At 38.7% G+C, this 144179-nt stretch overlaps 1 protein-coding gene and 2 pseudogenes across 3 annotated transcripts; 2 read left to right on the top strand and 1 right to left on the bottom strand.

The window, feature by feature from the left end:
- Positions 1–14775: 14775 nt before the first annotated feature.
- Positions 14776–20979, top strand: LOC101836517 (annotated as a pseudogene).
- Positions 20980–30214: 9235 nt separating this feature from the next.
- On the bottom strand, positions 30215–31491 carry LOC101839445 (annotated as a pseudogene).
- A 23733-nt stretch (positions 31492–55224) lies between these two features.
- On the top strand, positions 55225–131370 carry Pkia (cAMP-dependent protein kinase inhibitor alpha). Of its 3 annotated transcripts, XM_013110980.3 has the most exons (4): positions 55225–55372; positions 99602–99714; positions 125247–125424; positions 128015–131370. In XM_013110980.3, the coding sequence occupies exons 3-4, from the start codon at positions 125274–125276 to the stop codon at positions 128092–128094; spliced, it is 231 nt and encodes a 76-aa protein (XP_012966434.2). In that variant the 5' UTR covers positions 55225–55372; positions 99602–99714; positions 125247–125273; the 3' UTR covers positions 128095–131370. The 3 variants fall into 3 exon arrangements, with proteins under 3 accessions (XP_012966434.2, XP_040597335.1, XP_021080927.2); XM_040741401.1 differs by lacking the exon at positions 99602–99714 and having other exon boundaries at positions 55233–55372; XM_021225268.2 differs by lacking the exons at positions 55225–55372; positions 99602–99714 and adding an exon at positions 119032–119053.
- Positions 131371–144179: the final 12809 nt, after the last annotated feature.

Genomic DNA, 144179 nt, shown 5'->3' with positions numbered 1-144179 from the left:
GCCGACAACACTGACATAGGGAAGTTGCTCAGAAGCCAACACACCTAGAAAGAAAAAACTGGATGGTGCATTATAAACACTTTATGATGCTATGTATCATCTCAAAGGATTTTGTATGTAAAACTATACATACAAAAAATCTTTAAATTTCACAGAATGGAAAACTCAGATGCAAATTACAAAGGCCACTTAGCCAAACATATTCTGCTCATGGATTTATTCTTCTGGGTGATCAGTAACCCTCATGTAGCACTTTGAGATTTTTTCTAGTCCTAAAGCATTTTTTGACATTTTATTCACTAGTATTTAAGGTCTTTAACTAGTCACTAGCTTATTATTAACTATTTCTAGATATACCTAGATTTCACACTTAATTTGAGTTACAGATACTTCTAAAATGCATTTTATATTTATTTAATTCCCTGTAAATTTGCCGAAGACATAGACATCCGATGCTTGGAGATTCTTACATAGCAGTAAATTCGTTTGATTTCAAACATTATATCCCATTTACCAATGAGAAATACAGGACTACAGCTGAGAGGGCTGCCACTGACCTTAAGCAAGATTTATTATGTTGTCAACTTAGATTCTAAAACTTATACTCTATAAAACACTAGAACATTTTTGAGACGACATCAAAGGACATTTTTTAGTATTTCTATGACATTTCCCTTTTGTAACAGTTTTCTTATTAACCATCTGCTAAACCCATGTCTTTCAAAGTTATTCAGAATCAATTTAATTGTTACAGTTAGATATTTTCTTTTCCGTAAAAAGTTGGAGATGAATTAGTAGCTGGATATTGGGAAGGTGGCACAATAATTGAATAAAAAGAGACAAATGTATTTCATACAAAGAAAGCTTGGAGAATTTTTACCAGGCTTACCAAAGGGACCTCAACTCTCTCTTGCTTTATGTAAACGGCATACATACTCAACTGCCTTCACTGGATGCTTTTTTGTTTTAAATGTAATTCAGGGAGCAAATGAGGATTCGAATAAGAATTATTTCCTACCCTTTAGTGCCATCGTGAGGCCAAAATAACAAAGTACTAAGAAAGTCAAATTCACAGGTTAAACTGAGGTTATGATATTTTCTTTTCACTCAAAATATAATTACCCAGAAAATGGGAATCTATTTCAGGTATATAATTACCTTCTCAGTTAATTGAAATCCTCCAACCAAAAATTTATAACTCATATGTCTACATACAAAATGTACCTTGAATTCTTATGCAACTGTGAATTTGTGATCAATACAAAATTTATGTTTTGAAGTTACGTAGTCATATACCTGAAGCTTTTTAAAAATAAAATTTTAGAGTGTTTTAAATCAACAATATTTTACCTTTATGTATCTATCCATTTATATTTTCATTCTATTGTATCAAATTATAATGAACAGCACAGTATGACGTAGTGCCTCTGAGACTTCTAAGAGTAGCAATATCACAACAGCAAAGTGTGCCATTGGGGAATAAAACTGAGTACCAGAGGAAGGCTGTCAATCAAAATAATTAATTGACAGCTAAGGACTTTAGACTTAGGTGAACTCAATGCATTAAAATCAAATCAAGAGACTACATATTGGATTAGAAATCTTCACCACAAACCACATCCAAAGAGTTTAGATATTTTATTAAAAATCTCAACCAAATATACATTGTCCCCTCATACCTGTATTTATCATTAAATAATCAGGTCATTTCTGCTCTTAGTCTTCCTTTACAAGTATATCAATTAAGTTGAAAAATATTCATTATCTGTCTTTTTTTCCAGTTCATTTAGAGATGATAATTTTGCTCATGTGAAGAAAAACTGTAACTCTAAAATGGTATCTTTCATTTTGTTGCTTAAATCTGACTTCTCCTGACTGTATTTCAAATTCTGTGTACTCATCTCTCACTTTGCCCTCACAGCATCCAGAAACTAAATATTCTGGCAAGTTTTCATGTGTAAAATAGGAGCTTTCTACAAGGAATGAAAAACTGCACTGTGCGAATGTCTCGTTTGCCTTGACTTTTCTTGAAAGGCCACAGAGGGGAGAAAGAATAAAACTCTTGAACAAATGTTTATCTGCCTTTGTTCGTATTCTTTTCTGGTCTTATTACTGTCCTTAACATTTCCATATATATATGGAAATATATATATATATATTCATGCATTCCAGAGTTAGTCAAAACAGACACCATCAATTGCAGTTATAACCAAGGGAGCACAAACTGCTCTTTTCCTCCTATCTCAGAGACAGCCTTGAAGTAGAGAACTTAATAACTTGCTCACGGTTAGTGACATGAAATCTCCTTGTGTGGCTTGGCATCCAGCACTCTCATTAGAATCACAGCACTCACTCCACATATTGCTATATTTGGTTCCTGTAGCACTGCTCAAGATAGACAATTTCCTTCAACTTCTATGCCAGGGAAGTAAGAGCAGAAGCTATCTATGTCTTGAGAAAAAGAGTATCAAAGGTCTCCTCCACCAATAAGAGTGGGTTTACCACAAAGAGGATGGTTTCTGTCCTTTAAAAAATCTGCTCCCAGGTTTGAAACAACCACTTCTAAGGAAAGCTTATAAGCCTCATAAAGAGAGCAAATTGGTCAGCTATAATCTCTTTCTAGCAAGGCAAGGGTACTCTGATATGTAATACTATAAATTCAAACATTTAAAAATCATCTCTTTATAATTCTACTCATCTCACATGTCAGGATTTCTTTCAGTTACAGCATTGGGTCTTATTTCACTGCATTAGTTATGGTTGTACGAAAATTAGAAGCAGAAGGATGGATATATGTGTGAAAATATAGTAAATATACACATATATGGGTGGATATATATTCAATATACATCTGTTTGTGTGTAGTCCATATCTGGGTATGAATGTCATGACTACACCTTTGACTGTACTTTGTCTACATAAAAATTACAAAATGGCAATAAATCTATTGTCTGTAAATCTATAAATTGGCTAGTGGAATTATGGAGGTGAATGTACCTCACGATCTACAAGATGAAGACTGGAGAAACCAGTGGAGGATTCTGAAGAGTGGAGGCCCAGAGGCAGACCTGGTGTAAGTCGCAATCTGAATCTGAAATCTAAGGACCAGAAATGCCAATGGAAAAACACAGAAAACCCTAGATGACTGATGGCCCAGTTCAGAAAGAGACAACCAATTTGCCTTTCTTCCATGTTTTAGTTCAACTTGAGCCCTGAGTAATTTGGATGAGGATAATCTGTATAAAGTCTAAAAACTCCAATGTTAATCTCTTTAAAAACATCCTCAGAAGCTCCGTACTGTATTCCAAGACTATAATTATGGCATTTTTGTGGCTGAACAAAGAAGACAGAAACAGTGTTACATTAGATAATGCCACATCTCTTTCTTTTCTTTCTTTTTTTATTTTAGAAATAAAATATATCATTTTATATGATTTACATATACATTTATATATGATTTACATATCATTCCCTCACCCTCCCATCCTACCATGACCCCCACCCAACCCCCAACCACCCTCGCACACACTCCCCAAGGATAGTAAGGCCTTCCACTGGAAATCTTTGAAGTCTGTCACATCATATGGGGGAGGGCCTAGGCACTCTTTTGTGTATTTGGGCTGCAGTAGTATCTATCCATCCATAGGGAATGGGCTCTTAAAGTACTTTTGTGCACTAGGGATAAAAGCTGGCTCCACTGCCAGAGGTCCCATAGACTGCCCAGGCTTCTTAGCTGGCACCCACATTCAGAGGGCCTGGTTCAGTCCAATGCTGGTTCCCCAGCTTTATGAGTGGGGACCCTGTGTCTCACTAGGTGAGATCAATTGTTTCTGTGGGTTTCTCCACCATAGTCTTGGCTCATTTGCTCATCCCTCATCCCTCTCTACAACTGGATTCCAGGAGCATGACTCAGTGCTTAGCTGTGGGTGCCTGCTTCTTCTTTGAACACCTACTCTAGGATGGCAAGTAATGTAGTCATTAATCTGTTACAGGGAAAGGGCATCAAGGGCAGCCATTCCACTACTGCCTAGATTCTTTGTTGGGACCATTCCTGTGAATCCCTGAGCATTTCCCTAGTGCCAGACCTCTCTCTAAACCTATACTTGTTTGCTCTATCAAGATATCTCCTTTCTTGCTCTCCTCTATTCCTCTCCTGTCTCAGTCTTCCTGATCCCTCTTGTTCTCCTCCCCCCTCCTCTTCTCCCCTTCTCATTTCCTACCTCCCTGCTCTGCCTCCCCATGCCATACCCCCATGCTCCCAATTTGCTCAGGGGTTTTTGTCCCTTTCCCCTTCTTCAGGAGACCATGTATTTTTTTCTTGGGGGTTCTCCTTGATTCCTAGTTTCTCTGGTGGTGTGGTAGTTCTTTACTCTATGTCTAATATCCATATATGAGTGAGTACATACCATGCTTCTCTTTCTGTGATTGGGTTACCTCACTCAGGATGTTTACTTCCAGTTCCATTCATTTCCCTGTGAATTTCAAGTTTTCATTTTTAATTTCCACTGAGTAATATTCCATTGTGCAAATGTACCACATTTTCCCATCCATTCTTCAGTTGAGGGGCATCTAGGTTGCTTCCAGTTTCTAGCTATTACAAGCAACACTGCTTATCTGAACATCGTTGAACATATGTCCTTATTGTATGAATGTGTATTCTTTGGGTATATGCCCAAGAGTGGAATTGCTGGATCTTGAGGTACACTGATTCAGATTTTCCTGAGAAAGCACCATACTGATTTCCAAAGTGGTCACACAAGTTTGCACTCCCACCAGTAATGGAGGAGTGTTCCTCTTTCTCCATATCCTCTCCAGTACAGACTGTCATTGGTGTTTTTTATTTTAGCCATTCTGTCCAGTGTAAAATGGTGTCTCAGAGTTGTTTTGAGTTGCATTTCCCTGCTGGCTAAGGATGTTGAGCACTTTCTTAAGTGTCTTTCAGCCATTTTAGATTCTTCTATTGAGAATTCTCTATTTAGTTCTGTATCCCACTTTTTAATTGGATTGTTTGGTGTTTTGGTGGCTAGCTTCTTAAGCTCCTTGTATATTTTGTAAATCAGTCATTTGCCAGACACTGGGATTACGAAGATCTTTTCCCACTCTGTGGGCTGCCTTTTTGTCTTGTTGATTGCCTTACAGAAGCTTCTCAGTTTCAGAAGGTCCAATTTATTAACTGTAGATCTCAGAGTTTGTGCTACTGGTATTATGTTCAGGAAGCGATCTTCTGTACCAATTTGTTCAAGGGTACCTCCCACTGTCTCTTCTAAATGTTTCAGTGTGGCTGGATTCATGTTGAGGTCTTTGATCCATTTGGACTTAAGTTTTGTGCATGGCAATAGACATGGATCTATCTGCAGTGTTCTGCATGCCAATACCCAGTTATGCCAGCACCATTTGTTGAAGATGCTTTCTTTTTCCATTTTATAACTTTATATTCTTTGTCAAAAATCAAGTGTTTGTAGGTGTGTGGGTTAATATCAGAGTTTTCAATTCAATTCCATTGGTCTACCTGTCAGTTTTGTGTCAATACCAAGTTGTTTTCGTGACTACAGCTCTATAATAGAGCTTGAAGTCAGGGATGGTGGTACCTCTAGAAGTTCCTTTCTTGTACAGGATTGTTTTATGCCACATCGTTTATTGAAGATGAGTTGATACATAAAGTTGCCCATGGCTTTCATAACATAGTTTTGGAGATAAAATGAATCTTAGGAGATAACTAAGTATATAACTATCTGATATAATTGCAATCTAAAAAGAACAGTTTAATTTGTAACAGAAAGGAATGCATAAGGCAATATGCAGATTATGGGAATAAATAATGAAGCAACCTAGAAATTGCCAGCAAAAGGAAGACACCACTAATCCCTGGACTTTGGAGAAATTGGTGTGTCACTCACCATAGAAGAAGTCCATGGGCCAGTGTCACATGGTAGAAGTTGGAACCATGACATTCCTGAAGAAGTTGGGACTGTGCAGGTTGAAGTCACCACTAGGAAATCTGAAACCCTTCTCTGGGCCTTCCCATTGTCTTCAGTCTCAAGCCAACTGTCTTCAGTCTCAAGCCAACAGTGAGAGGACCAGTTCTCATTGTTAATAAGGCAGACACAGTCTAAACTAACTGCGGAATTAGGATCAGGTACTTTAGGACTTTGTCCTCCATCTTTTTTTACATTTTAATTATGAACTTAAAAAACTTTTTGTTAAGAAAATGTATTCATGCTTAGAGGGTTATTTATATAAGGTATTAACTAAATCATATAATACTGTATTATTCCCCTTATCAAAATAATCACTGGCTTTTATTATGAGAGATTCAAGTAACACATTGTAAGACTCACATAAAGTCATAATTACAGATATTTTCTAAATATAGGCAATTTACTGTAACATGTTTCATTACTTTTTGCTTAATATCCGTAAATGTTAGCAATCTACAGATTCTGTGGGTTTGGTGGTAAACTATCTGAAAATATGTAAATTAAAAACAAACACCAAGCTGACACTATAGACTATCAATTCACTAAATGAAAACCACAGGTCAAACTTATTCTTTGCATATCTAACTTATGTTCAGCTACACCTGAGGATAATAAAGGAAGCATGCTAAATGCTTTTGGGGTGTCCGCCAGAGCAGTCAGCGTTTTAGTAGTTATAGGCAATTTACATTTGTATTCTTTGACCTGAGCTCATGGCAGTTGGAAGATTTTTTTGTCAGTATCATTCATTTGTTCCCAGGAGTACTTTTAGAAGTTCTTTTATAGTTTCACAGTTGTTCAGTCTTCATGTTCCTTATTGTACAAACTTAGTGATAATGAAAGCTTAAGTAATCCGTTGGATCATTGTGCCCTGAGACAAGTTTAATCTCATTAAAATTGCATACAAAGCTCTTTAAAATCTTCCCTTCTAGCACTCATCTCTCACTGTTCCTCCCTTCCCAATTTTATCGCCTCATTATCAATTACACACAGATCTCAAAGTGTGCCATGTTAATTACTTGGAACATGTTGTTTCTTCTGGCTGGAATAGTCTCATCAGCCTAGTTCTTCTGGTTCAGTTCTTCCCACTCAATGAAATACTTAGAAACTGCTGATGTCTTTAGGAAGTCACCTGTGTTTAGTTGTCATTCCTCCATAGATTACTGTGCAATAGGATTACTACATAATGCTTTCCAGTGAGTGTCTTAAAGGCATACTGCAGGTGGACCATCGTGCTTGCATGTGATAGGTGTAGACAATATGAAATGTGTCTTTCTAGCTCCCAAAACAGTGCATGTGAGCTGAAATAGAGATGATACACAATAAAGGTCATTTTGATGGTTGGCTGTGGTACAATATTCAAATTTATATTATTCAAATAAGATTGGTATTGGCACAAAAATAGACAGGTAGACCAATGGAATCAATTGGACACCCTGATATTAACGCATACATGTATGAACATCTGATCTTTGAAAAAGAGGCTAAAAATATACAATGGAAAAAAGAAAGCACCTTCAACAAATGGTGCTGGCATAACTGGATGCTGGCATGTAGAAGAATGAGGATAGATCCATGTCTTCACCATGCACAAAACTTAAGTCCAAATGGATCACAGACCTCAACATGAATCCAGCCACACTGAACCTCTTAGAAGAGAATGTGGGTGGTACCCCTGAACCAATTGGTACAGGAGACAGCTTCCTGAACGTAGCAGCAGTAGCACAGACAGTGAGGTCAACAATTAATACATGGGACCTCCTGAAACTGAGAAGCTTCTGTAAGGCAAACGACACAGTCAGCAAGACAAAAAGGCAGCCCACTGAATGGGAAAAGATATTCACTAAACCCTACATCTGACAGAGGGCTGATTTCCAAAATTTACAAAGAAATCAAGAAGAAAGTCTCCAAAACACCAAAGGATCCAATTAAAAAGTGGGTTACAGAACTACATAGAGAATTGTCAATAGAGGAGTCTAAAATGGCTGAGAGGCACTTGAGAAAGTGCTCAACATCCTTAGCCATTCTGGAAATGCAAATCAAAACAACTTTGAGATATCATCTTACTCCTGTCAGAATGGCTAAAATCAAAAACACCAACGACAATTTATGCTGGAGAGGTTGTGGTGAAAGGGGAACACTCTTCCACTGCTGGTGGGAGGGCCAACTCGTACAGCCACTTTGGAAATCAGTATGGAGATTCCTCAGAAAAACGGGAATAAGCCTACCACAAGATCCAGCAACTCCACTCTTAGGCATATATCCAAAAGATGCCCATTCATACAACGAGGATGTCTGTTCCACTATGTTCATAGCAGCATTATTTGTAATAGCCAGAACTTGGAAGCAACCTAGATGGCCCTCAACTGAAGAGTGGATAGAGAAAATGTGGTACATTTACACAATGGAGTACTATTCAGCAGAAAAAAACCAATGGAATCATGAAATTTGCAGGCAAATGGATGGTACTAGACACCATCCTGAGTGAGGTAACCCAGTCACAAAAATAGATACATGGCATGTATTCTCTCACATATGGATTTTAGACATAGATCTGAGGAGTGCCAGCCTACAGTCCCACAGCCAGACAGTCTGGGAAACAGAACCTTCATTCAGTGGCTGATAGAAGCAGAGGCAGACTCCCACAGCTAAACCCTGAGCTGAACTCATGGAATCCAGTGACAGAGAGGGAGGACTAATGAGCAAAGGGGTTAAGACTGGGCTGGTTTAACCCCCAGAAACAGCTGAACTGACAAGGGTTAGCTCTTGAATCCCAGACTGATGCCTGGAAATCCATCCTGGAACTGATCAAGACCCCTGGAACATGGGTGTCAGTGAAGAGGCCTAGGTAATCTATTGGGCCTTGGGTAGGAGATCAGTATTTATCCTGGGCATACAAATGGACTTGGGTGCCCATCCAACAGTGAGAGATGCATTCTCACCCTGGACTCTTGTGGGAGGGTCTAGGCCCTGTCCTGGATGAAATGACAGACTATGGACACTCATCATGGAGGGCCTCACCCTCCCTGGGGAAATGAGGGGATATTGGAGGGGTTGGTGGGAGGGCATGGGAGAAGGGGAGGAAAAGGGAGAGGGACCTGGAAGTGACATGTGAAGCAACCTTGTTTTAATTTAAATTTAAAAATAAAAATTTAAAAAGATAATTATTTGTTGATGACTTAGAATGGAAGTAAGGTTACAAATCCTCAGATTCTGGCATTAACACCTCAGGTAAGCAAAAGAAGGTGAGTTTGATCAAGTGATTTTTGTTCTGTTTTCCTTGATGAAACTTTAAGCAGGTATTAATTTAATAGATCAGTAACTATCTGTGGAGGCACTAACAGACCTTCCTCTGAAATCCAAAAGCAGGGTAGTGACAATCTGCAACACATGCATTCTTCCGAATCAAGAAATCTTCATTGTTCTGCTAGGCCTTCTTCTGCCTTTACTAACATTACCTAAAGTGAGCAGTCAAGTTCTCTCAGTGATAATTGTCAACTATTTAAAGCATATCTTTTTTTCATACCTACACTTTAACTCTATAAAACCTCACAGCTGTTTGGTCTTACTATGAAAGCATATAGGCCAGTAATCCTCTGCTTTCCCCATCTTTGATACTTGCTAAACATATTCTCGTTGCCTGAGCAGTACCATATCCACCTCATTGTTTTCCAAAATGAGGGGCTGACACTTGTAAACATGTGTAATTAACATTTGATCACTGTTATATGTACTAATTCAATAATAAGTTTAAAGACTTAATCTCAATGCCAACATCTTACTCAAAACAACCCTGATGAAAACTGGAAAACATAGAGTGAACGAAAGGCCATCCTAATGAATATGTGATGGTAGAGGATCAACAATGTGATTGAAAACTGAGGGAGATTCTATTAGATGACATGGCCAAAAATAGTTAAACTTTCACTACACAGATAACTGGAGAAAGAAAAGTGCACAGCAAGGTTGTAGAGTCCTACAAGATTTCACAGGGTTATTTATCATCACACGCATGAGGAAATTACATGGGACTGGGGAAACAACTATTTTGAATACTGGTTTTTAATACATTTAGGTTGCCATGATGGCAAGTGCTATAATCCCTGGAACACAGAAGGCAAAGAGAGAACCATTGATTACGCCGAAGGAATAGAAGCAACCTAAGGAACACAGTGGGATTTTCTTTCAATTTTTCTAAATGAAGTTCACATAACACTTGTGGTAATTTTCGCACTCACACTTAAAGTAGGAATTATCATGATTTCTGTATCATGGAGAAATATTCAAAGTGTTTCCTTAGTGATATGATAAAATTAGTCCTAACCTAAATACCACTGCCCCACATTACAAAGTGATATGCAAAAAAAACCCAGATGTTAAAAGGTAATATACCCATGAGAGTGAGCAACATGAGGATACAGAAATAAGATCTATTCACTGCTCAATAGGCATCTGTCGAGACCGCCTCAACCAACAAGGAAGATGCGACTCGGGAACTCTTCTCCAAGCGGTTTATTCAGGAACCTTGAAACAGTCTTCTTCTCCCCGGGGAAAGCCAGCCCACAGCTTATATGGCCTAGGCATAGCCAACCCCAGCATGCCACTTGGCGACAGCAGATATGTCCACACACGGAAGCAAGCCGTGGACCCGAGCCTTGAGCAAATATGGAGTTGTTTACTCCGAGAGTGCTCACCATCAGGAGGGTGGTAGGCAGAAGCTGGCACCATCTTTAAGGCGCAGAACGTCGCAGCACTTCACATGCATCATGTATAGAATCCAATAAGTTTACCAGGGAAATGATTAAGCATGTAGAAGAATGCAAATTAATTCATACTTATCACCCTGTACAAAGCTCAACTATAAATGGGTCAAAGACTTCAACATAAAACCAGATACACTGAACCTAATAGAAGAGAAAATGGAGACTAGCCTTGAACTCATTGGCATAGGAGACAACTTTCTGAGCAGAACAACATTAGCACAGGAACTAAGATCAACAATTAATAAATGGGACATCATGAAATGGAAAAAGCTTCAGTAATGCAATGGACATATCATTAAGACAAAATGTCAGCCTGCAGATTGGGAAAAGATTTTACCAACTTCGTAGCCAGTAGAGGACTAATATTTCAAAATATATGAAGAACTCAAGAAACTAAACATCAACAAACCAAATATTCCAATTGAAAAGGGGGTACAGATCTAAATAGAGAATTCTCAACAGAGGAATCTCAAATGCCTAAGAAACACTTAAAGAAATGGTCAACATCCTTAGCCATTAGAGAACTGCAAATCAAAATGACTTTGAGTTTCCATCTTATACCTGTAAGAGTGGATAAGATCAAAAACTCCAGTGACAGCTTATGCTGGTGAGTATGTAGAGCAAGGAAAACACTCCTCCATTTCTGGGGGGTGTGCAAACTCATATAGCCACTGGGAATCAATACAGCAGTCCCTCGGAAAATTGGGAATTTTCTACATCAAAGCCCAGCTAACCACTCTTGAACATATACCCAAAGGACACTCCCTCCTACCACAAGAACACTTGCTCAACTATGATCATTGCAGCTTTAGTCATAATAACCAGATACTGGAAACAGCCTAGATGTTCCTCAGCTAAAGAATGGAAAAGGAAAATGTGGTATGTTTATACAAGACAGCACACTCAGCTGCCCAAAACCATAACAGAATCAGCCCAGACTGACCAGATCACCTGCCATCCAGGCCAAGATCTGGTGCTTTGAGTAGGTCCACCACTATATCTACTCCATCTATGAGTTTCTGGAGTGTATGGAAGAACTGGTCCTGTAAAACCAGATATCATTACTGAATAGAGCCAGTGCTAAGCCCACCAACAGACCCTCAGTACAAAGCTGCTGTGGTTGCAGCCCATGTTGCTTACCCTGATGGGAGACTGAGTACTGGGCAGTGGTGCTACCTGAAGGTTACAAGCACAAAGATGGAGCTCTGTGAGTCTCAGGTGGCAACATTGAGGGCAAGGGAGGTATGCATCAGCTCACACAGAACCTGTTCCCAGATGCTCTGTCTAACCACAAGATCACCCTTTTTCTGGGCAACAGCAGAATATCTGAAACAAGTCACAGTGATGGTTCAGTATTTATAGTGTATCAGAAACCAGAAAGCATGAACCAGAACAAGCACTTTTTGTGATGAATATTTGCATGTACAGCTGTTTAAACAAACAAAATATATGGATGATAGATAGATGATATACAGACAGACAGATAGATAGATGATATAGATATAGAGACTGTGTGACACACTCCAGTTTTCAATGCCACTATGATGAATGAATATGAGATGAAGAGAGGGAAAGATAGAGGACCAGAGCAGTGACTGAACAGTGGTGAGAGGCAGAACTAGAGACATGATGCAGTAACAGATGTGTGTGAGAGAAGACTGGGGTGAACAGAAGAACCTGCCTTTAACAAGTAGGGTCTTCAGGGTGATAGGCAGCAGCCTAGAGAATGCTCAGACTCACCCTCCCAAACACAATACCCAGCCACTTAACCGCCCTGGCTCTGAGCAATAGCAAGATGTCCTAAATGAATAATGGTTCATTGTCTGTATTGGACCCTCTTGAAAGACATCTATGCCCCTGGAGGCCATGTTGGTGTCCACGATCCACTGTCCTAGCCCATGTTGAAGATCAAGATTCGTGTGGGTATTTGCGGTCTGGGCTGCCACTGGAGGCCAGGTAAATGTTCAAGACCCTTGCCTCCCAAATGGATATCAGTAGTCTGTGCTACCACAGGAGGACATATTAGTGTCTGTGGTCCTGGTTGCTGAGAGAATCCATGCTGATGTGACTGGCCTGGAATACTTCCAGAGGCAATGTTGATATCTATGGTCCATGCTGCCACCAAGAAGCCATGTCTGGCTCCATGGTCGTACTGCAGCTGGGGACTGTGTGGATGTCCATGGCCTGTTTTATCACCAAAGACAATGCAGATGTTTGTGATCTGCCCTGCCTCCTGAAGAGCAGTGCTGTTCCCAGAAAACATGTAGAAATCTGTGATCCATGCTTCCTCTGAAAGAAAATGGCAACAAAGCTACTTATATAGTGGTAGAGATGACCGCAGACTGTCAGTTGAGAAAGAGGGGCATAGAAGGCTCTATGACAACCCCTACATAGCTCCCTCCCCCACCCTGAAAAAGTCACAACCTAGACATAAAGCCATAGAAGAAAACTCTCAACAATTGTGGTAAGTATGCTGAAGTGTAGCTATAAACAACTGATGGCTTCTGGAAGGGTGTGGCAAGGGTGGAGGACTCAGTTTTCTTTAAGGGGCTGGCCACTGGGAATTTGACTATGCTTCAGTGAGTGTATGGGCAACACAAATTGATCAAGTTTCTTCTTCTTCTTCTTCTTCTTCTTCTTCTTCTTCTTCTTCTTCTTCTTCTTCTTCCACTTCTACTTCTACTTCTTCTTTTCTTCCTCTTCCTCACTCTCCTTCTCCTTTACCTTCTTCTTCTTCTGAGGTAGGGAAGTTACAAGAGGGCATACCGGGGAGGACTGAGAAACAAGCGTGATCAGGGTACATGTACATGATGTGAAATTCCCAAATAATCAATAAAAACATTAAGTAGGAAAAATGACACAATGAAACGTGTAGGCAAATGTGTAAAACCAGAAAATATCATCCTGAGTTCAATAACTTGAACCCAGAAAGACAAACATGCTATGTACTCACGTATAAGTGGACATTAGCTGTTAAGTACAGGATAATCATACCACAAACCACTGACCCAGAGAGGCTAAGTAACAAGGAGGGCTCAAGGGTGGGCACATGGATCTCCCTGGGTAGGGGAAATAGAATAGATTTTGTGGGAGTACTGGGGTAGGTATGGGTGGGAACATGAGAGATCATACAAGAATGGGAGGTACAGAAGGAGAGTGTACTGGAAGAGGTTACTGTAATTGGGTGACTTTGGGGGGATGATGTAGAAACCTAGTGCATTGGGAATGTTCTGAAATCTATGAGAATGACCCTAGTGAAATCTGTCACTAATGGGGGATAAGTAGCCCAAACTAGTCGTCTTCTATGACCAGGCAAGGCTCCTAGAAGTGGGATTGGGATATCAGCACAGCCACAAAACCTTCAACCTACACTATGTTCCTTACTACAAGATGTTCTGGGGTAATAATGGCACAGAACTTGTGGGAGTGGTCAAGCAATTACTGGTCCAACTTGAGTCCCACACCTGGCATTGCCTGAATGTCCAGGAACCAGAGGAAGGATAGGAAGAAAAGCACAGAACAGAACTAAACATGACTGAAAAAAAGCCAAAGGCATGATTCTTAATGATATTCAGTGCCTAACCTAACTGTCATCAGAGTGGCTTCATACAGCAACTCATAGGAGCAGATGCAGAGACCCATATCGAAATCCTAGACAGAGCCAGAACTCTGTAGAAGAGGGGCAAGAAAGATTGTAGGACCAGAGAGATAGAGGACTCCAAAAACACAGCACATAGAATGAGCTCAGTAGGGTTCATAGGGACTAATAGAGACTGAAGCAACAAACATGGACCCTCTGTGGGTCTGAACTACTTCCCCTGCATATACCTTATGGTTATGTAGCTTGGTGTTTATGTGGGACTCCTAAAGTGGAAGTGGGGGGTGTCTCTGAGTCCTTTGCCTGAACTTGGGACCCTTTTCCTCATATTGCCTAGTCCAGCCTTGATATGAGTATCTGTGCCTATTCTTATTGAAACTTCCTAGGCCATGTTTGGTGGATATCCCTGGAAATCGTGTTCTTCCCACCCCCCAGGGAAATGGAGCAGAAGTGGATCTGTGGGAGAGGTGAGGTAGGGGAGGAAGTGGGAGAAGTAGAGGGAGGGAAAACTGTGGTAAATATGTAATGTATGAAAGAAGAATAAAGGAAAACATTTTAAAAGAGAATTGTGTTGAAATATCGATGGAGATTTAATTGAATCTGAAGATTGCTTTTGGCAAGAAGGCCATTTTTACTGAGCTAAGTCTACAGATCTATGAACATGGGAAATCTTTCCATCTTTTGATATCTTCTTCAATTTCTTTTTTCAAAGTCTTGAAGTTTTTATCATACAGATCTTTCACCTGCTTATTTAGTGTTACCCAAAATATTTTGTATTTGAGCCTATTGTGAAAGTGTTGTTTCCCTGATTTCTCTATTTGTTTTTTGTGTTTTGGTTTGTGGGCTACTGATTTTTGTGAGTTAATTTAGTATCCATCCACTTTATTGAAACTGTTTATCAGCTGTAAGAGCTTCCCAGTACAATTATAGGGTCACTTGTGTATACAATCATATCACCTGTAAATTAAGGTACATTGACTTCAAGTGTTGTCTTGTTCTTGATTTTAGTGGAATTCCTTTAAGATTCTCTACACTTAACTTCATGGTATCTATGAATTTGCTGTAAACTGCCCTTATTATGCTAAGGTGTGTCCTTTGTATCCCTAATATCTCCAAGACTTTTACAATGAAATGATGTTCGATTTTGTCTCAGGCTCTTTCTGCATCTAATGAGATGATCATGTGGTTTTGTTTTTCAGTTTCTTTGTATGGTGGATTACCTTTATCAATTTATATATGTTGAACCAGTCCTGCATCTCTGGGATAAAGCCTTCTTCCTTGTGCTACTGGATTCAGTTTGTAATAATTTTATTATTTTGCACGTATATCCCTAAGGAAAATTGGTCTGTAATTTTCTTTGTTGGACGTTTATGTGGTTTACATATCAGGATAACTTTGGTCTCATGAAATGTTTCTTCTGTTTCCATTTTGTGGAATAATTTGAGAAATATTTGCATTTACTATTATTTAAAGTCTGGTAGAATTCAACCTTGTTTTGGTTGTTTGTTTGTTTGTTTGTCTGTTTCTAGGGAGAGATTTTTATGACTGCTTCTATTTCACTAGTAGTTATAGGCCTACTTATATTGCTTATCTGATTTTGATTTGCCTTTAATTAGTGGTATGTGTCAAAAAACTATCCATTTCTTTTAGATTTTCCAGTTTTTTGGAGCACAGGTTTTTAAAGGATGGCCTTATGACTCTCAGATGTTTTGTGTCCTTTTCATTTCTAATTTAATTAATTTGGATATTCTTTCTCCACATTTAAATTAAGTAAGGTAAGAGTTTGTCAACGTTATTGTTTTTCTCACAAAAAACAACTCTTTGTTTCACTTATTTTTGTATTGTTTTGTTTTTTGTATGTTTTTTATTTCTATTTTATTTATTTTAGCTCTTATGTTCACAGACTTCTAGAACTAAAATTGCTAAAATGCTCATGTTGGCAGAAATGAACTCGGGCTTGGATTGAATCCTCATAAAAATTCCAATGACATTTTTTTATTTTCCAAGCATTTTATTGCAAGTTTTTTTCACTTTTTAAATTTAAATTAGAAGCCGGGCGGTGATGGTGCACGCCTTTAATCCCAGCACTCGGGAGGCAGAGACAGGTGGATCTCTGTGAGTTCGAGGCCAGGCTGGACCGACAGCCTCCAAAAAGCAATACAGAGAAACCCTGTCTCATAAAAAAACAAAAAAATTAGAAACAAGCTTGCTTCACATGTCAATCCCAGCTCCCTCTCCCTACCCTCCTCCCCTAGTCCTCCACCAGGCCCCCCGAGCCTCCTCCTAATCCTCACTCTGATCCCCAGGGAGGGTAAGGCCCTTCATGGGGGAATCTCCAGAGTCTGTCCAATGTCACTCATTATAGAAACAAAAACCCTATAATTTTTAAAGTTATACAGAAAAAATTTTGAATATACAAAATAACCCTAACTGAAAAGAGTAATGATGGATGCATCACAATATCTGACATCAAATTATAATTTAGAGCCGTAGGAGCAAACATAATTATGGGCACCAAACAGAAAAGAAACCACACATTTATAGCCATCTGATTTCTCTTTGTTTTTTTCTCTTTGGGAAAAAAATGTCAAAAGCAAAAGAGACAATCTTTTTACAAGTGATGCAGGAAAAGTAGTTATTCATATTTAGAAGATTGGAACTAGATTATTATCTCTCATCCTGTAAAAAAATTAGTTTAAAATTGACCAGAGACCTTAAATAACACCAAAAACATGGAAACTGATGGAGTGGAGCATAGAAGAACAGGATAGAGTAGAGGTGTAGGTAATGACTTTTTTACTATTATTCTGATCTTCCAGGAAATAACAGTAAGAATTGATAAATAAAAATTCCATATTTTTTATTTTACTGTTTTGTGTGTATATGGGTGTTTTGTCTGCATATATGTTTGTGCATGTCATGCATGTAGGGCCCTCAGAGACCAGAAGAGAGAGTGAAATCCTACTAGACTCGGTTTACAGATGATTATGAGAGGTTTGGTGCGTGTTGGGTATTGAACCTATGTCTTCTGTAAGTGCTTTTGACCATTGAGCCATGGCTCCAACCTAGATTGCCTCAATATTAATAGCTCTGAGCAAAAGAAATGATCAGTACAGTGAAGGCATCCTACAAAATGGGAGAAAAACATCACCAGTTATCCATCCAATGGGGCTTATAATCTCAAGGCTTTGTAAAAAACTCAAAAGATGGAAGTCTAAACTTTAGAACAAAGAATACAGCACCAAATAGGCCAATGAACTGAGCAGACACTTTCCAAATGAAGAACAAATAGGCAGCAAAAAAGTCCAACCTCTTCAGCTTCAATGAAATACAAAGCAAAGTAAGAATGAATCCACGTTACCCAGTTAGAATAATTATCATCAAAAGTAAAAATGCCTTTTGGCTAGAGTATAGAGCATCTTTATACTGGTATCAGGAAGTAAACTGATCTAGCTACCATGGAAATCATCATGGAGGCTCCTCAAAAATATAAAAATGAAGCTATTATATGACTAACTATGGCACTGGGTGTACTGACAAAAGAAACAGAGTGAGCTTGTTTTAAAGATACTTGCATACTCATGTTGACTTCTGGACTATTCACAATAGCCCCGTTATGGAATTGGGATGGGTGCCTTCAACAAATTAATAAATCCCCCACAAGGGGGACTTATTTTGTTCATGAAGATAAATGAAATTATTTAGTTTAAAGGAAAATGAATTAAACTGAAGCTTATCAAGTCAGGAAAGCAGAGTGGTCTTACAAGGACATGAACTACATATATTCTCTTAATGTTGAAGTCAGAAGGAAAAGGAAGAAAGTAAGGTAAGGACTACTAGGAGGCTGGAGCAATTGATTGGCTGTTAGGAACAGTGACCGCTCTTCCAGAGGACCCACGTCCTGTAACTCCACTCTCAGAGGATTCTATGCCCTCTTCTGATCTCCAAGAGCCTTATATACACATGGTGCACACCTATGTGTACACAAAACATGCATATACACTCAAACATTTTAATAGGAAATATTAGAGATGCTAAAGAGGAAAAAAAGATGAAGAAAAAGCGGTATAGGGTAAATATGATTAGAGCACATTGTATGCATATGTCTAAACTTCAGAATAATGTGTATTAATTTGCACAATTAAAATTTGCTAGTATATTAAACATGTATCATATATGTTTTATACATTTCCTATATATTCCTTATATATTATGTGTCTCATATAGATGTATAACTTATATATATATATATGTGTGTGTATATGTATATATATATATACCACATAAAACCACTAGAGGTCAGCAAGATACTTAGATTAAACATTGGTTTTCTTTTTTTCCCTGTTCTCAGTCAAACAGTAAAAGTGAAAGAATACCTACACACTGTTTACATTTTCATATTTGCATGTTGCATATATGCATTTCTATTTGCACATTGAAAGAACCCTGCTCTTTTCCCACTGTGGTGTAATCATATGCTTTGCCCTACGTTGGTTATGACAATACACATATACTCATTCATACTGCACTGCTAGAAACCTGTTTGTTTTCTAATGAGACAGAAAGAGAATGGGCATAGATAGGAGGGGAGCTGGGGAGTAACTGGGGAGGAGTATATAGAGAGGAAACTGTAAATCAGGCTATATGTAAGAAAAAAATCTATTATCAATAAAAGGGAAAAAATACTTTCCACACAAAGATTTACTGCATAGTGCTGAGGTCACTAACTACACAAGAGAAAACTTGCTTATATTTAAGAAGATGTTGATGCCAATATAATTGCTTTAAAAAGGAAATCGAACAACAGGAGAAGAGAACTTCAACATTTAACACTGACAGAACACATGTTGTGTACTGCAGGTTTATCAGAATTTTCATGAATTAGAGTCATTAATGATGAAGCAAATGAAAAATGAGATAAAAAGGCAACCTCCGTTTTTATGGAAAACTCAGCCACTAAGTGATTCGGGAAATAAAGGACAAAACTGACCTCAATGCCAAACTCCTATTCTCTAAGGATCAATGGAGAGCCTGGTAGTGTGACACAGAGAGGAGATAAAGACACATCCCACAAGACAGTCACAATAGGCAATAGGAAGAGGGGGGAGGAATTCAAAGACATCTGTGGTTAATCAAAATGGCACTGTCACTCATCAAAACCAGAATCTACCCAGAAAGGCTGTATTAACTCTGAGAATTTCATCTTACAGTTAATAGACAATGTGACACTGACTAAAACAAACCTAAGTAGGAATAACAGTTCAGGAATTTGGGAAATAATGGTATTGTTTTTATTCTATTTTTTAAGAGGGTTTTATTTGAAACTGAATAACATCTAAAATCAGAGGAAAGATTGCTCCGCAGTAGTCGAAGCCGTAGCGGACTGAGCTGGGGAAGTGTAGGTCTGTAGAAGGACTCCTATCACTTTGGGGGAGAATCCCAGGGCAGGCGGGTCCTGAGCCCATGCTTGCTGAGACAAGTCAGAAGTCACAGCAAGATTTACAAGTTTGACCTCACACCAGATCCCAAGGAGATAGCAGCCATTGAGGCTAGAAGAATTCGAGAAAAGGAATGGCAATGCTGATTCTTCAATGTGCGGGGCCGAGTCTTGGGGGTAGATGTGAAAGCCCTGAACTACCAGGTGGAAGAATGGAAGCTTCGGGAAGCAAAAGAGAGAAGAAGCAAAGAAATGGCTTATCGTACCAAGCAGGTGCACTATGATCTGGTAGCACAGATGCTCGAGAAGGAAGAGGCAGAACGGGCATGTCGTTTGTCCAAGAAAGTACAGTATTTTCAGGAGCAAAGGCAGCAATTCAAGAATGAACACGAATTTGACCTCTGCGATCCAGCCCACCTCCAGAAGTTTCCAGTCCCTTATTTTGACAGGAACGCGTGCTACGACCCATCCAGCATGCAGTACTTCCTTGGAGACGACCTGGAGAGGGCCTCACACCTGCGAACGCAGACGCAGCAGGAACAGGTCAGATACAACCTGGCAAAACAGCTACAGGAGCACCGGGCAGCCAGAGAAGAGGAGGCCTGTACGGCTTTGCTTAGTGACCAGCTGCGCCTAGCCCTGGACGCAGGAGCTGCTGAACTGGCCAGGCTGGAGGAATCCTGTGGAGCAGCCACGAGGACTGCTATGGCCAATGCTAACAAGACTCAAGCAGCTCAGCAGGCCCTGAAGCAGCTCTGTGAACAGCAGCAGCAACAGGAGGCCAACCTCATGGAGATCAAGAAGCGAATCACCAACGATCTACTGACCGAGAATCCTCAGGCTGCCCAGCAGCCCCAAGCGCCTTACCAGGTTCTGCGCATTATTGCTGGAAGGGCATGACTCGAGATCAGCGAGCTGCCATCAGGAAAACTCAAGAAACCGCAACGACAAGAGAAAAGGGAACAGTGCCAAGCTGAAGTCCGTGGAAGCTGAGTGGGGATGGCAAGCCAGATGCTTGTCTGAAGCAGCGCTGGAGTTGGAGGAAGAGGAAAGAGAATTGTGTGCAGAATTTCAAAGGGGCTGGGCTCCTTCAACCAGGAGTTAGCTAGGGAGCAACAAGCTTAGAAAAATTATCTGAATTCAGTCATCTTCACCAACCAGCCTACAGCCCAATATTGCCTATAGTTCAACACCAGCAGCTGCTGAGCTCAGGGTGGTCACCTCCCTTCTCACCTGTCAATCTCACAGGTGGTTAGGCATCGAAAAGAAGATACTACATACCCCTATCTCTAGTATCTCCTCAGTGGGAGGGAACTAAGCCCTAACCTCCACTTTCTACCCTAGGTAATATTCACTATTCACTACAAATAAAAATTAAAAAATAAAATCAGAGGAAAGAAGTGGGGAAATTCTACTTTGATTTAAACGTTGGATTTCTACAAACACAGACTGATTTTAGGAATTATTTATCGAGTGGTCACTATATGCTAGACATTGTCTTGCATTCTGGAGAGACAGATTGACAATTATAATCCATCTTAAAAATAGACAAACACCTTAGTTGACAGAAGGTGATAAAACCTATAAAAAGGAAAGCAAAATAGAGAGTCAGGTGGGCATTACTGGGACGGATAAGTTATTAACTGTTAACATCAGTTCACAGCTCTAGTGACTCATGTCAGATAATATCCTATGGCTGCACATGTACAATTCAATGAGCTGTCATGGGGGTCATTTCAAGTTTTCTAGACATCACATGAAATACAATATGTAAAATTGATGGTTGTAATGTTTTGTTTATCCCAGTGTGTTTAAAATATTACCATTTTTGCATGAACTCAACATGGAAAAGATAGATTTGAAATTTTGCCATGTTGAGATTTCAAAATTCAATGAGCATTTTGAAATGGCTGTGCAAAGGTTTTCCATCATGTAAATCACAAGTCCTGTCCATCATTTCCATTTCTTGATCTTTATGTCCAATTCTTTAAAAAATTTCAAAGAAAATTCTAACATATTAATTTTCACTTAATATAGGACAAAACTTCAATTTTTTAAATGACAACTCAGCAATGACCAGTCTTAAAAGCACCATAGTTTGCATTATGAGTATGTGGCTCCAGGACAATGAATTCTACCTAAGCTTACAGACTATTCTCAGCAGGCTCAAAATGGCTCCCTGTTCTCTGCACACAGGTGTTCCAGTGTATTGATATCTCACAATAAGCCATGACTTGAAGACTTGGTCCCCATCATGGGTTGATATTAGGAGATGGGAGATCATCAGGGATGTAGAGCCCCGGGCCTGACCAGGAAGTACATTCACTGGGTAATGACCACAAACAGAAACAAGACACACCGTCACTTCTCTCTGTTGCTCTCCAACTACTATGAGGTGAGCAGTTGCCTCTGCACACATCCAACTGTGGTGCACTGCTTCTTCACAGACCTTGAAGCCCTGAGGCAAGGGGAATGGCAACTCAAACCTACACTACTTGGAGCCAAATAAATATTTAGTCTTTTGGAGTTGACTATGCTCAAGTGGTTTGTTACAGCAATGAGAAGCTAATGTGGCTACTTTCTCTTTAAAACAGTCTCTAATTTGTAACATTCTGAGTTTTAATGTAGGTTGGTGGAAGTGGCTTTTGGACAAAATGGCATCATTTCTTCCTGCCAATAACAATGTCTTCAAATCCTGGAATGGAAAATGTCCAATCTTGTCTCATATATTGTAGCCATTTCGTTAGCAGGACCTTTAATGTGTGATGGAAGACATTTTGAAGCTGTGCACCCAGTTATCTTTATGACTTTCTAGTCTCTTGGCAAAGCCTTGGAACAGTTTTCAACATAATGAGTGCTACTGGGCAATGAAAGGAGCAGCTATACAAGTGTTGGCCCTGTATCCTCTGCTCAAGCAACTGAAATCAGAAATGAACTAAATTCATTAATCTGTGTGTTGTAGATGGAGATGACATCCTTGCTTCCATTTGGTTTAATCAACTTCACAATATACTTTTTTTATCTTGCTAGAAAAATTAACTTTAGTCGTTGTTTTTATTTTTTCTTTATAAATGTATTTTACAGTGCAACTACAGTTTCCCCTACCAGCTCTCCTACCAGAGGAGAGACTGCCATTTTGTCCTATTAATAGTGTCCTTTGTCTTAGAGATGCTTTTCAGGTTCATGAGGTCTCATTTATTAATTGTCAGTCTTTTTTTCAACATTAAAAGAATTTTAGTGACTTGCGGTATAATTCTATTAACTTTAATGAATGTGTATAAGATAGCAATGGTAGCACATCTGACTCCAGAAAAATTGTTAGTCTTAGAGTCTGCCCTATTGGTGTTCTGTTCAGGAAGTTGTCTTCTGTGCCAATGCATTCAAGATACTCACCCACTTTCTTTTCTATCATGCTATATGTATCTGGACTTACGTTGAGATTTTATCCACTTGAACTTGAGGGTTTTTTTCTTTTCTTTTTTCTTTCTTTTTTTATTTTATCATTTTAATTTTAAATAGCTTGCTTCACATGTCAATCCCAGTTCCCTCTCCCTCCCCTCCTCCTGCAACCCCCCCCCACTATTCTCCACAGCCTCCCACCCTATCCCCACTTCCTTCCACATAGGGGATATCCAGAGTCTGTCATTTAACTCAGGGCAGGGTCCAGGCACTCCCCTAAGAGTCCAGGTTGACGGAGCATCCCTCTTTGTGTTATGGACACACGAAGTCCGTTTGTATGCCAGGGATAAACTCTGATTCACTGCCCAGGGTCCCATAGATTACCCAGGCCTCCTCACTGACTCTCACATTCAGGGGGTCTGGATCAGTCCCACACTGGCCTCCCAGCTATCGGTCTGGGGTCCAAGAGCTCTCCCCTGTTCAGATCACCTGTCTCTGCTAGTTTTGCCAGCCCATTCTTTGCCAATTTGCTCATCGCTCCTCTCTCTCTGTCACTGGGTTCTATGGGTTCAGTTTAGTGTTTAACTGTGGGTGTTTGCCTCTGCTTCCATCAGTCCCTGGATGAAGGCTCCAGGATGGTTATAGACATCAAGTTCATTATCAGGAATGGGCACTCAAGGTGGTCTCTCCACTATTGCTTAGCTTGCCAGCTGGTTTCATCCCTTTAGATCACTAGAGGTTTGTGCATGGTGATAGATATGGATCTGTTTGTATTCTTCTACATGCTGCCCTCCAGTTAGACCAGCACCATTTGTTGAAGAGGCTTTCTTTCTTTCCATTGTATAATTTTGTCTTCTTTGTCAAAAAAGCAGGTGTCCATGGATGTGTGGATTTACATCTGGGTCTTCAATTAGATTTCATTGACGCACCTGTCTGTTTTTATGCCAGGATCATGTAGTCTCTTATTACTATAGCTCTGTAGTAGAGCTTAAAATCAGGGATGGTGATACCTCTAGAAGTTCTTTTATTGTACAAGGTTGTTTTAGCCATCCTAGAGTTGGGTTTTTTTTAGTATTAAGTTAAGTATTCTTCCTTCAATATATGTAAAGAATTATTGTGTTGAATTTTAACCAAGATTGCATTGAATCTGTATATTACTTTTGGTAGGATGGTCACTTTTACTATGTTAATCCTAAGGATCCATGAGCTGGGAGAGTTTTCTAATGCCTGTTACCTTCTTCAATTTATTTCTTCAAAGACCTGAAGTTCTTGTCATACAAATCTTTCGCTTGCTTGATTACAGTTATCCCAATATATTTTATGTTATCTGTGGCTATTGTGAAGGGAGATGTTTCTCTGATTACTTTCTCAGTCCATTTATCATTTATATATGAAGACTACAGTTTTTTTTTGTTTTTGTTTTTTAGTTAATACGGTATATGGCCACATCACTGAAAGTGATTATCAGCCGTAGGAGTTCCATGGATCTGTTTGTATTCTTTGTATTTTGGGGGTCACCTATGTATACTATCATATCATCTGCAAATAGTGAAAGTTTTACTTCTTCCTTTCCAATTGGTATCCCCTTGATCTTCTTTAGTTGTCTTATTGCTCTAGCTAGAACTTCAAGTACAATATTGAATATATATGGATAGAGTAGACAACCTTGTCTTGTTGAATTTGATGTTGGCTGTTGGCTTGCTGTATAAGGCTTTCATTGTGTTTAGGTATGTCTCTGGTACCCTTGATCTCTCCAAGACCTAAACAATGACAGCACCAACTGGCATTCAAATGTGAATAAGGAAACATCTCAAAAGGCCCCACCTCTAGATGAAGAGCTATAAGTAGCTGATGGGCGAAAAGAGAAAAATAGTCTTCTCCAAGTAAAAGTCCCCTGAGGTTATCCAATCCCAAGTAGTCATTCATAAACATTACACACATACACATACACATACACATATACATATGAACAATACTAAATAGTCTGAACATGGTGCATTTGTGTGTGTGTGTGTGTGTGTGTGTGTGTGTGTGCAACAGGAATGATTAATGAAGAAAAAAAGGTTAAATGGTTATGTCTACCAGGATTTTTCTTTTTGAGCTACCACCAGCTCCCAAATCATGACACAGGGACTTATTACTTATGAATGCTTGACCTAGCTTCAGATCATTTCTAACTAGCTCTTATAACTTAAATTAACCCATTTCTCTTTAGCTACCTTTTGCCTCAGGGATTTTTACCTTTTCTTTCTGCATATCTTACTTTGCAGCTGTGTCTCTATGGCTGGCTGACTGGCAGCTGCCTGGCTTCTGGCCCGGGCCATCTCCCTCATCCTCTACTCTCTTCTCTCTGGTTCTTCTCCAGACTAGATTTTTTTCTCCTATTTATTCTCTCTGCCTACCAGCCCTGCCTATCCCTTCCTGCCTAGCTATTGTCCATTCAGCTTATTATGAGTCCAATCAGGTGCCTTAGACAGGCAAGGTAAAGCGTATGTAGCACATCTTTACATAACTAAACATACATACTTACATCTTTAAACAATTCATCATAAACAAATGTAATGTACCTTTACATAGTTGAAGTAATATTCTGCAACATAAAGATGGAACACATTTTTGCCTAGTTAAAATAATATTTCACAACAGTCATGGGCTTGGGAGAAACAGATAGGGATATGGGAGATGTTGATGGGGTGACAGGGAGGAGAGGAAATGGTGTCAATAAAGCATTGATATATAAAATTCTCAAACAATATTTGAATAAGATAATTAGCAATACATAAAAAGTAAATTTAGCAATTTTCGTGACAAATTATCTCTCTCTGCTTCTAATGCTGCTTTAGGTCAACTTGGAAACTGAACCTCAGGATGTCTGCTTGCTGATCTTCTATTCTGCAGCATTCCAAGAGTGATATGTTCAGCATAAGCCTCCGCACTGCCTTGAGCATTTGGAATTATACCCCCACACACACAGAGATAGGGATGCTCTTCAGAGCACTTGGGTGTATTGTAGCATACCTAAAGCTGCATCAACACTAATTTGTAGGAAGACGTTGCCTTAGGACAATGAAGGTGAGGGAAACTGAGATAGAAAGGGACTGAACATTAATACAAAGTTCCCAGACAGCTGTGTCATTCTCCGAGTTCCAAGCTTTATAGAAATCTCAAAGTTAACTTATAGCTCCTGGCCTTCCTACACAACTTGTTGGATCTGCTTGCCACTAGGTAAACAGAACTATTGGCCTGTACTGTGTTATTCCACAGTATAGAAGTGTAGAAGAGACAAGTATAGGTTTTGCCAATTTTCACAATGTGTTTTTCCTCATTTGAACATTTCATTTTACATTTGGAGGATTTTAGGATATTATCAAATCAAACAATAGGGCATTTTTCAATCACCAATGAACATGAAATTCTCTGTGCTTCAAACACAGCACCAGAACCAGTCTCTGGCTGATTCCTATATACACAGGTATCAGTGGATTGTGAGAGGATTCCAGCTGTCAGCTCCCACATGCGTATTTTATCCATAATCATAAGAAAAGTCATTGTTTCTTAAGTCTCAACTTCTGCTGAAAGCTCTTTTAAATGTGTGCATTCAAAATGCTTGCAGGAGCTGTGGAAAGCGGAGCAGCAAATCCACTCTGATCCTTATAGACTTTCATTGGGGGGCATAAAATACTGAGGGACTGAAACTGAAGCAGAGTCTCTATTGTCCCTGTCAAGGATCATGAATTTTCCTTCATTTCCTCCTTTTCCTTTGAACCAGGCAAGCAGAAATCCCCTGAGCTTCCATACGCTTAGAAATGACTCTGCTGGGAGTTCCCGGAGAAACTCCCCCAACACTCTTCTCTCCCACTTTCTTGCTTGGTAGGCATTTGAAAGAAATGCCACTTCCTATGTCCTAAAGTCATCCATGTATTTTAGCTTACTTTTTTTAACTTCACATTAACTCATAATGTCTATCTCAGTACAAATTCTACACCCTAGTTAATAAACTAGTTGAGGCCTAGGTTTCTTTCAACCCTGTTAATATATCCACAGCATGATTTCAGAGGGCCGAAATAAACGATAGTTGCTCACTTTATTAAAAAAACACTAGACTTATAAAAAGACATAGAAAGAAAGAAAAAAGAAGAACTGAATAAATCTGAATTCCTGAGAGAAAGTTCAGAGCAGAGATAACCGAAACAGTCGGTACTACAGCTTGAGTATAGTTTTGTCATTATCTCCCTTCCTCTCTTGTGTCTGTTTAAGCCTCCATCCCCAGGGTGGCATTGCCATAAGATGCTGTGACATTTTCAAAGGTAGACTTCAGGATCTTTCTTTGGGCTGTGTGGCTAAGAACGACTATGGAGACTGTTAACAGCATAATGATAAATTCACTCTACCACCTACTCCCACTGGTCTGTGTCACCCTCTCCAAATCCCAAAGCAAGACAGACACCGATCTTGAACTAAAGGCTTCAAATGCATAAACTGGACAAATGCTTTCTCTTTATAAGCTATTTACCTTGGACATCTAGTAATAGTGTGCAGAACTGAATAATATGGTCACCAATTAAAGGACAATCATCTCAAGACTACCTTACTAGCAGTAATATCCAGTGGTTGCTAACCTGATGGATGATATTTAACAATCTGATTCTACTTATTCCCACATTTGTTCTTTGTAAATGAAAAGCAAAATACCAATTTGGTCCATCTGGTATCTGGACAGAATCAACTCAGTACTAGTCAAACTAAAGTCATCTAAAATTGGTAATTCAAATAGGATCACTGTCCAAGTTGTGGTTCTAGGATCATAATGAATGCGGGAATTTTCCTATATTGTAACTGGACAAAATTTACAAAAAAATACTAAGAGTTATATAAATAAAATGTTTTTCTGGTGAACATATGGTTTTATTTACAATTATTCTTTCATTCCTGAATAATTGTATTCAATATTCATTTTGAAGTTGGTATGAAGCCATGACAAAGAGGCCTAAAGTACTTGGCAGCACAAAGCCACACAATTTATCAATATTTGGTAAAGCACTCATAAAAACCAGATGGTCTTTGCAACATAAAATTTTAAGTAATGGGTATCATTTATGTATGAATTATAGAGTGATAAACTAGAGTACAATCAACTCTTTGAGAGTACAGTAAGATAGAGACATTTTTCTAAATCCCCGTTTTGGTCCTGAAGTATAAGACTTAAGTAATTTTTATTTGCCTTTATGTAAGTGTATAACAAAATATGCTAGACAATTTCCATAAAATACAGATGACAGTGCATTAATAGACATTAAAGTATTTGAGTTCCCATTTTTACAGATTATGAAATTGAGTTTGAGAAAGGAGTTTACATGATTAAATTGCACAACTACAGCTCTATTGACTACAAGTTCATTTCCACCTTAAAAAGAATATTAGTTCGCATTATCACAGTCTCTGTGATAACTCATATGTCTTGTCTCTGGAAGACACCATTTCTTTGGTGTCATGAATCACCTCTGACTCTTAAATTTCTTCTGCATCCACTTCTGTATAGTTCCCTGATCCCTGAGGCAAGGGTTTTGATGAAGACATCCCACTTAGGACCAAGTATTCCAAAGTTTTTTTTTTTTTTGTTTTTTTTTTTTTTGGTTTTTCGAGACAGGGTTTCTCTGTATTGTTTTGGAGGCTATCGGTCCAGCCCAGCCTCGAACTCACAGAGATCCGCCTGCCTCTGCCTCCCGAGTGCTGGGATTAAAGGCGTGTGCCACCACCGCCCGGCTTTCCAAAGTTTTTTATCTTTGCATGTTGTTGAATTGTAGACCTCTGTGTTTGTTCCCATCTACTGCAGGAAGATGTTTCTCTGACGATGACTGAGCAAGACACTGATCTATGAGTATAGCAGAATGCCATTAGGAGTCACTTTATTGCTATGTTTCTTTAGGAGAACATAGTATTTAGTTTTCCCATAGGTCTCTGGCCTATCTAGTCTCAGAGTATTAGCCACTTTAGTGGTGTCAGTTATGGGTTCAATCTCATGGAGTGGGCCCTAAATCTAATCAAAAGTGTTTTGTTACTCCCATAATGTTTGTGTCACAACTGCAATCAGCAGGCATATTTTTTTAGGCAGTCACTGCTGTTACTTGCAGTTTGCAGCTGGGTGATGTTGTTAACTGTTTTTCTCTTCTGGCAGCATGCACAGTATGTTCCAGCATGGTAAACAGGACTCAGGAGGGGCAGAGATCCTAGTTGAGCTTGAGACTGATTTACTGGTGTTCAAGGACATAAGCCCGTGCTGGCAAGGACTTGACAAAAGGGAATACTTACTTATTGTCAGTAGAGATGTAAACTGATGCAGTCACTGTGAAAGTTACTGTGGAAAATTGATAAACCTCAAAATTCAACTATACTCCTCTTATGCATATACCCCAAGAACTCCTTATCTTACTACAGAGATATTTGCTCTTGCTCATTCATGTTCATCGATGCTCTATTCACAATAGGCAAAAATTAGAAAATCCCTAGACATCCATCAACTTTTGAATGGATAATGAAATATGGTATATTTATACAATGAATTTTTTAGCTATTTAAAAAATGAAATTATAAGATTTTTAGGTAAATGAATAGAGTTGGGGACAATCATCCTAAATAAATTAACCTAGACCCTAAAAGACAAATATTATATATTTTGTCTTATATGTAAAATGTTAGCTTCTAAGCTTCTGATATGTGTGTTCAATCTATTTTTTAAAAAAGCATAACAGCAGTCACTTTATTCTTAAGTTTGTACTTTACAAAACCAAAAGGAAGAAGTCCTTGAGGGAAAGGTGTTGAGTAGGTTTTAGGAAGGAAAACGCACAAACAGAAAGAAGCTTGCTCATTGAGGGCACCAGGCAGATGCTATATCCAGGCCAGCAGAGGAAGGTCTTGCCTGTTGACTGCACATAGCTCAGCTGAGAGATCTGAGACTGTTGTTATTTGATGGATAGACCCCAACCAAGGCTTCAAAGGAAGTGAGCTTCTGACAGGCCAAGGAGGGGGCCAGCAGCAGGTGAAGCTACCCATCCAGGAGCTTCAGGATGCTCTCCCGCTCTTTCAGGGTCTTCCAGACCTGGCCCTTTTCCTTCTTTGTAGGGGTGCGCTTCTTCTGCCGAGCAGCCATGATCTTGTGAAGTCATCCATGACCTCACTGTCTGCCATGCGGGCCGGCTGCCTCAGCTCCTGCTGGCTTACCGCCTCCTTTGCCAACCTCAGCAGGTCATGCTTCTTGGTACGATTGTGTGCTCTTGTTCAGCTCAGCCTTGTGCAGCTCAGCGAGGACCTCATCCCCTGAGTCCTCAGCAGGCCTGTCCCTGGACTCCAGAAGACCGGGACAATCAGCTCCTCCTTGATGGGGCTCTCCAGGGACTTGGTGTGGGGCACCCTGAGGGGCTTGTTCTGTTTTCGGGGAGAGGTGCTTGCTCCATCAGCCCCTGATTCTTTCTCAGGCTTTTCAGAACTAGGAGAGTCCTCCATAGGGGGAATATTTTCCTCCCCCAGGGCGTACAGCAAGCACGGTGTGAGGGAACCAAAGGGACACCTATCCGAGGCTCATGCTGGGCCTCAGACTTCTAGAGCAGGGCACCCACATCTTTGGTATCCAGTTCAGTCAGCGGTTCCATGAGGCCTTTCTTCTTGTCAGCCACTGCTGCCGCTGAGTCCTGTCCTTCTACTCCTCCCGAAGACCCTCCTGGGCCCAGAACTAGGAGTAGTGTTTTCACAGTGGGGGAATCTCATCAGTTTGGCTTCATCTTCAGGAGATTTCTGGAGTTCCTCTAGGGTTCATGCCTACTCACTGGTGAAGTGGATACAGTAGGGTTCCACAGAGGCCCAGAACCTGTTGGGAGCATCATTGTTGGGGATCTGAGGCATGTCGATCGGGTCATCAGTGAATTCATATTCTTGGATCTTGAACTGAACGTTTTTGGATTTGGGTCGTCCTGAGCCAGGGCCTGGTCCACGCCCTATATTCCCTTCTAGATTCTACTTCTTGGGCTTCCCATGTGTGGGGGGAGAACCAAGCTCATGGTCTCGACCCAGCTTCAGGTCACCTTTCTTATCCTGCCAATCAGTAAGGATCTGGGTTTCAGCTTCCAGTACATGAAGTTGCCGGCTTGCAGAGGACAGCAAGGTCTCGGGCTCCAGTTCCAGAGTGTCTGGCTCCTCAATACCAATGCCATCATCTTCAGAGCGGGCCAGCACTGCCATGTACCAGGCACAAAACTTCATGTGGTCCACAGACTTGAAATTATGGAATTGCAATGGGCAGTCCTTCAACTCACTCATGGCCCAGGAGATGGATGGGATCTTGCAAAACTCCCTGGAGTTTTCTGAGGATTAAGAGGTGATGTTCCTCAAGTGTCCAGTTCAGTGCCTGGCACAGAAGTGGGCTGTGTGTTCAATCTTAATAACCACAGAGGTTAGTACCTAGTAAGGAAATCTTCCGAAGAAAGGGAAATAGAATAGAGTGTTGTTAGAAAGAGACAAAGGAAACTTGAATAGAAAAATTGCATGGAAAGGGGACAGGAGTGCTGGGTAAAGGAAGACATATGGGGAGGGACAATTAATTAACATTGAAGGCCTTTGGAAATCCAGATGGAAACTTACTACTGTAGAAGATTCCTAAAACATACACATATATGAAAGTAATTTAAATGTAGTCACCAAAAAATGGGGGAGACAACGCCAGTACGAGCAGTTGTATGCCACTTCCTATGCTAAAAATGAGTTGCATCTTGCTGAGTCATTGGCCAAAGGGGTTCAAAGGACACTTGCAAGCAACACCTGTCACCAAGGTTATTAGTTCCTACAACCTGATGGCAAAACCCTATTGCTAAACACATTTAAATTTCTTATCTGTAATGTTTTACATTTTATACCATACTTGCATGTTGATCTGTATGCTGGAACTATGCTGGGAAAATTGCCATTCAATTTTCTCTGTAAATTAGCATCAAAATAGAAATGATGACAAGTAGTAATATGCAAGCATTCAGGGTGATTACAATGTGAGTATTGTAACACTGAATGTACTGTCTTACAATACACTCATTGTCAGAGAATGAGACATTGAGTTTCCGAAACCAATTGTTAACAAAATAAACACAGAGACATATTTTCACATGATTGCTGAAAATATAATGGAGTGAGTCAGAAGAAGACTAAATGCAACAGCTGTGTTTCCAAGCTGGGAAGTTATAAACAGTTATTAATTAAATTAACAAAGCCACCATGTACTTAATGGATATTTAGTTCTCAGTTCCAAGTAAGTAAGAGGACACAGCCTGTTTAAAACTGAAACTCACATACTCTGCTCATGAGAAGCTGTTCTTTGTCATTCAAAATACAATTGGGAAAACATACAAGAAGAGGAAATGTGCATACATAATAGCAGAATCTCATACTCTTTAAATACTGACATAAGGTAAGATAGATTACAGGAGACAGGGAATCAGAAAGACAGAAATTCTAATACTGACTTGCAGAATTGTTAGGTTGGTGACAAGAGCTGTTTCAAATGCTCCCGTGTATTTAGGTGTGGGGACACCAGACCTTGAACAGAGACCCACTTCCCCTTCAGCCTGGGAGCAGGCAGCTGCTAGATAATGTTTACTGAAAACAATTCAGAGCTATAAAGCTCTTGATAGGGCTCAGATAAGGGCTCACTCACTGAAACACCATGACTTTGATACCCCCTAAGGCTAGATGTTCCTTCCTGCTCCCTGTGGTGTCTCCCCGATTCTGGGGCCGGAGATTAAACCACCAGCCAGGAGGGTGAGAAGTCTGGGAAGAATTATATGTAGATGGATGGCAGAAATCCTTAAAAAGGGAAGCGTTTTTTCTTGGTAGGCTCCTCCTAAGCTGACTTGGGAAGCATAAAGTTTTCTTAAAGCAACCGACCGGTCTCTGTGTCATCTATCCCGACCACCTCGCTACATTCTCGGATGCAGGCTGCACAGCAGGTGCGACATTTAGGCTATAGTAAAAGCTGACCCCAGAGTGACAGACATATTTCCCTGATTGGCTCTCATTTTACCTCCTCACAGGTGATCTCTAAGAACAGAAAAAAAGCATTTTCCAATCATCTCTTGGGAAGAAAACACTTAATCCTCCTCATAGTCCTTAACCATGGGTTTGCAAGATAAACTAAATTAAAATGATTGATACAAGTGAGAAGGCCCGGTCTATTAGTAAATTTAAAGTACATGGAATGTCATTAGACTTAGCTCTTACATGTACTTCTAACACTGGGACAGATCCAAACACAGCATTTCCTTGGAAGCTTCTCCTTTCACTGATATCGAACAGCCCCTCTATGTGGATGGTATTGCTGGCTGAGTACCTCCAATTGCTAGTCTCTCTTTAAGGAAAATATAGGCCTGGAACCTGAAGGTCTTGGATGGAAGTCGCCTCTGTCCAAACCCTGCATGTTAAACACAAGCTACCTACATTCGGGTTCAGATTTGCCCTTATTTCCACTGATTCCATTCTCTAAGGGAGAGATTAGAAGGCATCTAATTCATTTAATATAACTTCTTAAAGAACTCTAACCAAACACCATACCTTTTTTATGAAGGTATACACCACAGTCTAAGTTGACTTTCAGCCAGTGAAAACATTTCTCTCTGTTCCATTATTATTTCAGTTTCTCTTTTCCAGGACTCAGATGAGCTATTACCTCCAACATTATCTTTTAACCTAATGTTATTAACTCTGGGACAGACTCTCAGTCAACGACTTTTATAGTTCTTGTTTTTCCTGGTATTACTTCATATTCACATATTCATTAGAGAAAAGGAAAACATTCATGATTTCTGTATTCCCCATGACACAGAGAGGTAGTACAGACATATCATTGGAATTAATTAACTAAATTAAGACAAGTAGAGTATGATGGTGAAGGCAAGAAGACAGCAAGGTTGAGGCCAGCTTGGTCTACATAGGAAGACTTTGTCTCAGAAAGGGGGGTGAGTGTGGTAAATACATGTTAATAGAAGATGTTATAAATCTAAATCTGTTGCTGTTGCTTTTTTAACTAAACAGCTGAAGTCTTTCATGCATGCTGAGATTACTAGCACTACTATTTCTACACACAATTCCTCCATCATTATCACCCTGCCCTGAATCTTCAAATCAAACTCCATCTTACGAAGCAATGCATTCTGTGCCCTTCAAGGTTTCACAGCTTAAACTATGCATTCTTTTGATTGGTCCGAGAATTAAATGACATCACATACGTGGTTGCACAATGTAGAAAAAGTAAGCAGTAACTGAACTGGAATCTTCTTTTGTGGTGGCTAGTTTCATCGTCATGGAAGGTGCTATGCAGGTTGCTGGAGAAGATAGTGTCTCACCCAACTATAAGCCCCATGAACTATATTAACCTGTGAGAAATGCTGCAACCACTTGCATATTAGAGGTACTAACAGGAGGGAATAAACCACCCACTCTCTGATTGGATTTGAGAGTTTCTCCATAGGAAGAAATACATGCATTTCCAAAACTCACGGCATGAGAGGCCCTAGACCCTGGTAGAAGAAAAATTCTGAGAACTTTCATTTAGCTTGATTGGCCTAGTGTCAAACTATCTGCTAAGTATTTATGTTTACACTAATAGACAACAGTCTGGGACATCTTGCTGTTCTGAAATAACTGTGTATATACTGATATTGTGTTCAAATGTTTTTATATGACAAGGATTTGTTAAAAAACTTATTTTGATCAAGCTTGTCATAATTATATGAAGTCTTATACACTATAACTCTATGTTCATATTAGTCTCTCTTTTGGACTGTTTTTAGTTCATCCTAACTTGAGTAGATAATCATTTCTTTGCCATGTTTTCACGATTGAAAAGCCACTAACCAGTAAAATGACCCACAGTAAATCTCCCTAGATACTCTGCAGCCTCTTCCTCACAGATACAGCCCTGAATGTAAGAATGTCAAGAAGCACATTGGCCTGGACCCAGCAAAATGACTTTTATTGCAACATATCAACCCAGGATCCTTCTGCTTCTTACATAGTGAATGCCAAGAGTATGAAGTCAAGCAAATTCATAGAATTGAAATTTTTAACCACTTCAAAGATTACTAAATTCAACCTTTCTATGTCACAAATAACTGAAGAGGTACCAAAAACTTAAGTGATTTAAAGACCCCAATGCACTGCAATGATAAAATAATACTTCAGACTTGCAATCAGCTCCCAAGTCAGTGTACTTTCTACCTTTGAAAACCACCACAAAATGTCCCCTTTATTATATTTATTTGTGTCTATAGGTTCTTTTTTTATAAATTTCTTTGTAGGATTTTCTTATTAACTTCCTTCTAAATAATTTCTCTAAAAGTGTTTGAGAATCATTTCAGTTATTCAAATGTACACCCAACCATGCTGGCTTCATAATTAAGTATTTATTGAGGGTCTTCTCTCCACAATTGGTACTCAATGTTCAAAATTAAATATACATAGAAAATACACACATATGTCTTGTATAAACCCTCTCTCCAGTATGACAGAGTCAAGAAGAAGAAACAATCCCAGGAGGGACCTTGGTTTCAGAGAGGATAGAAACTATGTTTCACAATTACATGAGTCTTCTGACTCCAGGCTATTTAAAGAACTGATATAAGATGCTCATATTGGGCGAGGCGGTGGTGGCACACGCCTTTAATCCCAGCGCTCGGGAGGCAGAGGCAGGCGGATCTCTGTAAGTTCGAGGCTGGCCTGGACCGACAGCCTCCAAAACAATACAGAGAAACCCTGTCTGGTAAAAACCAAAAAAAAAAAAAAAAAAGATGCTCACATTGTTTCAATAAACTGAGGCCAAAAGAATGGTGGATGGTGGACATTGCATGAAGACATTGGATGCTGAGCAATCTGTAGTTGCCTAGAATAGATGATTATGATCAGAATACTACAGACTATTTATGTGTGTCACAGGAAAATGAAAGTACCTCAGCCAAAGTTTATCAATAAGTTAAACATACCACATTATTAGAAAGAAGAAATATGTGGTTATTACAAGAGATGAAAAAATTAAAGGTATTGTCAAAGCTTGAAAGTCTCTCATGTTTAAAATTATAAAGATAACTCAACAATATACCAAAAATAAAGTATTACATTCACCATGATAAATGGTTTTTACATAAAGAGCTACTTAATGGCTAAAGACTGAAAGCAACCATCCTAAGATCAAAAAGTCGACAAAGATTCCTACTTTCACTGTTATTCTTCAGCATTACTCGAGGCATTCCAATTGAACAACCAGCACCATACACCATTAAAATCAACCCCAAATTCATCAGCAACCTAAATATAAGAGCCAAAACTCTTGAAGCATACAAAGAGGAAATTCTTCTGACCATTGCTAAAGCAAGAAATTCTTAGACCACTAAAAGCAAAAGCAAGAAAAGAAAAAGCTAAAAGCCAACCTGGAGTTCATCAAGTTAAAAACTTTTGTTCACCTGAGGATATTACTAAGAAGATGAAGGAATAGCCTTGTAGGAAAGTATTAATATGTAAAACTCTCAAGAAATTAAAATTTAATAAATAAAATAGTATTAAAATTATTATAATAATTCAGTCCTTAAAAGGGAAGAGAATATGTGGTTCTCAGGATCTTGATCAAAAAACTGTAGACAAGACCTCCTGCTGATAAGATCACCATGTATTACCTTTATGAGATCACAGACATAAAACTCACGATGCTGAACATGACCTTTGAGTGAATGTGTGCTAAGTTGTTCAAAGAGCTGCAAATAACCCATATTGTGCCTGTTTCATCTTATGTAATATGCAAAATAGTTTTCCCAAAGAGATTTTAAATTCATTAGATATGAATCAGTCATAATTATTGACTCCATTTAATTCCACCAAAAGGATTCGTTCACAGATTGTTTTGCCCTCTTCTTTTTTTTCTAGCTGACTATGAAGCTTCATTTGTAAATGGAAGGTATACTCTAGATATTTAAAAATAGGTCATGACTGCTCGCTACCTATCAGAATGAATGCACCTTCAGTCTCCCTGTAGGAATCTCTGAATGGTGAGTCTTTTGGAAGAGGAGCCAATCCTGCTTTCTCTATTCTCTCTCTGCCCCCTCTCATCAACATTGAGCATCTTTGCCCCTTCTGAATTCAAAAGATAGTTTGTCTCACTGTAGGGAGTCTGTACTTCAGGAAGTAAACTGTTAAGAAATAGTTTTAACAATAAAAAGGAGTGACCATCATATGGTATAAAATGCCAATGCCACACTGCATCAGAAAGGGTTCAATGGTTAGGTACCAATAAAAGGAAACAAGCAAACACTTTTTCACTCGGCTGCCACCCTTACTGAAATTCTTCATTCATATCTGTGAGGAGGAAGCTTGCACTGGCTTTTAAATTTTCAAATTAAACCTCATTCAGAAGTACTATATCTGACTTATTAATATTAATCAAGAAAACAACCCACCTATAATATAAAATGGACTTGTATGTTATTTCAATTGAATATCCAAAAACTACTTCTAAAATAAGCAACCAGTAAAGTGAATCTTTCGCCTATGAATGTTATAGGCTCTGTTAGAAAGAAAAGCATCCCTAGTTACTTTTCCACAGAAGCAAATGCCTAAAACACTCTGATGTCTTAACATGGTGGAGCGTAAATTCCTGAGTGGTTTCTGAGCAACTGGAATCACAGTGATGACTGCTTTGCTGTTCTGTATAAGCCAGTCTGGCCTCCAACTCCTGATCCTCCTGCCTCAGTCTCCCTACTCTTGTGGTTACAAGCATGGTCATGGCATGCAGCAGCAGTACTGTGATAACATTTATTTGTGCTCTAACAAAGCTTGCTTGGTGATCAGAGTGCAGAGCTAGCCACTGGCCATTAGGGTATGGTGGATCCTACCTTTGTTCCCAGCACTTGGGATCTCATGCCTTTAACCCCAGCCCTAGGGAGGAGGAAACAGGAAGTGATATGGCTGGGCAGAGAGAGGAATATAAGGTAGGCAGAGACAGGAGCTCCCCACCTTTCAGCCTGAGGATTTTCTAGAGGAAAAAACTCTAGTGCTTCTCTGATCATTCAGCTTTCACCCCCCAATATCTGACTCTGGGTTTTTATTATTAAGACCAATTAGAATTCATGCTACACAGTGCTATAGCACTGAGAGTCTGGTGAATCTGGGTTATTGAGTAAGGATCAGCAGGTGCATCACCATATAGAGCTGGTGGGCCAGTATCAGCTATCTGTGGTGCAAAGTCACTTGCCTGCACCTACTAAGCCAACAGGATGAAATTGTAATTCAAGAGTCACACATGTGTCTAGTATGTGCAAAGCTCTGTGTTAGGTCCCAGCACCAGAAAAGATAAAAGGAGCAGTACCAGAAGTAATCTACTCAGAGCCCATGCTTTGCTACCTTAGGTGAATATAGATTAAGTGTATTAATATATTAAAGAAAATACCTAGCAGCTGCCATAGGATTTCTATGATGTCTTAAAGTTAATATGCAAAGAAGTATGTATATGTACCTTCACTGTTTCATAATAAAAAGAATATAACAAAATGTGTATGTGTCTGCTTATTCATACAAATGACATGCAGAAAGGATAAACCAAAGAGTTGTGTGAGTGATTAGCTAAAGGAAGAGATGGAACTGAGTGAAAAATAATGTTTACACAGCCTACTAAACAAATAGAATAGGATTCTAATGTATACAAAATGTATCACAAACTTTAGCCATTGAACTCAAATTTATTTCAAATAAATCTCATGGTGACACTGAAGGAGGTGGTAAGAAACGGATGAATAATCTTGAACAATATCTGTAAGACAGTGGTCAATAAATTAAATAGAACCCCCCAAATTGAATAATTACCCATACCTTCACACTGGTGGTATTAAATAAGAGTGTTGAGGACAGAGAGGCATCTCTTCCTCAGAATTAAATGACAATTAATAGCTGGTAGAGATGGGACTGTAATAATAACAGAACATCTGTGATGAATTATAGCAGTTCTTTAAGACAGACATTATTGACAGAGCTAAAATTGGTGTGGGGAAAATGAAGTCTGAAATGGATTACTTGAGCAATCTGAAATTACAAAGTCTTAGAATTCTTACTGCATATGAAGACTAATACAATTATTTGGAACTATCAAAGTTTTTACGTAAATTTCATTTAAATTAAAAACAATCTTATCTTACATACCCATCCCAGGTCCCTCTTCCTCCCATCCTCCCATGCTTCCCACCAACCTTCCCATCACAACCCCCATCGAATCCCCAGGGAGGGTGAGGCCTACCATGGGGATCATCAAAGTCTGACACATCATTTTGGGCAGGGCCTAGGCCCTCCCCCTGAGAGAGTATCCCTCCACAGTGAATGGACTGCCAAAGCCCATTCATGCACTATGGATAAATACTGGTTTCACTGCCGGAGACCCCATAGATTGCTCAGGCCTCCCAACTAACACCATGTTCAGGGTGCCTGGTTCTGAGCTGTGCTGGTTCCCCAGTTGTCAGATTGGGGTCTGTGAACTTCCACTTGCTCAGGTCAGCTGTTTCTGTGGGTTTCACCAGCAGAGTCTTGACCCCTTGCTCATCACTCCTCCCCCTCTACAACGGGATTCCAGGAGTCTGGCTCAGTGCTTGACTGTGAATCTCTGCTTCTGTTTCCATCAGCTACTGGATGAAGGCTCTATAATGGCATTTAAGGTAGTCATCAATCTCATTATAGGGGAAGAGCATTTAAGGTAGCCTCTCCATTATTGCTTAGGTTCTTAGAACCATCAAAGTTTCTATCACTAAATAAAAGGACAGATTTCTTATACTCCCTGACGTGATGAACTGAGAAGTGTATGAAACCCCAGTGCTGCTTAACCAATTTCTGACCGCAGCTCACAGTGAGGATTCAAAACCCCAAACATTAAGGGCATACTACACACCCACAAGCTCAATGTCATACAACATGACAAGGGTCCTACATAGGGAAGCATAAAGAATCAAAGCAGTTCACTCCAGTAAGTGATCCTGGACGTGTGTCAGGAGACAATTCACAGTGTATGAACACAATCATAAATTAGTCACTAATATTAGACCAATGGGAACCTTTTGGTGCCTGCACTAAACACCATAATGGTCCTTCAGTTTTACACATTCCTTACATGTTCCTCACATGAGGGACAGATATAATCAGCTGGAAGGTGTTAATAATGACCTTTGAGTCTGCAATGGTGCACAAGTGTCCTTAAAGCAATCTACCAAAGCACTGTCCCTTGGTGGCAATTAACCAAAAGGGAGTCCAGACTAGAGTTCTCTGAGTTCCTCTGTCTTCTGTCTTCTGTCTGCTGTATGAATTCATGTCTGCCTGAAGGCTGTACTGTGAATCTCTCCCTGTATGTAAGTGTATATGATAGAGTATGTCCCTGTGTGTCTCTGTCTGTATGTCTGTCTCTAACAAAGGTCTTTGCTCTCCCTATTGAACACAGAAAGCATCAGATGCATGGAGGACTGAGGGATAGTTTACAGAAATCTTTTTATTTGTCTTTTTTTCCTATTTTTAAATTTGAATTATAAACGAGGTTGCTTCATATGTCAATCCCAGCTACCTCTCCCTCCCCTTTTTCCATACCCTCCCACCTATCCACCATCCCCTCCTCTCTCAATCCCCACTCCTTTTCCCAAGGAGGGTGAGGCCCTCCATGGGAGGTGTCCAAAGTCTGTCATTTCATCCAGGGCAGGGCCTAGGCCTTCCCCCATTTGTCCAAGCTGAGAGAGCATCCCTCGTTGTGGGTTGGGCACCCAAAGTCCATTTGTATGCCAAGGATAAATACTGATCCTACCCAAGGCCCCGTAGATTGCCTAAGCCTCCTCACTGACACCCACATTTAGCGGGTCTGGATCAGTCCCATTCTGGATCAAGATCTCTCCCTTTTTCAGGTCAGCTGTTTCTGTGGGTTAAACAAGCCCAGTCTTGACCCCTATGCTCATCACTCCTCCCTCTCTGTCACTGTGTTCCTTGATACAGAAATCTTTAACAAAATTTCATCGGGGGTTAAGTATCTGACTCCAACTGACCACACCTGGCCCAGATTACAAACATCATTGTTTATCAAGCAATATCCAAATGTTGTGTACACTTATGGCTAATACTCATTTTATAGGATTGCTTTCAACTTACATTTTTGCTCTTTTCAGCAAATAATGCACATGCATTACTTCCTGAATGGAAGAATACATAATATAATACAGTTCTGTGTCTGTTAGGCTGTAAAGGTTGGTTACGTGACAAATCCAAGGCAAACATGGTTGGTTGTTGCCTTGTTCTCTTAAAGTCAGATTAAACAAACAGACTGAGCTCACAGTAGGATAGCAGTCCTACATTTTAAGTGACCTCAAGTTGTGTTCTAAACTGACTGTGAGGCCCAGCAAAAGTTCCAGTCTCTTAGAATGTCAGAGACATTTTCATACTGTTGCATTGCCACATTTTGACTTACCAAGGTTATACACAATGCTAACACACAGGAAAAGACTTTGTGACTCTTGGATGGTCATTGTCTAAAGAGCTAGGTAACATTAATAATGAGAGTAGTAACAGTCTGGAAATTCCAGAGCCTTTTTCATTTCCTTGTGAGGGAAAGCACTTTGCTTAGGAATATTAGTAATTCAATACAGAGGACAAGACTTAGGATGATCACATCTCACACTCCTAACATGCGGTTAGGGAAACAATACTAATAGGCAGTTAGGGAAACAATATTAATAAGCAACTTATAATTTTTAAAGTACACTTGCTTTAAACTGGGAAGCAATAGCACATGGACTACCCTCATTGTAAAGCCCGAAGAGTGTACCTTCTCAAGTTCATAGATCTTGCTACTCATCTGAAGCAGCTGCATTTGTTATCGTGGAATATATCCTCTAATAGGTTCAGCTGGCCCTAGTTTCCTCTGGCCTTCCATTGTCTCACCTCATCTATTCCTAGTACCTTTATTTATTTTCTGGCATTTTAAATTATAGACATAAACTTGATTCATCTCTTCATCATAGGTCATTTGTCAAATGGCCATTGTAAAATCTAGAGAGCACAATTTGCTGTTTTGTGTGTAAATAATTTGAACATTGTTTCCATCACCTGATATTCATCAACCATGATTCACCACCCAGCTGAACTTCCTTTCTCTGCATCCTTAACATTATCCTATTACATGACTGAATTCTCCATCGGTACTATCCATGACATTTGTGAATATGAATTAAAGGATTAGAAATTTTAAAAGAACATTTTAAGGAACTATTTAGATATAATATAGTCTTTATTGGCTGCAGCTTTCTGTTTCTTTGCCTATGATTACTTAGGGATGTTCACTAACCTACAAACTACTTCCTGGGCAACTTCTAAAAAGATTATTATATTAATTAATACTCGGCTCTTGCCAGGAAAATGCAGTGATCACGACCACAACTGAAACTTCCAGACAAGTTACAACCTTTCTAAGAATGTTTCCTTATAGGTAAAATGAGAACAATTCCAATATAGAATTCATAAAATTGATATTGGAAAAATGTAGATAACTCTATTTAAAGTCTTTGGCCCAAATAGTAATAAGTATTCATTGTAAGTATTCAAGCATCTTTACTGGCCTACCTTTGTGGTTCTGACAGGACAAGCCCTCAGCTGCAGCCACTAAGAGCACCACCTGTACACATTCACTATGTTTCCTTTTAAAAGAGCCCTGTCCACCTCCTATCTCCCCTCTCAATCTCCCTCTATCTGCCTCTTCCCTTCTCTCTCTCTCTCTCTCTCTCTCTCTCTCTCTCTCTCTCTCTCTCTCTCTCTCTCTCTCTCTCTCTCTTCCTCCCTCCCTCCCCCTCTCTCCTCTCCCTCACTGGTTCTGTCCATGGAGGTCAGGCTCCTGCCTCCCCTTTTCTCCTTTTATGATCCCTTTTCCTAATTAAAAAAAAAAGTACCTCCAATTGAACTCTGTTGTATGCCCCTATTTTCTCTTGTGCTCCCCCCTTTTTAAAAAATTACAACTCATTATTATCATGGAAATTACAGTATCAAAGATGAACAAATTACCAACAACTACCCATGATAGCAATGTGCAACTATGCCACAGGATTATGTCTCTGAACTTTTGTCTCTATGCTACCTGTGGTGTCTCACCCCCAGTTCCCACACCTCTTCTCTATAAACATATGTAGAGATAGTCCAACTTCTCTCTTCTATAAGAGAGCTTAAAATACACATGTGGATATTAGACATAAGGCAAAGGATTAACAGCCTATAATCCACACCCCCAGAGAAGCTAGGAAACAAGGAGGACCCTAAGAGAGTCATACATAGTCCCCCAGAGAATGGGAAAGGGACAAGATCTCCTGAGTACATGGGAGCATGGGAGAAGGGGGGAGGGAGGGAGGAGAAAAGGGAGGGGAAAAGAACAGTGGTGGGAGGAAAACATGAGGGATCAGGTAGATTGAGTAGGGGGAAGAACAGATGAGAGCAAAAAAAAAGATACCTAAATAGAGGGAGCCATTATAGGTTTAAAGAGAAATCTGGCACTAGGGAAATGTACAGAGATCGACAAGGATGAAACCAACTAAGAATCTAAGCATGAGTGGGGAGGCTGCCTTAAATGCTCTTCCCCAATAATGAGATTGCTGACTACCTGTATGCCATCACAGAGCCTTCTTCATCTAGTAGCTGGTGGAAGCAGAAGCAGAGCCACAGCTAAACACTGAGCTTAATTTCTGGAATCCAGTTGCAGAGAAGGAGGAGTGATGAGCAAAGGGGTCAAGACCAGGCTGGGGAAATCCACAGAAACAGCTGACCTGAGCAAGCTGAAGTTCATGGACTCCAGTCTTACACCTGGGTTCCCCTGAGCCAGTTCCCCTGAAAATGGGTGTCAGTTGGAAGTCCTGGGCAGTCTATGGGGCCTCTGGCAGTGGAACCAGTGTTTATCCCTAGTGCATGAACAGGTTTGGAGGGCCCATTCCCCATAGAGGGATACTCTCTCAGCCTAGATACAAAGGGGAAGGCCTAGGCCCTGCCCCAAATGATGTGACAGACTTTGATGGTCCCCCATGGAAGGTCTCTCCCTCCCTGGGGAGTGAATAGGAGTGTGATGGGGGGTGTCTTTTGGCACATGGGAAGGAGAAGGAACTTGGATTGATATGTAAAATAAGATTGTTTCCAAATTAAATAAAACATACAACAAAAAATTACACACCATGCACTCATGTCATCAGCTCTACTGAAATGATTGCCAGTCTTTCGTAAAAGAAAATGGTGTCATTCCTACTTGAGAGATGCCCAAGAGAGACTCAATGAAATAAATGAGTTAGTGGGTACAGAAGGAAAGATTGTCATGGCGTTCTTTAACATACGATGTCTAGAAAGCAAATCATGAAGCTTAGGGAAGCACGCCAAGGGTGTTTATTCCTACACTGGTATAGAAACCTATGAATGCCAGGCCAGATGCTGACAGGTGCACTCACTTTACAATGGACTTTCCGTAATCTATATGCATCGCTCACAAGTGAAGGTTAACCAGCTGAAAACCTCCCTTTATTTTAGTGTTTAAATAATGATGAGACACACTCTCTTTGGAAATTCTGTCTTCTAGTATGTGAAGTGAATGTCAGTGGTAAAGCATTTCCTTAATATGTATAAAGTTGCACGTTACAAACACGACAATAATAGGATAGATTAGATTAAATAGGACTGGGCAGGACAGGATGTGTCTGGAAGTGATCATCTGGGACAAAAACAACACGGTGGGTCAAAATAATACAGTGGAAACTAAATAAACTAATGGCTTTGAGGGTCGTCTACGACATTCAGCCCCAGTGTAGTCGTTAACGTATTCTCAACTAAGAAAGAGGGAAGAGTGCCAAGCGACTGTATTTGATGGCTGCAGCATTCCTTTGCCTCTGATTATCACATTTGCACTTCCAGAGTTTTCAACTACAGAAGGGGGGGAGGGGGCGTGGCAAAAGAAAATCATGTTGACAGTTCCAGGATTAGCCACAAGGGGGAGGAATTGTATCATGCATAGAATGGCAAGTCCCCTGAAATAATGAGACTCATGCGAGAGAACAAAAATTGAGTCAGTAACAACATTCAATCTGTATTAGAAGATTAAATGTATATTTTATATCCTTATCCCCAGAGCCAGAGAAGATTCACATAAAATTGGTCATCAAATGTAAAAAAGTCGTGGATATAATTAGAAAACACTCAAGCTTTGCGATGCTTTATTTCTGCGCTGACAACTTCTGTTTTAAAAGTTGGGCTTAACTGTAAATATTTATGGCTATACTGAAATAGTGTGGCATTTCAATGCATGTACAGTCCCCATAAAGTTGGGGTGTTGGCATATCTATAGCTAAAAGTTATTACCAAAAAAAAAAACATGTTTCAGAAAAATTTTACTAAAAATTCACCCTTCACCTAATCGATGTTATTGACTTAAGATTCAAAAAAATCACTGTGGGGAATTCGTGGGTAGATCTGGATACGTCTTGGTTTCTGTGATAGATTCTGCTGGGGGGGGAAGGCAATTTATGGAGGAAAGGGCCTCATTACAAGTCACATTCTGTCACTGAAGGAAATCAGGCAGATATTTTGCAAAATCCTAAAGCAAAACCCACTCACTTGAAAGTGCATGCTTAACTTTTTTTATGCCTCCAGAACTCTTTGTTCTTGGTATGTCATTAAGTGCCAACACTTCAGATTCTGTGATCATCCATAAAGTCAAAACCAGAGAGAAGAAAGACGAGTGAAAATTTTTGGAATGACCTAAGCCCTCAATTCCCTACTTACTAAAGTGAGAGCTTGTTGTCTACTTTGGAAGGGATTTGTTATAAAAACCCTGAGTACAATGGCCACCACCATCAGCTGGACTGGCCAGGCAAGAAACCTGAGACCCCTAAGCCAACTCAGCACCTGTGCCAAACAGACAAGTGGGTCTGGAGAAACCCTGTACCTAACCAACAGGTTATGTTTAAATTCACAATCATCAACCCTGAGCAAACTCAAGTCGGTGGGGATTTGTACTCAAAGTAGTTCCTTTCCCTGCCCAACACAAACACTACAGAACTTCACTTTTCTCACAAATTCCAACATTTCTCCCCCTAGAGTTTCCGCTGCTTATTTTATCCCTGGCTCACAGGTTAGACCAGCAGTTTCCAAGTTTTACAAACATCCAGTCCACTAAAGAGTCTGGGTCCATCGAATGCTGGGTGATCTGGGGTCCTTCCTTCTTTAGGGAAATAAATGTTTGTCCTCTGATCCAAAGTCAAACCCCGTTGTCTTTGCTGGACACACACACACACACACACACACACACACACACACACACACACACACACACCGCTTTTTCCTAGACTGTGTCCTCTTCTTGCCAAGAAGGTGCTTTTTTCTACCCTAGCCGTTCTCATTAAATATCTGCCTCCAAACAAACCCCTTTTCCTGTTCCCACATCTGACTTTAATGATGACTCCATTGCTCTGGTTCTTCTTGCAATGAGGTTAGAGGAGAGACGCTAATTTTGTGAGGTATTTGATGTCTTTGACGCAGTCATAGTCACTGAAGAGCCTCCAGTCCTGACACACGCTACTGGCAGCTTTCCTTACAGAAGCTTCTCTGTGCAGTGAATGAATGTCAGTGGATGCTGAACCCTACAGCTGCTCCGGGTGTTGGAGTGCTCAGCCCCAAGAGTCGGTTATGCCTCTCCATCTAAGACTCAGGGAACACCATGGATGGGGGTGGGGTGGGGCAGAAAGAATGTAAGAGCACCAAGATGCTGAAAGCTAGGAGATGCTATCTTCTGAACCTGACACAGCCACTGCGATCCTTATCCCACAGCATCCACGGGCCTGTTATAAAGAACCATGAGCCATGAGCAGGAGGGACTCGCAGGGCCTCATCCTTCTCAGTGAAACTGCTGGTTCCTGGTAGATTCTGGAGACTTTGAGCATCCCTCAAGGGAAGCTGCACCCTCCCTGGGGAGTGGATGTGGGGGTTGGATAGAGGGCTGGTGGGGAGAATAGGAGGAAGGGAGGGAGAGGGAACTAGGATTCTCAAGTAAAATAAGACTGTTTTTAATTTAAATAAAAATTTATTTTAAAAAACTAGAGAAAAAGACTTGTATGGAAGAAAAGTGTTGAGGGTCTTGTGAGAGTATCCAGAATGCATTATATACAGATGTAAAATAAAAATATATTAAAATAAAATTCTTTAGACATGTTTCTTAATATATCCTTCATTATGAAAGAAAAGTTTTCATTAGAATGCACTTTTTCTTAAAAACATCAAAAAGTGCTTTAACTGGTGATGTCATGATTTTTAAAAATTATTTGAGAATTATTTTCTGCAACAATGCAACCAATTTCTAAGTGTATGTGAGAGGCACCAGCAACGAAACGGCTGGTGTGACCACTCCATGGCACGGTTAAGGTTGTTATTATAGACATGGGAGGCAGAACAGATTGGCCATGGCCAGGGCTGAGGAAGCTGTGAGGAGGAGGAGAACAGCAGAGACAGAAAGACGCAAAGAGGGAATAGAGCATAGCAAGAGATGACAAGAAACTCAGAGGACTGGGAGGATAGCTGGGCTGCAAGAAGGGTGAGCAGCTGTGGAGAGGGAAGCCTGTGGATTAAAGAGAGTTTAGAGTGGAGGAGATGAGAGGGGTAGGATGCTACTGTAGCTTTGAAACATGTAACTGGTACTTGTGATGCTGGAGGAGACTCTAGTTGGCATGGGTTTTAATAATGCTGCTAGGCACCACAGGTAGCCATATGTCCCTTCTGCCAGAGGTGAGGGAAATAATTCCTTTTGGCAGATGGGAACCATTTCACAAGTTCCTGAAGAATGCTGGTGTTTATGGAACCACTAGAAAGAATTCTCCTTTAGTCCAGGTTGAGCTCATTCCTGGATATTTGGACAGTTAAGCACTTCACCTAAGGAAATCTTCATCTCACATTCAAACACAGATTCCAGTTTCAGCCACATACTGTATTATATAGGTGTTACATGGCAGTCAACTCATTACCAGGAAAAGGAAACCAATAAGATGTGAGCTAAGGAGACAGCGTTCCTATCCTTTCATGATATATTTCTGTTGTGTCTGCTCCAATCTGTCGATGCCCTAGTTCCTAATGTCAACCTTCACATAAGTCACAGTGTTCTTATAACGTATATCAGGGGCCTTACACAGGGAATTTTTATCTCCCTTGCTTTATATTATTGGATATCCTTCTACTATAAAAAAAGTGGTATAAAATATCTCAGTTTACATTATTTCTTGGGTCTAACTAGAATGGTGTATGTCCCTAAGCCTTACTATATTTAAACTATCCTGCATACAACTTATATAATATTTTTAACCTTATTTAAAAAGTAGGAGTCTTATCATAAAATTAGAGGATTCTGCAGAGTGAATCCCAACCAAAGCCTCGCCACACTCACAAAGATAGAGAGTGAATAAACGAAAGTGCTCTTGTTCTGAGCTCAGCCCCTTCTAGAAGTCCTAGTTACAGACAACAGTGCCTGCACCAAGGACTCAAGTCCTTTCTAGTAGATGGAGTCCCAGTTCCCCAGAGACCCCTATAGAGTGTTGAGGGCAGGAGACCTGGCTGTCAATGGGGTGACAGATGCTGGAAGCAAGTCCCTCTCAATTATAAATCTGAGACACTAATCTCTGCTAAATTGTTAATGGCGGCTAATGAAATACTTGGTTACCCCTTTGATAAAGCATTTGCATATAAATGGATCCTTCCGGAAGGTCCTTTAACCCAAAGGAGACTTTCTGAATGCTGCCAGGGCTCTGGCTCTACTTTTGCATTGTCCCTTGCTGATATCAATAGGCTATTTGATCTCTAAATTGAGGACATCAGAAAGGAAGGAAAGGCCCTTGACCACTAAGGAAAGAGCTGGAGTTCAGTTTCTAAAGAATGCCATTCAGTGGAAAGTGTCAGAGTAAAAACAAATGAAAAGAACTCCCACTTCACTCATCAAATGAAACTCCCTGGCTCACTGGAGTGAACAAAAGTTCCCAGTGTGCCTTCTGCTGAACTTCTGCATGGCTGATTAACTGACCAGAACTTCAGTGATGTGACTTCTCCAAACCCAGAACCAGATTACCCTCTTTAGACCTCTTCATAGCCATGGGTTGCCCCACACACACATGTGACCTGATGTCTTTGCGACGATTAGGCAAATCCTTTGAAATTATAGGCACACACCTATGTTGTACCAACCAAAAGAGGAAGAACACAGATAGCATCTGAGGCCCACAGCAGAGGTTCTCCTTCTGTGCTTAAGCCAGTGGGTCCTAATTCCTTTGCTCTTGCTCTGATAAACACCATGACCAAAGTCAACATGGGGAGGAAAGGACCGCGTCTGTTTACCCAGCCAGGTAACAGTCCATCTCTGAGAACAAAAAGAGCAGGAAGACCTCAAGGTAGGAGGAACCTGGAACAGCACGGAGGACGCTGCTCACTGACTTGCTCAGCTTTCTTTCTTTGCTTTTCTTCCCCCATACCCCTTCCACCTAGCCCACCCATTTAGTATTTTAGAGACAGGGTTTCTCTGGGTAGCCCTGGCTACCCTGGAACTCACCCTGTAGACCAGACTGGTCTCAAACTCAGAGATGCCCATGCCTCTGCCTCTGGAGTGCTGGGATTAAAGGCGTGTGTGCCACTACCTCCCTGTCCAGTTTGCTTTTTTTTTCTTTTTCTTTTTAAATTTAAAATTAAATTAGAAACAAGGTTGCTTCACATGTCAACCCCTGGCCCTCCTCCCTTTCCCTCCCCTCCTCCCATCCATTCCCACCAACCCCCCAATACCCCCTCATTTCCCTAGGGAGGGTAAGGGCCTCCATGGGGATGCCATTTCATCCAGGGCAGGGCCTAGCTCCTCCCCCAAGAGTCCAGGCCGAGAGTGCATCTCTCATTGTGGGATGGGCACCCAAAGTCCATTTGTATGCTAGGGATAAATACTGATCTACTACCCAAGGCCCCATAGATTGCCTAGGCCTCCTCACTGACACCCACATTCAGGGGCGTCTTGATTTCTTATACAACCTGGGGCACACCTGTCTAAGTGTGGTACCACCTACAGTGAGAGAGACTCTCCTACAACGAGATCAGCCGCACAGCCAAGGCACACAGACCTTTCTGATGGACACAACACCTCAAAATGAATCCCTGCTTCCCAGGGGACACGATGTCAAGCTGACCAAAGCTATTCATCATACCCAACTACTTACTTAATGTTTACACTACTGTGTTTGGAAAGTACCTTATTCACGGCTTTGTTTTGCTACGAGAAAAACTTCATCAAATCACTACCATGTTTAAATGGAGTTTTGCATAACCTAAATCTGAGTTTCCCCTTCACTTGTATTTAGCCCCTAAGTAATTTTTTTTTCTCCTTTGAGGTGGGGGCTATTTGTTGTTTTCTTGCATGTTCTCTAGTGAGTGCCTAATTCCAAGAACACAGATGTTAATGTTGTGTGTTGAAATGAAACATCCCTTTTTATGTTTCTTTTTTATTTTTTGTCCATTTTCCTATGCCTCGCAATATGCTGTTGTCGTGGAGCACTGAATCCTACCACTTAATGACTACATTTGTCTCCTCCCTGGCAGCATCCATACACTGATTCTGTTTCATGAATCAAATAAATAAATAGCACTACTGGGGCTATAGAGATAGTTTGCACTTGCCTTTCAAACGTAAGGCCCAGAGTGCAGATCCCCAGAAGCCAAGTGAAGGGGCTTAATGGTCGATCTGACCCCCAGCTCTCCCGGTAAGATGGGAAGCAGAGATAGGAGGAGCCCTGAAGACAGCTCCATACATAGCAGTCTAGCTAGCTTGGCATCCAGCAGAAAATATGGGGACCCCTGCCTCAGAAAAATGTGGTGGGTGATGACCAATACCAGGAGTTTCTCTCTAGACTTCCACCGGTACACCACAGAGGGTACCTACACCCACATACAGAAACACACACACACATGCATGGTGGCGGGGAATAGATACAAAGTGAGGCTATGTGACAAGCCAATTATGAAACCTTGTTACAGTTAGATTTTCTTGATCCATTCACCCCACCCCACCGCCCTTTGAGTTTATGTGGCAGTTTATATCTTGTAAAGTTATCATTTATTTCACTTGTAAATTGTCATGGCAGCCCAGGTTTCAAAGCATCTATGACTTTAGAGTAGGAAGCCTATCCACACAGACAAGGAAATGGAAAGAATAACAATAATGCAGCTAGTGCCAAAAACATACCATTAGAGAATTATAGGGAACGTTGCTAATTTTAAGTGCAGTAATCAAAGCATTTAAGAAATAATACTATGATACAGAAATGAGCAGACATTGAAACTCTTGAAGTCACTTTTAGTAGCATGGTGGCGCAGGACTTTAATCCCAGCACTAGGAAGGCAGAGGCAGGCAGGTCTCTGAGAGTTCCAAACCAGCATGGTCTACACACAGGGTTCCTGGATAGTCAGGACTACATAGGGAAACCCTGTGGAAAACAAACAAATCTTATACATAGTTGTAGCTCTATTTGGTTATGAACTTTAAAATATGATTATTAGAGAGATGGATTAATAGTTCTAAGGCTGCTATGCCTGTATAGGACAGTTGAGTAAATAATAGTAGATGGTAGAGTTACATGTCTCACTGTTGGAATGTGCATTCACAGAGAAGCAAGGGAGGTAGACTAGAAGGGTCTTTTTGATATTAGAGTAATCTAAGGCTCTTATAGGTCTCAACTGGTTTACAGACATTTAGATACACATGGTACATATACAAATGTTTATTGGTGTTTGTGTATACAAATAGTTAATAGATATATACAGAACATTGCTCTCTTGTATTAAAACCTAATCAACATCGCATCACCCAGAAACAAACTTGGAGTCCATATCTTAGTTTCTGTTATCATTCTTCCATAAGTGGATATAGATCTCTTTGAAGAAATGACAGATTGCAATTCTAGGCAGTTCTGAGCCTGGAATATCTTGAAAACCCAAGTTATTGTTAAATACATATAGTGTGATTAATACTAAAGAATTGTTAATCCACTATCAACTGTACCTACTGACAGAGCTCTTTTTTCTTCCTTTTTTTAAAAATTTAAGTTAGAAACAAGCTTGCTTCACATGTCAATCCCAGCTCCCTCTCCCTCCCCTCTGCTCCTACCCCCATCCCACCAGGTCCTCCAGTCCCCCACCCAATCTCCACTCCGATCTCCAAGGAGGGTGAGGCCCTCTATGGAGGATCTCCAGAGTCTGTCATTTCATCCAGGTCAGGGCCTGGGCCTTCCCCCAAGAGTCCAGGCCGAGAGAACATCCCTCATTGTGGGAGAGGCAGCCAAAGTCCATTTGTATGTCAGGGATAAATAATACCCAAGGCCCCATAGATTACCTAGGCCTCCTCACTGACACCCACATTCAGGGGGTCTGGATCAGTCCCATGCTTTCCACACAGCCATCAGTCTGGGGTCCAAGAGCTCCCCCTTGTTCAGATCAACTGTTTTTGTGGGTTAAACCAGCCCAGTCTTAACCCCTTTGCTCATCAGTTCTCCCTTTCTCTGGTAGAGCTCTTAATGGCAAAAACTGGAATATTTTGAACAATAAAATGAGAAAATATTGGACTCCTACCAAATGTATAAAATGCATGTCTGTATTAATCAGTTGAACTAGATTATACATGGGAGGTATAGACAAAGTTAATTCATGGAAGAATTCCACTTATGTCACAATATTATACACACAATCTTCACACAGACTGAACATAGCTCCCCATAGGTTTTGGCATCACATGGTGACTAGTTGCCAACACTACAGTAGTGATGGGGTGTTTTTTGTAACTACAACAAAAAGCCCTGACTGTCTGTCAGCTGTTCAAAGTCAACATCAACAGTCATATCATTGTTGTGAGATATAACCTTAGATGCTGTGCTGAGAAGGGTATGTCACCTCTGTGGTCTTTGTTTCCATAACCTATAACTCCAGTCTTATCACAAGAAAGACCTCAGCCATCTTGCATTACTGTGCCATTTCACGAAATACTAGACTGCTACCTTTCAACTGTCAAGGTCATCAAAAACAAGGCAACTGAGAAACTGTCACAGCCTGGATGAATCTTAAGGGATATAACAATAAATATAATGTGGTATCTTGGCTAGGAGTAAAGAAGAGAACTGAAGACACCAGGAAATCTAGAGAAGTCTGTATTAACCTTTAGTTAATGCAGGAGTTCCGGTTATCAACTGGAAGGGAGCTGCTGTGTTCCCGTGTGATGTTCATGGTAGAGAACATAAAGAGCAGGGCATGTGGGAATCTGAACTAATTCCTCAGTCCACCTATACATCAGCACCATGATAAAATGACATCTATTAGGCAATGAAAAGGACTAATATGGCGATCTAGCTATAAAAACTGCATTGAGGGATTATCTGTCATTTCTGCAAGTGACAGTCTTTCAGTATGTTCACTGTTAATGAGGTTTCTACCCACATTTACATTTAAAGTACATATTCGAGGCTAATATAAGCTAGGTATTAGTGAAAATAAGATGTATTTCTCAACCTTATTCTGCAGTTATGAACTATATGCATATAGCTCTATGATGCAAGTGAAGAATTCAGCATTCTGATATAGGATGGAGGGCTTAATCTTAGGAAAATGAGTGGCAGCGATGAACTAAGCTGTCACAAATTTCAAGTGCACACACTCCACACCCCAAATTCTGAGTTGTTAATATCGTTTTGCTTTGCTTTGTATCTCTGTTGGCTACACTACCTCATCTGCTCTGGAGATGGCATAGGAGTAGGAGATTTTCATTTATTATCTTCCGTGACCTTATGCAATTTCAGTGTAAGATGCTGGGCAGATCCCCAGGGTAATACCAACAAGATGTCAAGGGAAGCCAAGATAAGTCGAATGAGGAACCTCCACCCTGTGGAATGCTGGTGATAAGGAAAATCCCTGCTTGGAAATAACTTGGTTGGGAAAGAAACCTTGGCTAAACAGCAAAGACTGAAAATTTTCAGCTGCCTTTCCCCCTTAACACTACCAAGTCACTAGCTTGTTTGTTTGGTCACTAACTTGGAAGGAAACAAAAACAGGAGCATAGAGGGAAGGAGATAACCTTCATAGCTGGTGCCAAATAAAGAGGAAAGGACAAGAGGCTTGTGTGCACCGACATTTATTTCTTTCGCCCTAGGGAAATTCTGAAAAATCCATTAGGAGTTACAGCCATCTCTAGATGTGAATTCTGCCTCTTGGTTTTCACATATTACAGCTTTCACCAAGGAAGTCTCCCAGAATGCGGGAACTGGAGGATAAGAAGTACAGATTGAAAAAGCAGGTTGTTGGGAAACACATCTGCCCACTAGCAAACAGCACTAAAATCCTGGAATGACCCTTCTCAGTGTCCTTGAGTGATTTCTCTGCTCTAACCCTCTTGACTGAGTTGGGAGAACCTCATTCTATCACAATAGCAAGAAAATGGGAGGTCAAAGCGGTTAGCTTTCGTAACTGTTTAACTGTTTGCCTGTGTGTGTGTGTGTGTGTGTGTGTGTGTGTGTGTGTGTGTGTGTGTTAAAAGCAAGTGAATCATGCTGTGAGGGATTTAAAAAGACAGATTGCCCACTTAAAATTTTTTTCAGAGTATTTGACTATTTATCTCAATAGACAATCAGCCCTCAAATTCAGCGAAATGAACAGTACTGATAAGGAAGATGGAGAGGGTGGGAAACCCCCACAGTCAGATGGAGCTGTCCAAACAGCCGAAGTGACAGGGGAGCGCAGAGAGCAAGGACTCGCTGCACAGAAAATCTGTTTGTCACTTCTCCTTTGTTGCATAATTTGCAAATGCCGCGTGTGTAAAATCGTTCACAGAAGATCAGTCTTCACGCCGGGGGCAGTGTGTGCCGGGGGCAGCTGGCAGATGCGGTGGCCTGCGACCCAGAGCGGAGCGTCTCCCCCCGCGGCTCGCGCCGAGTGCGCTGCTCCGGCGGGGGATGACTTCATGCGGCCCGCCTGGAGTAGCCAGCGGCGGCTGCAGCTGCAGGTGGGGCGGGGGCCGCGCGAGCCCTGAGATCCCTGCACGCCTGGCCAGACGGCGGCGGGACTGCAGCCAGGGGCAGCCCGGACGCGCTTCTTCATCCCGAAGGTAAGCCGCTGGCCTGTGCTAGCCTCCTCGAGCCCGGCATTCCGCCCCATTGATGACTAGCTTTGTAGGACCCGGGAAAGAAGGGATCACCCTGATGCATTCTGCAGTGGGTAAAGGAGTGAAAGGTTGATCAGCCTTGCATTAGAGACGGGAGGAGGGATGTTCCCGGGCAAACAAAGGGGGTCTTTCACCCTCCAGCTAAGGTCATCAACCATTTCCGTAGCATGTTGGTGTAGACACCGAGGATGATTCGAAATGTTAAACAGTCTGAGTGCCCGTTTTACCTTTGTGTCTTCCATCCCCATTCCATCATTCCCTGGCTTGGGAGCATCATGTCCTTGGAGCACTTGGGGAAGTCATCAGTAATCTTGCGCCCCTCTGTGTGTCCTCTTTGGTTCTCTGTCATCCCTGATATCAGGGTGTTTCTTCACTCATCTCAATGCCATAACACCTGCCTGCTTCAATCCGTGCCTTTGGGATTCCCTCCGGGCGAAGGGAAAACTTCGCTCCCCTCCTGAGTTCTGCTTGGTGTGGACTGCACCTGTTTCCATCTTCTCTGTCAATCAGTTCATCGATTTTCCAGAGATGCTGTGTATCTACTCACAGGTCAACTCAGCACACCTTATTCTCCCTCAGTTCTGTGACTGATTTCATCAAGGACCCAAAAGGGGCATTACCTCTCTCAGGGTTCCTTATCCGGTATTCCCTTAACATACCATCAGCAGCGGTGTACTTCCCCAGACACATGGAATAAAATGCCATGCTTTCAGCTCAGGACCGACGTGGTTTTCTCTAAATGCCTTTCTTGCCTTCTTACAGTCACTCTGGTTGGCTATTCACAAAGGCTTGAGTGGGAAAAGAGTATACTGGGCTATGCAGGCAGTTCTCTCTGTACAGACACAGGCAGAGGGAAACTGGCCATAGCAGTTTAACCAGTTCTCTTAAAAAATTTCTACCTCGCTGGGGTTTAAGAAAATTAGCTATCAGAGTTTAGGGCAACCATTCAAAAAAAAAAAAAAAGTAGTGTGCTCTTGCCCTAGGATTCCTCAATAACCTCAAACTGGGGCTTTCCCATTGGTAGACAGAAAGCCAGGGGTCTGCCCAATCCCAGGCTTGAATTATTTGGTCATCCTAGGTTTGTCACCTTGCCTATAGGTTCCTCCCATTCTGACCCTCTGCTGCCCTCCCTGCCCCCGACAGCTGAAGTCCTTATCCTTGTCATCTGGTGACATGCATCTAAATATGTGTGAAGCAGTTAAGATGGCTGTTGGGGTACCGCAAATGGGTGCTTCACCATCAGAGCAGTTGCAGTAAGCCAGATTATGGGGAGTCCGGGAGCCAACATTCCATTTCATTTAAAAGATCTGTCATCTAACACTTGAAATTGGAAAGGCAGTTTGACTCAACAGCCATGCCGTCTCATTCAGTAAATGAAGGCAAAGCAATGAAAGGGAGGACAGAATTTAACCTAAAATGACACCTTTGCTTGTTTTCCCTCCCACTGTCGCCGATTCTCCGAAGTCAGGCTAATTCTAGTGTGCACTCGTATTACTTTTCTAATTGCAAATCCTCTTTTGAGAAATTCTCTCTAGGAAGATTTGAATTTGTTCTTTTGTCTCCACCTTCAGTATCTGAGTAGAGGGAGGGGTTGCCTATCATGAAACAGCCCACTCCACAAACTGTCAGGGGGGTTTTCAGGAACTGAAAGCCATTTCTGTTTATCATTGTTATTGTGTTTTGAACAGGGTTTGTATTTCAGGCATTAAACACTTGAGATTCTAGAATTTTATTAGAATTTCTAGTAAAGAGAGCAAAGAATAAGATGGAAGGGGGAGTAATTTCTCACTTCCATGACCTTTCCTAATTTAAAAATACTTAATGAATCAATCTTTTTTTCTGAAAAATAACTAACAATAAATATAAATAATTCTTTTAAAAAACTTAGCTCATGTATTCTAAATAATAGTTTGATTATATAATGATCACTTGCTCCTTCAGGAACAAAAACAGTTTCTATAATGTTAAGAGCTATACATTTTGGTTAAGAGAGAGAGAAACCTGAGAACATTCCACTGGTGGTTAAAAATTCTAAGGCTCTGCTATTTGGTTTCTGAGGAAAGTGACTTATCTGGCAAGAAATTGGTTCAGGATCAAGGGGCTGGTGCCTGCTATGTTTCCACCTTGTAGGGAAGAAAATGACTTAGAGATGTGATTTTCATTCTGATACAAACAAGGAGGACAAAACACATAAGGAACTCCAGATACGGGCTTTGTATGTTTAAACGATTTTGGAAATATTTATAAATTTAGAGCTCTAAGTAGAAACTCACACGCGCGCATGCACACACACACACACACACACCCTCACAGTCACACAAACACATATAAATGGTTATGTGACTAGGATTGATTTTATCACGATTTCGTTTGCTTTGCAAGTGTCTGGGCAGAAAACTCTCACACACACAGTTACATGCACAGCACACACACACACACACACACACACACACATACGATGCTGTGACTGGGATTGGTTTATCACTGTATTTCCTTTACTTTTCAAGTTCCTTGGGAGAGAAAAAGTTATTCAGCTGGTGTTCAGAACTGAAGAAGGAATAGAGAATGGAATGCTTCACAGAATTAGCACTAAATGAGCTGTGGGTGCTCCTGTATGTTTGATAAGGCAGAAGTGAAGTCAGTCTATTACTTTCCAACCACATGAGCACGGTCTGGCAGGCAGTGTTATCAGAACCTTAGCAGGGGCAAACTGGGAGGTCAGAGTTGAGTTCACACCACAAAAGAATATCAACATAGCTACAACTAAAATAGCCTTAAGTTGAAATAATGAAAAATGGGAAAGAAAGAGGAAGAAATGTCATTTGTGTTTATCCAGTGCCTCCATTGAGAATGAGTAGGGAAAATGGTGTTCTATCCTAGTTCTAGGCTAAAATATGAGACTTTAGCTACTTTGACTATTGCCAGTGGTGTCTTAATGAATAGAATTCTGAAATACTCCACTCTTTCCAGTATTTATGATAAATAATACCTTCCATGCAGAGTGATAGCTCTTCATCCAGGTCACTAATCCTTTCAAAGTAGCCCACAACCGGCCAAACATGAACTCATTCCTATACATGCCTCCTCATAGCAGGCCTGGTGAACCATCCGGCTAGGTCTTGAAATGTGTTCACAGCTGCCGCTGACTCTCCCATGATGCCTTCTGGTGAGATAAGCTTTCTTCTCCTTGTCTAAATCCCTATAGATTTTCATGTCTTACACCAACCTTTCATGTGAACAGGCACACATAGAAAACAATCTCTGGTACTAAAATCAGTGTATTACCTGCAACCAATGTTACAGTGCCCAGTTATGTATTTGCAAGGGAAAATGTTAGTGGATTTTTCATGCCTAAAGGACTCATACTCAGAATACTGTGCTGACAAATGTTTGGACGAACATTGCCAGAAGTCGACTGTTATAGTCCACTTTAAGACACAACTCATTTATCTTCAGAAAAATTTACATCTCTTCAACTTGTAATTTATTCTTAATATTGCTATCTGCAATAGTTTATTTGTCATTGTCATGTGAAGGAAAAAATGATAAATTATGTTCATCTGCCAAAGCGTCTAAGGAGATACAAATCACCTAGAATAAATAGAAGTACATTAAAATTCTAATCTGGACTCTAAGGAGGCTGGAACTAGTTGGCATGGCTGCTGTTGATTCAAACAGGTGTGACTAAGAACAAAAAATCAAGAAGAATAAACTAAAAACTCATGAGGACACCCTCAGCTGTCACTTTCTTTACATTCCCCCTAAATCTTCTGGTTTCCAGCTGAATTGTGATCATTGTATAAGCACAAAAACTTAGTGTAATTTTTAAAAGTTGTAATATCTACACTCATGAGATAAATTGAATTTTTTTTTTGATTTTTACAAGACAGGGTTTCTCTGTATTGTTTTGGAGGCTGTCGGTCCAGCCCAGCCTCGAACTCACAGAGATCTGCCTGCCTCTGCCTCACGAGTGCTGGGATTAAAGGCATGCGCCACCACCACCCAATGTGACAGTGTACACACATATAGGAAGCTAGAGCATATGTATTGTGTACAAGTTTTATATATATCTTAAAATTACTATGATAATTTAATTATATAAAATTTAAAATCATATAACATATCAATTTACCATTTTTAACTCATTTAATTACATACATTCATAATATTCTGCAAATACCTTACTATCCATTTTCAGAACTTTTTCCTCACTCTAAACAGACTCTGGACATCAAATAATAATCCATCATTCTCTGTACCCTTCAGGCCCCAGGATACTCTTATTTGTGCCTACAAAATTTTGTATTTTGTTTCACAAAAAAATAGAAAGGTTACACTGGTTGTCTTTTTATGTCTGGCTTTTTATACTTAACACAATGCATTCAGAGTTCATCTATACCCCTTTGTGTCAGGATTTCATTCTAATTCAAAGCTATTTTATTCTATGCATACACTAGATTTTGTAATATTTAGTAATCCCAGTTTTCTATGTGTATGCCATAATTTATTTAGTCAAAAAAATTGATAAGTATGTATTAAGTTCAAAATTGTCTTGTGATTTTAAGCCATGGTTATGTTCTTATGGACATAGCAGTTTATATGTATATAACATTATGTTTTATGTTATATTACATATAACATAAAAGTTAATGCCTTTTACTTTTGGTTGAAGAATGCATAAACATTCACGCTTGATTATGTAAGCTAATTGTAAAAAATATGATCTTCAGAAGATAGTATTTATGTTTACTGCTGAATCAGTTCTGGCAATCTTGTAAATGAACCCAAGTAATAAAAGGGAATCCATCTAGCATAATCTGAGTAAGGATATAGTCTCACATTTTGTCATTTGTACTTTGAGAAGGAAAACACTATGCATAAATATTGGAAGATTTCGAGTCTCACATATTTTGTCATTTCAAAATAGTGCCAGAGCACCACAGATGTCAAGTCTTGTGACGACGATGAATTAATGTGAAGTGATCTGTAGCAGTTTTTCTTTGTCTTAAGTTCCAGAAATGGGTCACTGTATCTAGCCTAATCTGAAGCATGATCTGCTTATAAGTTCAAATTTATGGACCAGCTTTATGGCAAATCTTCTACTTTGTCTTACTGGTATATCCTTTCAGTTTATCTCTTTGTTTTATTCTTCTCTCATACATTACATCCAACTGCAGTTCCCCTCTCTCCCCTCCCCCAGTCTCCCCCAGCTCCACCCCCGCTAAGAAAAGAGCAGGACTGCAGGCTTAACAAGCTACAATAAGACCAGGCATATACCATCACACCAAGGCTGGATGAGGCAACCAAGAAGGAGGAAACGGGTCCCACAAGCAGGCAAAGGAGGCAGAGGCAGTCCTCCCACCGTAGGAAACAGAAACCCGAACTACTCAGCCGTAACATATATGCCAAGAACTTATGTGAGACTCCTACAGGCTGCCTGATCTCTGCAAGCCCCCATGAGAGAGTTCCAGTCAATTGATTCTGTGGGTCGTGTTTTCTTTGTGTCCTGGACCCTCTGGTTCCTCCAAACCTTCCTCTCCCTCCTCCCCAGGACTCCCGAGCTCCCCCTAATGTTTGGCTATGGGACTCTTCATCTGCTCCCATCAGTTGCTGCATGGAGTCTCTGTGTTCATTTTGATGAGGATTCTGCTAGGCTCATGTCCCAGAACACTCTGCATAAGGACAGACTGTAGGTGGAAGATTTTGTGGCTTGGCTGGTGTTCCGATCCTTCCTCTTGTGGCCTTGCCTACTTACAGAAGATGGCTGATCCCGGCTCTGTGTCCCCCATAGGAGTCTTTGCTAGGGTCTCTCTTGTAGATTCCGTAGTTTCCATTGTAGTACGTTTCCATCCTCCAAAATGCCCTCCATTCCAGTCGTTTCTCCCAGCATTCCACGCCCAATCTAATCCCTCCTATTCTCAACCCCACCAACCTGTACCCTTCCCTCCAACTGCCACCCCCTGACCACCAGGCAGTCCACCCATGAAATCTATTCTATTTCCTCTTCTTGGGGAGATCAGGGAAATCCTTGTGCCCCAACCCCCAGAGGCCTCCTTGTAACTTAGACTCTCTGGGTCTGTGGATTGTCCCATGGTTATCCTTTACTTTACAGCTAATATCCATTTACAAGGGAATACATGCCATGTTTGTCTTTCTGGGTCTGGATTACCTTACTCAAGATGTTATTTCTACTTCCACCCATTTGCCTGCAAATTGCGCGACGTTATGTTTGTTTGTTTGTTTTGTTTTTCAAGACAGAGTTTCTCTGCATAGTCCTGGTTGTCCTGGAACTCACTTTGTAGAACAGACTGGCCTCCAACTCAGATATCTCCCTGCCTCTGCTTCATGAGTTCAGGGATTAAAGGGTACCGCCACCACAGACTGGCTGGGTTTTTCTTGTTTTTTTTTTTGTTTTGTTTTTGTTTTTGTTTTTGGTTTTTGGATTTTGGTTTTTTGTCTGTTTTGTTTTTAAATAGCTGAGTAGTACTCCATCGTGTAAATTGTACCACATTTTCTTTATCCATTCTTGTTGAGAGGCATCTAGGTTGTTTCCAGTTTCCAACTATTATGATTAAAGCTGCTATGAACATAGTTGAGTAAATATCTTTGTGGTAGGATGGAGCATCCTTTGGGTATATAGCTGGGTCTGCAAGTAGATTTATTCCAAATTTTCTGAATAATCTTCACATTTATTTCCCAAGTGGCTGTACAGTTTGTAGTCCCACTAGCAATGGGGGAGTATTCCCCTTGGACATCCTCTCCAGCATAAACTGTCACTTGTATTCTTGATCTGAACCATTCTGACAAGTGTAAGATGGAATCTCAAAGTGGTTTTGATTTGCATTTCCCTGATGGCTAAGGATGTTGAACATTTCTTTAAGTGTTTCCCAGTCATATGAGATTCTTCTGTGAGAATTCTCTGTTTACATCTGTATCCCATTTTTTTGTTTGGATTATTTAGTTTGTTGATATCTAGTTTCCTGAGTTCTTTATATATTTTGGATATTATCCCTGTGTCAGATGTGAAGTTAGTGAAGATGTTTTCCCATTCTGTAGACTGACATTTTGACCTATTGACAGTGGTCCCATCTATTAATTGTTAATCTTAGTGCCTTCATTATTGGTGCTCTGTTCAGGAAGATATCTCCCATGTCAATATGATAAAAGCTATTTTCCCACTTTGTTTTCTTGAAACATAGTTTAAAAACTCCACCAGCAATGACTTAAGCTGGATTGTCCAGTATTTGGAATATGGAAAGCATAAATGGAACTTGTGCAAGAGAGGAAAAACACTTAATATAAATATAAAAGAATGTGATATATATTTAAGCAACATTTAAAACTAATCACCTGTAAGAATTTGAATTTAATGAACAAAATTATTTCACAAAGTAGTTGCTCTAGACAGATAACAATGGTATTTTATGGATTGCCACTGTCCTTATTTCTCAGAGAAGCAAACTTAAAATACCCACTCTGACCTTTGCCTATATGAACAACATAGGCACTTCTTAAAGAATACATGGCAACAGTCATGAGAAAAAAGGTACAAACATTAAGCTTTTTATTGAGATCATATTTGTAGTGTACACAATCTACTGAATTCCTTCTGATGTATAACTTTGAATTTAACTGAATAAACAGGAAAGTCAGTAATATCTTTATTGCCTTTTCTTATACTTTCATCCCTGTTCCTTTGTACTTAGCTACTCTTGATAACTGTAATACAGGAAGGGAACAGCCAGACCTCGGAACTTCTGTGCAATTACAAACTCTAGTCTGCTAGAATTTGCAGAAGTGCCCTTAAGAGCTGGTGCGTGTCAAAAAGAATCCCTGGTAATAATCTTGCCTTGTACTTAAACGTGAGTGCAGATTTTAACTACTATCTGGTAATATGTCAGTAAGAAATGAAAATTTTAGAAAAAATCACACCTTTATGTTTCTAATTATAGAGTATGCTTGCTGGTTCTTGAGAAGGATTTATTCTGAAAAGACTATGCTAGCATTCTCCTCAAAAGTGAATTTTGACAGGTCCTTGTCACCAAGTGTCATCTCATTTGATGGCTCTCAATAGAGTTAAAAACTTCGGCCGGAAAGACAGCTCAGCCATGAAGAAGAACACTGGCTGCTCTTTCAGAGGGTCTGGGTGGAATACTCAGGACCCACACATGGCTCACTACTGTCTGTAACTCCCGCCCCAGGGGATCTGGCTCTTTCTTACAGCACCCCCCTCACTCTTTCCCTCTCTCAGAAACCAAAACCTAGTCAATTTGAGTTCAATTCCACTTACAAGGTGGTTTAAGCCAATAGACCTGTAATACCATCCTGTGGCATTGTGAAGTCACCATTCACCCCAAATTAGACCTTGTGTAAAATGATCAGGCAGAAGACAAGCTCATTGAACAGAGGCATAGGACTTGACACCTTGGTTATCTTAGAAATAAAAGACAATACCCTGTCACACAAAACATAGGCAGTGTTTAAATTCTCTTTCCTAGTAAGCAGCATGGGAAATGAGATGAAGGCAATGAAATGTCATGAAAGAAAGACGTCCACTTGATTTCAGTTGTTTGAGTGTAAGGATAGTGTAGGTTTCTTTGCTTTTTTTCCCAGACAAATTGATAGTAATTTTACACAGCATTCCAGTGTAGCTCTTTGGTTGTTTCTGAGATCAGTTTAAACATGTACACTGACCACTGGCCTCTCCAGTTGCCTTTCTGTTTCTTTTTATTTTGAGGAGTTTGGGCTACCACTTAGGTTCTCAGTGTGTCAAATTCTAGCAAGGTGAGCTGTGGTAGCTTGCTTTATCTCTGTGAATTTTTTCCTAAAATTAAAAACAGGGACATTAGGGTAGTTGTGTTAATTAAAGAAAATAACATAAAAAGCTAGATGTGGTAGTATATGCCTGTAACCCAAATACTCAGAGGCTGGGGATAGGACTGCCTGTTGCCTGGACCATACTGTGAAGTCTGGTTTCATAAGCATACAAAACGTAATTCACTGTAATTTCTGATAGCTGAAGTACTGAGTAAAGGTTCTCCATTTTTGTTATGTTTTTCTTGTGAGAAGTTTATAATGAGACCTCGTTACCATGTCTTTTCCCAAGGGGTCCCCTGACATAAGCCAAACTGAGCGGTGAACATGTCTGAGCCTCCCTGAATGCTATTTCAAAGCAAAGGGCTCTGATCCTGCAGTCCTCTGGGAATGAGACTTAGCTTCTATTTTTGACTTTGAAGCAGCTGATGGGATAATCTGACTCAAGTGGCTGGCATCTTCTTTCCTCTCTGAATTATGTCGCATGTCTGCTTGCACTTCACACAGACTCTATCAGAAATGGCAGCACGGATGTTATGTGAGGGTGTTGGTTTCAGAAGCCCAAGTGCCATGAAGAAATGGAGCTGCCTCATCTCTGGGGAAACACAGTTGCTGTTTTCTTTTCCCAGTAGCAGTGTTGAATCCCCAGGGAAAGGACAGCTTTAATCCATAAACACTAGTAATGTTCTCCTGTTCCTGGGACAGGAGAGCCTAGGCGACTGCTGCTCAGCATCTGGGGAAAGGACAAATCTTGGAAACAATTTTTCATTTAAGTTTTTAATAATTCATTAACAATTTAAAACAATGCGTTTTGAGCATTCCTTTTAAAAGTGTAAACAAGGGTGAAATTTTACATAGCTAATCCAAATAGTTTCGTTGTCAAAACGGAAAATCAATCTGTATCTGTATGGTGCATGACAAAGAGCTGGTTTTGGTCTGTTATATATATTTTTATATGTAAAGCTCACAAAATTTAATGTTTACAGAAATTTTCATTACTAGCTACAAATGATTAGATTTAATTAACAACTTTAAACTAATATTTTAAAAATGCGTTGCCTGAAACACAAATCTCTGATAAGTTGACTATTAAGGGAATTCTTAAAAAACAGATTTCAATTTTTGTTTTTGTTGTGTTTCTTTCTCTTATTTATGTGGATCGTTTATTTGTGCTTAATGAAACTAGTACAAACCCCTCAAAGGCCTTAAGATTGTGGAGTATGCAAATCCCAGTCCAAACTTGGTATGTTGCCTCTCAAGTGAAGGCTCAGCTGTGAAGAGTGTAGCTCTTTCAAAGGACCCGGGTTTGTTTCCCAGCATCCGCATCCTACAGTACCGGCAACTCCATCTTCAGGTGTCAGTGCTGCCTTCACAGGCACCTGTTCTCACATGAGAGGTCTGTGGTGACTGACAGCTCCAGCCACATTTGCTTTGATTCACTGTGATTAGCATCTCTTCATGTTTATCTGGGGATAGAATATCATTGTTACCTCAGGTGAAAAGCACAAGTCTTTAGTCAATATCTCCTCAGTTCGAAGCCAATGCAGGGGTACAGTCAATTCATTATGTATTCCTCAAAGGCTTATTGTGGGGTCTAGTCTTATTCTAAAATGTGATGTTGACAACAAGGAAAATACCTGTGTGGAAGACACACATTTCTGCATTTGTACATTTATTACAGGCGCATACTGTGATATAAGCTAATTTTCTTTAGTTATATGTGAATAAATGTTTACAGATTATGTATGTGTATGAATTCATGACCTTTCCATTTCAAATATTTGATCACTACAATGTTGAATTTCATTAAAATTTGGATAACACATTTTTTCAGAATCAATTTTTACAAAGAAAGCTTGCTTGCATTTTAATATTTTCACATGTACTATGTCAAGTTTTGATTATAGATATTTATTTAAATGTGTGATAAGTGTGTATTACTAGCATATTACTACTACTCAAATATGGAAGAATAGAGACCTGAACACTGGCCTTTTAGCTTGAACAGCAAATGAAATTTGATTGTTTATTCATCAACTAAGCATTTCAGCCCTTGCCATCAGATTTTCTCTTTTGAGTAATACATTGTCCATTGCAAGTAATCTTTCTGTTATGTCTGTATTTCAGGCCATGTGTCACAGTGTCCCTCAAGTCCTAATATTTGAGCTGACATGGCCATGGCTACTGCACATCATCGGGTGTATTTGCTATGGATCCCTTACTTTTCATGCTAGAAAAGGTAGAAAGAAAGGGGAGAGGCCACCCGTGCCCTGCGATGCTCACCTTTTCTGTTCTTGACAGAGCGCCATTCATCCTAAAACTAAAGTCTAAGAATGGATGTCACTGAGCTCCAACTAGGACATGGGCAAAATGAACTGTGATTTTAAATCACAAAACCAAATCTGGACTGACATTTACTCATCTGTCTTCATCATCATAACTCAAGGAGAATATTAGCCAGACTTTTAAAAATAGCTAATTGCTGATTTGGATTACATATATTTATGTCTAGCTACATCATGAATTTAGTTTCATACACTTCCATGGAAATGCTTAATATAACAAATACCACAAGTTACATAGTTACACTGGCTTTCTTCTGCATTAACTTGAGTAAATTTATAGTAAAAACAAGGAAATGCTTAAAGGCTGACCCTATCAATTAGAGTAGAAAGGAAAAAGGAAAAGTCTGTTTTAAAACTCTTCCCCACAATAAGTTTTTCTCAGTATTAATGATATAAAAACTGATGGATGTTTGTATATTTGGAAAATTTATAAAGTAAATAATTATGTATCCTATAATATTTTCATCAACAGCAAACTACATATTCACTCGTAGTCCTCCTATAGGATTGTGTTAGCTACTGATGTAGACATCTTCGTTACATTACACTTGATGATATTTCCACAATGACAGAACTACTTGATGATGCATTTCTCAAAATTTACTATGGTTAAATGGCATGGTTATAGTATACTTAATCGTGTACTAAATTGTACAAACAAATTCCTTTTAGAGCACAAATATTTATTATATTATTCAATATTTGCATTTTACACAATATATTGTCTCCAATTTAGTATTGTTCAACTTAGACTTTTCAACTTTACAGGACTTTAAAAGCATTCTCTTTTTAACTTTAAACACAGTGTTTAATAATCACACTGCAATTATTAATAATCAGCAGTTTACTGTAAGGTAGATTTACCATTAACTCAACTGTAGGCTTGGGTATGTATTCCAAGTATATTTATATAGATGGGATAAATATATATTAGTTCCTGGATTAGCTGTACAAAAAGTATCTTCAACTTTGGATGTTGTCTATTCACTGCAGGTTGATTACATCATGAATCCATGGTTTGCATTTCTTGTCCATGTAAACTCTTCATTAATAGCAATAATAGTTTAGGAATTTTAGCTCAACACTAGAATATTAACATGTTGAAAGTACTACAACTTTAGGGTCAAACTAATTTTAAAGTTACTGATGTTATTGATATGATTCCTCACACTTGCTAGTTTTTTTTACTTTTTATTATATATTTAAATTAGAAACAAGCTTGCTTCCTATGTCAGTCCCAGAGCCCTCTCCCTCCCCTCCACGCCCACTCCCTCCCCCAGCCCCCTGAGCCCTTCACCCAATCCCCACTAAGTTCCCCAGGGAGGGTAAGTCTGTCATTTCATTCCAAGGAGGGCCCAGGCCCTCCATAAAGTGTCCAGATTAAGAAAGCATCCCTCATTGTGGGATGGGTCCCCAAAGTCAGTTTGTGTGCCAGGGATAAATACTGATCTACTACCCCAAAACCCCATAGATTTCCTGAGTCTCTTCACTGACACTCACATTCAGGGGGTCTGGATCAGTCCCATGCTGACCTCTCAGCCATCAGTCTGGTGTCCAAGATCTCCCCCTTTCTCAGGTCAGCTGTTTCTCTGGGAGTCCTCAGCCTAGTCTTGACCCCTTTGCTCATCACTCCTCCCTCTCTATCAGTGGGTTCCAGGAGTTCAGTTCAGTGTTTAGCTGTGGGTGTCTTCCTCTACTTCCATCTGTCACTGGATGGAGGTTCTAGGATGGTATGTAAGATAGTCGTCAAAATCATTATTAGGGAGGGGCATTTAAAGTAGTCTCTCCACTACTGCTTAGTTTGCCAGTTGGTGTCATCCTTCTATATCTTTGGAGTTCTCACTAATGCCAGATCTCCCCTCAAACCTAGAATGGCTCCCTCTATTATGGTACCTCTCATCCTGATCTCCTCTATTCTTCCCCCAAATCAACTTTCCTGTTCCCCATGTCCACCTCTCCCTTCCTCTTGTCTCCTCTTTTTACTGGCTTCCTTTCCCCTTCCTTACCCTGTGCTCCCAATCTGCTCAGGAGATCTTGCCTCATTCCACCTTTTCTGGGGTAACATGTATATATCTCTCTTAGGGTCTTTCCTCTTTCCCTGCCTCTCTGGCAGTGGGACTGTAAACTGGCACTCCACTGATTCATGTCTAAAATCCATATATGAGTGAGTACATACCTTGTTTGTCTTTTTGTGACTGGGTTTCCTCATTCAGGATGGTTTCTTCTTCTAGTGCCATCCATTTGCCTGCAAATTTCAGGATTCCATTGGTATTTTTCTTCTGCTGAATAGTAATCCATTGTTTAATGTACCATATTTTCGCTATTCACTCTTCAGTTGAGAGGCATCTAGGTTGCTTCCAAGTTCTGGCTATTAAAAATAATGCTGCTATGAACATAGTGAAACAGATGTCCTTGTTGTATGAATGGGCATCTTTTGGGTATATGCCTAACAATGGAATTGCTGGGTCTTGTGGTACACTGATTCCCATTTTCCTGAAGAATCTCCATGCTGATTTCTATAATGGCTGTACGAGTTGGCACTCCCACCAGCAGTGGAGGAGTATTCCCCTTTCTCCACATCCTCTCCAGCATAAACTGTCCCATATAAGTTCTCCAGCTGTCAGTCCATAGTCCATGAGTTCCCACTGGCTGAAATTAGCTCTGTGATTTTTTCCCATCATGCTCTTGACCCCCCCTCCTGGACATATGAACCCCCTTCTCTTTCTTGAACTGAACTCCAGGAGCTCAGCGTGGCTGTGGATCACACATCTGCTTCCATCAGTTACTCATATAGGTTCTATGATGACAACTAGGGTAGTCACTAATCTGATTAAAGGAGAAGGTCCATTCAGACACCCTCTCCACTATTGCTAGGAGTCTTAGCTAGGGTCATCCTCGTGGATTTCCTAAGAATATTACTAGCACCAGGTTTCTCCCTAACCCGATAATGGCTCTCTCTATCAAGATATCTCTTTCATTGCTCTCTCCTTCCATCCCTCCCCCTACTCATCTTCTTGACCCTTATGTTCCCATCCCCCATACCCTCCCTTCTACCACCCTCCCAGTTTACCCAAGAGATCTTAACCCTTTTCTACATCCTGGGGCCCTTCATGGGTGTTGCTCTTATGGTCCCCCTTTTTACCTATCCTCTCTGGATAGTGGATTGTAGCCTGATTATACTTTTGTTTTACATCTAGTATCCACTTATGAGTGAATATATACTTTGTTTGTCTTTCTGGGACTGGGCTACCTCACTCAGGATGGCTTTTCTGGTTCATCCATTTACTTGTAAATTTTAAGGTGTCATTGGTTTTGTTTGTTTTGTTTTGTTTTTACCACTAAATGTACCATATTTTCTTTATCCATTTTTTCAGTAGATGGGCATCTAGGTTGTTTCCAGGTTCTGGCTACTACAAATAATGCTGATGTGAATATAGTTGAACAGATGTTATTGTTGTATGATTGCAGTGGTATAACTGGGTCTTGAAGTAGATTGATTCCCAGTTTTCTGAGAAACCACCGTATTGATTTCCAAACTGCCTGCATAGCTTTGCACTCCCACCAACAATGGATGACTGTTCTCCATACTTTACATTCTCTCCACAAAAAGCCATCATCAGTGTTTTTTTTATCTTAGCCATTCTAGTTGGTGTAAGATGGTATCTCAGAGTAATTTTGATTTGCATTTTCCTGATGGCTAAGGATGTTGAGCAGTTCCTTAAATGTCTTTCAGTCATTTGAGTTTCTTCTGTTAAGAATTCTCTGTTTAGATCTGTACCCCATTGTTAATTGGATTATTTGGTATTTTGGTGTCTAGTTTCTTCAGGAGATCAGCCCTCTGTCACATGTGGGGATGGTGAAGATCTTTTTTCCATTCTGTGGGTTGCTATTTTGTCTTATGGACCACATCTCTTGCTTTACAGAAGTTTCTCAGTTTCAGGAGGTCTCATTTATTAATTGTTGTCCATTTGAGTTATAACATCTATTAGTTCCCTTATTTCTCTGTTTTGTTATTTTTGTCTGGCAGATCTGTTTAGTGGTGAGTGTATGGTGTTGAAGTCTCCCACTCTAAGTATGCAGGGTTTTATGTGCAATTTGAGTTTTAATAATGTTTCTTTGACAAATGTGGGTGCCCTTGTATTTGGGGCATAGCTCTTCAGAACTGAGACTTCATCCTGATGGATTTTTCCTGTGATGAATATGAAATGTCCTTCTTCATCTCCTTTGATTAATTTTAGTTTGAAGTCTATTTTTTTAGATATTAGGATAGCTATACCACCTTGTTTCTTAGATCCATTTGATTGGAAATTTCCAACCCTTTACTCTGAGATAATGTCCGTCTTTGAAAATGATATGTGTTTCTTGAATGCAGCAGGATAGGTCCTGTTTTCCTATACATTCTGGTAGTCTGTGTCTTTTTATAGGTGAATTGAGACCATTGATATTAAGTGATATTAATGACCAGTGATTGTTAATTCCTGTTATATTTGGTTTTGTTGGTAGTGGTAGTATTTGTGTGTTTCCCTTCTTTGGGGTTTTCTAGTGTGAGGTTATCTGTTGCCTGTGTTTTGACAGGTGCAGATGACTTCCTTGGGTTGGAGTTTTCCTTTTAGTTCTTTCTGTGTGGCTGGATTTGTTGATAGGTATTGTTTAAATCTGGTTTTGTCATAGAATATCTTGTTTTCTCTGTCTATAGTGACTGAAAACTTTTCTGGGTATAAAAGTCTAGGTTGGCATTTGTGGTCTCTTAGTGTCTGCAGAACTTTCCAGGACCTTCTGACTTTAAGAGTTTCCATGGAGAAGTCAGGTTTAATTCTGATAGTTCTATCTTTATATGTTACTTGTCTTTTTCCTTTGCAGCTCTTTGTATTCTTTCTTTATTGTGTATGTTTATTGTTTTGATTATTATATGGTAAGGGAACTTTTTTTGGTCCGTTCTACTTTTTGTTCTGTAAGCTTCTTGTACTTTTATAGGCATATCCTTCTTTAGGTCTGGAAAGTCTTCATCTATGATTTTTTTATTGTGATTTTTGTACCTTTGAACTGGAATTCTTCTCCTTCTCTTATCCCTATTATTGCTAGGTATGATCATTACATGGTGTCCCAGATTTCCTGGATGTTTTGTATTAAAAGTTGTTGGATTTAACATTTTCTTTGACTGATGAATCTATTTCCTCTATTGTATCTTTAACACCTGAGATTTTCTCTTATGTCTCCTGCATTCTGTTGGTTATTTGCATCTGTAGTTACCGTTAATTTACCCAAATTTTCCATTTACAAAATTCCCTTGGTTTGTGTTTTCTTTATTGCCTCTATTTCAATTTTCAAGTCTTGGACTGTTTCTTTCACTTGTTTTGTTTTTTCTTTTTTTTCTTGGTTTTCATTAAGAGATTTATTGATTTCTTCCATTTTCTTTTGGCTTTTCCACCATTTATTTAAAGGAGATTTTTATTTTCTCTTTAAAGGCCTCTATCATTTCCATAAAATTATTTTTAAGGTCATTTTCTTCATCCGTGTTGGGATGTTCAGGTCTCACCATTGTAGAGCTGCTAGTCTCTGGTGCTGTCATATTGCTCTTTAAGTTCTTGAATGTATTCCTCCATTGCCATCTACCCACATTTTCCTCTGATTAATGCAGGTGGAACCTGTGCCTCCATGGGTCTCTCTTCCTTCAACTGGTGCATGTGGGGCCTGTAGCTCCTTTGGTAGTTCTTCCTCCAGGGGCAGGTGGGGGTCTATGACTCTGGTGGTCACTCTTCCTCCATTTATAGATGGGGCATGTGACTCCCTTGGTTGCTGATGCAATGGGGAATGGTTAGGTGGAGGGTGGGTTGGTTGCTGCTGCCTTTTCACTGGGACTACAGTAGATGGCTTGGAGCACAGGCTGTGTCCCCATGGGCTAGGGCCTAGGGAGATCAGACATTCACCTCTTCCTCCAGGTGTACATGGGGCATGTGGCTCCCTTGGTCACTGATGTAGTGGGAGCATGGTTGGGGGGGGGAGAATGCTGCAGGTTGGTCACTGGGGCTGAGGTAGATGGGTTGGGGCACACTGGTGTGCCCCCATAGGTTGGGGCCCAGGGAGCTAAAGAGCGAATATTTTCATAGATTTCTTGAATAACTTGGATGAAAATACAAATATAATAGGGAATGATGAATTTTCCTCATGCCTGAATAAATACAATCAATTATGTTTTAGAAGTGTTATATAATTCCCACAACATTTCAGTGTACATTCTTTCACTGAACCACACCAGCACTAAAACTGGAAGAACAAGAAACATGCTAATGTTTCAGACAGACAACTTGAAGTTCATGGTAAGGTGCCAATTTAAGAAGCATCCATAATAAATAGCAGAGCCAAACTGAAACTCATTTCAAGGCATGACCCAGGCAGTGCTTTCTTGTCTGCTACAGTATGAAAGTTATGATCACAAAAATGAGAACTGGGCTTCAATCTGCTACTGCATACCAATTCCTTGGCAGTCCTCACTACAAACTGCACCAGGAAGACCTCTGCGCAGGTTTTGCATCAAGGCAGATGGACCTGGCTAGCATCCTCTTAAGTGTCATTGACTCTTCCACCCCACCCCCAACAATGTCCTAGTTCATGTACCTTGTGACTATCAATTACTTTTGAATATACCATACATATTTCTTGAAGATTTCAATGCGAGAAAGCAAACACAAACAGTACTGTTGGTAAACCTGACTTGAATAAAATTCTAATCTTGTGTAATTGTACTTGCATAATTCTACCATTATATTTATATTCACTAGGTCCAATTTCCTGTACTATAACATTATTTCTGTAAATTGAACCTAATAGCAGAATATAACTTTATAATTTCCCATTTTAAAAAGGTATCCAAAGTGCACCAAAAATTCTTTCCTATAACTACATTATACAAATTTAATTTATTTTGATTAAGTATCTTCCAGATACACAATAGTTAAATAACTTATTCATGAGATTGTATTATTTAATGTTTCTGAAATGCCACCACCATAGCCCACTTGTTCAAATAGTCTGACACCTGCTGGCTATTCTTTTAGCTCCTACAAGAAAGTAAGAAAAGGAATACATTTATATTTTTAACTTTATCCAAGAGGCTTTCAATTAAGAATTAGTCACTTGCTGTTATTGAAATACCAAATGTGTTCTTAGTACTTGAAGGTTATTTTTCTGTATGAATTTTCTGAAGTATTTTTGTTTGTGCCGTCCTTCAGTGAAGTGAAACTTGATTCTTTATTATTTCTTAGTTTCTTTAGCATCTGATAGTGAGAACCCTTTTTCAAAGACATTTTCACCACATGTATTGGTTGCTAAAATGTCAGAGATAATTTAGGTTTTTTTTAGTTATGAAAAGCAAGACACTAGAAGAATGGAACTGGAGAAATGGTGCAGCCATTAAGAATGTGTGCTGCTTTTACAGAGCATCAGAGTTCTTTTCCCAGCACCCCTGTTGAGCTGCTTTCGAATGCCTACTACTCCAGAAAGGACCCAACATCCTCCTTTAGCCTATGTAGGCACCTGCACATACACACACACACACACACACACACACACACACACACACACACACACACAGAGACCTAAAATAAGTCTTCAAAAAGTAAATAAAGGAATAATTGCAATAGTATTTTTCTCCATTTAACCAATCAGCTGCTGCCATTGAGAGGCATCCTTCCACACCTACATGTTTCCACACCTAAATGTGCTATACAGCCAGTGAAGTGAGAAATAGCAATGTGCTAACTGTGTGCTGAAGCTGTTTCAAAGCCAAATGAAATTCTGCTCACAGCAATTCTAGATATACACGGGAGACTAAAACCAGGCAATCTGTTATGAGAATCCACATTCTCAAACCTTATCATGAACACAAAAGTTTCGACCTATTCCTTTCCTCCAACATTTACCAAATTGTAGTGGAGAAGCACCAAAACCCTGATCATTTGTGTATGCTCTATAATTGGGTGAAGTTCAACCTAAGGGTTTACAGAGACTTCAACAGAGTAAATACTTCTAGATCTATTAGCATCATATCTCTATTACTATTATCATATACTTCACTGCCATTTAAAGGATGCAATAGGCCAATTAGAGCATTCACTATTCCATAGGGTCACTGTGTGTGTCAAGTATTCCCAGCATACTATTGTGTGAGGTAACACACAATTTTTGAATAATCACTAGTGAAACCCAGTGGCAGCCTCATATTGTGACATGAATAATTACAGCAATTTTTGTAGAACTAATTCTACCTTTCTTAAAATTATTATCAGATTTATTTCCACCTTTAACTCTCAGCTTAGCTTTTTTTAGTACATACTTTTTTTTTGTAAAAAGGCATAGATTTTAGTAACCTTTTTCTTTTTTGTTTTTGAGGTGGACCTTGCTATCAAAGCCTGTCTTAAAGTTTAGATTGCTGTGATGAAATACTGTAAAGACAACACAGAAAGAAAAGGGTTTATTTGCCTTATACAATCTGAATCACAGTCCATTGGGAGAAACCAGGGCAGGAACTTAAGTCAGGTGATAACATGGAGGCGGGAGTTGATGCAGAGGCCATGGAAGGGTGTTACTTACTGATGCAGAGGCCATGGAAGGGTGTTACTTACTGATGCAGAGGCCATGGAAGGGTGTTACTTACTGATGCAGAGGCCATGGAAGGGTGTTACTTACTGATGCAGAGGCCATGGAAGGGTGTTACTTACTGGTGTGCTCCTCAGGAATTTCTCAGTCTGCTTTTCTATTGAACTCAGGACTACCAGCCAAGAAGTAGTTCCACCCACAGTGGGCTGTGCCCTTCCACATCAGTCATTAATTAAGAAAATGTCATGTTGGACATTGGTGGCCTACGCCTTTAATCCCACACTGAGGAGGCAGAGGCAGGTGGATCTCTGAGTTCTAGGCCAAACTAGTATACAGTTTTTTTTCCAGGACAGCTAGGGCAACACAAATACTGTCTTGAAAAAGAAAAAGGGAAAAGAAAAATAAAAAGGAAAAGAAGGAGGATGAAGAAGGAAGGGCAGGAGGTATTAGTGGGAGAGAAAATGTCCTATAGTGTCCTATAGTTTGCCTATAGTTCAGTCTTATTTAGCCAGTTTCTCAGTTGAGGTTACCTCCTCTCAGGTGACTTTAGCTTATATCATGTTGACATAAAACTGGCCAACATATCTCTGTGAGTTCGAGGCCGGGCTGGACCCATAGCCTCCAAAACAATACAGAGAAACCCTGTCTCGTAAAAACAAAAAGAAAAAACAAAAAAAAAAAACAAAAAACAAAAAAAACCTGGCCAACACATAGCCCAAGGCTGGTGTTGAACTTGATATATATCAACTGGGCCTTGAACTTTCTATGAAGTCTAAGCTGATGTCAACTTCTTTGTCTTCCTACCTTGTCCTTTCAAGTATTAGGATTATAGACTTATATCACTATGGTCAGTTTCCCATTACAGTTTTAAATTAGGTTTATATCATTGGGGAGATTAAAGAAAATGGGTGACTTTTATCAGGAGGTAAGAAATTTTGTCCAATGCTAAAACCTACTTCTGTCTAACTTGTCTCATAGCTTCACCTCCATTAAAGAAGGATGCAATAGGCCAATTAGAGCATTCACTATTACATAGGGTCGTTGTGTGTGTCAAGGTCCCCAGCAATGATTTCCATTTTCTTTTTTGTTCAGTGCCTTGGTTTCTAGAGCAATTGCATCAGAATAACTTGGATATCAGACATTTGCTTGTTGTATTTCCACTCCATGCAGCATGGTGGGCGTCACACTTTAGACCAATAGATGTTTATCTTTTAACTGCTGATTTCATGGGAATGAGTCAAGCTCCATTTGCAGCAAGCCTTGCATGCTCTCAATTCAACATCTAACTTTATACACATACTCACAAAATGATAGTGTGTCTATAATAAACCACATATCCCTCTAAATTCAGAGTTATCAGATCCTGTCTCTGTCTTTGATAGTGTGTAATTTCAGTTATATTAATATTTACTCTGGGTTAGTCACATGCTATTTTCAGGTGTTACCTGTTTTTTTTTGTGTGTGTTCCTGTACTGCAGCCTAAAACAATTGTGGGTTTTATTCAAGATAACTTAAGACTTTTGTCATGTTCGATATCAGGAACTCAATGTACTAGGAGCACACAATAAAGTATTAGTAGGAGAGTAGACATGCTGCACTTGAGTTTTCAAGAAACGTTGTTAGGGAAGTATTCTTGATTCAAGAATCAGACAGGAAAAGGTACAGAAATATGAGTTGAGTATGTCTGTTTGGATTTTATTTTTTATTATTTTATATGTACATATGAGTGGCTTTTCTGTCTGTGTGTATGTGTGACACATGCATGCTTGGTGTCAGTGGAATCAGCAGAGGACATCTCATCCTTTATACTTGTTCCAAGTGTTATAGATGCTTGTGAACCACTGTGCAGTGTTAAGAGTCAAACTTACGTCCTGTTTCTTTTTAGTGGTCAGTAAATGTTAATGGTACACTATCTGCAGTGACTGGGACATGGTCAAGTTGCAGTCAGTTTAAGAATTCCATATGTATCTTAGTTTTTATGCACCATGTATTCCAAAAGAGAAGGATGTGGGAATAGTTGAGGGAGGGGAAACCATGATCAGAATATATTTCATGAATGTTTTCAATTAAAAATAAAATAAAGGAAGTGGTTACTAATCACATTTTCTGTGAAGGGCATGGGAGACTTAGATACAGAGAATTATGATGTTGACTTATCCTTCAGTGGGTTTCTGATGTGCTATGTCTTTCTTTTCAAGTGATATCAATCCTGTATAAGTAGAAATGATAAGGAATTAAGATATATCACAGAAATATAACTAAACATGATTAGGCCAGATGATGCCTCCATCCAAGAAAACATTCTTTAGGATATATCTTATTGAGTGTTATTATCTATCCTTAAGTGGCAATAGTAGAAGTCAGAGAGTACCTCATCAAATATATGTCTAAGGGAGCCATCAGAAAAGTTGTTTTTCCCCAACCATTCATTTTCTGTAGCTATAGCCAAGGCAAGTAAACTTTCTGTCAAAAGATCGTCAGTGTATGTTAGTGACGGTGACCATGTGCTATTTACTGTTACAAAAATGTGAGCTTCATTTCAATTACTTTTCAAGAAGTTTTAGGGCTTAAAAAGGCTGTTTAAAATGACGTTTGTGCCACTGTATTGTACCAGTGGGCGTGTCTTGACAGAGGAGTTATCATTGTAGCTTGCAGGTTCTACAAGGTAGGACTGATGTTTACTTTTTCCTTTAATAGCATGTATAGCACTATCCAGCATTCTGCAAGGTAGACAGTAGGGATCAGTCTCCCAAACCAGTACCTGCCTAATTTCTCCATGTTCTGTTAGCCAAGTATGTGGTGTTTAATCACATTCACCCTCTATGCTACTCCTCCAGGATCAACTCTACTACCCCATCCTCTCTTTTTTTCTATTTTCTTTAATTACCATTGTTACATGTATACATACATATAAATATATAAATTCAACATGCTGAGTTCATTTAATGTTACTCAGCTCACGGTTATATTTGGAGGAACCAACCAAATAGAAGGCTCATATCTGGGGATGATTGATTCTCCCCCTCTTAGTGGCTATTAATTCTCCATCGCTTTTCACATATGGTTGGAGTCATGTGAGATTTCTCCTATTCAAGTTGGCATGTCAACTAGTGTTGCCACCATTTGGGTCTTACTTAGGCTACCATACGGTTGAGATTTTGAGGATGCAGATTTCCTGTCCAATAAAAAGGTGACATTTTGACAGCCAATGCCCTGAGCCTCTCTGGCTTTTACAATATTTCTACCTCCTCTTCTGGACATATAGAAGTGGGCGTGTAGTGCTAGCAAAATTCAAAACCAGAGAACTTCTTTACCATGACATTCCTTTACCATCAATCAGGAAATAGTTTTTTACTGTGAAAATTAATATGATTTGTATCTTAATTAAGGGGATTGGTGTTATATTTCATTATGTCTTTGTTTCTACTAAAGTTACTGTTATTTTGTTGTATATTAAATTAACCTAGAACAAACACTTAGTACTGGCAGTCCAGGCATTTTTCTGTTCTAAACTTGCCACAGCTCCATCACCTTCTCTCTTTCTCTTCTAATTGTCTGATGCTAATTAAGGCACAAACCTCCTCAAGAGTTGGTAAGTGTTCTGAATTGTAGAATACTTTTCAGGCTATCTACTCTGTCAGGCATTTGATTTCCCCAAGCAGAAAGCATATTAAACCCGTTTTACTATAATATGCTTTTACTGCTAACACATAAATTACACATTATTAAATGACCCTGTGGTATTAAAAAGAAAAGGCATAGATGCTACTACATTCTTCTCTCACACAGTGAACTGAGTGTACTTATGATACTTAAAATTTCTTGAATGAACTTAGCCCTGAAGTTTCAAAGTCATTGCATGCAAGTGATCCCTTAGTTTTGAATTATTTCCTCCTAATATTCATATGGTCTCCACCCCTCCCCCAGATAAAGCCTCACATTGGAGAAGTCAGTAATTTATGTGTTACATGATTTTACCATGATAAATACACAACAGTGCACTAAGCTGTAACTCCCTGGTCATTATCTAGCATCTAACAAGTACAAACTTTTCAAATGGATGAATTCTTCTGACATTTAAATATAAGGCAAATTAACCTTGAAGGGTTACATGGGGATAGTCACTGAAAATTTATTAGAATATTTATATTTTTAGTATACTACCCCAGAAATCAAACCCTCCAGTGCACTCATGGGTTGGGAAGGCAAAGTCAACATGTATTGTGGTAATAGGCGAAGACATCAACTAGTATTAACCTTCACCCACACGTTTTGTTTTCATTAATGTTGTCTAAGCCAAACAAACCATACTTCCTCTTATTAAACCTTGTGACAAAACTATTAATTAGAACAAAAAAGAGAAATTTTCATTAAAATATGACTTGTAAATTTGTCTACAATAAAAAATAAATTTAAATTAAGTAGTTCATAATAGGGACCCGATTAAGTTAAATTGTATCCACTGCACATGGTATTTTTTTAATGTTAACCTCTAAAATTGTAGTGTGTGGGTAATACTTTCCTCCTTGGATACAGTAAAGAAATAGTAAGACAATGGTATTCCACAACTGCCGCTATGTGGAAGCATGCATCATGGAAGAAAGAAAGACAGGAGTGAGGAACATAATGACAGAAGCAGAAGAAAGACAGAGGGGTAGGGGTGTGAGGAATACCTTCACATGTCTGTGAAATGAGAAGAGCCACATTAGATTGATGTTCCCTAACTTAGCACTGAGAAATCCTATAGTTTTCCCCATTGCTGTAGAAAATTTTGGAAAACTCTTTGATATCCCTCAGAAGGCAACACCTAACAAGCAAAACTGGGTTACTTTGGATAATTGCTGTAGAATATCAGTTGTGGGCTGTGATAGAAATATCATTGTCATAGCAACCACCAAAGACTCTATAGAGAAGGAATGGCTTGGTTTTTCTGTTTTCTTTTTTAATGGAGATGACTAACAAGATCCCCTTTGAAATAGCTCTGGCGCAGTGTAAGCTGATACACAAAGTTTAATGAATGCTAAACTCCAAGTTGATAAACCTTTTCTATTGAGTCAGCTCTATTATTGTCATTTGTTCAGCTGAATTGTCATCCTACATGACAATTGTTTTCATGTCCAAACTTCCCACAAGAGAGCTTCTGTTTCCAGTCCCACTCTGTTAGCATGAAGGATAAGAACGCAGATTATTTTGGGAGCCCAGATCTGCAATAGTTTATAAAATAGTACCAGTAACCAACACCAGGATGGTTCTTGTGATTCAGTGACAGTTTCCTCAATAGTGGAAATCTACTTCGTCATCTGCTTCAGTAACCAATAAACTAAAACTGTTAATTTTAAAATTATGCTAAAGCCACAGTTGGTTTCCTTGGAAACTACTTGCAAAAGCTGCATTGTCTTAGAAAATATGCTCATTGCCAGTACATTCAAAAGGTGACACTTCCTCATTGTGTACAAATTAGCATGCTAGACATTGTGTCCTATAGTCAAAGAGGAAGAGATTGCCACTAATTACATTTAAGAGGCACTACCTTGGATCGTTTTTAGCTTGATGTCAACTTTTATAGATACGGATTTCTCATAAATAGAAATATATTTAAAATATTTCCATGTATTCTTTACAAACTTTGAACATAGGAAAGCAAAGGAATGAAACTGCAAAATTCTAGTACCTTAAAATAAGGAGCTGTATGCTACTATCGGGATTGTGAAGATAACTATTCTCTTGTGTGTCCTGAACTCTAAAAGGTATGTGTGTCATTGCTTTATGGCAATGTGCATTTGACATGAGTTGGAATTTTTCTTGAAGATAAAATGCCAATATCAACTAGGCACAATAAAAGTCAAAATCTGACCCTGACTCGTGAAAACCAAAAAAAAAAAAAAAAAAAGTCATCTGGCCATAACCTGTATAATACAATTTTTGCAGAAAAACTTTTATTTAAAGATTCAAGTTTATTCTTCGGCTTAACTTCATAGGAAGATTTTACAATGCTGTCTTTTTTAGAGCTGGTTTAATTTTAGGAACTGACAGTAATTGTGATCATTTTACAACTTAATTTTTTGGATGAATGTCAATTATATAACATCCTCTCTGTTTATACCACCTTGAAGCCTGGTTCTTGAATTAATCCTAAAATCTTCACAGAGATATCAGTCACAATGGACCACATTAAGTTAACATACACAAGATGAACATAATGCATTACTCTCAAATTTTTCATAATTATGAATGAATGATGTGTGTATATCAGGACAGAGAATAGTAAGGCTGCAGCCAGACACACATTTAAAGGACACTCTTCATGAGATGAGTAGGGACAGCCAAAAAATGGGCAAGTAGACAGAATACTGTGTACAGTTTGGTTTTGTGACCTCAAAACTCATATTTATGACTTCTGTAAACTTTTAAAATACTATGGATTGAAATTTTCCCTCAATAATTTCTCTGGGAGAAAAAATATTCCATGGGAGGCAGAAGCAGGTGGATCTCTGTGAGTTCGAGACCAGCCTGATCTACCAAGCGAGTTCCAGGACAGGCTCCAAAACAATACGGAGAAACCCTGTCTCGAAAACAAAACAAAAAAAAAACCCAAAAAACAGAAATATCTGTTTTCCTCATACTTCCTTTAAATCCTAGACTCTCCATGTGACTGCTTCAACCTTTTCCTACAAACAAATATACAAATAAAGGACCACCAGGAGTATAAATTACGTGGAGCTTTTGCAGTACACCCTTGGCATTCTTCCTGCTGCTCTGAACACCATTTAGCCATCTGTGTGCATACACAACTTGAGTTGAAACAAAAAGCTCTGTACTGACTTCAGTTTTTGTACAGACAAAAGTTTCAGGACATTCTAAATAAAGCCACATTTAGGCTTAGTTAAAATAATTATTAATTAATATATACCCTAAAAGTCCATACTGTTGTCTAGCAACATATACATATACATAGATGCATATAACAATAGTTAATAAAAAAGGTCATGAATTTCAAATAGAACAAGGTGGAATATATCAGATGGTTTGGAGGGAAGAAAGGAAAGAGAGAAATGATGTAATTATATTACGACCTCAATAATAAAAGAAAAATGTAAAAATGATAATACAAAGGTTTGATTAACTGGCAGATGTCTGTTTTCATATCATCACATATATCTAGAGTGTAAGAAACCTCACATTGGATTCTTTTGTTTTCAGTTAAAATATAATGATAATATCCATACACAAATATAGATGCATAAGGGCATATCTCTTGAAATCATTTCAAAATGTGAAAAATGAAAAGGAAACAAAATCTAAGCATGTCTTCTATTTAACAGCATTGCATGAATGCATTTTTTTATTTTTCTGCAGAATGATCTAACATTGTATGGGCATTCCCTTAAAAGAATGTCTCTTGTCTCTTTTAATAAAAATGGAGCAAGTCTTATGCATGTGAGATGTCTTTTTTAATTTCCATTTCTTTGCTTATATAAAAAATACTTGGAAATAAATGAAAACATCAAATACCAAAATTAGTCAGACCTAATATTTTATAGCTTAATGAATATATATACAAAAATCTGCATTCAAAATAGTAGCTGTGATACTTCACAGTCACTTTACATTTTCCATATAATATATATTTCATACTGTTGTCTACCACTACAACCAAAGAATCCCCTTTGGGACTGTCTTATGATACGTTTAAGCATTCAAAAAGATCAGGAAATAGTAAGTTTAGGAACCTGGATAGAGTTCAGAGATCCTTTGCAAATCTAATACCTTCAAGTCAATGACTATTAACTGTTGGTAGTATCAGTATTTCCTAAAGACATTATCTGTTTCATTGAATTGGTTATTGGCTGCTGGCTTTATATAAATATTAAAGAGTAGGTCTGTTCACCAATGTTATTTAAGCATCTACCAGGGGGTGGAGGAAATACATTATTCCTGGCTTCTTGGTTCTTACAGTGTGTCTGACTGTAAGGTGCACAACTGAATTTTAACCTCTGGAAGCTGCAAACATGAATGAAAACATTAATATGCTACAGCCCTTTATACAAAGTCATTCTGTTGCAACACACCTGGATTCTTCTTGCACAGTCTAGAGAGAGCACATTTAATTTTCTTTTCTGAAGAAGTTCTATGAGGTCAGCAAAAGGTCATCCTTAAACATGCGGATGATACAACAGCAGGATCTTGGACACCAGCCAATGCAACAGCCAAATAGATCCAAAGACTGTTTACAAATGCTTAGACTGACTTCAGAACCCAGGGCAGGAAAGAAGCGGACTGCTTTTCAGACACTGAAAAGAAATAGCATTAGGAGACTCCAGGGCATTCCTGACACCCAACATCCTGCAAACTTTATTCATAAAGATATTGGAGTCAAAGATCATGAGGTAGAGAAGCAAACCTATAGGCCACCCTCACATTGCAGTCTATATTTTATGTATTCAATTATTTATTTGCTTAGAAGCCTGGACCTAGAACATGTTACACATGTGTTCTGTCACTTAGATACATCTCCAATCTTTTTTTAAACATTCGTTTTACTTTGAGACAAGGACTCATCAAGTTACCCAGGCTTCCTCTGAGCTTACCCTGCAGCACAGGTAGGCCTTAAAATTCGTGAACTTTCTGCCCCAGCCTCTCAAGGAACTGAGATCATAAGTAGGCCTGTACTACCAGCTACCAGGCCAACTTCAGCTTACTGTTTCTCTCTCTCTCTCTCTTTCTCTCTCTCTCTCTCTCTCTCTCTCTCTCTCTCTCTCTCTCTCTCTCTCTCTCTCTCTCTCTCTCTCTCTCTCTCTCTCTCTCTCTCTCTCTCTCTCTCTCTCTCTCTCTCTCTCTCTCTCTCTCTCTCTCTCTGCAAAAACTTCTCTATATACACCAGGCAGACTTAGAACTCACAGGGGTCCACCTTCCTCTGCCTCATGTACTGGGATTAATGACATGTGCCACCACATCCAGTCTTTCAATTCCATTTTTAATGCATGAACAAAAGTGTAAAATTATTTTAATTGCATAAGGGTGAGATATTGTCATTTATTAGTTAATGTTAACTATTAGTCTAGGTTGACTATGTGTAGCCCAAAAATTCTGACAACAGATTTAAAGAATACATTCTTCCTTCCCCAAATACCACTTAAGATTCTAAAGTAAGCAAATGTCTTTTTAAAAAAATATTACACATTATCGGAAAGAAACAGGTATTTAAGTTCAGGAATATGGATCATTGATGAACATTTTGTGCTTCTGGTTGATACTTTCAAAGTAATGAACAAAAATGGAGAATTTTCTGCTATTTGTGCTTATCCATGATTCAAGTAAATGGCCTATTAGAAGTATACCCAAATGAAAAGCATCCTGTCTGGTGGGCAGAAGTGCTACCCAGGAGAGAAATGATGATATTAGGAAGACTGATGTTTGTAGTGACTGCTTCCATCAAATTTCCAAGCGGCTTTTATGATTGGCAGCCTAATCAGATTGGAGTTAGACCAATGTAAATCTTGAATATTATAATAAGCAATGTTATGTTTAGAATAAGTAGTCAATAAATAGCATATAATGATGTTGTAGAAAACACTACATTTTCTTTATTTGTTGAGAGAGGATCTCTTGTGGCCCTGGCTTCATTTGAACTCCTGATCCCACTGGTTCAACCTCCCTAACTGCTGGGATTCAAAGCATGCCCCACCACAGGCAGCCTATGTATTTTTTAATGAATAGTTTCTCTAGTCACTGTTTCCACCACAGATACAGTGTGCCCTGATTTCTCTTTCCTCCACATCATCAAAACTTGCTTTTGAATAATTCAGGCTGAGATAAAAATGACAAATATTATAGGAAATGACAGATATTATAGGAAAGAAAACCTAAGCTAAAGGACTCCTCAGGTAAGGGAGAGTCTACCAAGCAACCGTTAAGAGTAGGATAGGTGACATGTCTGCTTACCCAGTTATAACTCTAGTCCTACAAATTCATATAGTTAGAAGGAGAAAATTAACCGCATAAAGCCTCAAGATTACCAGGAAGCAAAATAAAATCATATTTAGGTCATAATTAGAAACTAGATGTACTAAAGAGAGCAATGTAACTGCTCCTAATTCAAAACCTGAACAAAGAGCCAGGTGTTGGTGGTGCACGCCTTTAATCCCAGCACTCAGGAGGCAGAGGCAGGCAGATCTCTGTGAGTTCGAGGCCAGCCTGGTCTACAAGACAGCCTCCAACACAATACAGAGAAACACTGTCTCGAAAACAAATAAACAAACAAACAACCTGAACAGAGAAAAGAAATTGGAGAAAGTAGCCTCCATGATAGTGAATAGAAAAGAAGACTAATATAGGTTACAAAAGTGATATGAATACCAGGATAACATGTGTAAGTCCATATTTGTACAGAAATAACTTGTCTACTCAAGAGACCATGTAAGGTCACTAATATTATTAATACATTGGAAAGAACAAGTAACTTCCATAAGATTCAATTGCCAAATAGGTCATATTTGAGCCAGTAGAAACAACTCCATTAAACCATTGTCCGGTATAAACATTTCATTTTATGTCACTGGTGTAGAAGTAATGTGTGCCACAAAAAAAAAACATGTAGGTAATAGTACCAGTCAAGAACATTGACCATTTTGAGCACAAAATAAAGTACTATAGAAAGTAATTTGTTTCAATTCTTTCATATATAAAACTAAGACAAAAAAGGAAATATCAATTTTAATATTTTTGTTTTGTACATTAAAAAACAGATTGATACTCATTTATCCAGTTACCAAAGGAATATGAAAATGGAATCTGAATGCAGGTGGCTTTTCCTTCAGTACAACCACCACACAGTGAATTGATTTATCTTAGTTACATGAGCCCTAATTTTGTAGCTTTCAATCATTTTACATGGAAAATAAAAGTTATTTTTCAACATTTACCCTCTTATAAGAATATATTAATAAAAGGGGTGTTTTTTTTCACCTCCTTAAGTATCATGTAGTTTAACTGAAGGAAAAACAGCACTTCCTGGTACACATCAGCTCCTCGACTCTTCTGATGGTCACGAATGTTCTACAGAACTGTCTCCTAACCACAGAGTGACGCTAAAAATTGTGGAAGGAAAGAAAACCAATGAGACATAGCTTTCAACTCTTCATCATCATTAAAATTCAGATGTACTTTACATAAATTTTGTATTCCTTCCAAATGACTTAAAGGTGAAATTGTGAGTCTATGGAGTTACTATAATAGACTTCAGATATTTCTATATCTTATGTTGGTAACATTTAAACATAAACACTGGATTTTAATTGTTTCATAACTAGAAGACAGTCACTCTAATAAAAAGACCCTGATGGGGACCAAGGGACTTGCCACCAGCTGTTCTCTATTAGTCATGAAAATTATTACTCCTACTGGCCCACTAATGACAATACATTATAAAATTTTCCCAACAACTGATTCTGGTTCACTGGTTCTGTTATTGCCAATGTTACTACTCCTCTCAGATGTAGATACCATCACTTTCATATCCTTTTCCCTTCCACTTTATCTCATACCCACCACACTCTCATCACACACTTTAGAATCGGATATTGCTTACTCTAATAAGAGGAGAACAGAGACGAGGGAGGAACATACAATGGAGATTAGTGCTTCAGCTGAGTAGAAGCCATGCTGTGGGGTAATAAACCAGAGGAAGGCTGGAAATGGTGATGCTTCAGCTTCAGAAAGCTGTACATTAATCATCCCAACAGGACCCCACACCTGACTTTCCAGGTGCTTATTTTAATATGTGATGCATATCCACTGCATGACCATTAGTAAGTAGCTAATAAAAAAGAGGATTCAAACAGTAACACATCTGGACTAGTCAGGTTGTCCATATTTAAAAACAAAATCCGTTTATAGGCTGTTCTTCTGTTCATTTTCTATGCTAGAAGTTATATGATTGTCTATGTTTAAAAAATTGCTGTAACTATCAATCTGTGTGATACTAAATAAATGATAACTCAAGAAGGAAGAAAATAAAGGGGATGAGAGAGGGGGAAATGCTTAATAATGCTTAGTTGTAAAATGGGGTGGGCTAATTATCTTTACACTCTCATGTCAGAAGGATATCTGTCCCTTCAAATGCTGGTTTCTCCTCCCGGTCATCATAGCATGACATCAGGAATTTCAATTTTAGTGAGGGTGAAACTGGTAGACTCCATTGTTGAAATAAATAAGAGATTTACTAATTGTATTTGCTTTTTGACCGTATCATGCATGCATGTAATGCATTGCAATTACACTTCCCTGGCTCTCCTTCGTTTCTCCCATTCCATCACTGCTCTCTCCTCCTTCAGATACCTTTCCCATGTTTGTGTGTTTTCAAACACATATTCTGACCACATTGAATAGTCACTTACACTTTTCCAGGATAATGGTCCACATTGAATACTCACTTACCCTTATCCATATTTCAAGAGAAATTATCATTATCCTGCCCATGAAATTTTTATTGAGTTATTTATGTCAACTACAGGTTTATATAAGCAGAGAGAGCCCCAAAATTACAGGCAAAGTGCTCTGCACAGTTTGTGATAAAGTGGGAGATTAGAGAGCTCTGTCAGGTACCAGAGCAAGATCAGTTTTGAATATTTTACATTAAATCTGGGAAATAAATACATCTTTCACACACAAATATTATTTTAAATGTTAAAAATTCCTACAATTGTCTTCAGTTAGCATCGAGCAAACCGAGGGATCGGGAGATCTAAGAATTAGATGAGGGATAAGCATACAAAGCGAGGTGAATATCAGTGTCGGAGCTACTCCATTCCCTGCACTGCCTCCCACTGTAAATAGTCAAGAGTTCATTGATTCCTTTTACCTCTTATAATCTATGTGATTGATTCTCACACCATGCTATCACTTTCAGTTTCACTATCCCTTACCGTGTGTGCAAATCTTCCACTAAAACAACTGGCATGTGAATTGTTTTCCAGTTGCTACATCTGGAATGCTGGCTGTCTTTGCATTTCGCGATCACTAGCCCTTAAGGCTGTGACAGAGTTCGGGTGCCTAGGGAGTAAGCAGTCTTCCTACTATGACTTCTATAAAAAATAACTGTAAGTCTACAGTACTCTGTAAGAAAAACTGACTTATCATCAGTATGATACTTCCTTTCAAAGCAATCATTAAATATATATTGCACAAATGTAAAGTGTCTTGTAACTACAACTAACAACAAAAACACTGGTTATAAAATGAAAGATTCAATGATCTTGAATCACTGTTTTCATTTTCCTTGAAATATAACTCAGATATATTTTTATCTCCTTGAATCTTTGACAAAGCCACCTCAGCTATTCTTCTGAATAATGATTGAGCTCACAGTAAAAGATCTTAAATGTGTGAACCATAATTGCTGAAGTGATGGATTATTTACATGGAACAAGACACTGGAAAGGCAGGCCAACAGTGAAAGAACCAGAGTAATTTTTAAGTAACTACGAACTTCATATCTAGACCTACTAAGGAAAAACATGAAGTGAAAAACAAGTTTCATTCTTATCAAGAAAGCAGAGAACTTGCAGATGACATGTTTATAAATTATTTTAATACTTTGGAAATGCATATAGGATTCTGTATGTGTTGTTTGATCACATTTCTTTGTCATAATGGTATCCCTATTATAGGTAGCAAACTGACTTGGTAAAAGTATAAATGTTACCTAATTAGAAAAAGTAGCAAGACTTAAGTCAACTTAATTCCTAAGGTAGCCGTTTTCTGTCTTATGAATGTGTCTTTATCTCATTGATAACTAATGGGTTATCTGAACCAGAAAAATGAATGAAGCCCATTAGATGTGAACTTGGCACTTGTGAACTTGCTTCTGCTGGAGAATCCTCTGAAAAAATGCTTTCCTCTGGAAAAGAGTGGACTTTAAATATTTCTCTGATGATGTTTCTAAGTTTTACATATTGAAAGTATTTTGTTTCAAAACAAAAATAAATAAAATTATACTTTAGTATACCTTAGTGCCAGTGTGACTGTGTGTATTCTTCATAGGTCAAGACAAGTTAAGCTATGCCACAGTCTCTCGATTATACTGAGAGCATTTTTCAGTAGTTGAAGTAAAAAGTTTAATTAGCCACATGGTAAAAATAAATAAATAAATAAATAAATAAATAAATAAATAGGAAAAGAAACACTGAGTTCTACTTCATAACCTCATACTGTTTCATTAGCCTATCCCACTGCCCTAGGCCATGGCATCTCAAACTATGGGTTTACCCAATGGAGGAGACACGTAACCAAATATAGGATTGAAACTTTTTTGATCTGTTAGAAACATAATGGTCTGACTGCAAACACCCAGTCATTTTTCTATTTGAAAGCACCATATTAGTGTGTATCTTGAATTATATTGTCCTTAAATGCTCAATTTTGTGAATTGTATGAATTATTGTCTAGACACTCAAAAAACAAATCTCTAAGTGAACTCTGTCTTGGGATTAGGTTAGAATTCCGAACAATTTCTTATAAGGTCTCAAACATGCTCCTACTGCCTTGTATCACATATTTATATGGAATAGAATTCTCAGGACTAATGATCATAGAAGACAAAAATATCATAAACTCTGAAAAATATTTAGTATGCTCTCAGTCTCTCAGTACCTAGTATTTTGCTAACTCTCTATATAAAAATACGCAAGTAGCTAATTGGTTTCTGTCTTAGTCAGGGTTTCCCTTGCTAAGATGAAACACCACAACCAATATCATCTTGAGGAGAAAAGGGTTTATATCATTTTACAACTTATAATTCAAGACCTAGTCAAGTCAGGGCAGGAACTGGGGATGGAAACAGATGAGCTGATGGTGGTGTGCCACCGGCTAGATTGGTCCTAATGGTTTGCTGATCCTGCTATCTCTTAGCATCCAGGACCACCATCCCATGGTTAACATTACCCTCAATGAACCATGTCTTCCCATATCAACAGAACTGGTATGGCCCCTTCCTTTGGTGTGAGTCTATCTAGACCGAGAGTATTTCACATAAATTCAGCCCTTACCATGCAGTTAGCATGTGCTGGGGAACCTTGTTCCTTAAACCCATTGACGTATAATTTTCAACTCCACAAACAGGCTCCTTGAGATTCATAAACATAACCTTTAAAAGACCTGTCACCATTAGCTGACCTGGAATTCAGAATGCTTCCTACAGTTCTGACTTGCTCTCTGACACAATAAAAATCATTTATACCCTTTAAAAGTATCAGATTCCTTTCTCTATAAAGTGGGATAGCAAGTATTCCTTTCCCATAGATTACTGAATAGTTAAAATAAAATAAGATAAAGCATGATTACCTTTAGCACAATTCTTGGCTCTTCTAAGAACAGCTGCTCTTATTATTGTTTTCTTTGTGCCTATGGGACCCTCTTCTTTTGTCTGAACATCTTGTCCATCCCAGAGTTATAGAATATTATCACTGAGTTCCCCAATCTTTAAATAATATTCATTTGAAAAGGGTTTCCTTACCGTAACCCAATGTGTCCCAGAAAGTCAGTTGCCTGTCCAATTAAGACTAGCAGTAATAATTAGTGAGTGCCGTTATTTTGAATATTACAGAGATTTTTATTTTCATTCAAACTATACACACAGGGCCCCAGATCCTCTCCCCACCTCCATCCTTGCCAGTGTCATTGTCTTCAGTGAATGGCATTTACTTATCACTTTCCTTTGGAATATTTTCATTTGGGGTATCTGCTTACAAGAAAGGCATTGACCTTCCTTGTTCACAGCTGCACATTCCAGTTCCAAGACAACCAAGCTACATAAGTCCAAGGTGCCCAGAAAACACATGTTGGACAAGTGACTATGAAAAGGTATACACAAGGACATTGAGACATGCTGCAACTGTGTCTATTCTAAAGGAAAAAAAATCATCATAAAGCATGATGGCTCAACAGGAATCAACCATGTGGTTGCCAAAGTGTAATTCACAGAACAGTACAAAGAATTGCATTGCATTTGAAGTATTCTGATTAGTACTCACTAATTTTACTCAAAGACACACCTTTTCTTAGCAATTCACAAATTCCAACATTAACTCTGTCAAGAAGTATCAGCAATTTCTGGTCCTGTGGCATTTCATAAATTATTTGTAGCCTTTTAAAGCCTCAGTTTCTTCATCTATGACAAGACAGAGTTATGAGAATAAACACCTTGTGGAACATAAAGCTCTTATGTGTCTGGTGCTTGACAATTATTACAAAAGTCAATGACTCTAGCATTACTGAAAAGAGAGTTAAATATTGCAAATAATCTTTCACAGAGTCACATATTCTGTTGAAGGTAAATGAAGGTGGGAGTATATTTAGAATCAGATCAAAGGAGATTAAGAAAAGCATGCTGAGGTAGATAATTATAAAGGCATGAAAGCATAAAAATGCAATACCATTTTAGAATTTTGTTTGCTTCCTCTTTTTGAAAAACAATAAGCCCAGCATGTGCGCATAGAACTTTTTATTGTCTGTGGTCACACAAGATCCCCAGTGACCCTCACAAATGTAATTTCAGAGCAATGTGCAAATGCCTGGGGTGGGGAAGCCAGATGGAAGAACATTCTAGAGTAAATGGGATGTGAGGGCGGGGAGGCAATGCACAGAGATCACATCAGGAAGCTCAGCTATGAAGACTCTGCCCTTGGCGGAGGAAGAGAAGGTTTCATGTTGCTTGCACCTTTTTTAATTCATAGGGAGGAGCTATTTGTTTAGAAAAAAAGAATGAGTTTTAGTGAGATTAATTCATAAGCCATAGGTAAAATGGAGATGGAACTGTGCAGTCCTTGGTGAAAGAAATGGAAGCACATTGTGTACATCGCAGCCTTTTGCCTCTAACCCTGACAATGGAAGGGAATTCAAAGACAAATGCGGATGCTGATAAGGTCTGGCAGTGGCTCATTACCTAGCAATTTGTTCTCTTTTTCTTTATTTTCTGTTTTTGATAACAGCTGAGGTACTCATTATCCCAGAGAGGAAAGTATCAAGGACAAAACGAAATGTGCAGACAGTATGAAAGGTTTACTTAAAAAAACAAACAAACAAAAAAACAATCTTTAAAGGCAATGAGAGAAAGCTAAACAGTGAGATAAAACTGCAGTCCTGCCTTGAAAGCCTCTTTGGGATAGAAAGTTGTTCATTTGATGAACTACCAATTTCCTGTTAGTTTCTCTTCAGATACCCGGGCAGACCTCACAAACAGATGCAGTAAAAGTGAGAAAAGACAAATTTTCAAAAAGGAAATACAGTTAGTATTTTGAATAGTGTTTCCATGATGCTTAATCTCTGTAGTTATCAGAAAAACGTAGAATATGAAGTTACAGCTTATGGATTTATCAGAATCAAAAAACCATAGTATCTTATATTGGCCTAGTTATTTATGAACCAATCTGAAGTGAGTACTTCCAAAGCAATTTGGCAGTCTCTAAAACAATGAAAATTTACACAGTATTTAGCAAAGTAATTCTGATTCTGGAAATCTAGTCTAAGGAATAGATTAAACTTAAAAAATATTAAGTCAATAGATGTGTCCACTGTCATATGACTTATAACAAAAATTTTAAACGTTTCATCAATAAGAAAGTGATTTAGTAAAGTTTTATCTACTTCATAGAAAATTACACAGCTATTACAAACATAAGAATACTACAAGACTACATGTATTGTTATTATAAGTCCATACTTCAGTTACATGTCGATAGCTATGCTTTCATTTGTGTGTGCTGGCCCATCAATCCATTAGGACATCATGCAACATTAATCCTCACATCTCCTGAGGCTCCTATCAGTTGTCACATTTTCTTAGACTTTCCTTATTTAAAGACTGTAAATTTCACGCTATGACAATTAGGTATTTCTAGACAGAAGTTAAAAGACTACAAGTGCTATCGCACTCCTGGAGATTTTCCTGACTGTTTCCTTGTGATAAGAAGGGATTCTATTTGACAGTTTGAGATGCATTCCATACGTCTTGGGCTTTTGAGTACTTGGACCCCATTTGGTGTCTGTTTGGAGAGGATTAAATGTGTGGCCTTGCTGGTGAAAGTATATCACTGCAGCAGACATTGGAGTTGGAAAAGACTCTAGCGATCTCCAGTTGGCTATGTTTGCTTCCTGTTTGTGAATGAGATAGGAGTTCTCAGCTATTCTATGATGTGCCTGCATGCCTCTTGACATGCTCCCCACCGGGATGGTGATTGGCTTTTATCATTTTGGAAAATTAAGCCCAAAATAAACTCCTCATTCTATAAGTTGCCGTGGTCATGGTGTTTTATTAAAGTGATAGAAGAGTAACTAATAAACTATGTTTTGAAGGAGGAAGACTGCTCTCTCAGCCTAGGCCCTCCTCCAAGAGTCCAGGCTGAGAGAGCATACTTCATTGTGGGATGGGCACTCAAAGTCTATTTGTATGCCAGGGATAAATACTGATCTACTACCCAAGGCCCCATAGCTTACCTAGGCCTCCTCACTGACACCCACATTCAAGGGGTCTGGGCCAGTTCCATCCTTTTACTGTTTATATTTAATTAGTTGTTCACACAGGTGAGAACTTGTGGTGTTTTGTTTTTTGTAGTTTTAGTTATAATCTAATATTATTGCATTTCTTATGGTAATTTGTCAGGCTTTGCTATAGCAAATTCTTTCAATTCAGTTTACTCATACTATATGTAACTCAACGTGTTCTGTGTGTGTGTGTGTGTGTGTGTGTGTGTGTGTGTGTGTGTGTGTGTTTCATGGAGCATGTATAGAGCTCAGAGGAAAACTGAGAATCAGATATATCTTCCACCTAGTCTGAGACAGTCTCTTGTTTACCTTTGGGTCCCTTGGGTTCAGTGGCCAGTGAGTTTCTGGGAATTCTGTCTCTGCATTGCATCTCAGGACAGAAGCCAAAAGGCTACATACACATGTACTGAGTATATGAGTTCTAGAGATGGAAAACTGGGTCTTCATGGTTGTATGGCAAATACTTTACTTCTGAGTAATTACCTAGTCTAGTTTTATTTTTAAAACACTTTGTAAATGTGTTACATTATAAAAATGTCAGGATCATCTCTTGTATATTTTTGGTATAGTCTTCCTGTGGACAGAGTTTCCTATTCCACCTGGTCCTGCTGCCTTCAACCCCAAATAAATACACAAAGACTTATATTAATAATAAACTGTTTGGCAGATGGCTTAGGCTTCTTACCTGGCTAGCTCTCTTAATTATTAACCCATTTATATTAATACATTATTTCTACATGGCCTTATCTTACCAGAGAATGCCCGGGTGCATCCTATCTTCCTCATAGCTCTATGGCCTCTCCTCTTACTTCTTTCCTCATTCTCTCCCCAGATTTCTCCTCTTCTGATAGCCCTGCCTACACTTCCTGCCTGCTTACTGACCAATCAGTGTTTTACTCAGCAATCAGTAAAAGAAGCATATGTACAGAAGAGCATCCCCCATGCCTGTTGTAGAATTTGCCATTGCATCAAGAATCTCAAGTTTCTCCTTGCAAAAGGAATTAGACACACCAAGATCTCTGCACTAGTTACCTAATGCTCATTGTCACTGAACTGTTGATGCTTATAAATGTCCATTGGTTGAGCAGAATAACCACACAGACTGTTCTAGTTTCTCTTTACATTTGAGCTTCAACATAACATTTAATCATGTCAAGCATAGTAATTCCTAAAGGACACATAGTTTTATCACTGAGCTTCAACTTATGATATGAAAACAGAACTCCAGATTCTGATTAGGAAAAAACAAAGTGACCATGTTATTCCTAAGTATTTGCCACTAAATGCTGAGCTTACCAGATAACACAAAGAGATAACACCATGAGAATAATCTGCATGGTGTAGTTTATTCAGGACCTTGGGATTTGAAGAGTGATGTGGCATTGAATTGTCCATATTTTCTTATAGTTTCTTCTGTATTCCAGGAAGGATTGTATAGGCTTTTCTGATCTATTGACCACAAACAAAAAAAAGCTTAAGACAAATGTCTTCCTCATAGCCAAAGTATATGAGAAGGGGTTGTTAAACTGTAACTGTTTGACAATACTCTCATCATTCCAGCAAAATACTAAGGTAAAACTTCCCCCTATTTTCCATGCTTCCACTTCAGTGACAACAACTAAGAGGTTGATTTTTGTACTCCAGACCACCTCTCTCCTATCTAAGCAGCCATCACAGTCAAATTCCCCAGCAGGGTGATTTCAGGGCAGTCCACTGCCTAGCGAACCTTCATCCCTCCAGCATGCACAAGGACATTTAAAGATGTGAAGCCAGATGTGGCCACTTAGCTCTGGACACACCACAAGCAGTCATACAGTTCAACAAGGAGCTTAACATCATTTCTGTTTCACCTCCAAAGCAAGATGTTCTAGTTAAGAAGAATAGGCCCTACATTATATGCTTTGAGAGGACTTCTATGTAAAACTGAGCCTCCCCCACAAGTAGACTCCAAATGTTTCTTTGTGTATCCCTGGCTGTTCTGGAACTCACTCTGTAGAGCAGGCTGGCCTCAAACTCACAGAGATCTGCCTGCCTCTGCCTCATGAGTGCTGGAATTAAATGTGTGCACTACCACCACCACAAAGTAGACTCCAAATGTAGCAAAATGACGTGAAAAAACATAGCTTTCATGTCTCCATTCTCTGTCGGGAGTCCTATTGAGGATCTTAACTTTTACTTCCACTTAACCTCAAAGCAAGTTTGCATGTGGCTCTACCACATTTAAAGAGGTGGTATCAAGGCCAAAGGGTAAGCTGAGCATCTCTTACATGTAGACAGTTAATGTGATTCATTGCTCAACTTTTTTGGGGTTGATGTCATTGGGACCCATTGAAAATCTGTATATTCTTTCCCATTCATCCCCCACATGACTATTCAATGTAGAGTAACTTCTTGCTTAAAAAGTAATAATAATGCAAAGAAGATAAAACAGAATGTGGGGTTATGCAATACTCACAATTTGTTCAAAATGTAATCCAAAATCATCCATCATACACCAAACCAGGAATAATGAAAATCTGAACAGTATAATCATTGACAAATAAACTGGGGTGGAATTATAATGAGTATGCTAAATAAATTATCTGGGAAATATTGAATGTAATATGTATTTCTTAAAATACATGAAAAAAGAAAATGTAAGCAAAACTCAAAGCTATTAAGAATAAAGACCAGTGGAAATGGAAGACATACTTGAAGAACCCCCCCCCACAAAAATAGTATTGACCACAACTGAAAACCAAAAAGAAAAATAGACCAGGGGTCTCATAAACTCAGAAACCATGGGGGACAGTATGAAAAGTGCTATTATTTGTATCATCAGATTCTTAGTTGGAAAAGGGAGCAAGTGAGACAGAAAAGCTTGAAGAAATAGTGAACAAAGTATGCAAAATGCCAGAAGAAACAAACCTAGAGACTCAAGAACCCAAGTAAATCCCAAGTATCCAAATACAGTAATAGCTATTCAAACAGACATAATTGGTAAAATTCCAGGTAGAGGTTAAGAGCACTGACTGCTCTTCCAGAGGTTCTGAGTTCAATTCCCAGAAACCACATCACGGCTCACAACCATCTATGATGAGATCTGGTGTACTTTTCTGGCGTATAATACTTATTATGTATGCATAATAAATAAATACATTTTTTAAATTCTAGGTAGAAAAGACAAAGGGAAAAAACTTAGAAAGCAGACAGAAATCACACATCTTGTAGATTCAAATGGCAACAGATGTCAAATCAGAAACTCGATAGGCCAGAAGTATTTGCATGATGTATTTGAAGCGTTGAAATTAAGGGACTGTCTAGGAATCCAGCTTACTAGACAGGGCACCTAACATGACTCACATGAAACCAGATGTAGTAGCTCACACCTATAATCCTAGCACTTGGGAGATAGAAGCAGATACAGTCATCCATGGCTACCTAAAATGCTTGAAACCAGCCTGGGCTACATGATAACCTGCCAAGAAAGCAAATGGTAAAAAAAAAAAGAAGAAGAAAGGAAAAAAGGGGGGAGGAAGGTAGGATTTGAGGGAGGTAGGAGAAGCAAAGGAGGAAGGGGAAGGGAGGGAAGAATGAATAAAGGGAACTGTCAGTTACATTTTCTTTCTAATTAGATCTTGTTTGACTTTCAGTAATATGTTCTTAGGTACTTTTCCTATATACAAGATTAAAATCACATTTTGAAAACAATTATGCTACAAAATTAATTTTCAAACTGTCAGTAACTTTTCTAAATTGCACATGGATCTTTAAGGCACACTGGTCATAATATACAAATCAACTTTTATCTAGTGTAACTTCATGATCCAGTTAAAAATCAGTCAATGGATGACCGTAATGTTGAGAACTAAATCACAAGATCCTTGCCACATAGGCATAAATCATTCATTATCCTGTGTTATCTTTACATCATCCTCTCTTTTCATACCTTTCTGGGCACTCATTATACCTCTTATGTATAACATTCCTTTCTGCTCTGTACAAAGTATTTTTAATTCTCCTACCATTATATATTTATCCTCGTTTAATCTCAGAAACTCATTCTTCCTAATTCAAACACAATCTAAGACTGCCTTGTACAACAAAATATGTTAACATTCTTTATATTCTACAGATTTATAGCAGAGTCATGGTTAAAATTACACCTGTGCCTATTCAGTGCACACCACAATAATTTGTACTGTAATTGTGGATTTACATCGGGTCTTTAATAGTTTAAATTAAAACACTAACTATAATAGCACTATGTAGCTAAACATCTGGAATACATAGCAGGGGAATGGTTAGCTAATGGATATTTAGTATTAGTGATCAAAGTGAAATCTTGTTTCAATTTCTTCATCATGATTCTGTCAAAGATACCGATGACTTTCCAAATCATTAGGGTATTCTACACTTGATTCAATACAGGAACTTTTTACTGATATCAATATCTGAATACCTCAAAGGAAAAGCATTTACTTGGGATGTAAGTAACATTTTGATGCTATTGATGTCACACCCACATCTATCATTTGCTCTTTCAATACACACTCACTTCATCGTAATGCTACCCATAATTGACTTTTGAAGAAAGTCTAGGAAGCTTGGCAGTAAATGTTTCCTAATGTGATTTTAAACCAATTACAGAGGTGATTTGGGATATATGTATATAAGCTTTCACACTCATTTATTGGGATAACAATGAATCATATTCTACAGAATCACCAAATTCCTCTGAAGGACTAACAGGTACCTATGGGAATAACTCATTCAGAACCATAACTCTGTTTGCTTTCTTCCTGGCCATGACTCCAATTTCCTACTCTACTCTTTAAATTAGTTGGATGACCTCCTTCATAGACAGTTTGCATTTGATGTCTCATCTCAGATTCAGCTGCTCATTGGACTCACGCTAAGAAATCCCAAACTTCCTTTAGATCAACAGTCCAGTGCCTCTTACAGGACCATAAATGGTAGCATTACAAAGGGATAGCATAAAACATGTCATTCTTTGTAAATCATGCTGACTTCAAAGAGACAGTTGTTATGGGAAATATATGTGGGTAGAACAAAGCAGAAATATCACTTGTTTTCTATATATGAAGGTTGAAAATTTATGGGCAGATGGTGTCTAACAGGTGTGGCTATAATTTAAGAGGCCTGCTCCATTAGTCATCAGGAAATTGCTATTACTATTTTTGCAATGTTGACCTCAAGACATTAATGTTCCACTTGTTTCCACTTACCCTAATATCCATTGGCGTTGATTACTAATAGCTGATGGATTTATTCTGACTCTATTATCTTTTTCTTCCTCTCTTTTTTAAATTTAAATTAGAAACAATCTTGTTTCACCTGTCAACCCCAATGCCCTCTCCCTCCCCTCCACCCCTGCCCCCCACCAGCCCCTGTCCCATTCCCTTTCTGCTCCCCTCTACTATCCTACTACAAAAATCTACACACATACTTTTGTTTGTGACATATTTTGAAAAGGCGTTAAAGATGTCTGTGAAAAGTCCTTCAAATGGGTTCTTATGTTTATTTTCTGAATATTAAATTTAGTAAAACTATTTTCTGAAAGTCAAAATGAAGATTGCTGAGAGGAAATCCATTGGGGAAGGGAAGTAAATTAAAATTTAAAAATAATTAGCAAACTTAAATCTTTGTCCTCATTTTGTTTGTTAACTCACAAAGGATACTGAGCCTTCTTGGAACACTTTGCATGGCTTGAAGTCTCAGACTGTAAACTGTGGTCTTACCATAGTGTATTTGCTTCAACTTTGTAAATTATTATTTTTCTTATAAATTGGAAGATGTGGGGGACATTTGCTTAAAAATGGAAAGACAATGGAATCTACGGGTACAGATTATTAATATTTTACTAAAATCTTCTTTTCAGCTCCTTGAATATCAAGGCCTGATGTGCCCAAGAAGCAATTTCTGGTAGAAATCTGAAGATTATCTTTAAGGTATAAAGGTCAATGAATTAAGGACAAGAAGGTTTCAAATCAGGTAGGAACACTAAAGAAAAATCATAGATTCATTCATCTCAAATGTTTCTCAGAAGGTGTTTGAAAAAGATGAGTGTCTAACTAACATGAGTTTGCTTTCAATTAATTCCCTTGGTGGTGTAAGTGTTTACCAGAGAGTTCCTTGGAGAGAAGCAAATACAATAACAGCATGATTTTCCCCTATTTTTAGCTCATTGTTTCTATGTGCACTTAGCAATCCCAGGGCTTTAATCTCAGGAGGCTGCAAATACAGTATAGTAGAATAACCCACTCCATATTGTCTCCTAAGAAAAATCATTTTCATATGTTGTCTCCATTACCCTTAGGTTGTTATCAAAAATCAAGGACCCAGACAACATAAAGTGAGGAATAGTTCCAGTTGGCTGTATAAGGAAATTGACTTGGTTTTTCCTGGGGCCCAACTAGGCTTAGTTTTGATGATAAGTGGAGTTGGAAAGGAGGAGAATGGGACATGCTGAAAAAAAGTGTGTTTTCAAGTAATTATATATTGTATGGGAATCAAGATTCACTAGACTCAGTACAGGTTAAATGAAGTTTATTTGGAGAGATTACAGTTACACAAGAGGCGGTGACTGCCACAGATTCCAGCTCCAAGGATCGATCCACCCAGGCTGTTTTCTGTGAACCTACAAGAAGTCACTACATACATGACTGTAGTGAGGTATCCATCCTTCCCACACCTATAGAATTGACCGTGCCCATTCCAGGTGGTCACATGTACGGACTTGATGGAAGGCAGGACTAGATCTGGGGTACCCTACGCCAGCGCTCTCTCTAGAGGTCATGCATGACTCACAATTTTCTTTTTCAGTTACAATTTTAGATGGAAATTTAGATTAGAGAGTCTTCATATTTTATGAGACAAAAAAACAGTGGCATCAAAATCAAAGACTAGTTTTCTCATGTGCAATTAAGTACTTACGGTTTAGCATCATGCACGACCTCTACTCAGCATTCCCAACAAAGACACATTATAAATGATAGTTTGGTGAGTGAATGAAACAAGTTGATAAGGCAAAAAAGGGTGTCTACCCTTATGTTGCAGTCTTATGTTCTGGAATCTTAGAACCAATCCATCACTGTAAGTGAAACATGGAATATAAGCAATAAAATCCATTGAAGGAATGGATTAATCCCCATGATTCTGAGTCAAATTGTATGACAAGCCCAGATTCCATGTTTGCCAAGTTCTATTGTAGAGTCAGCCATGATATAAAAGCTTGCATTTGACATAACTGATATAGCTAACAGTTTATCATAGTTTCAGATTAATTTTTATAATCATGTCATATAGCATCCTTTACATTTAGACACAGCACCTACATTAAGATTACTACATGATAATTGACATGTGAGTAGAATATCCCTGCAATAACCTTCTAAGCCATATTATTTTAAGGAACATGGCTGTTAAGCATTTTATGGTACTCTTAAAGATAAACTCTGCTTTACATCCTTTTTGATGGGTGGAACTGCCGTAGTGCCTCAGCAGTGATATTTCTGTAGGCTGTTGTTACCTTCTGCTTTCTCAGGGAAGAGGAAAGACAAGCTGCCTAATCAATGAAGGAGATTTAAGTTTCACAGATTGCAGTTACCAAAAAAACTAAAACTCAGTCTAAAAATTGCATACTGGAACTCATTCCAAGAATATGTAAAATACATTTCCCTGGACTTTTATTCTTTACTGTTGGGTGGTTACTCAAATGTACTTACTAATAGTATGTCTGAGTTGCTAGCTCAGTCATTAACTGTTTTGTAGTTTTGCTCTGTACGTATTTTTCAACAATCTCAAGTTTACCTCCCACATCTCTTTTCTTTCTTATATTGTCTTGGTAACAGAAGATGTACTTATCTGATGCTTTTAAACCTCCTGGACATGCAAAAGAATAGTGCCTCTTTAAGTAAGGATGATACATGTTCAAAAGAAGAATGCTTCATTATGAAGCTAAGATTCTCCTATGAAAGAATTTCATAGCAGAAAGCTCTGTAAGCTGAGGTTTGTAAGCGGATGTGTATGGACTTCAGGAGCAGAGATTGTTTTCTCCAGAATTAAGACCTAAATAAAACACTTGCTCTCTAGAGATTTTTAAAAAACTCTTGTATAATATTTAATTCCAGATTTGTATGCAATATTTGAACCATAAGATCAAAATAAACTTCTCCAAAGTTAAGAAGTAGGATGAAGAGCACAAGATTTTTCCTCAAGTGTGCATCATTGCTTTAAGCTCATTTCATCACCATAGAAGGAACTGTTCTTGGTTTCATGTAAACATCCACAAATTATTTTTATTATACAGGTGATCTTTTTTAATTTTATAGAATTACCATTATACTTTAAATAGTCTTCTGTACTTTTAAAATCAATGATATACTTCTAAAGTTCATACATTTAGTTTGAACATGTATTTTTCCACCACTATTATGCTATTTTCCTGTGTTCAGATGAACACATATTTATCATCTTGTTGATGATGTTGGCATTGTTTTGGCCTCATTTTAATAAGCTTAATGATTATTTATTTTAATATCCTCTTGTACACATTGAGGTGTGTGTGTGTGAGAGAGAGAGAAAGAGAGAGAGACAGACAGAGACAGACAGAGAGAGAGAGAGAGAGAGAGAGTGTGTGTGTGTGTGTGTGTGTGTGTGTGTGTATGTGTGTGTGTACAGCCTCTATAGTTCCAGGCTTTACCAAACTAGGTGATGGACAGTTTCAATTTGCAGTACTTGGCTAATATTGCTTCAAAAAATGCCACAAACCTTTTAGCTTAAATAACAGTTTTTTTCATAGTTCTAGAAACAAAGAAGCCTGAGAGCTGTTTCTGTGCCTCTTAGATGGCTGTTGCTGTGGCTCTCAGTTCTTTCCTTTTTATGGAAATTGCCTTCCTGGGAGCTACTCTGAGTGGATTAGTGCCTCGCCATTACAACCTCATTTAACCTCAAGTACCTCTTCAAAGACAGAGTTCTAATATCACATTGAAACAGCAGTGCCAGTGTGGAAATCTGTAGTAAAGTCAGTTTATAGCAATCTAATGGAGTTTTATCCCCAATCAGTAGAAAAATTCCCTATTGATTCAATTGCCAACATGTTTTCCAGTATGTAAAAGTCCAGGAATATCTTCTACTAATAATTAGATTTTATTTTATTCACATACTTCTTACTGTTTTTAAATACAGAAAAATTAATACCCTGTGATACAATTAACTTCACCCAGGCTAGTCTTTAGTAGGAAAAAGCATGTCTGAAGATAAATAGCCACTCTTAACAATACCTAAACCAAATTTGTCCTTTGGGATTGGAGCTTTTTATCTTAAAATGCTCTTTTCTGGCATTGTGATGTATAGATAACATCTTGGGGGATGTAGTCTTCAAGTTCCAGTGTATCTTTCTTTTCATGACAGTAATCTATGTAATATGACTCATGTCTGATCCATTTTTATGAATCACCAAACTTTTCAGGACCTATCCAAATTCTAGTAAATCTTAAGTGTTTATTTTAATTGTATTTGTGTGTGTACTCGTGGGTTTACATTCGAGTGTCATGCTGAGTGAGATCAGTAGAGGGTGTTGGATATCGAAAAACTGAAGTTATGGGTGGCTATGAGCCATCTGACATGGGTGATGGACTCGGAATCTGGTCATCTACATGAGCCCTTTATCATGTGTCTCTCCAGGTCTCTGTATCGTCATAATTGTAAAGAATTCTCTGACTTATCTGATTTCCATGTAATGTATAATCAGTTTCTGGACTCGCCATTTGTTTATTTCACTGTCCTCAAGTGCCAGTGCCACATCACATCATGCTTAACACAGCTCTAAGTTTGTGTATGTAGGGAGCTAAAATCCTTCCACATTAAAGCCATTAGAAAGATCTAGGCTATTCTTGGCCATGTGACCTTTCATGTAAATGTCATAAATAGCAGCTCCACAAAAGATCTGTCAAGTACTTGTATTGAAATTGGATCAAATATGACAAATATGAGAAACTCTCGACTACTACAGATGACCTTTCCATCAGAAACTAAATCTTTCTTTACACATCATTTTTAATAAAGTTTTTCTGAATAGTGTCTTGCATATTTGTGTAACCTTATTCCAAAGTAAGTTTCAAACAATTGGAAATGATTTCCAGGATTGTTCCTCTTAATTTCTTTGTAGAAACACCATATTTTATGTCTTGATCTTATTTCCAGCCACTTCGATAACAATCAATTCTCTTTTTATGGTAGAAAATTGACTTCCCTAGAAACAATTGACTTCCCTAATGACTTTCTCATAAAATGGGAATGAATATGAAAAAAATTGTTTAAAGGTGAAGGTGAGTTCTGCTTATATCTTCTGTAATGGAAGTAAATATTCTCCATGATGACTGATGACTTACATTGTAGTAACCCTTGTGTGTGTGCGTGCGTGCGTGTGTGTGTGTGTGTGTGTGTGTGTGTGTGTGTGTGTGTATGGGCTACATATATATGGGTTACATTAAAATGTATAGATATAATTTATGTATACTATATATATTGATTTAAATGCAATATCAACAAAATTCAAAATTTATTCACTAATATTATCCCACTTTTAAAATATTTTGTCTGGTGTCATACATTGTTAGGCTATTGGACCATAGTATTGCAGGATTTTGTACTTGACATAATGAGATCTCTTTGGTAAAAATTATCCTTTTATTTAAAAGAAATTTGCAAGATCATCTTCAAGTTTAGTAACTAATCCAACATGTGTTATCACCAAATGGCTTTTTTTTTAGTAATATCTGCATTCCTACTGAATGACTCAAGACATTAATCTTTGCAATAAGGCTGCTGTGTACACACTCTACAGTAATTGGCAAGTCTTGTGTTGTCCCAATTTTTGGAGATTAAGAAGCATAGAATACTTAGCTAATTCACCTCCTCACATGAATGGCTTTCTAGTCTTTGGCCAGAAGTGCCTAATTTTCAACACTGTAAGATAGCTGATACAGCTATATCTGAGTTACAGAATATAAGATTTATAATGACATATAACAAAAACCAAAATTGAGAAGTTGGAAAGCAAATACTCAATAAAGCATTTGGGTGGGGGAAAAGGGAATGATCTATATCCAGAACATCTAAATTTTGCTCTTTTGTCCTAAACTATGAACTGTATGAATTCATGCAAGCAGTTATATATGTATGCTTAAATGATTCTAAAATTGCTATGATTGAAATGTTATGGTCCAAGCCCATGAATGCTTGAAATTTATGAAAAGAAAATCTACAAAAGTCCGGTATTTTCTCTTTTACTTAATTTTATTATTGAACTTTTGTATTTATCTTAACTTACAAAAACATGCTGTATCTGCAATAAACACACAAAACATTATGTCTAAGCATGATGTATCTATTTCTTAAATTAACATTTTATTTAAAGTGGTATTTTAAGCCAATTGACATGCAAACATGGCAGGGTAAATACTCTCATGAATTTCATAAATAACACAGGCAACCAAGGAATACTGAGACAGAGAGGAATAATTTATCCCAAATTTGAACCTCTGAATTGGTTATCCAATAACAAGTAGTCAGCCCTGAAATTATATACATACAAGTAACATATATAAACCAAGTAGTTTAATATATTTAGAAGTGTGTGTGTGTGTGTGTGTGTGTGTGTGTGTGTGTGTGTGTGAAAGTAAAAGAGGCCATGATTTCAATAGTAAAAGGGGTCAGGAGAAGAAGATGAAGGGAAAAAGAAAGACATAAAATGATGTAGTTATATATTAATTTTAAAGGTAATTTTTTCTTTTTTTAATTTAACTTTTTATACATGTTACTCTCAGTTCCCTTTCCCTCCCCTCCTCCCCCAAACCCCTAACCCTCCCAACCCACCACGCCACTCCATTCCCCCTCCAATCCTCAGGGAGGGTAAGGGATTTTTCAGGTCTTCCTCCATGTGTCCAGGCTGAGAGAGCATCCCTTCATGTGAAATGGGCTCTCTGAAGGTAATTTTTAAAAACTAAATGAAAATAGAATTATGTTTCTATCCTAAATTATAATTCTGTTTTTACAATGTTTACAATCCCCCATGCCTCTGCAGTCATTTATTTCCCTTTATTTTGGTCACTAAACATTTTAGAATGAAAATTTAGAAAATTACTTTCTGTGATGCCAGTATCAATGCAGTTGTTTTATTGACTTTCCAGACATCATACTCAACTATTTGCTGCCTTTCTCACTGCAGAGTACTGCCTGTTCTCTTTTGGTGATATCCCCAGTTGCTATGAGAAACCATACTTTCCTTTTTTGGGTTCTCAGCCTACTTAATAAAAGAATTTTCAAGCAGACTCAGAAGGAAACTTGAGCACAGTTTTATAGAATTTGAAAGCAAAGCAACAAGGTAGATAAGCTGTAAATCTCAGCAGCTGACCAGAAGAGAGAGAATGAGAGAGACAGCTACAACTTTGACTTAGGAGTCAAAAAAGTAGGCAGACTCATTGATTGAGACCTGAAGGCAACAACTTCATGGACAAGCAGCCACACTGTAGGTGAGAAAGCCCAGAGTACATACCGATGCTTTGAACAGTATCTGAGAAACATGGGTGGGGGACAAGAGTTACATTTTTCAGAATAACAGAAAAAAGTGGAAGGGTTCAAAGTGCTTTGTGAAAAAGCTTTAAAAGTCACCGCCCTGAGGGAGAGACTTCAAAGGATGAATGTGGCTATTATTAAGGAGCTACTTAGTTCTTAACTTGTCTTCTGGGAAGTATTTCTTGGGGGTTAACTCCTGGCCAACTGATCAGCAGGCTCCACAGGATCAACTCTCTTAAAAGGAAAAAGAAATAATATGTTCTATTTTTTAGAAATTTAGATTGTGAACTCTTCACCTAGAGTCAGGGATAAAACTTAGATCCTATTCTTGTGACCAAGAGGAATTAACTTTGATTGATGGACCTCAGCCAAGCCCAGATATCACCAACTTATCATATAGAAACTTAAATCTGAAGAAGGGTCTCCTTTTTTAGTGTTATCATGGAAATGGGAGGTAGGGATCCATCCTCAACTTTCTAGAAGACTTCTAACTCCAGTAACATCAGCCTTTCAAAAGTTGAGACAATAAACTCATTGAGGAAAAAGATAAAGGACCAAACTCTCAAATGCTTATAGTATTTCTGATATCTAATTGGGACAAGTCCAACAAAATTTCTGGTTTATGGCCAAGGACACTGATCAAGACCTCTGATCTCTAAACTGCTTTGGCTGTTCTTAGGAAATTTGAGTGAGAGTGAATCTGGCTTATTCCTGCTAAGTGGGGTCATTGGGAGTGGTGGTTGCTACAATTCTCTAGTAGGCCTCTCTAAAAGTCCTTAAAAGTGCATAGATATGTGGTTTCATTTGCATACAAAGAAAAACAGTTAGGAAGTGGGCAATCAAAGGAACCCACATAGCCAGTCTGACTATGGACTCACTATAAACATCAAGATGGGAAATTTAAACAGAAGGTAAGTACATAAGATGCAATGCTTACAGGATTGCAACTAGGGTTATAATTGATATAAACCATTTCTACTCTAAAATGCAAAGATCCTATTCCAAAGATAGTTACTAATGGAATGATGGCATTTGGCACAGTCTCAGTCTAATTTTGAAAATAAAATCACAAAAGACATTAGCAGAATTATCAAGAATTTTTACATAGTATTTTATTGACTGTTAGGAAGGGCTTGAGAATCTTCATTTGGCTAGTTGAAGATCTGGTCCTCAGGGGTCAGTTGGGTTTGGAATGAGCTTCTTGATCCTTTAAACTTTTATTTATGTATGTATTTCACTAGCTGTGACATCTGTTGGCATAATTCGGAGTGTTGCTTGCCACACCATTTCTCATGTAGGGGAGTTTATATTTCAAAAGGAGGAACAAGGCAGGACTCAGTCTGGCTTTTTGTCATTTCAAGTACTCCCACTGTGGTATCTCACTCTTTGACCTTTGGGTTCATTGGAACAGGTTCCCAGATTTCAAACCCTTGTCTTCCATCAGGGATTGTTCCTGAAAAGAGCACTGTCTCTCAGTCTAGAGGTAAACTTCTTTCCTGGACCGTAGCTCTCTATCTACACTCACTATTCATGAACTTATTTTACTATGATGTCATCACAATCAAATGAAGATGCTTATGGATCTTGAATTGATCCATCCAGATCTGCCTGCTCATCCACATCTCAGACTCCTACCTACAATTTTTCGCTGTATCTGCTCAGTGAATCTCTTATGTCAACATTAACAAATACACTAAGCATTTTACTTTTGCTTTCTTTTCTAGTGTAGCAGTTCTCAACTTGTGGGTTACTGCCCCTTCGTGGGATTAAATGACCCTTTCACATGGTCACCTAAAACCATCAGAAAACACAGATATTTACAGCATGATTCATAACAGTAGTAAAATTGCAGTTATAAAGTAGCAACCAAAATAACTTTATGGTTGGGGTTACCACTACATAAGTAACTGTATTATAGGGTCACAGCAATAGGAAGGTTGAGAACCACTCATTTAATGTTCTGAAATAGGGCCCTTACTTGCTTGCCCAAGTTGTTCTCTAACTTAAAGTCCTACTTCAGCCTCCTACATTTCTGGGAATAAAAGCATATACCTACTGCCTACTGTTTTACATTTATCCATCACTTTCACTCTAGCTTTTCCCATCTCTGCCACCAATCAAATTGCTTAGGCCAAAAACCTTGGCTTTATCGTTAACACGTCACTATTCCAAACTTCTTACATCTGGTTCATGAACAATTTGCAAAGATTCCAAATTCATCATCTAGCCTGAATACATCTAGTTCCCACTAACTTCACTAAACCCCAAGCCATTATTGCCCACCTAGGGCAATAGGCAGTATCTTCCATAATCTCCCATCTTCTTCTCTTGCCCCCATATTTATCTTGTGTTCTGTAACCAATGCAAGATCTACAATAATCTAAAGAAACATGGAAACAGGTGAAATCATTATTCAGACCTCTGAACCTCATATGAATTAAAATACAAATTTTATGACTTTTTATAATGTACATGTCCTCACTGAATGCTTTTCCAGCCTCAGTATAAAAATGCATTTATAACTGCTCCCTAAAGCCTAGTAGTTTTCTTCTCTGAAATTTTTTCAACGTTATGATCTTTGCTCTTGATTTGGTTGAAGCCTAAATGATTTGTAAGATTCCAACAAGCTAGATTTCAAAAAGAAGCACTTGTGTTTTATTTTGTGGAGACATTTGGGATAAGACATTTTGGGAAACTAAAGATATATTTATACATTATTCACACTTCTAGCAGTTCATCACTTGGTTAAATAAGAAATGTGAACTTAGATCTCAAAAAGGAGTTACAAATGGTAAAATCCACGTGTTTTAAACAATGAACTCTGTGTGTTTCTAGACATGTGAACTGTATCACATATGTGGCTCATACAGTTGACCAGTGAGATGTATTGAAGGTCAACAGATGATTTATAGTCTATTCGGCAAAAAAGGGAAGGGGATAAGTGAAGGTGGGTCCCAATACTATTCCAAGCACTCTTTATTTTTCATCTTATACTGCATTTATTTCTTTTCAAGGCCTATATTTTTTTAATTTTTTAAATTATTTTATGTATTTAGGTTAGAAACAATCTTGTTTCACATGTCAATCCCAGGTCCCTCTCCCTGCCCTCCTTCCCCGCCCTCCCCACCATGTTCCCCAGTCCCCCACCCAGTCTCCACTCCGAACCCCAAGGAGGATGAAGCCCTCCATGATGGATCTCCAGTAACTGTCATTTCATCCAGGGCAGAGCCTAGGCCCTCCCCCCCCGAGCACTCTTGGGTAATAATTATGCAGATCAATTCATAGAGTAGACAGCAGTCCGGTGGGATTATGTACTTTTTAATCTGTTGGGTATTAAATATTTAGGTGAATATTGAGGGGAAATGTTAAGAACATTTTAGAGAGATAAAAGCATCTGATAGGGAAATGACCACAACAAGCATCACTTGACAGATACTAATAGCCTTTGGCTGGATGAGGGAAAAATTTGTATAGAAGGGAGGGTGGCAGCAGTAAGAATTTGATAAAATATTCAGCAAGAAAGAAGAGAGGGGGTGAAGAGGGAGAGAGTTGGTCATGGGGGAACAGGAAGTTGAGTGGGTGGGGGTAGAATAGGGGGAAGAGGGAATCATAGGATAGAAGACAGATCAGGCACCAGAGTGACCTCGAGTGATCTAAAGGGATAACACCAATTGGCAAGCCAAGCAATAGTGGAGAGACCACCTCGAATGCCCATTCCTGATAATGAACTTGATGTCTATAACCATCCGGGAGCCTTCATCCTGTGACTGATGGAAGCAGAGGCAAACACACAATTAATCACTGAACTGAACCCAAGGAACCCAGTGACAGAGAGAGATGAGTGATGAGCAAATTGGCAAAGAATGGGCTGGCAAAACCAGCAGAGACAGCTGATCTGAACAGGGGAGAGCTCTTGGACCCCAGAGCGACAGTGGGAAGGCCAGCATGGGACTGATCGGGACCCCCAAATGTGAGTGTCAGTGAGAAGGCCTGGGCAACCTATGGGGCCCTGAGCTGTGGATCAGTGTCTATCCCTGGAATACAAACAGTCATCGTGTGCCTATAGCACAAAGAGGGATGCTCTCTCAGCTTGGACTCTTAGGGGAGTGCCTGGACCCTACCCAGAGTGAAATGACAGATTCTAGATATCCCCTATGTGGAAGAATTTGGCAATAGGGTGGGAGGGTGGGGGGGAAGGGGAGTGTGGGAGGAGGGGAGGAAAAAAAAAACAAAGAATATCTAGGATATTCTCACTGCCTGAAGAGTAAAATATGAAAAGAAAAGTAACCTACAACAAACCATATGGTGTTTAATGAAATGAATTATATTGAAGTAAATTCTATTTTTTCAATTAAATTGATAAGAAATAAACATATAAAATATATGAGAATAAGCCTATGTGTTTTCATAGTATATATGTCCATAATCTCAACGATCTGTCTTTGAAAGACTCTAGCAGCTTCTTCCATGCAGCAATGACCACACATAATGTCCCAAACTTACTTTCTAAACAGACTCTTCATTTAGAAGGACCTGGAGCTTTAATGGAATGGGTGATTCAGAGGCAGTTAAGGGAAACTTAAAAAATGGTCCTAGTATATTCTGTTGTTCCAAGATCTATAGAAGATATTAGAGTGACTGAGAATATCAAAGCATATTGACCACACTAAAGCATTTCCATAGGATAAGTTATGATCAAAACAGTCCTCAAAATAAGTATTGGCAGATTCTCATCACCTTACACTGAAAATTTAAGCCTACATGAGGCAAGTAGTAGAGTTACTTATCATCTTGATATTTATATAAAAGCAAAAGTTATTAATGATGAATAAACAGCTTTATAGTGAGAAAGGCAGTTGGGATTATTAGTGAATTGAATTATTGTTAATACGCCAATAAGGTAAAACTCAGATTTGCCAATGGCATATGCTAAGATATCATGGTATAAGTGCAGTTTCACAGAATGACATATTCTGAACCCACACATTTGTAAATTCAAGCTGCGTTGTACAAACAAAACCAACCTGTGATCTTGAAAGGGTTCATGGTCAGGTTTCCTAGAGAAGCCACAATGGTTTCCATATGAAAGAGAGTTTGCAAAAAAGATGTGTTAAATGCTGCACCTGTCTCCCGAGATGACTCTTTTGATGTGAGTGTGTTATTGGATTAAATGACAACCCTTTAATGGGTATGAGGGTCACATCATGACACTATATGAGTAATGTGAGCATTCTGAATTCCATGATTTTATTTGTTACATATTTATAGGAAATGCTGAAGTATTTAGAATAGACAGGGCCTGAAGTTGGTAACTCACTCTTACTGTTTGGGAAACAAGTTACTTTTTACTTTTCATTCATTTTTTTTTATTCATTTGATTTTTGTGAAAAAATTGTCAACAACAACAAATCCCCAACCTCAACCTCCTCTGGACTCTAGGAATGTTAAATGTTGTTGACAGTGGCTTCAGGTTCTTATGTGGGCTTGCTCATGTCTTGGGAACATTTTATAATCCTGCCATTATTCACTTATGCCTGTAGATTTTTTTCTAATGGTATTTTTATTTTGCTTTGCTTTTGTTTTGTCAATTATCTATTAAATGATATAGTTATCTCTGCTACAACAAAACCAAAAAGATTCAAAAGAATGAAAGTATTTATAGAATTTATAAATATTTATGGACATTCAAATTAGTTTGCTGAGATAAAATTCAGAAGGAAAATAAATCATAAGGAATCTACTCACACACTCAGAATTGTTGCACATGTCTGGCAAGCGATAGAGTCCTATGTCCCAACAAAAATATGAGTTTGGGGATTGTGCTTGGCGTCAGACATGAAACTATTGAGGAATCAGCAAGTATTTATAGTGTGTGGGTGTTTGTATGTGTTCACATACATGTGTATACACACAAACACATATATACTACATATATGTATATATGCATAATATTAAGAAATTATCAAGTATTTAATGTGTATGTACATGCATATATATATCTATGTGTGTGTAGCTTTCAATACATTCTTAAATCAAAACTTAAAGTAGGTGACAAACAACTTTTCAATTCTTTGAAGCCTGGACAGTTATTAGTTAAAGAAAAATCTGCTGTCCTACTGGCCTACACCTGATTATAAATAGCAGTAAGACATGAGAACACCCAGATTGCCAAATGGGCCTTCTAAATTTAACTTGCCCTTCCTCCAACGGCTTTGAAAAGAATGATATCTTTTGTGCAAACATGGCCTTTATAAAGGGCACGTGGAGGCTAAGGTCAGAGACTGTTGGACCTAGAAAATATTTGAAATATTTACTTAGTCTGGGAACCCATATTTTGGAGTCATAAAATCTAAAGCCAAACTAAAATAATTTTGTTACTCAGTACCAAATAATATGCAAGCAAATAACAACACTTAAGCCCATCTCTTGCAATCAATGGCACATGGCATAAAATAGATAGCAGGAACTCCTCATTTCCAGTGTATTTAGCAGCAAGGTCGGTGCCCGCCCTCTGTGCCCTGTTCTTCTTGCACTTTTAGAGGAATGCTTTAATCTGACAACCTTAGCTGTGACCAGTTTGCGAAATTGTTCTTTCTTCTACAATTCACTTCTGAAATTCTATTTCCGATTTTAAAATACATGAGAACTTTTCTTTAAATAGTTCTGTCTGGTGTTTGACTGTCGAGCTGCTGTGTGACATGAGGTACAGAAGCATATTACAATAAAGGAGCCAAGAGTGGAGGGCACTAAACTGGGCAGCAGAGGTGCTGTGCCTTAGGGGAGCAGAAAGAGGGATGAAAACAGAAATTTAGTGTGTTTAAAAAATAATATCGTGAGTGAGGTAACCCAGTCACAAAGAGAGAAACATGGTATGTACTCAATCATATATGGATTTTAGACATGGATCAGGATAGTGCCAGTCTGCACTTCCATTGACAGAGAGTCTGGGAAACAGGAAAGAACCTAAGAGAGATATGCATGGTACCCCAGAGAACAGGAATGAGGCAAGATCTTCTGAACAGATTGGGAACACGGCGAGGGGTGGAGGGGAGTGGGAGCTGGAAAGAAGAGAGGGGGAGAAGAGGAAGAGAGAGTAGGTCATGGGGGAACAGGAAGGTTGAGTGGGGTGTAGAATAGGGGGAAGAGGGAATCATAATTTAGAAGACAGATCTGGCACCAGTGAGACCTCTAGTGATCTAAAGGGATGACATCAACTGGCAAGCTAAGCAATAGTGGAGAGACCACCTTAAATGTCCATTCCTGATAATGAACTTGATGTCTATAACCATCCTAGAACCTTCATCCAGTGACTGATGGAAGCAGAGGAAAAAACCCACAGTTAAACACTGAACTGAACCCATGGAAACCAGTGACAGAGAGAGGAACGATGAGCAAATTGGCAAAGAATGGGCTGGAAAAACCAGCAGAGACAGGTGATCTGAAGAGGGGAGAGCTCTTGGACCCCAGACTGACAGCTGGGAGGCCAGCATGGGACTGATCCAGACCCCCTGAGTGTGAGAGTCAGTGAGGAGGCCTGGGCAACCTGTGGGGCCCTGGGCAGTAGATCAGTGTTTATCCCTGGCATACAAATGGACTTCATGTGTTCATAACACAAAGAGGGATGCTCTCTCAGCCTGGACTCTTAGGGGAATGTCTGGACCCTGCCCTGAGTAAAATGACAGACTCTAGATATCCCCTATGTGGAAGGAAGTGGCGATAGGGTGGGAGGCTGGGGGGGGATGGTGGGGGGAGTGCGGGAGGAGGGGAGGGAGAGGGAACTGGGATTGACATGTGATGCAAGCTATTTAAAATTAAAATAATAAAATAAAAATAAATAAATAAATACCCAGCTAGACATTCATCAGTACAATACAACACATAGAAACTTAAATTGCAAAGAAATTTCTGTTGTTGGTGTTGACACAGATTAGAGAGGAAGCAAAGTACCAAGTCCTGTGAGTATTCTTCTTTCGTGTGATGATCCTTAAAGTTTCTCCAAGGCCTACTTTTCGCAAATAAGAAAGGCCCATTTTTAACTGTTCCCATTTGTCTACACATTAATACATGGATAAATAAGAAGAAAAACTAGCCACAACATTTGATAGCACTGAAGATTGTGCATGTGCGTGCATGTGTGTGTTAGTGCACACGTACATACATGTATGTGTGTTTGTGTGTATGTATTTGTATACCTACCCTTGTCATAAAATTTTGACTAGTATGATGCTTTTGCAGTCAGTGGAATACAGCTCTCATTTAAAAATTATCCTAATTCTGTAGGCAAGGCCAGATATGATAGTGAGGTCAGCCACTGGTAAACTGATAAGCATCATGGGTGATATCCTATGTGCCGTCAATATGAGCACTTTCCTTTATACACCTATATGGAAGCATAACAGAACATGCATGATTCTACTTTTAACTTGACACATGTTTTCTTGGGAGTCACTCTGCAGGTGTTTATTGTATATGCTTATAGAGTCTGTGCTGTGGAAATAATAAATTTGGTATGAGTTAAAGTAGCCATGAGACTCCCTCTGCAACAATGTAAGCCTAGAATGTGTGACAAGCACCAGGTCTTCTAGTTACCAGCTAAATGCATTTTGGCAAAACATTATGGAAATCAGATAAGGCATTCCTAAGTTATGATGCTGAAGTAAATATCTTCACTTAGAATATATGTCAAAGAAGTTTATACTACCATATAATGGATTCGATAACATTTAGCTTTTAGCGTTTATTTTGTATCTAGCTTTGTATGCCTGTTTTGAGATTCTTTTTTTTAACTTGGAAGTTCATTGTAGCTGTCAGAGGAGTTAGAGTTTAGCTGGTAAAGACAAGGCTTAGCATTTAAATTCTCTTAAATTCTCATGATAATGAAAGAGAGTCACCAAGTCACGTTCCAGTACTCAAAGTTTATAAGAGGCTCAGTGTGCACAATCAAGCCAGACTTGTTTTGCAGGCCTGCAATAGCAACTATAAGAGAGGCTGAGGTGCTGCCAGCCAGCTAGTGACTGAAAGACTTGCTTCCAAGGCTCACAGTGTGAGTTCAATCCCTGGAACCTGAAACTCCTGCAGGTTGTCACTGACCCCCGCATGAATATGGTCATACAGGCATATTCTTTCCACACCTCTCAAGTAAATCAATAAATATAAACCAACAAACAACTGAAAGAGACTGAGGCAGGAGAATTGCAAATTCCGGAGCTACAGGCCTAAAAAGTGTTCAAGTCAAACCCTGACAATTGAGTCCCTGACTCAGAATAAACATTAAAAGGAAGTTCTGAAGATACAGCTCAGTAGTAGAGTTCTTACCCAACATGTACAAAGCCATATATTCAATCACCAGTACTGCAGAAATATGTAGACACAGAGTCAAGTGATTGTGATAATCTGTGAAACGCTGTTGTCCAGGCAACTGTCAGTTTAACAAAGTAAATATTGTTATTTGTCATCTCAACATAAACCTTTTTATATTACTAATATAATGATTTTATTCTTACATTTTAAGTATTTTGCCTCATGAAATACCTCATTTCGAAGTGTCTTTTGAACTGGGCACATATTTGTAATCCCAGTACTTCGAAGATAGAGGTAGGAACACTAATGGCACTTTTTGCTGTGTTAAGAGTCACAGAACAGTTGGGCTGGACTATAGATGACCCTTTAATGAGAAGGGAGGGAGGAAGAAAGACACCAAGATAGAGCAACTGATCATCTGTTGATTTATATATCAGTATCTGATCTAATGGACACATTTCTCAATGTTCACATTAATACATTTTAGAATTTTATCTATTTTTAATATTTTCGTAATTTTAAAGTAGTTTAGTTAATTCTGCTGTTCTTAGCAAACACTCTTCTCTGTTCCTTTCACACTAACTTAGACAACATATCAGCATTCAGAAAGTCTAATATATAGAAAAAACTTAAAATTTAACACATAGTAATGGCAAGGAGTATGAACATTGTCTGCGTATGTCCTTAATAAAAGGACTTTAGAAACATAGTAATATTCAAATGTACAGTGAAGTGAACCAGTTCATCATACTCTTGAGTAATGAATGGAGATTATAACACTGTATGGAAAGTGGCATCTGGGAAGCAGATAATTGGCAGAGATTATCCAACATATTTAAAATATGCTAACTACAGTCATTGCAAGTGTTATTTTTGGCTGAAAAGAGGCGCATTGGGATTATAAGCACAATTTCAATTGGAATTTTCAGATATCACACAAGAAGAACTTGCTTTCAGAAGAGCTCATATTGGTGTGTGTGAAAAGTGTGTGCTTTTAGTTAATGCATTTTCACTCATTCAGAAAAGATGTAGCGTTGTGACATCATGAAGTGCCATTCTTAGGCTTTTCAAACTGCTGTTCCCTTTCCATTTACCAAATAATGCCATCTGCTTATTTATCCCAGTAAAAACTCTAGACACACTCCAAGATTCTCATCCCAGATCCCTCGAATGTCAACCATCCCACTCTGGCAGGCCCTAATCATCCCTTCTGTGCAGATGCCTCTTCTGGGTGCCCCTGATCCTTCATCCTCAGGCAGACTGATGGAGACTGGTCTAGTGGGGAGCATGGATCTGTTGAAGCATTCTTCCCAACAAAGGGAAGGGTGTTCATTATTTTGAACACCATACATATTTAACAATGATAATTTAAAACAGATAATGTCACCAGCGTCATATTTGCATAAATTATCTAACATAACTGGGTTCCTTCTGTCTTTAGTTCCCTTTCAGTTTTATTACTTACAAGCTAATCTTTATTGCCTCCTAACTCCAATCATTTTCTTTTTCTTTTTGTAGCCTTTTTTAGTCACAATTTTACTCTTGCAAATTCCATATAACATATTATAAATATTTACATAATTAAAAGCCAATATCGTTTATAAGTAACGGTGCTGGCTAGTTTTATATCAACTTGATGCAAGCTAGAGTTACTGGAGAGGGGAAGTCCCAATCGCAAAAATGCCTTCCCAATTGGGCTGTAGACAAGCCTCTCTTATTTTAAACTTTTGATACACAAATCATTATGTGGGTAGTAAAGAATTTAAGTCTTGTTAAAAAAATAATAATTATGGAGAAGTGATTAAACAGATAAATTCAACCAGCTTAAGAAGTGTAAGTATAGTCACTAAAGCAAAAACCAGGCTGATGTTTATACTGCTGGAAGCTTTGAACTAATAAATCTAGTGACATGGACTTTCCTAGGAACCCACATGTTTCACTATAATGCACTTCCAGTTAATATTTTTTAAATGACAGACTTACAATGTATTTGACAAATCAGTAACAAAGTATTGATTTTATTGATTCCCATTCTTAGAATACACTTCTTTTCAGAATTCCATGTGCTAAAATGAGGAGTCTCCTGAGACACTTTTGTCCTGTGTCAAAATATTTCGTTGCCTCTAGTAGATTGGTGACTGCTAGGTAAAAATCTAAACGGTCCCATTTTCTGGTTGATCACCATTCTTATTAGCATCTATATGAAGCAAATTCTGGTTATTTGAGATTGGGTATTTTGCAATGCTTTCTTTAATAAATAATGGGAGACTCTGTGATGGTAATATCTAAGCTTTCAAGTGAAAATGATATTTTTTTGGAAAATGTGTTCTCTGGTCCCATGAAACTCTAAGTTTTGATTTCTAAAGACTTTATGATGACACAGGTGGCATTAATAACGATTTTATATTGCATAATTGAAAACACTGTCATTTGGAACATTTGCCTTACTCAATGCCCAGTGAACCAATATATGCCAAATGAGTAATTCTTGGCATTCTGTGTGTGCACGAGCACATGTGCTTGCAAGGACAAAAGAGCCATTCATGATGCAAAGCAGAAGATAGACACATCAGTCAGACAGGATGGAAAGCATTGTGTTATGGTTTATAGTCCACAGTATAAAAAATTCTACAATGATCTGAGAAGGCTATTAAAATTCTCTTCACTTTCCAACCTAAAAGAAAAATCTCTATGAGGGCCAGTTTTCTTCATGTAGCTCAATGGAAGCAACAGATTGCAACAGATCCAGTGCAGAACTACACTGAGGAGCCCAGCTGTCTCTTATTAAGCCAGACATTTATAAAAGTCAGAGTTACAAAGTTTAAACTATCACGGAATTCCTGTCATCAATTTCTTTTGGTTTCAAAAGCATATTTCCTTTCCAATACAAATGTTTATGTAAATACGCAATAGGGTTGTTGGTATCTTTTCAGTGAATTAATAATACTTAAATTTGAGCGCTTTTTTCATTTTGCACATGGTAAATGTTGGTAGATTTGTTCCACATAAAAGAAAGCCTGTTGGAGTTCTTGGTCACCTTTCAGAATGCATGGAAATCTTAGACAACCAACACCAATGCATATCAAGCACTCAGCATACTGGAAACTGATTAGGGGCTTTTACAAGTGAGCATGGTTTCATTATTTTAACAGGAGTATTTTGCCCTTGAATTTGAAAGAGTGGAATGAGAAGACTTTCTGTTTCTTTCATTTAAACTTCTTTAAAAATAAAAACCAACAAATCATATTATTTACATGAGAGCCATCTTTGGTATTTGCTGGAGGCAGCCTCTCCATTCTTACTTCCAAGTCTGTGAGTCTCACTTCATGTGTCCCATTTACAGAAGTAAAATTAGCATGTTCTCCAGTCACCATTTGGCTCAAGACTCAATGTCACTATAAAAATCATCTTTGCAGTTTCATAGGCTCTGCTGCTTCGCTTTAAGACAGAAGGAGTAAGTACATGCCGTTATGGGCTCTTGAGCACTAAGTCTATAAGTTCTGCTAGAATAAAGCCTGGCTATGTCCATAAGTAATTGCATTATGATAGTAGAAGAATTGCAGGGCATATCCTAGGAAAGGACCCAAACAAATCATGTCAGTTCAGAAATTCACCTTACTATTTAAATTTCCTGATCATTTTAGTTACAGTGAAGAGATTAGGACTTGATCTAGGTGTGGGGAGCATGCTTATTCATGATTTGTTAATTTTGATTGAATTGGATTAAATGTCATTTTTTTAAAAAATAAACTATAAAATTCAATCTAACATTGGATTACTCAAGATTTAAAAAGTAAAATAACTTCCTCCTGACTCTAGACTTAATGTAATTTTATATTTCTATAAGTGGGTACAGAAATCCACCATATTCTTTGAGTATATCCAGTAAATTATCTTTAGTTAATGTTCAGAAGCACAAATAGGAACTGAAGTCTATTATTACTATATTTTTCAAGGGTTTTCTAATCCCCTGTCAGCTGCTGGAGTTTATAATGTTTTTCTTCCTTCCTCCTTCTTTCCCTCCTTTCCTCCATTCCTTCCTTCTTTCCTTCCTTTATTTCTTCCTTCCTTCCTATTTCTGAGTATCTGTTAGTTATAAGTTTTTGGTGACAGTTCTCCAGAATTTCATAGTAAAAGTTTGTTTCCCATGGGGTAATTTATTTGTTGTATCTCTGGATATTTGGTAGCTGAATCAATAAATAGATCTGTGCCTAAATACTTGATTCAGGGGGAAAGCCATTGCGTATGTGAAAGCAAGCATTTTTGAGAGCCTAATAGTAAAAATAAAAATTATAATACTGGAAATATGTGCATAGAATTCATTGCAACTATGTATTTTGTTCAAAAATGTTATCACATTCCTTCTGCCTTTCATATGTTTGGTGTGTGCTACTTAGTTACTGTTCTTTTGTCATAAAAGAAATATATTGTTCATCCAAATAAAATATTTGAAAATATTAGTTTCCTATTAATAGCTAATATAATAATTAAAAAGGTAACAGTAATAAAATACTTTTTAGTTTACAACTTACTTTAGATGTGTAGAGTATATGCACATAAATATGTACCAAAAATATTTAAGAGGGGGGCTTTTACTAGAATAGTGCTTCCCTCGACTGCACTCACTGTCGTTGATTCAACCCAAATGCAATCTATATGTGAGCATCTGAAGACAATTACAAGACACACTTACAACTTCCACACCCCTGTTTGTCCCAGCAGATGCCCATTTGCTAAGAGTACACTAAGTGAAAGTTCACAAGGGTAGACTTACCAGCTTCTTTTAAGTCATACCTTCTCGTGGAAAATGTAGTCACTGTTCTCTGCCTCATGTTTGATACTTCAGATCTCAGTAAAATCATCAGCAGCAGCAGAGTGAGTTAGACAAACCCTACATGTATCAGATTGCAGGGAAGTAAATTAGGGGAAAAACCAAAGACTTCTTTAATAAAATAGTTTTTAAAGTCATGGTGCTGTATATGATTTAGGGGTCACTTAAAACAGGAGATGTTTCTTAACTGACAACCTATTATTGATCTTTACCTCTTATTGTTTTCTTTTGCCAGATGATAAATAATAGCAGTTGTAATCTTTCTTTTAAGTCCATATTTTTTAAAGCGATTTTAAAAGACAACCACTAAGGATAGAAATAACTGTGAAAAGTACTTATTTCTCTAGTTCCATTTCTTCTTTAATACTTCCAGGTATGTTCACCAGGCTGATGGGTTCGTTCAGCTCTAAACCTTCAGGTTAATGCAGAAATTATACATCATGTTGCTAATGTTGCTCTAGTTAATGACAACATATCTGTAACTAATAGGATTGAATTACTACAAGGTAAAAACACTATTATTGATTCAGAAACAGCCTCATAAAGTAAAAGAAGTATGCTGGGACTTTATGAGCCTAAGTTCCTAAAATTTAAGTAACAGGGTAAAGATGGGCAGAAGGCTGATTAATATGGTCCTCAGACTCTGTATAGAATCAAACAGGCTGGAGTGGGTAAGTTTTTATGATTTGTTAGTTTGCCACTATCAGGAAACATTGGTATTCTCTGTGGCTGATGATGAAAAGTAATTTATCATTTCTATTCATACTTTTATTTAGCACTAACTACGTGCAAATGACTACATCAGAAATTGCGTATTACAAAAGTAATAACAAAATGAGGTCATGTTAAAACTAGCTGGCAAATAAGGTAATGGGAATTATATTGATTTTTTCTGCATACAATTTTGTTTTTCTCACACCCATCATTCCACTACCTTCCCCATTCTTCTCACCCCCTCTCTTTCTGCCTCTTTTCTCTCCAAAGGATTCCACTTCTGAATTCTCTCATATTCATTCCACAATTGAGAGAGTTATACAATATTTCTTCCATCCCATTAGTAAGTTCTTGACTTGTCATAGCTTGCCATCTGTCTATTGAGAGAGGTCACCATAATGCATTGTCACTGCCTGTACAGACAAAATCCAGGTTCATGAAGTGCTGTCTGAAGACAGGAGAGTGGCAAAACAGATGAGTTTGGGCTGAATTTTGATGGCTCAGTCTGTTTAACTAAGCTAATTTATCAGGGAACTGCATTCCAGGTGGAGCAACAGATTTGCGCAAATGCACCATCACAGATCTCTGAAAAACATGGTGCTATATTCTATAATACAGCATGCATGAAAGTGACTAGTGAAGGAAAGTCTGCAAAAGTAAGAGCCATTCAGATCATGTAAAGTCTTTAAATGGAATTCTAATATTCAGAATTTGTAGACTATGGGTGAGGCTTTGAAGGTTTTGAGAATGGCCTGAGATCACTCTGGAAGCAGCATGCTAAATTGAGTGAAACTGTAAGTGATATTAAAAAAATCAATGGTTATTGAGAAATGATAGGATATTTATTCAAGGGTAAAAGAGAAGTAAGAATGTGCTAAACACGGTGTGTGGTGTTACAGCGAGTGCGTGTTGGTACTGAAGATGGAATAAAATAAAAGCAATGGCTTATCTCAAAAAAAGAAGGCAAGAAGGGAGGAAGGAAGGAAGGAAGGAAGGAAGGAAGGAAGGAAGGAAGGAAGGAAGGAAGGAATCCACCAGTAAAGACAATACAGAGAGATATCATTTAAGAAATGGACTTTGAGAAAACATATAGCTAAAGTCCTGTATCCTTTTAGGAAAGAATGATGGAGCCATCACTGAAAACAGTATCCATTATTTAGACTGGAAAGGGCCAGGAATAGTTCCCATGAATCACAACACAAGGAAAAGTCACCTAGAGGTGAATCAGAGAATCCATGCAACTCTGTGTACAGACTAATAATAGTCAGAAATGTCTAGTTGAGCCAATTGGCACAATTTTGTAACTTTTCCTGGTAACAGCCACCTGGTAGTGAGATCAAAGAAAGTATCCTGGGCTGTTTTCTCAGCATGAAGTATAGGTAGGAAGGCAATGATCATAATAGACCTAAGGGACTTCCTCTGCTTAGATGAAGAAACATGAACTAGTGGGTCGCTGATTCACATGTCACCACGCCTAGTGAGACTGAAGTGTTGAAGGAATTAAAGACTGGCTCCATGTGAAGAACTGATTCTCAAAATATGAGAGGAAAGGGATGAGAGAGGTGGCAAGGCCAGAGTAGAAAACTTCCAAGTACAGGATTTAAGAAAGGAGGTAGTTTTGAGTAACATTCTTACTATCCTTTCACTATGAGCACACTAATTATCATATTATCTACTACACTTCTTTACAAATTAGTGATTAAGAACAAGGTGGCTAAAGGCTTCTCTGTAAACCACTCCATGGCTGAACGACAGAGCAACAACTGCAGCCCAAATTCTACTTGCTTTGATGGGAGAAAATATGCAGCATAGACAACAAGTAAATGTGGCCCGTGGTTTCATTTTTTTTTTTTTTAGAATGTAAACCATGTAGAAACAAGCTATGGCCTGTGGGCTAATGTTGATCCTATACCTTCTCCATAAAGTAATTACTGCATTTGTTAAATTTATTACCTATGTCTCCTTTTTACTATAAGTCAATGCTGAGTGGTTGGAATAGAGATAAAAGTATTTACTATTGAATCCTAAGCACAAGAAGGGCCCCAACGTCCTATGACTGTGTTCTTATTTTTACTTTTGATGGTCCCATAATTGAAAGCAGACAGTGTGAACACCAAGTATATGTTCTACCACAGAAATATACCATTAGCCCTTCAGATTTTGATTTTTTTAAATAATTTTAAATTGTTTTGTAATTATAATCACATCATTTTCCCTCTTCAACTTCCTCCCTCCAACTTCTACCATATATCCTGTAACTCTCACAAAATCATGGCCTCTTAATTCTTGCATATATACAAAATACAGGAGGCCTAGGTAATCTATGGGGCCTTGAGTAGTATTTATCCCTGGCTTACAAATAGCCTTTGAGTGCCCATCCCAAAATGAGGGATGCTCTCTCAGCCTGGACTCTTGAAGGAGAGCCAAGACCCTACCCTGGATGACATGACAGACTCTGAAGATCCACCATGGAGGGCCTCACCCTCCCTGGGGATCAGAGTGGAGATTGGGTGTGGGACTGGGGGCACCTGGTAGGGATGCATGGGGAGGAGGAGAGGGAGAGGGCACTGGGATTGACATGTGAAACAAACTTGTTTCTAACTTAAATTTAAAAAAAAGAAGAGAAAAAGAAAAAAACAAAAAAAAATACATAAAAACAACCTATCCAGCCTATATAATAGTACCTGTATGTATATTATCTTACGACTGACTACTTGGTATTAGATAACCAGCTGGGAGACTCTTCCCTGGGAAAAACTATTCCTCCTACTCTCAGCACTCCTGAATGACTATAGTTCTTTGTCGATGGTTGAGGCCCCATGAGCCTCCCGCTTCTGTGTTACCATGCCCATTTGTCTCATTATTACTCAGGTCTTGGTTAGGCAGTGCAGTGGTTTGAATAAGAATGGTGCCTACAGGCTCATATATTGGAAAGCTTAATCACCAAGGAGCAGAGCCATTTAAAAGTATTAGTAAGATTAGGTTTGGCCTTGTTGGAGGAAGTGCGTCCTTAGGAGCAGGTTTTGAGTTTTCAAAAGCCCACACCAGGCCCAGTGTTCTTTCTCTCTTGATTGTGGATCGGGAAGTAGAGCTCTGGGCTACTTCTCTAGTACCATGCCTATTTACATGCCACCATATACTACACCATAATGATAATGGACTACGCCTCTGAAACTGTAAGCAAGCCTTCAGTTAAACGCTTTCTTTTATAAGAGTTTCTTTGACTAACACTAATACACAAACTGACTTAGTGGAGCCCATTCTATATGGCAAGATATTGCCCAACTGAGACACAGGGATGTGGGGATGGAGAGGTGCCTTGGTCCTGCCTCAACTAGATGATGGGACAGATTTAGTAGACTTCCTAGGGGAGGCCTTAACCTCTCCATGGGGCAGAAGTGAGGAGGGGGGAAATAGGATTGGAATGTAAAAAATAAATAAATAAATTTTATTTAAAAAAGAAGAGTTGTTTGGGCACAATAATCTCTTCATGGCAATATAACAGTGACTAAGACAGGAAGCTGTGTTGATGAGACTTCATCAAAGTGTAGCATTTTTGACATTTCTAGTAGACAAATCTCACACCAAACCTGCTCTTCCTTTGTCTCTTACAATCCAAGCCCCCAATCTCTTCAGTAATGATCGTTGAATCATAAGTGCAGGAATTGGGTTGTGTGTATATCAGTTGGGACCAGGCACCACAGCCTCGTTGTTCTTTTTGATTGGTTTTGATTTCTCTGTAATGGTAGCCATTAGTTGTAAAAGGATGTTTCTTCTATGAGACCCAAGAATTAAATTTATCTGTGAGCATAGTGTAAACATTTAGAATGCAGTTAAGGATTGTACTGGTTTAATAACTGGTTAGAGAACTGTTGGATTACTGCCAAGGCATGTGTACCACTATTGCACCCTTAGGGTGCTTCTCCATGCTGGTTATTCTTGTGGTTTGATACAAATGTTTCAGGCAAGAATCAAAATACTACTTCTAAACAATTGTTTCTCATTCATTTTATGTCATTCACTTAATCCTGTTCCTCCGTTAAATGTTCACCATTGATTATCATTACATTCACCTACTAACTTTTCTTTCCTTCTCTTGCAGTCCCTGCTATGTGGATATTTGTTAGCAATGACTGATGTGGAAACTACATATGCAGATTTTATTGCTTCAGGAAGAACAGGTAGAAGAAATGCAATACATGATATCCTGGTTTCCTCTGCAAGTGGCAACAGCAATGAATTAGCCTTGAAATTAGCAGGTCTTGATATTAACAAGACAGGTGAGTCACTTAATGTACACCTTCCTAGGAACATGGGACGATCTGGCATTTCCCTACATGAGAACAGAGCACACACACACACACACACACACACACACACACACACACACACACACACACACACACACACACCTTCTTTTGAAATCAAATGACACAATTAAAAATAGTTCAGATAAGATGAAAGTCTCTGTTTAGATCCTTAATCCCTCCTTTTCTTTCAGCAACTTCTCTTGAAAGGGTTGCCTACACACATTGAAAGCTGAAAACACATGATCAAAAACTTCAATATCTACAGAAGCTTTGGAATTACTTATGGAGAAGACTTAATAAAGTTAGGACTCCTGCCAAGGATAACTCTAGCTATCTCCCACATTTCATGTATACCTAAAAGAGTCACAATGAGTCAGGCAGACCTTAATTCAAAGAATCATTTCAAAACAGTTACCTTAGAACCATTTTTATTGAGAATGGAAATAAAAAAGTTTATGTAAGTACTTCTTAGATGAAATGGTTTTGTAGGGAAAATGTACCTTAGTACTTATACTAGTAAAAAAGAAATATTTTAATACATTGAAATATTTGATAGCCTTAATTCTCAGTATTAAAAACAATTCTTTAATAGTTTCCAAATGCATAACTTCATCAAATATTTTAAGAAGACTTGCACAAAAAATTATTAAGTATGAAAATAATTCACAGCCAAGGAACTACAGTGTTGTATACTTAACAAGAATTCACAATTTCTGACTCTGTAATGTTCAATATGACTTCAGTCTAAGAATATATGTGTGAACACTTTCAGATTGTTGAAAATGTTTAAGTTTATGTGTGTGGTTTTAAAAAGACAGAATTTTATTCATTTATTAAAGGTCAGTGTATCATCGACACCCTTTCAATTTTAGATTAGTGGCAAATGTTGACATCATAGCTTTGGACTGCATAGACATGCATATTATAGGACTCATTGTTTCCTTGTCACTATTGCATATACTTTATATACTTAATTCTCAAAGCAATTTGGAGACAGACTATAGGGCATTATTTTATTCTACTAACATGAAATGAGTAAATACGCATTTTCCATGACTTAGAAATTTTTCTTCTCATAGATTTATATTTTAATTTTTACATTAATATTCAATTTTAAATGAATTTCAAGAAACCTTAATGTTGGGACTTTTGACTCATGGAGCAGTTTCTTCTGTTTTGCCTTCCACTGAGAATTGCTAGCTTCAAGACATTTTTATGCAACAGAACATGCTAAATTACTATAAGTAATTTTAATAGTAGTATAGTACCTATGTTACAAATACAAAAAGTAAAATATAAATCTGCACTAGTTTGTACGTTTATAATTTGACAAAATTTCAATATATTGCTGGTCAAAACGTATCTTCTTTTTTAAGCAACTCTGCATTCTAATTATAATTATCTAAGTTCTTGCAAATTTTTTAGCTTCTCTTCAAATCATTATGTCTCCAACTAGGCAAGCTGTTAACAGCCCTGACTTCACAGTTCTTGATGCAAGGGAGAAATATTGATTATCAACATGAAAGTCTAAACCATAAAACATGGCATACAGAACAACAAATTTAATACCTCTGAGGATTTGGAGGGACTACCTTCATCACTTCTGTCTCTACTTTCTTATAACATATACTTAGCAATATCACTAACCCTTTATTAGTTAATAAGTATCATTTATCAACGTCTGTTGGCAGTGTAATGCTTAATTCTGAGTGGTATCTTCAAACACTAGGCTGTCCCATCCATTCCCCTGGGAGTTGGGGGCCTCACTGTGTATTTATGCAGTCACCTTCATCTTTCATTATTCTCCTCTCTGTCATCTGCCTGAATCTGACTCACTTCCTTTGTTTAGGACAGATCAGACAGCAACAAACTGTTGGACAAGAGACTGACGAACTAATAAAACAAAAACAAACAAAAAAACCCACTTCTATCTTCCTTTGTTACTATGAATTTTGAGTTAATAAAACTTTTGAGACACTAGGTAGATGATCCTAAAATTCTATTAAGTAATGGGAATGGTACATTTTAAGTATTTGTTCAAATTAGAGGGTCAGGACACAATCCCTCCTCTGTTTCTGTAGACTATAAAAAGCACATTTTAAGAGTGGGCTGGAAAGATGGCTCAGAGGTTAAGAGCACTGACTGCTCATCCAAAGGTCCTGAGGTTCAATCCCCAGCAACCACATGGTGGCTCACAACCATCTAAATGCCAAAACACTGTATACATCATAAACAAATAAATCTTAAAAAAAAAGAAAGAGAAACCATTATTAAAAAAAAAAAAGAGTCATTAGCTTGGCCGTGAGATTTCCTTTATCAAAAGCATAGCCAGTCACTGACAACTGAACTTTTCACAAGTTATTTGTTTCTGACTTTTGTTCTGATGTCACAGAAAGTGGCAGGCTCTGAATGCTCACACTTTTTTATTCATCATGCACTGCCAAAAAAGCACACTTGTGTCTATAACATGTTCAGAATCTGCGGATATGTCTGAAGTCTCTGACATGATACGCAAAGAGTCAGTAAACACAAACTTCTCTGTTTTCCTTGTCTTTTACAGAAGGTGAAGACGATGGGCAGAGAAGCTCCACAGAGCAAAGTGGGGAAGCCCAGGGAGAAGCCGCCAAATCTGAAAGCTAACACTCCATTCTGACCTTCAACAACACCTGACAATGTGGCGAATCTCCTGGCTTCGCTCGGATGTATTTGCTGCCATGAGTGAAAAGGAGGGGAAGAAAATGGCTGTGCTGCATGGCAAGAAGCTGTGCGTTGCCATGTTTAAAGTGGGGGCAGAGCCTGTGTCTGCAGACAGCCGTTTCCCTACCTCTGTCATTAGCAATGGTTGAAATCACCTGGCCTGTGCTTGGATATCATTTTTGTATGGGTCCTTTCACTTGACCGTATAATGAAATGCTTGTAGAGAGTAGCACCGACCTCGCTGATGATTCCTGTAGCATCTGGCCCCTCATGAAGTCAGAGGATTTAATTGTGTCTAATTGAAAAGGGTTGGTTGAACCCCAGAGTTTAATTGTCTCTGGCTGGAGTATTCACCCAGTGAAAGAACCATCCAGAGAGCACTGTTAGCGTTCTGTCCCTGTGTGTTAGTGCTGTGTTATTTACACTGTTTTGTAGCGTGCAGTATACCTGCTCAGCACTGCCCTTTGATTGCTTATGTAAAAGAGAGGATGTACATTACTGTGAATTTTTATACCACTCATTTTTAAAGGGCTGCCTTTTTAATTTTCCATAGTGTTGTGGCATGCACGGGAAGAACATACTTTTGTAAAACACTACTTTCCTCTTGATAACTGTGTGCTGACGGTTAAGTCCACAAGATTCACTGAGACCCCTTTGCTTTGTTACACAGGCATTTGGAAATATCCATTAATGTGAATATTGCCTGAGTTCAGTCCTCTCAGTATCTGCATAGACAAGAATTCTATCAATATTGATCTTATTTCTAAATAAGAAGTTCTTTCAGCTAATATTCTAATTTTTCATAATAAGAACTTTTAAAAATTGAGAAGGTAGAAAAAGAAAGCCAGACAATACTAAATAACTGGAAATACTGTGCTCTGTGGATCAGTTTTCTCATGCAGATGTGTACCACTGTTTAAACCTGGAGGATGGCTTGTGAAGAAAGTACTCTCCTCCCAACCCTCTGGGTAGCAGTCCAAGGCGTGATGACTTTGTGTTGTGTTCCACCATGACCTTTTTCAGCCCTTTCATATCCAGATGTTATTATGCACTTTTTAACGTTTGTAAACTTTTACTAATAATTAGTGTAAATTACATTCTGATACAATATTTATCCCCTAACCACACTTGTACTGATGCTGTTGATGGTGTGTTTTGACATCGTGATTCTTGTATGGAAATTTTTTGTGGCCTGTGTAACCCTTCTGGTCAGTATTATGAAATCAACTCTCTGTGGTAGTAAATAAGGACACAGTAAGATGCCCAGGGCTCACGAATTATGGGACAAATATCAGATGACAGAAGGCCTTTGCAACAAAAGATCCCCTAAGTGTCCTGGAGAGCATAGCTACAGTTCCAGGTTAAGAGTAGTTTCAACACAATCCATGGGTCTGACAGGAACTCAGCCTGTCACTGTAGTTACTCACAAGGTGCAAGGGATGCCTGCTCACATCTTCCTTTACAGTGCATTTTTTACTGACTGGGAGTACATGAGTCTCATTTAGTCCCCAACTGGATGTTCTCCAGAAAAACAAGGAATATTAAATATGTCTTTCTGGATATAGAACATCAAATTGATTAAGTATGGGATGCCTTGCTTTGATCTAACTCATTGGAGGCTAGTTAGGAGGGAAAAGATCTAACCATTGACAGACTCAAACATGTTGGAAGAAGCTTCTGGGCCTGTTTAAACAATCTTTGATAATCTATTTAAAACATTCAACAGTTTTTGAAGTCCTTTTTTAATTATCCTTATAGCTTTCTTGTGATTATGAAGTTCATTCTCAAAGTTGTGGAATTCCAAACTGATTACTGTGTGTTTTGTAAAGTTTAAAACCAGTGCTGAGTCTATGTGGAAGGTTTATATCCCTGTGTGTGATACACTATTACTAATGCATGTGGCGCCATGCTTGTCTTCAATTATATAAATAATGCTAAATGGAGAAGTCATATGAAGCTTTTGATTTTGTTTTACCTCTTACTACTACTTTGCATACTGTATTCAAATACAGAGGTATTCTCAAGCTAGGAAGGGAAAAAAGCATTCTCGGTCTCCCACATTTTATCAGTTTTGCCTGGCAAAAAGTGCATAGAATCTCCTAGTTTTATTTTAATATCTCTTATTTGCAACTAAAGTAATAATACATAAGGAATGGATCTGTAATGACAGATGGAAGAGTAGACCATGTAAACAAGTGTTTGTTAACTATCCCAACTGAGTCACTTCAGAACCCTTTCTTTCAACTCTTCAAATGCACCATTTAGAATTCAATATTTCTCCCCATCAGACGCTGGGAAGTGAACATGAATAACGACTAATTTTTGCAAGATTAGATAGCTAATTTGATCCCATGTTTATCAACAGAATTTTGGTTCCACATGTCATAAAATTAGAGCTAAATTCACAGCATATTTCTCTGTTCGGAAAACGTTAGCAATGCCCTCCTTCAGCTTGCATTTCACAGAGAAAGAAAGTGAGTTTCAAAAGGGAATTGCCTTTCTTCTGAATTGCAAATGGGTCAGTGGCACATGTGGCTAAGCCCACATTTATTTTTGTTTTATGGTTTTGTTTTTTTAAAATATTCAATCATACCTTATTTTGAGAGTTTACTTCTAGCATGTAAACTGAAAATTTGCATAGGTTTATTTTGTGAATGTTATCAATATTCTATGATTTTATTTAGTTACCAAGAAACACAAAGATTTCTGTTTTTGATACATTGACAATGAGTGAGAAGTTGTTGAATTTACCTTTTTCCAAATGAAAGCATTTTATATTCATGCATGTTCATCCCAAGTTCACAGAAATGCTCTCTACTATGTAATTGAAATCATGACATTCATTTTTCAGGAAAAACTAGCATAGTAGGCCACTGTTGATGCCCTACCACTGACTCTTCCTCTGACACGGCAGCCAGTCACCATTTTAGAAAATGAATGGCATTTCTATTTTTTTTCTCAGAGGAATAATAAAAGAAAAATATGTAACTGTTGGGCAGCAAGCTTCTGAGTTAATCCTGCAATAGTGAGGAGAAAATGTGTAGTCATTAAATGAAAACAAGGAAGGATCCATAATTTATGATGTCTTAGAAGCCCAGTATTGTTCTTTGACTGAAGAATGGCAGCCTTTGAAGTCATTGTGAGCTTCTATGACTTTTGTATTTAGCAATGTTGCATGCTCACACAATTGATATTAAAAGCAGTACTTGTTTTCTGAAATGTAGTCTACCAAGAGTATTTATTTACTGTATACTGTATACATGGTGCTAGAGAAAGGGATGTAAAATACAAACTCAAAGCCAGAGGAACCTTGTGGTGCATGGTCCTGATCCCCTTGGTTTCACTTCCCTGTCCTTTGCCATAGAAAGTTCTGATCTCTTCTACTATAGCAGCCCAGCACCCTAAATTTTGCCTCTGCCATAACCATCCCTCTCTCAGATCTGAAATACCATCATACCTATGCTTCCTACTTGGTTATCTGAGAGAGAGAGAGAGAGAGAGAGAGAGAGAGAGAGAGAGAGAGAGAGAGAGAGAGAGAGAGAGAGAGAATCCAATACACTCCTTTCCTCTCAACTAACTGCTTACATGATTTTTTGGTAACTTCCCTCCAACCCACACTCTGATCATATGAGAACTAGAAATCAAGGTCTGAGGCATACACATTGTACTCTCTACTTTAAGGATTTCAGATGAATGAGCAAACACATACATTGTTACAGACACAACTCTTATCATTACGTTGTGGATGACATTTGGTGTTCAGAAGTATTTGAATAGACCTTCCATTTATTTGTGGTATTATTTATTAGATACAATACTTTTATCACAAGCAGGTAGAAAAGACCAAGAATAAAAGAACATGGAACTCAAGCGAAATGAGCCACTTGTCAGGCAGGATCTGAAGTTTCCAGGCCAAAAAGCCTTGCAAATATTCAGGTTTGTCTTACTGAAGCTACTCAAACAAAACACACATGTGAAATAATCCCCATGTACTTCTTATGTCTGTCTAATTTAGGATGTTAGGAATGGTCCCATAAGAAGATGAACATTTCTTCAGCAACTTCCTTAGGCAGAATTGCATCATTACTTTTTCTCTTTGGTGCCTGCAAGTTCTCTTCTTTCGTGAAGGTCTAATCAATTTAAGGACAACTAAAATTTCTCCCCTTGTCATTATTCACCTTTTAGATTATGCTAAAAAATTGTCAAGTAATATTTACTCATTGTTAGCAGTAGTCACCTTGATACAAGTACATTACAGATCTCTGATTCTGGAAGAAAAGGGGAAGCTTCTGGCTTCCTGACTAAGAGTCACTCCATCATCTTGATACCATTAATTTTCTCATGACCTTTACAGAATATAAGTTAATTGTCTATTTTTTCTAACATTACTTTTCCATAAAGGTACTCAAGTTTTCATGTCCATATCCCCCCTTTAAATTCACTCCTTCTTTTCTCAAAACTATCGTCTCTGTTCCCTGTTCTCTTGCAATTCCCCCTCATCCCTTACCTTCTGCCATCTGATTTGCAGCATCTCTCCCCATTAATAACTACTAACTATACAGTTGTCACTGAAGTCCGCAATTTATGAAATACAGAAATACAATTTATGAAATTAAAGAAGCAATATTTAATCAAAGGCTAATGTAAAAGTGTTTGTATAATTATAATTGATGCCTGCATGACAGAATATAGCAGAGCATTGTGTCTTCTTCAAAGTAAAACCTACATAGTCCACAAAATGTGTGTCCTCCCCAGAACACCACCTTCTGAGATGGACATATGTTGCTAATCCATGACCATATCTCCCTATTATATTTAGTGGCTGCATCCTTAGACCGTACTAGCCTCAAACTTAGCCATCCAGAGATAGCTCAGATGATCCTGTAAGCACTGCTAGCAGTTTTATTCTGGAATAACTAGTAATGGTACCATCAATTCTTCTCAAGAACACTTATGTTTTGGTAAAATTGCAGCCTCCTTGTACTCTGAGTTAGGCCTAACAAACAAGCTTCATAAGATTTTTTGAAAGTATGTTTACTTACTGAGTGTTCTTTTCCAATAACTTATTCTTTTTTTTTACTTCTTCCCTACTAAATATTGTTCTTCCATGGCAGTCTATCTTTTCTGAGTGTGTGTGTGTGTATGGCAGGGGGAGGTGACAGCTTAAATGAGTCCCTGGTACTGGAGCCAGGTGGCTAGCATTCTCCCAGCTCCTGCCTGTTACTTGCTAATCTGCACTCCAATGCCATCAGTGTCACACTCACCATAGTAAGTCTCATATTCTCTTCTCTACTGCTGACCTATTGGACTGTTGAACATGGAGTTCCCAAAACATTTAAGCCAACAAAAACCATTTATTTATTAAATATCATTCTATACACCTCCTTGATCTGGGAAAGCATTTTCCTGTTCTTAAAATTTGTTTTCTAATTGACACAATTGGCACTAAATTATTCAGATGCTGTGTCCTTAAATCTTTTCTAGAAAACTTTAAAGTTTAAATCTTCTTGACTTGTTTCCCCTTTCCAATATCTCACTTGTAAGGAATTAGCTGCTCCCTGTTCATCATTCTCTAACATTTTGCCTTTTAATGGATCTATTCTTTGAATAAAGTATGAATAAAAGATGGTAGCAGCTATATTGTCTCTTTACTTATCATTGCATCATCATTATCTCTTAAACACTTAGTATTTGTAAATAAAGTCTTGAATTCACAGTATCTTTAAGAGACAGACTTTATTTACAGACCAATTACGAACAAATGCAATTCAGGCATAAAGTTGATAACAGAAACATCTATACCATACCTTGCTGCATAAAATGCAGACCATTTTTTTAACAATAAGACATGTACTTTTAAATGTCCTCTCAAATTCTATGCTGCATTTGTATCTACATATTTGATATGCTTTACTGAGATGAGATGTCAAAAGGCAGTATGAAAAATTGATAAAGTTAGAATCCCTTGATATACAATGACCTCATTAAAACTCCTTGCAGGAGTCGTGAAGCCTGTACTCTCCCAAGGATGCTGATCTAAATCAGCCAAAGCAGATATAGCTTACTTCTCTGGCCTAAACACATCAGTCAAAGAGAGTTCCTGGAAACATGCTGAAAACCTTAACCAAGGCTACCATGGACTTTCTAGGAATATGATTTCCTGAGAGGTTTCCTGGAGAAGCTCCCTGATAGACTAAAGACATGGTATTTCTGATAAGAATAAATTTCTATGGTAAGAAAAAGAAAAGAAAATAATCAAAAGGGCTGCATCCTCTGCTTGAGGTGAGTGTGGGTTCTGCTCGGGCCCAACTCCCCCCGCCCCCTCCTTGGAACTTCCTGGGTCTACTCCTCATGTAGTGGACCCATCCCAAAAGGATAGACCACCCTAAGTCTGAACACACCTCAGTCTTAGCCTCTCCACGCCCTCCACCCTCCACCCTCCACTTGAGTCTTGGCACTCCTAAATCCTCTGCTTGAGTAAGGAGAACAACAGGAGAGGGCAGACCATGAACAGTTGCCAACACTGAAGTCTTGGCTCACCTATGCCCACTGGGAAATGAGGGGAGAGGAAGAGACCACACCTGCACTCGCTCAAAGAACGGATGAGAAGATGACAGTATAAGAATGCACTCAACAACAGAAACACCAATAAGACTCCATGAGAATCTAGGGATTCTACACCAGCAAGACCTGAACATCCCAACACAGATGAAGCAGAAGAGAAGGACCTCAAAAACAACTTTATGAAGATGATAGAACCCTCAAAGAGGAAATGAGAAAAATCCTTAAAGGAATGGATGAAAAAGACAAACTAAAAATTCAAGAAATAAAAAAAATCTCTTAAAAAATGCAAAGAAAGTCAAGAAAAATCCAACAAAACAAGTGAAGGAAACAATTCAAACAGTTCAAGGCTTGGAAGCTGAAATAAAAAAAACAAAGAAAACAGAGAATGAGGGAATGCTGGAAATAGAAAAGCTGGGTAAATGATCACAGACTACAGATGTAAGTATAACCAAAAGAAAACAAGAGATGGAAGAGAGAATCTCAGGTGTTGAAGACACACTAGAGGAAATACAGTAATCGCCCAAAGAAAATCTCAAGTCCAACAAATCCCAGGAAATATGGGACATCGTAAAAAGGCCAAACCTAAAAAGTAATAGATATAAAAGAAAGTGAAGAAATACAGCTCAAAGGTACAGAAAACATACTCAACAAATCATAGAAGAGACTTCCCCAACCTAAAGAAGGATATGCCTATGAAAGTACAAGAAGCTTACAGAACACCAAATAGACTGGACCACAGAAAGAAGTTCCCTCAACACATAATAATCAAAACACAAAATTTACATAATAAAGAAACAATATTAAGAGCAGCAAAGGAAAAAGGCCAAATAACATATAAAGGCAGACCTATCAGAATTACTCCCAAATTCTCAATAGAAACTCTGAAACCCAGAAGGTCCTGGATAGATGTTCTACAAATGTTAAGGAAACATGGATGCTATCCCAGACTACTATACCCATCAAAGTTTTCAATCACTATATTTGGAGAAAACAAGATATTCAATGATTAAAACAATACATACTCACAAATCCAGCCCTACAGAAATAACTGGAAGGAAAACTCCAACCCAAGTAACATAGCTACACTCACAAAAACATAGGCAATAGATAATCCCACTTTACCAAACACCAAAGGAAAAATGAGGAGAAGAATCCAAACAGCAATACCACCAACAACAATAAATCTGAAACAAGCAAGAATTAACAATCAATGGTCATTAATATCCCTCAATGTCAATGGTCTTAATGTGCCTATAAAAAGACACAGTCTAACAGAATGGATAAATACAGAATCCATCCTTCTGCTGCATACAAGAAACACATCTCAATGTCAAAGAAAGACATTACCTCAGAGTAAAGGGTTAGGATAAGATTTTCCAATCAAATGGGCCCAAGAAACAAGCTGTTGTGGCAATCCAAATATCTAAAATAGACTTCAAGCTAAAACCAATGAAAAGAGATGAAGAAGGTAATTTCATATTCATCACAGGAAAAGTCCAACAAGATAAAGTCTCAATTCTGAACAGCTATACCCTGAATACAAAGGTACCCACATTCCTAAAAGAAACATTACTAAAGCTCAAATCACACATATAACCTCACACACTTATAGTGGGAGACTTCAACACCCCACATTCACCACTAGACAGGATCGCCAGACAGAAATTTTACAAAGAAACAAAGGAACTAACATAAGTTATGCCCCAATTGGGCTTAACAGACATCTATAAGAACAATCAATCCAAACACAGAAGAATATATTTTATTCTCAGGGCCACATGGTATCTTCTCTAAAATCGACCACAGTTGGCAACATAGCAAACATCAACAGGTACAAAAAATTAGGAATAACCCCCTGTATCTTATTAGATCACCATGGTTTAAAGTTAGAATTCAACAACCGCACAAATTGCAGAAACCCTACAAACTCATGGAAATAAATAATGCACAATTGCACCATTCTTGGGCAAGGGAGAAATAACAAAAGAAATTAAAGACTTCCTAGAACTCAATGAGAATGAATATACAACATACCCAAACTTATGGGACACTTTGAAAGTAGTGCTAGCAGGTAAGCTCATAGCACTAAGTGCCCACATGAAGCAACTGGAGAATAGTCACACTAAAGAATTAACAGCACAACTGAAAACTCACACAGGTGGGGTAGATGCCAGGAAATAATCAAACTGAGGACTGAAATCAATAAAGTAGAAACTAGGAAAACAATACAAAGAATCAGTGAAACAAAGAGGTGAATCTTCAAGAAAATCAACAAGATACAAAAACCTTTATCCAAGCTGAGCACAAGGCAGAAATGGAGCATGCTAATTAACAAAATCAGAAATGAAAAGGGGACATAACAACAGACACTGGGGAAATCCAGAGAATCATCAGGTCAAACTTTGAAAACCTGAACTCCATAAAATTTGAAAATTTAAAGGAAAGGACAATTTTCTGGATAGATACCACTTGCCAAAATTAAATCAAGAACAGATAAGCCATTTAAATATCCTATAACACCTAATGAAATAGAAGCCATCATCAAAAGTCTCCCAACCAAAAAAAAAACCCCAAGGCTAGATGGTTTCGGTGTAAAATTCTACAAGAAATTCAAAGAAGAGCTAATACCAGTACTCCTCAAACTTTTCCACACAATAGCAGCAGAAGGGACATTGATAAACTCTTTCCATAGGTTACAATTACCTTGGTAGCCAAGTCACACAAAGACACAACTAAGAAAGAGAACTACAGAACAATGTCCCTCATGAACATTGATGCAAAAATATTGGCAATAAATACTGGCAAACTGAATCGAAGATCACATCAGACAAATCACCCACCATGATAAAGTAGGCTTCGTCCCAGGGATGCAGGAATGGTTCAACATACAATAATTCATCAATGTAATCCACCATATAAACAAACTGAAAGAAGAAACACACATGATCATCTCACAAGCTGCTGAAAAATCCTTTGACAAAACCCAACACCCCTTCATGATAAAGGTTGTGGAGAGATCAGGGATAACAGAAACATACCTAAACATAATAAAAGCTATATACAGCAAACCAACAGCCAACATCAAACTAAATGGAGAGAAATTCAAAGCAATTCCTCTAAAATCAAGAACAAGACAAGGCTTGATCTTTCCATAGCTCTTCTATATTGTACTTGAAGTTCTAACTAGAGCAATAAGACAACAAAAGGAGATCGGGGGATACAAATTGGAAAGGAAGAAGTCAAGTTTTCACTATTTGCTGATTATATGATAGTTTACATAAGTGACCCGAAAAACTGTACCAGGGAAATCCTACAGCTGATAAACACTTTCAACATATTGTCATGGTACAAGATTAACTAAAAAAGTCATTAACCCTACTATATACAGATGATCAATGGGTTAAGAAAGAAATCAGAGAAACATCACCCTTTACAATAGCCACAAACACTATAAAATATCTTGGGGTAATGCTACCCAAACAAGTGAAAGACCTGTATAACAAGAACTTTGAGTTTTTAAAGAAAGAAATTAAAGAAGATACCAGAAAATGGAAAGATCTCCCAAGCTCTTGGATAGGTAGGATCAAGATGGTAAAAATGGCAGTCTCTTTAGATATCCCCCCCAAAGAGGGTCTCATCCTCCCTGGAGAATGATTGGGGGATTGGTGGGGGGGCTGAGGGACTGGTGGAGGGATGAGGGAGGAGGCATGGGAGAGGGAGCTGGGACTGACATGTGAAACATTCGCATTTCTAATTTAAATAAAAACATATATTGAGAAAAAAATGGCAGTCTCGCAAAAGCAATCTATAGATTCAATGCAATTCCCATCAAAATCCCAGCACAATTCTTCCCAGACTTGAAAGAACAATATATAGACAATAAAGGGGATGAAAAAGAAATCAAAGAAACATCTCTCTTTACAATAGCTACAAACACTATAAAATATCTTGGGGTAATTCTAACCAAACAGGAGAAAGACCTGTATAACAAGAACTTTGAGTATTTAAAGAAAGAAATTAAAGAAGACACCAGAGGGTGGAAAGATCTCCCATGCTCTTGGATAGGTAGGATCAGCATAGTAAAAATGGCAATCTTACCAAAATCAATCTACAGATTTAATGCAATCCCTATCAAAATACCAGCACAATTTTTCACACACCTCAAAAGGACAATCCTCAACTTTATATGGAAAATCAAAGAACCCAGGAGAGCCAAAACAGCCCTGTACAATAAAGGAACTTCTGGAAGCATCACCATCCCTGACTTCAAGCTCTATTATAGAGCTACAGTCCTGAAAACAGATTGGTATTGACACAAATCATACAGGAAGACCAAAGGAATTGAATTGAAAACACTGATATTAACACACACACCTACAAACACTTGATTTTTGACAAAGAAGCTAAAATTGTACAATGGAAAAAAGAAAGCATCTTCAATAAATGGTGCTGGCATAAATGGATGCTGACATGTAGAAGATTGCAGATAGATCCATATCTATTACCATGCACAAAACTTAAGTCCTAAAGGATCAAAGACCTCAACATAAGTCCAACCACACTGAACCTCTTAGAAGAGAAAGTGGGAGATACCCTTGAACGAATTAGTACAGAAGACTGCTTCCTGAGCATAACACCAGTAGCACAGACACTGAGATTGACAACTAATTGATGGCACCTTGTGAAACTGAGAAGCTTCTGTAAGGCAAAGGACACAATCACCAAGACAAAACAGCAGCCCATAGAATGGGAAAAGATCTTTGTAAAGGGAAGCCTTTCCGCCAGCCTGGTTCTAGAGCCGCATCAGTCCCAAATAAACACACAGGAGGCTATATTAATTATGAAGCTGTTGGCCTTGCTTATTTCTTACTGGCTAGCTCTGACTTAAGTATTTACCCCATAATTGTTAATCTAAGTATTTCTCTTACTGGAGCAAAGTTTCCGGGCTTCTTATCCCTATAGCAGTTACATCGTGACTCCCTGTGTTTCTCCTTCCCAGAGTATTCCTCGGCTCCTAGTCCCACCTATCTTGCTTCCATATTGGCCAACAGAACTTCCCCATCAGATCTTCACCAACCCCACATCTGACAGAGGGCTGATTTCCAAAATATTCAAAGAACTCAAAAGCTAGTCACCAAAACACCAAACAATTCAATTAAAAGGTGGGGTACAGAAATAAATAGAGAATTCTCAATAGAGGAATCTAAAATGACTGAAAGACACTTAAAAAAGTGCTCAACAGCTGGGCGTTGGTGGCGCACGCCTTTAATCTCAGCACTCGGGAGGCAGAGGCAGGCGGATCTCTGTGAGTTCGAGGCCAGCCTGGTCTACAAGAGCTAGTTCCAGGACAGCCTCCAAAGCCACAGAGAAACCCTGTCTCAAAAAACCAAAAAAAAAGTGCTCAACATCCTTACCCATCAGGGCAATGCAACTCAAAACAACTCTGTGATACCTTCTTACAATAGCCAGAATGACTAAAATCAAAAACACCAATGACAGTCTATGTTGGAGAGCATGTGGAGAAAAGGAAACACTCCTCCATTGCTGGTGGGAGTGCAAACTTGTGAGGCCATTTTGGAAATCAGTATGGAGTTTTCTCAGGAATCAGTCTACCTCAAGATTCAGCAATTCCACTATTGGGCATATACCCAAAGATATATGCACATTCATACAACAAGGACTTATGTTCAACTATGTTCATAGCAGCGCTGCTTTGAATAGCCAGAACCTGGAAGCAACCTAGATATCCCTCAAGTGAAGAATAGATAGAGAAAATGTGGTACATTTGCACAATGGAATATTACTCAGCGGAAAAAAAACAATGAATTTCTGAAATTCACAGGCAAATGGGTGGAACTAGAAGAAACCATCCTTGGTGAGGTAACCCAGTCACAGAAAGACAAGCATAGTATGTACTCACTCATATATGGATATTAGACATAGAGCAAAGGACTGCCAGCCTTCAATCCATACTACCAGAGAAATAAGGAGGACCCTGAGAGAGAAGCACATAGTTGCCTGAAGAATGGGAAAGGGACAAGAACTCCTGACCAAACTGGGAGCATGGTGGGGAGAGGGGAGGGAGGTAAGAAAAAGAGAAGGGGGAAGAGGAGGGAGGAAAACAAGAGGGATCAGGAAGACAGAGACAGAGGAGGAATAGAGGAGAGCAACAAAAGAGGTACCTTAATAGAGGGAGCCAGTATAGTTTTAAAAAGAAATCTGGCACTAGGGAAATGTTCAGAGGTCCCCAAGGATGACCCCAAGTAAGAATCTAGGCAGTAGTGGAAAGGCTGCCTTTGATGCCCTTCCTCTATAATGAGATTGATGACTACCTTAATTGCAATCCTAGAGCATTCATCCAGTAGCTGATGGAAGCAAAAGCAGGCACCCACAGCTAAGCACTGAGCCATACTCCGGGAATCCAGGTGTCTAGAGAAAGGAGGGATGAGCTAAGGAGCCAAGATCGTGCTGGGGAAAACAACAGAAACAATTGACCTGACCTAGTGAGAGCCTGGGGACCCCAGTCGTAAAGCTAGGGAACCAGCAATTGACTGAACCCAGCCCTCTGAATGTGGGTGCCAGCTAGAAGGCCCCAGCAGTCTATGGGACCTCTAACAGTAGAGCCAGTGTTTATCCCTAGTGCCGAAATGAACTTTGGGAGTCCTTTCTCTTTAAAGGGATACCATTGCAGCCCAGATACATGGAAGAGAGCCTAGGCCCTCCCAAAAATGATGTGGCACACTTTGATGATCCCCTGTGGCAGGCCTGACTATACTTGGGAAGTGAGTGGGTGGGTGGGTTGGGAGGTTGGTGGGGGACATGGGAGGATGGGAGGAAGACAGAATGGGAGATTGATATGTAAAATAAGATTGTTTCTAAAATAAATAAAAAATAATCAAAAGATCTAAGGTGCATAAGTGTATATGCTCAAGGAACAAGATATGATGTATACTAAAATGCATATTATATAACCTTGATGTCTCTTTTCCCAAAGATTGGGTCATTCATAAAACACTGATAATTGAATTAGTACTTGAAGTCTAGTAGAAAGAAAGAAGTATATTATATTGAGGATTCTCACGTGTTTGAGGGTGTTTTTAGCTATATCATGCTAAGTATTAGACAGGTCAGGGCTGTTACATGTTGCAAGACAATTAAAAATAAAAAAAGCAAACAGGAGGAGGCAAGAAAGGAAGGAAGGAAGGAACGAAGGAAGGAAGGAAGGAAGGAAGGGAGAAAATAAAAGTATCATGTTCAACTGTACTCAAAAAGGAAAAAGGGGTGGAAATAAAGCTTGCCGTAAAGAAGGGAGTTCCTAATGAACATGTGTGTGCACTTTGACTGCTTTGGCATCACTAGAGGTGCATGACTGTCCTATTGGATTTCATCCTATCCCACATACTCTCCAGAGTTCTAGGAGAAAACACAATGTAAAAATAACTATAGCTAACAGGTGAGAGGGTAACAAAGCCTGAATTCTCAAAAGATCCTATAAAAGACCTAGTGTGACCTCAGACTAGATAAGGAACAAGAATTCAAGTTATTGAGTGGCAAGTCTCCCTAATGGGCAAAATTGGAAAATAAAACCCTCAAGTGAATAGGCAACAGAATTTGAAATTACACAATAGAAACACATAATCATGGGCATTGAAATTAAACACACCAGAAGACATGAGAATTATCACTTTTCCCACTAGAGTTAACAACCTTACTTCATCACTTCTCTATCCCTATTCAGAAAGTGGGGTTTGTTTGTTTTCATTTCTTTCCAGTTTTGTATTTTGCTTGTTTTCTCTTTGGAACTTACTTCTGTGTGTATTTTATTCCCATTTTAAATACATAACTTTAGAGAATTATTATGTGGAGCAGTGTAATGGGAGGAGCAACAAGCCTTGAGATTGAGGGATCAATGCCAGATTTGCTCTCCATGAGGTACAAAGGGAGGTCTTGAAGCTGACAACAGTGTGGCTTTACTAAGCTATTTAAGCCAACAGGCATAACTGAGAGCTTACAAATAAAGGAGATTATTCAAGAACTGAATGGGTATATAAGTGAAGTTGACAAAAAGCTTTAGTAAATAAATTTTCAAAAGACTAGAAAAAGGGAAAAGGAAATTTGTATATGTTCTGAGCTAAACATTCTTTAATATTACTAAATGTACATTAAGTAAATATCAACATAGTATACCAGGCAAAGCTCTCAATCACTATAGATGGAGAAAACAAGATATTCCATGACAAAACTAGATTCAAGCAAAACGTATCCACTAACCCAGCCCTACAAAAAGTTTTGGAAGGAAAACTCCAACCCAAGGAAGTTAACTACAACCAGAAAAACATAGGCATTAGAGAATCCCTCTCTACCAACAGCCAAAAAAACAAAGGGGTGAAATTCCACACATAATTCCATCACCAACAACCATTGCAAATCGAAGAAGAATGAGCAATCAAAGGTCATTAATATCCCTCAACATTAATGGCCTTAACTCACCCATAAAAAGACACAGGCTAGCAGAATGGATTCAAAGACAGAACCCTTCCTTCTGCTGCATACAAGAAACACACCTCACCCTCAAAGACAGACATTACCTGAGAGTTAAAGGTTGGGAAAAATTTTCCAATCAAATGGACCCAAGAAACAAGCAGGGGTAGCAATCCTAATATCTAACAAATTAGACTTTAAAATAAAATCAATCAAAAGAGATGAAGGAGGTCATTACATACTCATCACAAGAGAAATCCACCAAGATGAGGTGTCTATCCTGACCACCTATGCCCCAAATACAAAGGCATCCATATTCGTAAAAGAAACATTACTAAAACTTAAATCACATATAAAGCCCCACACAGTTATAGTGGGAGATTTCAACACACCACTCTCACCACTAGACAGGAATACCAGACAGAAACTCAACAAAGAAGCAAAGGGTCTAATAGAAGTAATGACCCAACTGGGATTAACAGATATCTATAGAACATTTCATCCACATAAAAAAGAATATACCTTCTTCTGACCACCACATGGAACCTTCTCAAAAATCACAGTCACAAAAAGAGAAACATGGCATGTACTCTCTCATATATGGATTTTAGACAAAGATCTGGGGAGTGCCAGCCTACAATCCCATGGCCAGAGTCTGGGAAACAGAAACTTCATTCAGTGGCTGAGGGAAGAAGAGGCACACTCCCATGGCTAAGAACTGAGCTGAACTCAAGAAAGCCAGTAACAGAGAGGGAGGACTGATGACCAAAGGGATTAAGACTGGGCAGGTTTAACCCCCATAAACAGCTAACCCGACAAAGGTTAACTCTTGAATCCCAGGCATCAGCCTGGAAATCCAGCATAGGACTGATCAAGACCTCCTGAATGGGGGTATCAGTGAGGAGGCCTAGGTAATCTACTGAGCCTTGGGCAGTAGATCAGTACTGATCCTGAGTATATACACGGACTTTGGACTCCCATCC

The sequence above is a fragment of the Mesocricetus auratus genome, unplaced genomic scaffold (genome assembly GCF_017639785.1).
Source record: "Mesocricetus auratus isolate SY011 unplaced genomic scaffold, BCM_Maur_2.0 Super-Scaffold_6730, whole genome shotgun sequence".
Taxonomy (NCBI): Eukaryota; Metazoa; Chordata; class Mammalia; order Rodentia; family Cricetidae; genus Mesocricetus; species Mesocricetus auratus.
This window is presented reverse-complemented; position numbering and strand designations above follow the sequence as displayed.

Coding starts and splice junctions, on each gene's coding strand:
- Pkia (XM_013110980.3), top strand. CDS start 125,274: ATGACTGATGTGGAAACTACATATGCAGATTTTATTGCTTCAGGAAGA. Junction 125,425..128,014: donor TCTTGATATTAACAAGACAG/GTGAGTCACTTA, acceptor TGTCTTTTACAG/AAGGTGAAGACGATGGGCAG.